At 36.9% G+C, this 115,492-nt stretch overlaps 1 protein-coding gene across 1 annotated transcript; it reads left to right on the top strand.

Annotated features, from left to right (window-relative positions):
* Positions 1–26,160: 26,160 nt before the first annotated feature.
* On the top strand, positions 26,161–103,854 carry LOC149796313 (uncharacterized). Its single transcript, XM_089960207.1, has 5 exons — positions 26,161–26,306; positions 54,220–54,355; positions 66,904–67,031; positions 68,745–68,856; positions 103,607–103,854. Exons 1-5 carry the CDS (start codon positions 26,289–26,291, stop codon positions 103,738–103,740), a joined length of 528 nt encoding a protein of 175 aa, XP_089816333.1. The 5' UTR covers positions 26,161–26,288; the 3' UTR covers positions 103,741–103,854.
* The last annotated feature ends 11,638 nt before the right edge of the window (positions 103,855–115,492 follow it).

Genomic DNA, 115,492 nt, shown 5'->3' on the forward strand with positions numbered 1-115,492 from the left:
GTAATAAATAATTGCACGTTGGGTTGTAAGAGTGTGCTTACTCCGATTTTCAATAGAAACGCCTTCACGGCCGCTTAAACGGCTGCATGATAATAAGCTTGCAGCATCACATGACAAATATATGTTTGTCTGCCATGTACGTGTGCAAAATATTATCTAGTTACTGCTTTGATGTATACAAATTCCCTGATTGGTGATTATCATAAAATACAGTAAGTACATAAAACCGATTAGACTGATAAACTGGTCACATGCGCTTTCTTGAACTACGCTTGCTTCAGCCGTCATACGAAAAGCGTAAGTGAAATTTTGAATGCAATCTTGTTTGTTACTGGTGCTAAGTTTGAGACAGAGAACAAGACACTACAGACGTTTCCGTTCAAGTGGGATGGCAACGGGTGCCTTCTTACAAAGTTTCACCAGTATGGCAGCAAGAAGTTTTCTCTATTCCTGTATTAAGATTAAGTTATTTCTATCTGGTACAACTGTTCCATGTTCAGACCTGGTTTGCATCTTTTGCAACATGAATACAACATTCACCTTGATAGATCCAGATAATGTTTTGTGTCTGCAGGCTTGATTTTCACAAGAACTGTTTCAGAATTTTCATTTTCCTCCGTCTGTGGCTCGACAAGCTTATCCATCAGTTAGTTGATCAACAATCTTAAATCTGCAGAGATCATGGCATCATGGGTTTATCAGTTTGTTAAACAGCCAGAAACGGTTGGACTTCTTAATTCGTCATGACAAAGAAATGTAACATGACTTTTGTCAGCTGATCGTGGATAGTATTCTTTAATTTAACGTAGGACTAAGATTTATCGATTGGTCATATCACCTGTTTGATGTTCCAGCCTTACAGTATTGCACAAAGTGCGGCAAAATTGAAATAGCTAACACATTTTGCATGCGCTACGTTCTCCAGCCACCGACTGATTAAACATTACAACTTTGGTAAAGTTTTTATCACTGCTAACATTTTGGGTTTTTGAAATAACAATTTAAGAACATTTTAATAAGAGTTATTATTCATATATTTTTATGTATAGTTAATCTGGATCGTTTGTTTATTAGTTTTGTTTCTATTATTTATTCATGACTTGATTTGGGAAACTATAATTGTATCTAGTTGCTGACCTTGTCCAAAATTAGTGACAATATTGTAAACAACGTTTATTTTTGGTATATAAATATGCTTTTACTACTTGATTTGCGTCGCGTGTCTTATGGAAACAAATGTGCCATTCCTTCTAGAACAATGAACATATGATCCTCATCCGGGGTTTTGTATTACATTTAAGTTTGCCATATAACTGATATTTGTTTCTTCTTCTACTGAAAGTCTGCAATTCGTGCTTTACGATCTAGAGAATCAATTGCATTGTTGTTGTATGTAGTTATTCATTTGGGTTGGAATTGTGTCTTCAAATTAGTCAAGTGATGTTTCTCTGGAAATACTGAGTGCTCATAAAAATATTATTCTTTGACAAAAACATTCACTGGGATTTATAGTAAATTTAAACCTGGAATTATAATACCGAGATTAAACAAAAGACTGTTGGTACAACACCACTAAATAGGCCACCACAGACACATCAGAACATTCAGCGTTGGATTGATTTGGATTTCCACCAAATCGTATTCAGAACTTTATTATTGGGACTTTTGTTTGTTATTCTATGATTAATCAGAGATTTAATTCACATTACGGTGGTGTTGATATTTTTTTCGCATTGTATTCAGTAAAATATATTAATTGTTGAATGTTACATTGATTGTAGCTTATCGCTCATTTATGCTAGTGCTTTTTAAAGGATGGACTCTAAACAATATACTATAGTCTATCGCTTTTAAACTACGAAATTCGTTTGTCATAATTAAGGATATAATAAACCACAACTTAATTTAATATAAAAGTTCCTTATTTTAAAAAAGTTAGATTTTTTTTCTCCTTAAAATTGTAAAGCTCACAGTAACTGTTCATATTATAATTTAATTAAAATAAATATTTTGCACAATTAATTTTTATCAGTGTATCAAACGTCAGAAGTAAAATAATTGCATGCAAAGTCTGAAGAAATGAAAGGAGAAATTAAATATATGATCGTGCCAAGAAAAAACGGAAACCTTGCACAGCTTGAGCATTTATAAAATATTCACTCATGGTCGTGGAAACTATAAAGTGCATGAATATAATGTAATGACAATGACACTGATACTATTTTTAATACTTAATTTTTATCGACTTTATTTTATGACTCTGGTACATATTAAACGAAGATTAATGATAATGTTTCAGTTATAAGGCATTGAAGTTATAAGTATTTATATTTGTTAAGGACTGGAAAACTGTGAGTAAATATCTATACCGATCTAGACATATGTAAGCCTTCTTATAGGTATATGTTCTTTGAGTGAAATATCTTTGAAAAGTTTTTGTAAAGTTTTCAGAGTGTACTGTTTGTTTACCTGCAAAACATGTTATAGTCCTATGTTACTAGTAATTCATATAAAATACGCACATGACAACGAAGAGAAGTATATATATATATATATATATATATATATATATATATATATATATATATATATATATATATATATATATATATATATATGCAGTCTTTGAATCACGATGTTGGCCATGTTGGATTGGATAGGATCTGACGTAAATAAAGAATCCACGGATTCTAAAAAGTTTATCTACGCCTTCAGGGTCTTCCAATGATTGCATAATCGAATATTAAAGACTCAGTAATATCCGGATATATATGTCGCGGAATTGTATAAATTGTTTTATTTATTAAATACATGTACTCGGGTTTCGTTTCTCGTGTACAACGATACCCGAGGTTGATTTATGTAAATTGCGTTGTATTTTGAAATAGTGAGTTCGGTTCATCCTATGCCGCACGTACGAAGAGCTTTCGATGGGAAGAACCGAATGCCTTCAGTGCACAGACGACATCCGTGTATAAATACCTCAACGTAGGTAAAACTCTATGCATTACGGATAGTCTTGTCAGTCAGCAGTCTACTATAAGGACTTGCATATCTCCAGCTGTAGAGAACCGCTCCGGTGGCCTAGTGGTTAGAGCGTCCGCCTCAGCTGCGCGAGGTCGTGGGTTCGATCCCCGGCCAATTCATACCAAAGACTTACAAAAATGGTACTAACAGCTGCCTCGTTTGGCGCTCAGCATTAAGAGGTTAGTAATAGGACTGGTCGGCCTGGTGTCAGGAGAATGTGACTGGGTGGGACATCATGCTACATGTCTGCGGAATGATGCCCCAGTGCTATACATCACTTTAAACTGCCACACTGAAGACATCGTAGCGATATGACTGAAAAATTGTTAAAGCTTCGTTAAAGATCCAAATCACACACACACACACACACACACACACACACAGCTGTAGAGGTATGTAAGTTTATTAATCTCTTGTGTATAATATATAACTATTGTACTACTACGTTTATTGTTGCATGTTTGCTATGTAGCTTTGGTTTACACAGTATAATGCACGTATTCCTATTCTTGTTTGCGACTCAGCAAGGGATTTATATTAGTAATATAAAGCTACATTTTTAAGAAATGTTTAGTATAGTAGGGTTCTCATCAGGCAAGGTTAGGTTTAGTTCTGAACCTGTTGTTGTGTAATTATTGTACCGGTAACGTAATCCGTATACCTTACCGTGTACAACGTCATTACGTTATTATGCCCGTGTCATGTAGAGTACACGGTATTGTATATATGTTCAGCTGTTTGGAGTGTTCGAAGTGTCCGGAGTGTGTAGAGCTGTGTAGAGCTGTTTGGAGTGTCCTGAGTATCTAGGGTGTCTAGAGTGTCTAGAGTGACCAAAGTGACCCGACCGTTCAAAGTTATCAGAGGTTTGGGGTCGACGTGGTGCAAGCTGTAAAGCCAACCACAGGAATTAACCGTAGCAGTCGTAAAGCTGAACTGTAGCAGCCGTGGAGCTGAAATAAAGTGTGCTCATGACGGAGTGTATCTCATTACATATAATTAATTAGCCGTTGGCTAATTTTGGGGTTCGTAAAACCTATTGCATCTTTCGGGACTGTAAAGATAAGTTGTATATCTGTCCATTTTTATCACCATAATTACACTACCTGAATGAAATCATTTTACTACATAAGTAAAATTCTACATTGTTTACGATCTGAGTAAACTATATCCATATTTTCATTGTGAAATCGTTGTGAACCATTCACCCCTTGTCTTTGTAGCTTGTAAAGTAATTTATTTGTATTTTTCATTATGAATTCTGTGCGTTCTTAATGTTAATTAAATCAAATATTTGAATTATATATACACGCACATATTCATAATTAATTGCTCGTTCAAATCATTCATTATTAAGCATTGTATTTATATTTTTTCGACATTCTTTAGTTTTAAAATTGTGAAAAGTATACAGGCAGTCCTTCAGGGGAAAAAAGAACCACCTATTTTATTCCCTGAGGCGTAAAACTGAATTAAATACGTGTATAGAAGGGTTTGTTGTCATATCTTTAGTTTCGCTCTCGAAAATGTGTGGAGATTTATTTGCTAAATGCCAAACCAATCTTATAGCATTATATGCATTAAATTTTCAGCTGAAATGAAAGGCGATGTGATTTGATGGGACATAGCCCGAAGAGAGATACACCCTCACAGGTGTTGATTCGCTTTCCTTGTAGTGGAAAATCTAGTACACTATCTCTGTCTTAGCTCATCTTTGCTTATCCCTGATATTTAGCTATCGCTGTTTAATCGAGCAGGTCGATATTGGATGACGTAACCAAGAGGCGTCAATTTTGGAATTGATACTAAATCAATACGTTGTTTAAGAAATGTCAACGTAAGGTTTTACAAATATTGAAAGTTTAGCAAAATGGTGCCCTATAGAAACAGAAATAAAATCATTTGGGGTGTTAATTATTAATGACAGTGTTAGTTGGGCTCCAGAAATAAAATCATTTTGGGTGTTAATTATTAATGACAGTGTTAGTTGGGCTCCAGAAATACACGTGATGAATATTATCATATCGCTTACAGGGTAGTGTCACAACATCACAAATAGGCCGCAGTTTACTTTCCTGCTCTACCTTGTCACACTTGTCTTGGAATGGAAAATTGCTATGAATGAACCGCGACTACTGATATTTCAAAATGTTTTCATTATTGTTCATTGTACCTGGTGAACAATAATGGCAGTATCTCTCAACCGCTAGGTCGTCCTTGAATAATGTATAAAAATCAGGAGGGAACTAATAATTTTTTTCAAAATAAATAAACAAACAAGAAAATAAACAACCAAATAAATAAATAAATATAAGCACACGTATACTACAGTTTATGAGAAGAGTATTGGAGATAATCTCTGATTGGTTTAAATAATAATAATAATAATAATAATATTATTATTATTATTATTATTATTATTATTATTATTATTATTATAAATAGCAATTACTACTCATATAGCATTGTTGATCAATATTGCCTTTAGAGATATGCAAGCTTCTGTAATTTCAATATTGATTGTTACAGTTACAGATTACATTGCGACAAGGGACAGAATACAATAATTTCGGAATATCTTTGACCCATTTTGATCTAAGTGTACGTGAGTAGTGAATAGGGGCGATAGAGAGACAAGGTGACTTATCATTAATAACCACCCTGGGGAGATATAGAGATAATAGAAATTTAACATGGGGAAAACTGGAATGGCCTTATAGAGACAAAGGGAATTTAACATGGTGGGATGGGCCTGTCTAGCGACAATGGGAATTTAGCATGGGGAATTTTAACATGGATGGGAATATAGAGGGACAATGGATTGGGTCTGTCTAGGGACAATGGAAATTGAACATGGGAGATGGAAAGAACACAGACAATAGACATTTTTTTAAAAAAGAAGACATTTAGGCATGAAAGTTAATTTTTTTTTCGAGATATAAGAGGGGCCCTGAAAAGGGCCTTTGAGTTTCTTCTTCTTCTTCTTCTTCCTCCATTTTTTTCCACCATCCCCTTATCTTTCCCAAAATTCCTTTCTTCTTCCTCTTTTCCTTTTCTGGTAACCAGTCAGGGTGAGCCATGGCTCTGAACTTGTTCTGGATTTTCATCCAGTTAAGGTTCAGCCTCTCTAGCTTTTCCTTTTTCTTTATATTTTCTTGTTCTTTCCTATCTTTTAACCATCTCTCCTTACTCTTCTTCACTTCCTCATCTAAGACACATCTCATCTGTTCATCCACTTTCTTCACTTTTTCACATCCCATTTTGACAAAGGACCACTCTGACCGTTGTTCTATCTCTTCCAAATAGTGTCTTACTTCTGTTACCTTGTCCATTGCCTCTTTTAGTGTCCCCACTCTGACATGGGGGGATTTATCAACCCTTTCAATCTCTTGACTTCTTCTTCTATTAGTCCCTCTATCATTTCCCTGGCTAATTTCACTGCGTTGACATAGGTAAGACTGATTTTTAACTTCCATTCTCTTTCAATTCTCTCAATAACATATTCCCCGTCCACCATCCAAAAGTAAATATTCCTTAAATCGTTAAACAATTTTGACACTTCCATCGCGTCTCCGCCGTTATTCCGTAGAATGGCGCGAACGACAAACGCTTTGAGTTCTTAGTATCTACTATTCACACAGTAATGACTTTACAAAAAAAACAAACCCAAAATATACTATCCACACACAGTAAGCAGCAAAAACATAACCCAAATCTACTATTCACACACGCCAGGCATCAAAATTAAACCCAAAATATACTATTCACACACGGTAAGCAGCAAAAACATAACCCAAATCTACTATTCACACACGCCAGGCATCAAAAATAAACCCAAAATATACTATCCACACACGGTAAGCAACAAAAACAAAAACAAAATCTACTATTCACACACGCAAAGCAGCGAAAAATCAAACCTATAATCTACTATCCACACATACGTACTAGATCGCTTACAATCACACACACACACACACACACACACACACACACATAAAAACACACAATCATACCAGGAAAGGAGTGAGTGTTTATATTCATACTACTTCACATTCACACATTGGCAAATTAAATAGTTTTTTCTTTTCTAGAGTTTTGGTTAGCCCTGAAAAGGGCTGTTTTTATGGAACTCCAGAGGTATCTGTTAGTGTTGACACCTTCCCGGCCTGGCACCACACACACATCTCCTACTCCAGTCTCCTTCCCAGTTAACTCTATCAGATGGGAGTGCAAAGGCTGGATGGTTAGCCTCAGCACCCCAATCTTTACTTTCTGGGATTTGAAACACTTGTTGTTCCCTATCTATTCCCCTGCGCTGCCAGACCCTAGGATGGCGTGGTTGCGGCTGTTGTGCTGGTACCTGTGGTTGCGGCTGTTGTACTGGTACCGGCGCTAGCTGTGCTTTCTGTTGTTGTACTGGTACCGGTGCTGCCTGTGGAGGTGCCAATGGTTTAACCTCACACACAGATCTCATCATAGGGTGAGGCAAGATTCTTCTCTTCTTTTTCTTCGCTTCTTTCCTCTTCCTTTCTTCCTCTTCCTCCTCTATCCTAGCTTGTTCTGCTATGGCCTCCATGGCCAGCTCGTCCAACAAGCGTCTGGCATATTCCAGATGCATCTGGAGTTCCATTACTTTTTGAAGTCTGGTGTTCATTCTGTAGTGTTGATCAATCAACAAGGGTAACCAGACTACCGAGCGGTTTTCAATTTATATGAAAAGCACGGACTTGAAGGATAACACCCCCTAAGACCCAAAACTTATATTACCTTGATCATAACCCAAAAACGCTCGGACCTAAAAGAAACACTCACTCACGTTTTTAATACCCATCACTATTTTACAAATATTTCATTAACCCCTTAAATAAAAATGCTTATATACTCACTTTCTAGCCAAGATAAAGAATTCATGTGCTTATAGACGTACTTCTATTTCTTTTTCTAACTTATTATAGGCAATGGAATGTTATTTCTTTTCTAGAGTATGGGGTAGCCCTGTAAAGGGCTTCTTTTTTGTGTGAATTTGAAGCTATGGCAATCTTTTAGGGTCTAAGATTGCGGTCTCCTCTGACGACAGGCTTTCTCACAGGATAAGGTCTGCTTCTTCAGAAAGAGAAGAAGAACTCTTTGGTGTCGACACGACCGTCGACAAAACCTCTGTCAGGTTCAGGTTGCAGCTGCTGCTGCTGCTGTTGTTTTTGCTGCTCTCTCTGTTCTCTCTGTTGTTTCTGAAGTCTGTACTTCTCTGTCCATTCTTCTTTCTCCCTGTTAATTTCTTCTCTGAAGAGCTCTTCTATCAGGTCTTCAGAGACTTTTAACATTCTAACATTCTCCATCTCTTCCGGCTTTGGTATCAGACTGTGTCTGACCCTATGCAAATTCACGTAGGCTTCGTTCAGTTTAGCTAATCTGGAGTACATCTTCGTACGAGGATGAGTCGACAATGGATGGTCAGACTGTAGACTGCCCCGTTTTTAAGGTCAAAGTGCGGACGTGAAGGAAAACATCCCTACACGGTTTTCGAGTCGGAACGTTCAAATAGTGTGATGTGAGGGATAGAGAGAAGTCAAAGAGCATGAATCATAATACCTCTAGCAAAACAAACGACAAAGGCATTTGTTTCTTCAAAACACAACATTTTTATTCAAATTCACTTAACACTAACAAATAACAATACAATTTTAACATTAACCATTCAATATAACATTAAACATTTTTTTTCAAATAACAAACATTTTTCTCTCAACTTACACTCTATTTTAAACAGGGCTGGCAACGTTGTGAATGAAATTGTGATTTCCACTATTGGAATTCATTGGGCTATTGATGGACACTACGTTTCCTAGCTTGAGACAAAAGATAAGCATAATGGTTACAAAACCAATGATCTACTTTCACATCGTTTCTAGAAGAAGAACGATGATCAAAATGAGTCAATAAATGTTCTAAAGAATAGCCTAGACTGCGATGATGCAGAAAATACACACAATATTGTCCACACACCAAGGAATATGTGCCTTGTAATTTCACATTATTGAATCGTGTAATCTGAGCATTTCTTCTCATAAAGTCAATGATATCGTCTTCCAAAGGGGGCAATCCATACGAATCAAAATATTCCACACATCCTTCATGAGGAAAGTAGAAGGCTACCCAGTGAGTTCCTGGGAGATGACTGTCGTCCGTGTTGATCACATAAGCTTGATGGTCTTGAGGTTTGCGATGAGGGAGTTCATCTTTAGCACATACGACAGGATTCCAAGAAGCAGTGTACGAACTGTGGTTCAAAAGATAATAAAATTCCAAGGTATCCATGTTTTGTGTGGGTTTTTATTTCCTTTTCTTGTTTTTTTTTTTCTTCACAGGTGATAATAAGTGATCAATTCGATCCTGATTTTCTCTTGGAAAATGTCTGTCAAGTAAAGGGGAACGAGCTCCGACTTCGGACCCTGATTCACGAGAGTTTCCATGCGACGGATCTGCAGAGGCGTTAATGGAGGTGAAGAATATTTACGCAAGCCTTTATACCACTGATCAAACACGAATTCTATCTCGATGAGACTCCAAGCTTTTTCCAGATACTCGTCCAATTTTTCTTCTTGACTCAACATCAGACATTTATCGTGTTGAATTTGACTGGGATGATCGTTTTGACATCCATAGCAATATTTTATCTCCCAGCACTGTAGCAAAACAGGAGACTAAATTGGCTTCTTGTTCTGGCCATCGGGACTTCATCATAATTTCGTCGTCTTTGTCTTGGGATTCTTCTTCCATGGTCTCCTCGCATGCCATGTCCAAAGTTTCTCCACTTTTTAAAGAGAGATAACAGTCTTCCCGTTGCTTCGTCCAGGGACAAGTACGATCTCTAATAATTCCTGTCACCAAACTTAGGCTCAAAGGGTCTTGCCATCGCGACTGACTTCGATTTTGGCTACCTTGTAATGTTGAAACTGGAAATGGTTTTCGTTGTGAAGTTCATTGAAGGCTGAATTCTTGACGATGCCAAGGATCAAACGTTTCGGTAATTGTCCTTGGAACAGATGATCTTCGATCATCGATCGTTGTCCGGCAGGAATAGTGAACGTTTTCACTTCCACTCTTCGTTTCGGATACTTGGCGGTCGATCTGCTTAAAGTGTGACTGTTGTCATTTCCCACTTTAGGTAACACTTCCACACGGCGCACGTAGAGCCTGCCTTCTTGGATGATGGTTTTGTATTCGTTAGCATGGGCCATCTAATGGAATGCGGCAGTGCTACGATTCAGTCTCAGGCGGATACCCACGCCGTTCAGCAAATACTTTTCTTGTAACCACATGTCCAAATACAAACGATCCAACAGTTCTAAACTACGTCCTTGCAGAATTTTCTTACGACGGTCATTAAACCCCACATTGTGAGGATCGTCATCTGCTGTCAGGGCTGTGTCGTTAAACGTGTTCTCACCCGCTGTGTCAGGTTTCCATACCATGCAAGCATTCAGATGAGTATTCTTGGCTTCTTTTCCGTACGTCAAGAGATTTTCAAAGTACGCTCAAAAAGGGTAAGTATCCATACTGCTGCTGACCAGCTTGTTATTCAAGTACAAGTCCCTTCGCTGAACAAGGAATGCATGAAATTGTTGACAGGAGCTATTCTAGCATCGGCTCCTGGATTAGTGTTGTCCTTTTTGATCAGTTTGACTTTCAAATACAGGTAACTACTATTCAGATCTATGTAATCTTCGGGCTGACCTTTGAAATCAAACTCGATGGGAGCTGAATCCGTCAAAGAGGAGACAGGATGAAATTCGACCCACTGGGATTCTTGCATGGTCATCATGATGGGTGGCATGGCAAACAGATCTAGTTCCGACTTGGAACAGGCACAAGACTCTCGGTGCATTATTTTTCTGTTTCTCAATACTTTAATAATCGAAAACGTCCTAGTCTAGAGCAGTTCTTCTTTTCTTCGTCTTTCTAGCTTTAGAAGTGTGAAGTCTTGTAAAAGGGTGTTGCTTTTTTTTCGTGTTCTTTTTCTACCTTGTCCTTGGGAAGTAGGAATGCCTGACTTGCTAGCGTTCAGGGCATTTATTGGTGTTTCTCGTCGACCCAAAATGTCTTTGCCTTTTTGCAGCAAGACATTTTTGCCAGCTCTCAAGAAAGCTTCTTTAAGGTTTTGTTTGTCGATGATGACATTTTGGAGAAATTCTTTACCTTGCATTAGTGCGGCATCTTTCAAGGCGTGCAATCTGCGTGTCACCATCCGTTTCAACACGGGAACCACCGAACGAAAGGCCGATTTTAACATATCTCTTAAACCATGTCCTCGCTGTCGAGCAACACCTCGGTACACTGGATACATGACTTACAACTCGTTAGAGAACCGTTTTCGAAAATGGAGTTTCACCGTGACTCTTCCTTTGGTGAATGGAATATTTTGTTCCAGATCTTCTTTTATAGCAATCTTGAGAGTGTCAACATAAGACTTATTGACAATCAGATAGTGAGGATGTACAAATTCGCTGTGAACGTGATAGTTGTTTCCACCTTCCTCGTCCGCGGCCGTGGCGGAATCCACTTTGAAAGGAATGACACGTAGTAACGGTACGGAGGTGTGTTACACCACGTTATACTCCACCACATCGGAGTACACAAAGATCAAATTTAGTCCTTGGTTCATATCTACTGGGAAACGAAATAAGTTGGTAAACGAATCGTTGTCGGAAATGACTGGTAATTCATTTTTCTTCATCATGGTCATCCTCATTTCCACGTCCCCACATAACATGTCAAACAATTCAGGACAAAATGAAATGGACATGATTTTACCCCAATCAAATTTCATCAGGAAGCGTCGAGATACTTTGTGGTACTCCAGGGTGACACTTTTTCTGACACTCTCCAGTGCTTTAAGAAACACGATATTAAACCTGGAGGCAATGGTGCTCACTAAATGTTGACAACTAAAATAATAGCCTGGGGGAATGATCAACTGGTAGGTCCACTTTGTTCATGATAGGTTTTATTGTCATATTTTAAATTATTCAAGTACTTTTGCATTTGCTCGTCATGAACTTCCACTGAAAAATAATTTTGTTGGGGAAGGACATTGAGGACTCGGGTCGGGTGAATGATTTCTACCAAAGCCACTTCCCAATGGGCTTCGTGATCTATTTGGATGGCCTGAGGTAATTTGACCGTGTAACAGCACAAAGTGTTGTTGGGAAACACCTCCATGGAACTGTCACTGAGTAAGGTTAAGTAAAATTGGTTAGTGTGACTCATAATTCCAGAGTTCTGTGGCTGTCCGAGGGGTTACTGGAAGTCAGAGAAGTGTCTCCGCCCAAAATGGGGATGTTGTTGTTGGAGTGGTGACTGGCACTGGTACTGGACACAAGGTTCCCGTTGTTACCATTCGAGGTGAATTTCAGGGAGGAATTGGGAAGAAGGTAACCGATGCAACTGCTCAATAAAATGGTCCACAATTTTTTGTCTCCTTCTTGCAAACTCTAGTTCTCAATGGCTGCACCGATGACACAATGCACCACATTTGACAGAAAAAGACGATTTCCGTTTTAGGCACACGTTCTCCACACCACACCCACAAGGTCGTGGTTTGAGAGTGTAAGGTTGTGTACTGGGCGAAGTGCCTCTCTTGCGACTAGTTTTCTGTGGACTTCTCTTTTTCGGAGGACTTCTCTGTTTCTTTTCCTTTGGGCTTTTCTTTTACCGGGGTGGTGACCGGAAAGAGGAGGGTCCCGCCACTGGAGAAGTTCTTGGAGACACGGGTCTCCTTAGGGACCTGGTCTTGACACCGTGGCTCTTTTTCTTCTTGAGTTTCGTTTGGCTTTTTTCTTGGGGAGAACTTTGGGAGCATTAGGATCCCATCTTAAGAGAGAGCGAATGATGACACCTCCTAGTTTACCGCTCCCTCCAGGTTTCAAAATGATTTGTTTTTTGGTTTGAGTGTCGATGCGGAGATCGGCCAGTTGGGTTAAAGCTACTTTGTTTCGATCAAAAAAGCGTTCGGCTTGATGAGGAATCTGAATGATGCCTTGCAGTAATTGACGTGCCGTCACAGTGAACCATCGTAAGACTTCTTTGAGACTGGCTTCTAAGACACGAACACGTCTTTGTGGATTTTGTTCGCGACTGATGCCATACAAGGCAGGAATCAATTTGACAGGAAGAAGCGACTGAAGGGACGTCATGTTCAAACTGTGCGACAGACGAAAAGTGTTTAAGGTTTTTATAGATTTTTGGGGGTTAAGTCGAGGACGGAGACGTGTACAGGACAGGCCCTCCGTCTTGACACCAGTGGCGAAACAACTGTGTACGAAATCGCAAATCATCGGGGATAGTGGGTTTCAAATGGACGAGTAAATAGGCGTGTGGAGTTTGAGTGGCATCGTCGTACGCCTTAGTGAGGTAAGGCGTTCCTAACTGTTTGGCTAAGACTTGCACTTGCGATTTATCTCGAGGGCTTTTAAACAAGACCACGTAATGAGCATTGAGACTGATGGTGCAATGGGCTTTACTTTGTTGAAACAAATTTTGAGTGATGTAAATGACACTGGCATTACGATGATACCCTTTGCGCGTGAACCACAGTTTAATTTCTTCTTCGTCTTCTAAGATGTCGTCGAAAATGACCAAATGGGTTTGACTGGGGTCAGACACGATTCCGTCGTTTTCGTTAGGAATGCCTTCCACAAACACGATGGAATCGCCTTGACTTTCTCGCAAGAGGCTGTACACCGATTGCTACTCTTTGTAACACCACACGATGCGTTGAGGTGGACGATCGATCAAATGATGTTTATGTTCGATCAAACGTTTGAGAAATTCGGTTTTGCCTGAACCGCTTGGTCCAGCAATGAGCATGTTAAAGGGATGGCGCAGATATAAAGCCTCCCAACTGGCACGATCTAAGTGCTCGTCGATGACTTTGACAGTGGAGGAAGAGGGAGCAGAGACAGCAGAGGTAGCCATAGTCAGGAATGTCACTTGTGACACGAAAACAGACAAGACAAGAGTTTTTTATACTTTTTTCAGGACACGTTTATTGATGTTTTAAAAATGAACACGAAAGACTAAAATACATAAAAGCCAAAGGCTTAAGTACAACGATAAAATGCACATGAAAACGATCAACGTGTAATAGAAACAAGTTTCTGTACAACATGTTTTGAGTAATGTTCTGAGAAGTTCACACAAGTGTCCTCCCGAAAGGGTTCTTCTTCTGGTACTGTCACTAACACAGGTTGAAAAGTGACTTTTTTCTTTGGACGTTGAAAGGAAGGATCACAACTCTCGAGCATACTGGACCACTTCTTGGTTCCAAGCCTCAAAACCCCATTTTTTCCAGGCACGTACATCTATCCACTGGGGTTGTAAATCACAAGCTACACTGAGATCGTCATACACGTCTTCGGTAGTTAAAGGTTGACGAATCTTTTTTCACGTAAAGGACGAGAAGTATCCAGATGAAAACGCAAGGCTTTGAGCAAAATGAGTCTTTCGTGAACATTTAAAGGCACCACTTTCGTGTTTAATTGGGTGGTAAGTACTGTTCGTAAAGAGTCCACAAAGAATCGGCTGGTAAACGAAAACCCAGAAAACAAGTCACAAAGACACACACCACTTGTCGACCCAAATTCAATGGATACAGTTGTCGTACTAAGTGTTGGTAATTTTCCACGGTTTGAATATGGTCATTGAGTTCCTTCCACGGAATCTGTTCAATCACTTGTGATAAAATCCTTGGCTTGGCAACCTGTTTTTAAACTCTCTTTTTTTCGGAATCAATAAATGTATTTTCTAGCCAGAGATCTTCTTTCTCCTGTAGGAAATTTAAATGCTCCAAACTGTAACCTACAGTTCAGAGTTCGTTCAAACGTTTCCACTTCCACTAAGCAGATTCCACGTAAACGATGTTAGAAATCCTTTAACTCTTCTTCCTCAATTGGTTGCACTAGGTGTATATCGAAGTAACCAAAATCATGAACATGTCGATCATTTGCGACCTGGAAGTATTGAACAAGGTCTGACCACTGGAACAATTTCTTACGAATCAGTTCTCTTATAGCATTCAGGTACCAGTGGTTCAAACATCGGTGACGTAAGGGATGCAATTGTTCTTTACGTTTCACTTGTATTTTGACCAGTTCTCGGTAAATGCGTTCTCTTAACTCCATAGGCAAATCACGAATGTTCTCTTGTAAAGTATCCATGAATAGGTCATACTTAAAAACTTTTTTTGTCGTAGACAATAAATGTACTGTCTGGTCAGAGATGGTTTTACTCCAGTAGCAAATCTAAATCGTTCAGTCACTAACTTGCACTTTACAGTTCGTTTAAAAGTTTCCTTTTCCACTAAGGTGACATTCTGTAAAAGATGTTGGTATTCCTTTAACTCTTCTTCCTCTGAAATTTGTTGCAGAAAGTCTACCTGGTAGCAAATAGAACCATCAGTAACAAAACAATCCTTTGAACGACGGGATAGTTGATGAAAATTTGTTCAATGAAACATTTTCAAATCAATCAGTCCTCTTATAACATTCAGGTACCAGTGGTTCAAACACCGGTGACGTAACGGATGCAATTGTTCTTTACGTTTCACTTGTATTTTGACCAGTTCTCGGTAAATGCTTTCTCTCAACTCCATAGGCAAACCACGAATGTTCTCTTGTAAAGTATCCATGAACAGGTCATACTAAAAAACTTCTTTTTTGTCGTAGACAATAAGTGTACTGCCTGGTCAGAGATGGTTTTACTCCAGTAGCAAATCTAAATCGTTCAGTCACTAACTTGCACATCACAATTCTTTCAGAAGTTTCCTCTTTCACTAAGTTGACATTCTGTAAAGGATGTTGGTAAGTCTTTAATTCTTCCTCTGGAATTCGATGCAGTACGTTTACAATGTAGTACATAGAATCATCAATACCAAACCAATCCTTTTTTAAACCAAGGGGTCGTTGATGAATGTCTGTCCAATGGAACACTTTCAACTGAATCAGTCCTTGTATTGTATTCAGGTACCAGTGGTTGAAAGACTGGTGACGTAACGGATGCAATTGTTCTTTACGTTTCACTTGTATTTTGACCAGTTCTCGGTAAATACGTTCTCTCCACTCCACAGGCAAACCACGAATGTTCTCTTGTAAAGCATCTATACAGGGAGTACTGATATTGTCCTGCTAAAGGTAAATAGTGACAACTGGGAGACAATCGACTATGTTCTAGGTAGGCCGAATCTTGTGGTTCCCAGTGGTGAAGTGACACACCGCAACTGAAGCACCTGACTTTATCCCCTTCGCCCAAGTAGAAATATCCGGCTCTAGCTAATTATTCGGGGGTTGGTCCTCCCAGATATTTAGGCCATTTTCCGTTGAACGATTGAAAACGATTTTCAAACTTGCAGTATTCAGACAAACGCACAGGGAACGAATATTCGTCTTTCACAGGTTCGTTTCGATGAGGGCAGGATGACATCGATAGGAATTTGCTCAGGGCTGGATGACATCCGTAGGATGGTAGACGTGATGGTTGACATCCACATTGACCATGAAACCCAGTAAAGTGTCCAAGAGGACGAGTAGCATTGCTTTCGCATCCGTCAGGTTTGACACGTACAGCATCACTTTCCATGATAGGGGTAGTGAGAACAAAGTTCCCATGATGCTTTACGGCATCGCTAAGGTCACAGCGTACAGCATCGCTCACATCGCAAGGCTCACAATCGCATTCCACTTCAGAGTCTCCAAACTTGAATTGTGCCTGTCTGAATTTGTTTTGTGTTTCTCTGAAAGTATTCATCTTGTTCGCTTGGTCTTGGTAGTCACAATGAACTATCGATCTTGGACATTGTCCCTTTTTATATACAGACCAATACCGACGTGTCCAAACGGCAATATGAAGTGATTGGGAAGTCGCACGCGCTTTTGGTACACAATTTGATAGACTTTTTCCAAGGGTCGACTGACGATTTGGTGAGTGGGTAAACGTACAATCTTGTTTGGTTGGTAGGTGGTCACTTTAAAGTTTCCATCTCCTACAGCTGCAAGGCTTCTTTCAATACGCCAAAGTTCACCACTCGACTAGTACAATAATTCAGAGTCAATTCTTTCACTTTGCACTCTGTGTGCACTTCTCCTTGCTTGTCCGGGTATTCGTAGCCGTAATTTTTAGGACCGCTACTCGCGAAACTTAACATTTTCTCGTCGGGGTGCTCGTCTCTCCAGGCACCTAAACGGTCTCCTTCGATGTCAGGGCGATGTTGACCCGGGCACTCGATGTAAATGCAACTGTCTGTGTCAAAATACAGGACGCGTTCTAAAGCTTCGTACAATTTTAAGCGAGCATGAGCTGTCACGTAAGTCGCAATGATGACATTTCGAAATTCGTCAGCTTGTACAAAGTCTAGATCTTCTTCGTAACTGACTAAGATCAAATCCTCACGAACGACGTCCACGTGTTTCATGAATTTGGGTTTGTCGTGAATCATCTGGAAGTAGCGGCAAGGTTCTGTGATCTATTCAGTCTTGGGTAAACACGGTCGTTGTGCCAATTTGCCCCACAAGCAATTTAACATCACTTTGGCAAGCGATCACCTGCCTTCGTTTCTCTCGATGTGGTCCAAAGTGATGCCTTCTTGTTCCTGGTATTTCTCTTTGAATATCTTTTGGTCTTCGGGACTGTGACACAAAGAAGGATAGCCGCTGACTCTTGTTTCAGTTTCAAAAAAGCATCCACGTAGTCTGCGAAAAATGCCTTTCTGAGTTGGGTTACCCTGGTGGTATTGTTGTGTCTTGGGAAAGTGGTAAATTTCGTATACTTCTAACAGTTGGTATCCCAAGTCCAGACCTTTTAACAATTCCACGCTGACCCACGTTCCCGTCAAGACGCATTCTTCCTGGGTGTGTTGGCAAGGCTGATCTTGGATGCACTTTTCGGCACAAGTACGGCACAAAGGAAACATCTGTTTGCCTTGGCAATGGTGAGGTAACACGGGATAGTACAAGTCCTTGGGAGGCAAAACTTTGCACTTGATTAAGCCTTTGTATTGTCGAATGTGGTCCAGGTCGATGTGTTCCGTCAACAATTGTGGGTGCCCTACAGAAAAGCGACAATATTTGCACACGTAGGGATACAGTGAGCACACGTCCAAGTATTTGATTTCTTCTCCTTTCTCTTCGTCGGCTTGGTACAGCAAACATGTGGCATTTGTCCTTCCACCGTACAAACTGTCCCTCGGGTTCAGCAACTTGTAACTTTCTACGATGCGTTTAAACTCGGGATCGGTTTTCAAACGGTGATCGTACTCGTGTTCCCACATTTCCACCACTTGGTATCCTTGCTGTTCTAACTTCAAGCGTCGCTGACACGTGGCTTGGTACACGTCTTCCATGGTTCGTTGTAAAAAATGATTTTTAGTACCACGGTCAGGGTAGCAGACGCGACATCCGTGAAATAAGCAACCGTTAAACTCGTACACGATCTTGGGGTTTTATAAGACCCAGCCATCCACCGAATACGTTCCAATGGTCTTTTCGTCCCCTCCGTTGCGGGATTGCTGAATCCATTTGTCTTCCTTGTCGCACAAGTAATGTAACCAGCGTAGGGCTTTGACCGAGTATTGACGTTTGACATATTGGTCGTTTGAGGACTGGTGACAGCCACGGTGTTTTCAGGCATGAATCGTTGCCGGTACACTAAGGAACACGCTTTGGCAATGGTGCAAGCTTCTTTCAAAGGATCGACCCCTCCGTGTTCCATGAACAGTTCTCGAAATTTTCCAAAGCAACGCCTTAAAATGTCCATGTCGGATCGACAATACTTTAACATTTCTTCCTGAAAGTCGAAAGGGTCCGACGCGTGAGTCTAGTACCAAGCGTAGAAAGCTTCTCGTTGTTCCGTACGCATGTTGTCTGGGTCGTAGTCGTCAGCCTCAGGCAAATGGGGTAGAACGGCATGTTGATTGGCTTCGGTATTGAAAAAGTGTGGAAAGTACCCTTTAGACATTTCTGTCATTGCGAACGTTTTAGGCATTCGACTCAAAGGCATGGCCAAGTAACTCATCGAATCTTTAAACTGTACTTGCCCCATTTGCATGAAAATGATTTTGGCTCCGTTCAAAGTGACTTTAGGACGCTCGGTGCCATGTTCCGTATAGTATCTGAGAAGAAACTGTCTATCGTATCCGGAGAAATTGTGAGCCATCAAAGTAGCATAACGATGGCAATCTGGGTAATGTTCGATGTCCTCTTGGCTCCATGTCTTGTCGATGGGATCTAAGACCCATCGGACGAAATCGGCTAGCGTGTTCGGTCCCCGAAAGATTTTTCCACGTCCTCTAGGAATCTTGTTGCAGTGAGGGCAATAACTGAAGATAGGTTATTGAATGCACTTCTCACACGCTCGATGAGCCACGCATAAATTAGGAATGTGAATGCCGGTCTCTTGCATGCATTCGAAATCAAATTGCCTTTCTTCTTCTTCTTGTGACCATCATCTTTCTCTTGTTGAGGTTGGTATTTTTGCGTGTAGCATTGGTGTTCCAAGTCCACGATGTGGTGACACATGTGACATTTTTTTTCTTTCCTCGACATACGTGTGCCTTGGCAGTATTGGTACATATGCCTTGTCCACACGTAGGGCACAATCTCAGGAGTTGACAAGCACATTTCTGCTGTGAACCGTGTGTCTTGAGATGTTGTTGGTATCAGGTAGGGCTGACAAACGTACGCTGACAAGCAGGGCAATGCACTCGTTCTTGTCCTTCGTCCAGACAGGGTTGAGACGAAAAAACATCCTGAGCATTTCGATCCACAATGTTTGTGTTGCTCTCGATTGTTATAGCCATAGTCACATTTCTCACAATAATAGCTGTATCCCAGGAATCCAGTGATGGTGGTAATGGTATCGAAATGTTCATCGTGATGATAGAGGTGAATGTATTTTCCGTCCTTAAAGTCTTGGCCTCGAAACAATAGAGGTCCGCGCACTTCATGAGGGTACACTTTCAAGGTGTAGCGTGGAGCTAGGACATCTTGCAATTTTTGCAATTCAGGAATGCCACAGGGTGTGTCTTTGGACAGGCCGGCTTGTTGTAACAGGAGTTCTGCTTCATTTCGTTGTTGGGCTCGGTTCGATTTTTTAATAGTTTTCCAGGCTCTTTTCCATTCTGCCGTGTCGTTCTTGTTGGCATAGGTTCGACCCACTACAATAGCCCTGGCTAAACACATCTGGTCTTGAGAATTCTTAATATGGACGAGGCATCACTTAATGCTGCGAAGACCGTTCACCAGTAACACCTTTTTGCGTTGTCCAGTCCCTTGAGGAGGAGAGACGTGGGTCATGAACAGTGTGGCTTTTCCATCGGTGATGTCAAACTGGTCAATGGATTGTTGCACGTGTTGAATCTTGTCCATGACTATGGAAGGGGTCAATTCTGCAGGGCTGCTAAACTCGATCCAAACAGGGGATTTCAAACCGTCGTGTTCTATGGAAAGTCTCAAGCGATCGTATTCTTTGGGTTGACATTGTCGCTTGAGTGTGGTGAGCAAAGAATGCCACATCTGGGTGATGAACCCTTCTGCTTTATCCAATGGTACGTCGGCCTTGAAATCTTTAAACTTCACCCTGTAAGTGTCAGCCGTGGTTCTAAATTTTCTAGAGGAGCGCTTTTCCGTCTCTAGAAAGTGATAGTACTTTTCAGGGTTGACTGGTGAACTTTGACTAGGTGCAGACTCTCTGGGTTTGGATTCTGGTTCACTCATGTCCTCTTCAAAATCACTGTCATGAATTTGTGCCAAGACTTCAGCAATGGTACGAGGCAATAGATCACGTTTCTTCTGCCTCTTACTTTCTTCTCCCTTCTTTACGAATGAATTGGATCGTTTCATTTTGACTGCAAATAGTCAAATGACTATGGGTTATTTTATATCCATGACAGACCAGCGTATATAAAGGGTGTGTGTCTTGTCCTTCCACTATTCATTTCACTCTCAAACTGAGCAGAACAATGGACGAGACTACACAGATCGAACTTTTCATCAGAACTTTGCAAGGGGTCATCAGAAAATTTTCTTCAGACAAGCCGACGGACTACTCACCCTCCTTTCCAGATAAAAGTCAAGATACTTGCTATATCTGTAAGAATAAAGGGCATTGGTCTTCAGAGTATCCACACCGTCAAAAAAAAAAAAAAAACGGGGTTAGAAGAGACAAAAGTCAAGATACCTGTTATCATTGTCAAGAAAAAGTACATTGGTCTCCAGATTGCCCTAAGAAACAACAGGAGCAAGAAAAAGAAGAGAGGAGTTATGGAGAGGAAGAAGAGGAAGAAAGCAGACAAGTGAAGAAACAGAAACAGGAGATAAAAAGAAGAAGGGAAGAAAGTGAGGATGAAGAGGAGGAAAAAGCTGTGACAGTTAAGACATTTTTTAAAAGAAAGAGAGAGTGAAGACAGACAAAGAAGAAGCCTATGAACTTTTTAAAGTGCTATGTGGTGTTGTGAATTGGATTGTAAAATTTCTACCAGAATAGACAGTCTATAAAAAGTAAGTGTCTCTTGGTTTTGATTTTTAGAATAAGAATCTACACTCACGCACTCAATCATTCACACGTACTATATGGGAAAAAAAGGGGCTTTTAAATTTTAATTGATGTTGGCAATTGAAATACTATCTCTTTTCGAGAGAAATGGGTGGCCCTGAAAAGGGTCTTTGGGTCTTGGTGGGTTTAAATTAACTGTATCTGCCTTAAGCCTTTGCCACGGCCAAGGACTACTTCTGGACTGCGTACTGTCAATGATGATGATTTGGTAGAAATAATTAAGGGTGGTATGGTAAGTGTTGTTACAGGGTTGGGTTGTTTAGCTCGGGAAGGTCTTTTTCTCTTCGGTCATAATAAAGAAGTCTGATACATTTGTTTCAGACTTCTCAACTCTGCTAAAATGTCTAACAGTACCGTAACGGTTTGACTTTCACCCTCTTGTCTCTTTGCTGCTTCTACATGTTGTTTCTTTCTTACCTCTTCTTCTTGCTGTTGTATGAGAAAAGCTTGTTCCGCTTCCTTTGCTGTTGTATAAATTTCTCCAATTCTTCTTTTTGTCTCTGTTTAAAATTCTCCACGTGTGGTAAAGAAGGAGAAGGTAACGAATGTACTGGTTCCGGAACAAATTCTTGCGAAAGAAAATCCACAAAATCCCAATTCACCTCTTCTGGAAGTAAGTCCGGGTTCACTTGCGTAGTCTACAAGGCCGGTGCACCCCAATTCATTGTCTTCTGAGTTTCCGTCATGTTTATGCTGTGTCGCATGGATTGACTGCGCACAAACGATAGTATCTCTATATAGGGAATGTGACGTCATGGACTACTCTCTTCCGATTGGACGAATGGTGACTGAATTTTGTAACGCGTGTTCGGATTGGTCAATGAACTCAATCCATTTCGATCCTCCCTTTCCCTATAAATAACTGCAGTTCAATTCATTCCTTCACCTGTTCTCGTCACCAAGATGTGGACCGACATGGAATCCTCTACTCTCGTCTCTTCAATGATGTTTAGAACGGACTTACCGATGTATGTCCGATCCTCGTGGACTATTGTCATGTGTGTGGAAAAGAAGAATCTACGTAGAAAGACAAGGTTGTTTAAAGAGGGTTTTGATTTACGGTCCAGAAGTGAGACAGAGTTTAAGGAAAAGAAGGAGACCTAAGCGGTGCCCTCTATGTTAACAGTATGGTACGTTAACATAAAACCAAAGGCCCTTTTCAGGGCCAGTCATATTCCTCGAAAAGAAATTAACTTTCATGCCTAAATTTCTTTTTCTGTTTTTAAATGTCTATTGTCTGTGTTCTATCCATCTTCCATGTTCAATTTCCATTGTCCCTAGACAGACCCAATCCATTTTCCCTCTAGAGTCCCATCCATGTTAAAATTCCCCATGTTAAATTCCCATTGTCGCTAGACATGCCCATCCCACCATGTTAAATTCCCCTTGTCTCTATACGGCCAGTCCAATTTTCCCCATGTTAAATTTCCATTGTCTCTATATCGCCCCAGGGTGGTTATTAATAATATGTCCCCTTGTCTCTCTATCGCCCCTATTCACTACTTACGTGTACCCTAAGTCCGTATAAAAAAGCATACCTGTTTGGTTACATTAACATGCCGCTACAATAATAACTTAGCGGGAAATACTGCTTGCTTCCTCCATTAAGTTTCAGCTGGCCAAGATGGTGTCAGTCACAAGCGTGGAACAGTTGCATTTGTCTTATACATCAATATAGCATATGTATTAACATTCATATTTTCGAGTCCATGCGAGTCTTACATAACATGGTTATAGGCGGGATTGAATTCATAGGATTTGTATCGATGGAATTTGGCAATAACTTTTGATTGCTACCATTATGCATATAAGATGGACATCGATGGAATTTTGCAATAACTTTTGATTGCTGCCATTATGCATATAAGATGGACATCGATGGAATTTGGCAATAACTTTTGATTGCTGCCATTATGCATATAAGATGGACATCGATGGAATTTGGCAATAACTTTTGATTGCTAGGCATTATGCACATACAATTGGTTTCAATCAGATGTCAAATTCCATTTACAAGATAAAGATGTGTAAGGAAGAGAATTCACAGTAGTACTAACCTATCACATATATCAACTATTATGTACAACATAAAGATGTGTAAGGGGGAGAATTTACCTTAAACAGACTCCTAAGCATAATTCTGATAGATGTGTAAGGGGGGGGGGAGTTGCCTTAAACAGACTCCTTGGCATAATTCTGACGCCGCCTGCAACGAAAATATTTGTAATTTCTTCCATTTCATACTAAACAATGAATTACACAAACTGGAGCTTACAGGCTTTGACTTGGGTTACTTACGTTCCTTTGTATGTACAAATTGATAAACTTACTATCTACCATTTTCACCTTGTCGGAAAGACGCCGATATTTCCAGGAGAGCAAATATCTGGAAAGAAAATTCAAAATTATTATTTCATATTTCGCTACAATAAAGATCGCGTTACATGCAGTTGCTATACAAATACATGTGCAATGTTTAGGAAAGAATTACTTGATTTAGCGATCGAACATACATGCATACATACATACATACATACATACATACATACATGCATGCATGCATACATACATACATACATACATACATACATACATACATATTAAAAGAAAGTTAATTGTAATTACATGTCTCTAAGCAAATGTTTGATAATATTACAATCTTTCTATGCATATATTTCATAGTGTTACCATCTTCATATGCATATATTTCATATTGTTACAATCTTTCTCTGCATATATTTCATATTGTTACCATCCTTCTATGCATATATTTTATATTGTTACCATCTCTCTAAGCATATTTGATACAGTAACAATCTTTTATGCGATTTTGATATTCATGCGAACACATATATAATGTTTTCAAAATTATTTCATTGGATGTCCTATATTATTGCAAAATACACTGTTTCATTTAGTAATCTAAAAAGAAGAATGCTTTACCAGACTTAATTATAAACCAGCTCTCATTGAAATAACTATGCAGACTGAATTATCAGCCAGTTTTCATTGAAATACCTTATTAAACCTAATTACATCAGGCATCTTTTATTGACAAGTTTTGAGACGTTGAAGTTCACTATAAAACTATCGGTACAACAACGACGAATGGCACCACATCATTTTAGAATTTCCAGAAGAAGACAGCATGACACTAGATGATAAATGCATGTCGTGTGCGAAATCAAAATTTGTTAGATAAGTTAAGTATTTGTTTTTAAAAAGTCCATACAGGATACCTCATTGTAAGACCATTATTGATTTTTATGCAGTATGCTATTTGTCATTTAATATGATCAAAAATTATGTTCGAACTTGTAGAATATCCCATTGCCGCTTATAGTATATGGAATTACGTCTCTCTCTCTCTCTCTCTCTCTCTCTAAATCATTCATATATAACATGTTCAACAATGTTCATGTTTAGCGATGTGTGTGAAAATGTATTCTCCTAAACTCCAAATTTGTAATATGTAAATATCAGTTTCCGAACATATTTGGAAGAAAAATCTATTGAAGCAGTGTATATATATCTGAAGGGAGACTTAAGACGTTGTCAAAAAACGTTCAGCAGATGTCCAGTTGATAAAGGATGGAACTTGTTCCTGATTTATGAGGGATTGATTGCAAAATGTTCAATTTCTTACAAAAACTTTGGTAAGGTACATTAAAATTGTATCGAGTAGTTTGTTTTCATCTGTGTTAGTGCATGTTTATTTTTATCTTTTGGTTGTTTGTTTTAAAACTGCATTAAATGTACAAATCGTTTCTATTAAACTAAATTCGATAATTGCTTTCCACCTTCTGGTACGAAATCAAAGAGCCATCCTAGAAGTCCCAGAATGACCAGAGATTACCGATAGTATCAGCGTGACCACAGATTACCTATAGTAGCAGAGTGACCACAGATTACCGATAGTATCAGAGTGACCACAGATTACCGATAGTATCAGAGTGACCACAGATTACCAACAGTATCAGAATGACCACAGATTACCAATAGTATCAGAGTGACCAAAGATTACCGATAGTAGCAAAGTGACCACAGATTACCCATAGTAGCTGAGTGACCAGAAATTACCGATAGTATCAGTGACAAGCGATTACCGATAGTATCAGAGTGACCAGAGATTACCGATAATAACTGAGTGACCAGAGATAGTATCAGAGTGACCAGAGATTACTAATAGCAGCAAAGTAATCACGAGGTTACCGATAGTAGCAGAGTGATTACGAGAGTACTGATAATAGCAGAGTATCACGACTTTGGTTGGCGCTCTACAGTTTGGTATTTTGCATGGAGTTAGATTTTTAAAGGAAAAGAGTTCTCCGGTTGTCCTCATTAGCTGAGATAAGTTAGTAGTGGAGTTCATAACTGTTACTGACTTTATGTACCTAAATGTTTATCAAACAGTGTAGCTGGCAGATGAATGCACATTTGTATAGATACCTTGTTTTATTTATGCAGTATAGATAATGTCATGCAAATAGTTAGGTCAAGTTACTCTATGTGCACAATATGCGATATGTTGTGCTGCACGTGTTGCATGAAATAGTGTTAGAACGTACAAAGAGCTGACTTGTACAACCAGGTATTCTTGCTGCTGAAATTCTAGAGGTGGGTGCAGTATAGACATTTTCCATTTTTTGAAACACATTGAGATGAACAACGAGCTAAGTGTGAGTATACTTTCACATTTATTGTATTTGTATCTTTTGTAATTTTAATAAATTGGCATTTCAAATTTGAAGTCCTTTATTACGATTGTTTTAGTGTTGAAGAGGTATCGTTACACATTGATTCACATATTAATTAAATTATTGTTACGAATAAGGGTAGATATCTTCATGAACAAGGAGTCGTTATAAACAAGGGGTCGTTATGAACGAGTTTGCACCTGGTGAAACTAAATAGTTTATTCCTAGACGGCTTGCTAGTTTGGTTATCCGGGTACGCGATGTCACTTGTGTAAAATCGGACAGTCTACCTGTTGTACTAGACCATGTTTAACTGGACAAGCAAATAATAGGTATCCTACAGTCTCATGTGGACGTGCATTTGATTCATTATGGATGCAGTTATCATGTGTGGATGAAGAAGTCTATCATGAGCATGCAGACGTATTATAGTCCTGAGTGGACATGTAACTGTTCCCTGTGTGAGTGCAGATATTTGACCTGGTGTTGGCTCGCATAATTGCGTCTTCGTGTGGACCAGCATTATGTGTGAGAACATACATCCGTCCTGCGTAGACAATTATATGACCCTCCGGTGTAGACATGTCATATTCCCAGTCCGTGTGGAGACTGGAATTTGAGCTAAGGATTCCTGACATGTTTCTGTATTACTTTAGCTTGAATTTGTTGGTAGATTGATGTCTTCGTTTATTGAATGACGAGGAATGGGAATTTGTATACGATTTGATATAGTTTTAATGACGTTTTTAATATAATGCATTTATGTGCAGTTGTGGCTTACTCGCCTCGTACACCGGTACACAGACATGCCTAATGTAAGCTGTAATTGTCACGTTGTGACACCGGCTATACTGGCCATTTGAACAAGACCTTTTATACATAATCAAAGAACTTTTAATTCTTTATTTTGGTCTATAATTGAAGGGTGAAATAAGGGTTTTATGGGATACGAATCGGCCTTCCTTCAGATGTGTATCAGAATAAAGACTAATAGCTCCGCTTGGTCATTTTTGCTTCATGGACTTCAGAGCTAACTTGTAAAAGAACAGCTGATACATTCTTTTACATTTTATATTCATTTGGTAATGCAGTCATTGTGCTTATAGCAGTTGGTATTGTGTAGTCTAGCAAAATTAGTTGCCTCTATTTACATAACTGCTAAAGATAGTTTTCTTTAAACTAACTCCGGCTGATTTGTGGAGCACATGGGAGCAGTCGTTTTGGATAGCTGTGTGCTTTGATATTTACAATTTCCACAAGTATCATAGCCAAACAAATTTCAGTTACAGTTCATGAAAGAACCCGGTATGCCAACATTTTCTACACTGTGCATATTGCAAATGTAAACGTCAACGCTGTCTCCTAAGTCCATGATAAATGTAAATCGCCCACCCCCCTAAAAATCACATATCTATATTTTCTTTGATTTAATTGTGACTGTATACCTGTAACATTTAAGGCGAAAGCATCAAGACAGTCTTTTTGAATAATTCTCACAGAACAGTATTCTCACAGAACACTATTAGTAGAGAACTCCCAGCCGCCCCTCCTCCCCATGCAAGCCTAGCCGCCGCTCCTCCCCCAATGATGAACAATGAGCCAATTAAAAAATGCACATTGCATTTTTTCAACATAGCAACCATTGTTATGCTGAAAGATGGGAACATGAAACGAACCAAAGTTATTCCTGAGGTGTCACTAATTTAGTTTGAACAGGGATGGAGCACACGAGTTTTATGGAGGTCAAACGTTAAAATGTGTGCTTATTTTTCTAACACAGATTATGGAAGAAAGCGAATTTGTCTTGACGTCATTTATTTCTTTAAGCCATTACAAATGTTCGAAAACAAACATTTTCACTATATATTTCTACACTTAATGCAACCATTTTGATTTTCTGTTGATTTCACTCCTGTGTTGTTAGACTTATAATTTGCCCATAATTAAGATCATTACATACATTACACTGCCTCAAGTCATAATGTGTAAGCAAAAGAAAAATACCCATAATTAAGATTATTACGTACATTACACTGCCTCAAGTCATAATGTGTAAGCAAAAGAAAAATACCCATAATTAAGACTACGTACATTGCACTGCCTCAAGGCATAATGTGTAAGCAAAGGAAAAATACCCATAATTAAGATCATTACATACATTACACTGCCTCAAGTCATAATGTGTAAGCAAAAGAAAAATACCCATAATTAAGATTATTACGTACATTACACTGTCTCAAGTCATAATGTGTAAGCAAAAGAAAAATACCCATAATTAAGATCATTACGTACATTACACTTCCTCAAGTCATAATTGGTAAGCAAAGGAAAAATACCCATGATTAAGATCATTACGCACGTTACTCTGCCTCAGGTCATAATGCGTAAGCAAATGAAAAATGCCCATAATTAAGATCATTACGTACATCAAGTCATAATGCGTAAGCAAATGAAAAATGCCCATAATTAAGATCATTACGTACATCAAGTCATAATGTGTAAGCAAAAGAAAAATACCCATAATTAAGATCATTACGTACATTACACTGCCTCAAGTCATAATGTGTAAGAAAAAGAAAAATAATCATAATTAGATTAATTTCATGCATAACATAATTGTTGATGTACCATTTTGCTGTAAACATCTTATATTAATAAAATAGTAAAAACAGTTGCACAAATTAAATTGTTTTAATGCGGCGCTCAAGTTTTATAATTTGAATAGCGTTAGATTTTTAAAACATTTCCACAAATATAATATCCAAAGACATTTCAGCTATAATACATGAAAGTAACATAGAGGAATGCCAACATTACCTAGATTGTTCATGTTGCAAATGTAAACAATTATAACTTAACACCTTTCAGTCTCTCAGAAGTTCATTATATATGTAGAGCGCCCCTGTCATGTATATTTATTTTGCTTTGTCAGTTGATTATATTTTATTTCATTACATGCAATAGATAAATGTTTTGGACTTTTAAGTTAAGTTCATTTTCTACCTGATCTGATCTATTTTTTAAATTCTGTAAACAATATATGGCTCATATTTTTTCCAAGTATGGATTAACTATTAGGATTATTATCTTGGTTTGAGTCAGGGACATTGTATTTACCTTGTTTTGTATTATTGTAGAAACAGACTTTCCAAGACTTTACCTTGAAAGCATATGGAACCTTCTAGAAAGAAATTTTCCATTAGGGTAATAGTTGTTTTGTTTTATTTTAAATTGCTAATTATGACCTAGGTTTTATTTATAAATAAATTTATTCACTGAAAAGATAAAATCACTTGAAATACAAAATGCTCATCTAACAAAAACATAGACACAGATTTAGAGTGAAATTTCAAATAAGGATTGTACAATTGTGATTCATCAAAAGACTAAGGGGCCCCGAGTGGCCGAGTGGTCTAAAGCGCTCTCCGTTACGGATCACTGCCATCTCACTTCTTTCTGCTTCGGTTCGAGTCGCGGGTTCGGGCTATGTTGGTATGTGAGAAAGCTTGCCAGTAGCTTCTCGTGGGTCGATGGTTCTTTCCCTGGTTTCCCGGGTTCTTCCTCCACCATTAATACTGGCCACCATGTATAGCCTATATTGTGCTGAAAAATGGCGTTAAACCCAACAACAACAACAACAACAACAAAAGATTGATGGTACATTACCACGACACGAGCCACCACAGGCATGTCAACAATTCTAGTGCTGGATTTATTTTAGAATACTACTAAAGTTTGTTTAGATCTTTCAATCTTTAAGACTTTTGTTCGAGATTCTATGATTATTCGGGATTTATTTCGCAGTACCAAAAATTATTTGAACAGTATTTTCTTTGTACTTTAGGGAAATAAATTATCTTGAATTTTACCAAAATTGTTGGTTCTCATTCTCCTATATTACTAATTTTAAGACATGGAGTCGTAATAGATCCCGTTGAAGACGAGTCGATGACTTGACTGACGATTGTTTCATTGCTGCTTTCTTTCAGTTTTCAATAAGTACATATATTGTCATCGACCAGTAATATTACCGTATTATAACTGTCATATGCAGTCGCCATATTGGAGACTGTTTGCGACGTCACAAGATTGACCTGTTCATTGGAACCTGGCATAGTTGCAAACTTAAATGTCCTCGTTCTCGACAATAATGCAATGTTAATTAAAAATCGATACTGTGTTATGTTATTGCAACCCATGGTCAAGGCTTGTCAGAAATATGAATCCATAAAAAGGTATAAAAGTAAACAAAAAATATTTGTTTTATAGTAAAACCGCGATGTATGTATTATTAAAAGTCGAACAATAATCTTTCAGATTTTCTATGTGGCAATTACCCGTAAAAGAACTGTCAACTGTATATGAATCAAATAGAAAATCGGCCATCCATTTTTGTAGCTTCGTTTTCGCCATTTCGTTTCATCGTGGTGCATTTTAAAATCGTTACTGGGAAGTGCCATCAATGCCTTTTTATTACATCATAGGTTTTCGGAAATAATGTGTCCTGTACAGAAATAACTACTTTGGCCATTCTAGTCGGGTTTGTGCAAGAGTTTAGTCAGCCCCTCACAATCCAAGCTCGCGAAACACAAAATCACCGCGACTAATGTGAAAAAGAGAACACCAATTAAAAACGTAAAGAGTTCAATGACAAAAAATCCATAGCAAATAATTTACAGAATGGCAGGATACTTTGCTTGTACAGTATCCTAAGTCTGCATAGTGATTGAAATCCTTGCTTGTACAGTATCCTAAGTTTGCATAGTGATTGAAATCCTTGCTTGTACAGTATCCTAAGTTGGCATAGTGATTGAAATCCTTGCTTGTACAGTATCCTAAGTTTGCATAGTGATTGAAATCCTTGCTTGTAGAGTATCCTAAGTTGGCATAGTGATTGAAATCACCGCTTGTACATTTTTCGTACTATGCATAATGACTGAAACCTTTACATGTACATTATTCTGAGATTCCATACTTACTGGAATACCTACGTGTACATTATTCTGAGTTTGCATACTGACTGGAATACCTACGGGTACATTTCAGAGTTTGCAGATTACATGAAGCCGTTGATAAAACATTCTGAATTTCCTGAGTGACTAGAATGTTTCCTGTTACATTATTCTGAGTTTGCAGAGGGTGTAGAACTCTTGCTTGTACATTTTACAGACTTTGTTTCTTGACTGGATCCCTTGTTTATACATTATCCAGAGTTGGCAGAGTCGCTGGAACCTTGCTTGTCCTTTCTTCTGAGTTTGCTGACTGACTGTAATCAGTGCTTTTACATTGTTCTGAGTTTGCAGAGTGGCGGGAACAATTTTTTGTACATTATTCAGACTGTGTCCTGACTGGAACCCACGTTTGTACATTATTTTAAGCTTTCAGCGGAGCTGGAAATCCTGTTCGTGCGGTAAAGAGTTTGCAGAGGGATTGTAATCCTAGATTTCACATTATTTTGAGTTTGCAGAGAGGCTGGAAGCCCTCATCGTATATTATTCTGATATTGCAGAGTGACTGTTATCTTTGCTTTTACATTATTTTAGTAGTTTGCATAGTGACTAGAATCCTCGCTTGTACATTATCTAGATACAGTATGCATATGGCTTCTGTAATCCAATAGAATACTCTAGCATTTTAGACTACATGCAAAGTATAGGAAAAACTAAGAGTCTAAACACGAGATCGCCTACTTAGGACTTTTTTTAAATATCCAGAGTTTTATTTAATTTCCGACATCTCTTGATTCAAAACTGTTCAGTTTTGTCATGAGGCCCTTGTATTAATCAGCTCGAGTAATTTGTTTTCGCCAAGTCCTTTTATAAATAAATGACCGTTTAATATCAGGCACACCTTGCTAATTAGTTTACATTTTCCCCGAATAAAACTATGATGCGTGCTTTTTATTTTTACGGTATGTGTCTGACTGTGCTTTCCAAGGCAGAACATCAGTGCAAGATAGCGCTGTGATGCCTCACACGTGACTATATCCCGACCGTGGATAATTTTGATCGTCCACTGAGAATTTAGTGTACATACACTGCCCTACTTCATTCATCAATTCATAATTTTTCACAATAATTAAGATAAACTTTATTTGCAACATATTTACGTACTTAAGGGAGAAGGAAGCTCTGTGTTTCGATTCGAAGAAAAGAAAAAACGTAAAATTTAATTAATTTTATTATTAGTTCTGTCGAGCTAACAAATTCTAGATCAAAGTCGTATCGAGGATTAATGGGTTTTTTTTTTCGTTTGTTCCGATTAATTTTATGATATGAGTGTACTTTGTTTTTACCTCTTCACCTTTCTGTATCATTGCGCAAGCAATTTGCAATACAAAATTCGGAGGCTGTGTATGAATATTACCATTGCCGCTTCACCGACTGCTCTTTGAAACCTAAGTGTTAAAGCGTTATTTAAACTGTATATGCTGAACTTTTTCCATCCATCTTAAGGTTAGGATAATGGTAATGTATGATTTGCTGTTTGAAATTTACATTTTCTACATAGACCCTCACTTCTCGATTATAAATGTGAGCAAAAATCCATCATATGCGTAAGCGTAAAATAGGAACATTCCACGATTGCTATCCTGTTTGCGTCACACGCTCGGCCGTGTCTTACGAAAAGCTCTGATCACCGGTTTAAATTTCCTCTATCGTAGGTGGATGTGTAGGAATCTAATAATGTGATATAGGAAGAATTGTAATCTCCCACACGTACACACAGACGATGCACATTAAATTTATATTCAATTCATGCTTCTAACAAGGAATCTACTGGGCCTTTGTATATAACAGGTTTTACATGCAATGATTTATGATATAGGATTAGTAGGAGGGGGTTTCTGTTCACAATTATTAATAGTATAGTTATATTACACAAATAGATACAATTTATCTCAATATATTTTAGTGGAAAATTACTTTCAATATAATTTAATGAAAAAATTACTTTTAATATAATTTAATGGAAGAAAAAGAAATTATTTGAATACAATTTAGAGAAAATTTCAATCTTAATACTTTGACTTAAAAGTTCTGTTCTAATATAACTATGCAATGTTGTGATTTTCAACCATTACATGTGAACATCATGGGAGGCTGGGACACCAGTCTCAGAAACTGGGGATGATGTTCTTTGGTAACATGTAACACCTCTGACGTGATACATAGAAACTGATTATATCTCTCAAGTAAAGGACGACGATGATGACAGGCTGTGATATCAAGATACTTTTAAAGTAGACAGGCTATCACAGTAGTCTCAGAAAAGCAGCAAGAAAACGGGAAATAATAATAATAATAATAATAATAATAACAACAATAATAACTATAACCTGAAGCTTTTTACAGTGTCACTCTCACAAACAAAGAATTAAAATCGTTTATGATTTTCATGGAAAAAGGACTGTATGTGTAGAAATATGCAATATAAATTATGAAAAATAATGCCTCTTAGAAGTTGCAGTTCAACACTAAAATCAATTATGGATATTTTATTAGTTTGTGAACCAATAATGTATTGTGTAATAGTCAATTTATTGTATAGTCTAACTATACTTATTTTGCATACCTTATCACACTACATTTTTTAAGATTCACATGCATGTAAACTTTTATATTTGGTTCAATAACTATTGAGTTCATAAATTTTGCTAACCTTAACTATTTTGTTATATTGATTTTATTTGAACAAAAGTAGAATGTGTGTTTTCTTTGTTTTCTCAGACATATATTTAGATTTTGTATTCAATATGCTAAAATATATTGCCTAATAAAGATCAAGATTTTGTATTTAAAAGAAATTCTAATAATTATTTAAGAGGGCATTATAAATATTCGCGGGTTTTAACAGCTTTTTGAACACGCCTTGAGGCAGCGACCCTTGCTTGTCTGGACGGCTTAAGAAAACGTTGATAACAGCTTAAACTATTACACAAATGGTGCTGGTTTAGTAAGGTAGTACACAATGGGGATTTGTGCTCATTTTATATTGCAATACGTAAATGAAGCTTGATTGCGTCGTGTTATGTAATGGACTGTAAAGCTAAAGATTTTCTTTGAGGAACAGAGGTTGCGTATTTTGTGTCATAACACTTATCGGTACAAATAATGTTAAGATTATGTACCTGTCTTGGGAAAATAATGATTGGATCTGACAGCTAGAATTTTGGTTGGTAAATATTTTAATAACACTGAAATATAATTGGCTCGTTTTATTTATTTACTCCTTTAAAAACTTATTTATTCCAGTCATTAGTTTCCTGATGCTAAATAAGAGGAAGACAATAACTGTTTGGCAACAGATTCTTTTAATATTTAGCTCAGTGGGTATTTTTTTCAATACAAGTACGAATTTGTTTAATTGTTTCATAATTTTCTGAAATTGTATTTTTGTTTAATTTAATTCAGATATTTCGGATGAGACTAGCATCTATAAGAAAGTTAAATTTAGACTAGTATATGTAAGAAAGTGACATCAAAATTGATATATGTAAGAACGTTATATTTAAATTGGTATATGAAAGAAAATTATATTTAGACTGGTACATGTAAAAAAAAATTACATTTAGACTGGTATCTGTATGAAATTTACATTTAGACTGGTATCTGTATGAAATTTACATTTAGACTGGTATCTGTAAAATAGTTACATTTAAACTGGTATCAATTAGAACGTTGGCTGCTCTTTCTCAGAGTAGTTCTATACTCGCAATTAGCTATAAACAAATTTAATTTGGCGTCATAACTAGAATCATCATTTTGTTGTTTAATGCTGACTGCTAACATTAAGAGTTCTTCACACATTTTTCTTTCTTTTCTCCTTGACACAATAAACACACCATCTATACATTAAAGGTCATTGATGCTATTTATGCCTAAGCAAAAAAGTGTAATTTCTACGATACAAATTAGTTTCTTAAATTGCTAAGGACGTATGCAATATAATATGTTGTATGCGCTTTGCGTCATTATCACAGTCCGGAGATTTGCAACAACAAAAAAGAACAGAATTTTTGTGCCTTCATTAATTGGCCCAGCTTAGCTAAGTGCTTTCATGCAACACGGAACTTGTACACGCATTCATTAAGATTGTTTGTAACACGATGGCACACACACACACTCATACATACATACATACATACATACATAACAACCAAGTTATCATAAAAAATTTATAACAAATCTGTAGATTTATTTTAATTCACTTCAGCACAAAGATGGCTACGTAATCCCAATCGTATCACGTGTTAGGCTCCAATTTAATCTCTTAAATTGAGAGGCAGATTGGAAAGATTATTTTACACCTTACAGACCAGGACTAGTCTATAGACATCCTTGGAATTACTACAGAAGACCTGTGTTATTAGTCGCTTATTGACTATTCATTCTAAAAAGCCGGTATTAAGTCAGTTATTAACTATTCATGCTAAACATGCAAGAATCATTTATGTTTGCTCAAATATTGAATACTTATATTTGTGTATCTAAGTATAGCAGCGCTTGTCACTGGCAGGTTTTGAAAATGTCTGTTACGAAATCCAGATTTCAAACTATTTAGAAGACATGTCAGTTGAAGGCTGTGAATGACAATTTTGATAAAAACTTTATTATTAGGATTAAATCAATTTTGGTTATAAGTTTTTCCACAAGCATATTCGAGTAACTTGAATATGAAGTGAATACCTTAAGGTGGAATATAATGACGATCCTTTCGAATGACATTATCCTAAGCAATTTTTAAGATTTCTTAATCATATTTTTGAAGACAAAATTACGTACATTTAGAAAAGGTCATCGATGTACATGTACCTTTAGGTAGAGATGACAATTTTATAGAAATTTGGTCTGTTTATATAATTCTGAGAAACACGTGACACGGCATACGAAAGATAGGAATATATCTCCTCAAAAATAGAGACCAGGTTTTGTTCGTTAGTTGTTCGAAAAAGTATTAAAAGAAAATTGCTTAATTATTTGCTATGACTACTTTCTCTGTTCTACATCTGATGCCTGGTTTATTCAGTGCTATTTTTATATCAGGGCCGCATTCAGTCGCTCAAAACTTAAATGCCGCTTTTACGCGAAGTTTCACTGTTTCTATGCGTTGTGTATTTGGATCCAATTTGAGGTTAGTTATTCCTGACTGGCTGTTGCTGTATTTTTTTTTTTACTCTGGACTAGAATAGATTTGTAATTAACCGTTACAACCAGTCAAACTTTAAGTCAGTCTATTCACTTCGAGACATACTAGAGCAGCATGAAAGGCGAACAGACCACTTGGTTGAAATATAATTTGCTTAAAACAAAACATCATACGAGAAAAATAAGGTGACAAACATCTTAGGGTTTATTCTTCGTATGTACTTTGTTTACATATATATGAGGTCGCGCCTTCCCTGCTGCTGTGAATTTATCCAAAAATTTTATCGAGACCTACACGATATCGTGTTCGAGGATCATGTAAATTTATTGTTATAAATCCATGCGGAGTAGCTTGCGCTCGTGAAAAAAAGTTTCTATCCATGTCACCGCCACAGAATATTTCGCAACGTATCCATTAAACACAAGTAAAATTCCTGATTACAGATGATATTTGTACATACATAGATCACGTGCCTACGGAGAAAATATCCTAGTTGGATTTAATTGTTTGTCTAGCATATACAACCAGAATTAACTGACGATGTTTCATAAACTCGATAACACGGACAAAAATTATAAATATCAAGAATAATTCGGATTTTTCAGCGGTTTATAATATTCGATGCTGAATGATGTGTGACTGGGGAAACGATATTAGTATAGTAATTATCATTTCCCCAGTGACAGTGGAATATTTGTCAATCTGACGAAGAAATATTTTTTTTTGCATCAAAAATTCCTCAACAGTTGGAAAGGTTTTATTCTTTCTAATACAGTATTCAACCAAACATCGATATCTTGATCCACCACAATCTGTACAGAGCTGATATTTTCATCTAACGCCCTTGTTACATACAACACATGGTTTCGGTTAATTTGATTTTGATTTCCTTGCTAATACCATGTGTGGTCCGCAGAACTCACCATAACTTTTTTACCACATTCTGAAGATAATCCTTGCAGAAGCCATTTGTAGATATTTGTAGCTAATGTCGGACTTGGCATTATATATATTCATTTATTTTTAAATATAATATCTTCTCGCACCGACACGGAATGATGGCGGAAGTATACATAAATTATAATATTATTATAGTAATTGTATACTTCCCCCATCAATCTCTGGAATATTTATTTTGTTTTTTCTGCATCTCAAGAAAGTCTTCTGCAGAGGGAGGTTTTTCTCGCTGTACAAAGTGTTTAGGATGTTATTTATGTAATAAAATAATAACGCTCTGTAATTCGATCCGCCACATCTTTTACAGATCTCAGAATTACCTCGTAAACCCCTCTTACATCCCAAACACGGTTTGGTCCAGTATATCCGCGTTTTATACACTGATTATGCTATCCGCAGTATTCACCACGACAGGATTTTCCGCAAAGCTAGATAGATCCCTCAGGATGCCATTTACAGTTGTTCATTATAATATTATTGATAAACTACAATTTAAATTAAATATATATTTATTCATATATCATGACTACAGAAAAAAATAACGACGCTAACACACATATAACTGATTATATTAATACAGACAAATTTTTACATAATTTTGTCCGTCTCGAAAACGATTCTGGATTTAATCCGGATTATCTATTCAAGTTCAACTTCGAAGAAGAACTACAAATCATCTCTGAGACTAATTATTCTCTCCTTAGGGATTTTTATTCAACATTCGATATATCATCGTTGGAAAAATCTGTTTCAACCAAGAAAGATGCAATACGAGCACTGCAGAGTAATTCGCATTATGATTATTACCTCGCAGGAATAATTATCCAGCATTTCGATAAATTTTATGTATTCGCATCTGATGATAATTTCGAAAGACCGCTGATAAATTTATCGGTAAATCATCGGTGAATGAGATCATACAGAAATTCATATTGAGATATCCGGTATTCGATATTGATTCATTTTACAAATATCAGATTGTTCGTGAGAATAAATTTGATACACAAGGTACTTATACATGTACCGATGAAAAAATTACTCATGATGAGATTATTGATTATTTTCCTCAACTATGTGACTGTGAGCGTGATCGAGTTTATTTATTCGAAACAAACTCTGGTTATCATATTCATGTTAAATCCACTCCTGTAACATTACAACAACAGATCGAATTAACAGAGAGGGCTAGCAAAGATAACTGAGGATGGCGTGTTGATACACAAGCAGGATTACACAGTTTAAATTTAACCAATACTAGATCATACAAACCCTGTATAAAGACGCGATGTTAAAGATTAATAAATCACGATCACGATCACGTTCAACCGCGTGATTTATTAGTTTGTCCAGTGAGTATTCAACAGCGCGAGATCGAATATAACATCGAAGATGAAAGTATTCCTGAAACACTTGATTTACCTGAAGATCTTGAACGAATTTCATCATTACTGACAGGACAATCAGATAATCTACTCGGTATTATATCATATACAAATAACTATTATAACGTCAGACGCAGACCCGGACATTGGTGCAATATTTGTCAACGATAACATGGTATTACTGCATCAGGACGTGTTATGGATAAATGTAACAATTGTATCGTTATGGTTAACGAATATAATTATGTCGTTATTTGTCCAAGTTCAATGGATGGTCCTCTCGTAGTAATTGCTCGAACTGAATCAATTGTAACTGAAACATCTGAAATGTCGAAAAAATCCTTACAAAATCCTGATTATGTTAAATATTTATCATTGCGTAAACAAACAAATCCTGGATTATTTATCTCGAAAACACCTAACTATAAATACACATCAAAACCAGTCCATGAATCCGGCTCTGGATGTAAAATAATCCACGATGATTACATAGATGGATCAGCATGTGGAACGGGAGAATCCATCTCAGCGTGGAAATCAATAAAACCACATCAATCAGTATGTTGTATTTCGTATCGAAAAACACTCACTGAGAAAATAAAATCAGATTATCATCTAGAATCTTATTCTGATATTACTGGAGAAATAATCTTCAAGCATGGTGATGCACGGCGAGTAATCGCGCAAGTAGAATCACTCCATAGGATCGTTGGAGCTCCTGATGTGTTAATTATCGATGAATGGCATGGAATTCGAAGACAAATATTCAAAAATATATTTTCGTACAACAAACATTGGAATAAACTTCAGGCATTAATAACCGCATCAACACGTGTTATCGTACTTGATGCAGATGCGAATGATGATTGGAAAATATTTAAGTTATTCAGACCAGATATGAAGTTTGTTCTTAAAGAATACAAACCCGATCATGATAAGAAATTTATCATTGAAAACTCGCACAAGGACAATCTAACACTGCTGCTAGATCGAATAAAATCTGAAAAAAAATAGTAATATTTAGTCATAAATCCAACACGGATTATTCTGTGGAGGGCCTTGCAAAGATTTTACAATCACGTGGATATCGTGTACGGTATTATCATGCTGATACCGATCCTGATCAGAAAAAGAAAGATTTCTCCGATATCAATCACGCGTTCGATAATATCGATGTTATCTTTAATCATACAGTTGAAGCAGGTATCAGCGTGACTGATGAACGATTAAAATCTATCTTTGTGTTTTCATATGAACTAGGATTAGTTGAAGAGACTAAACAAGCGCTGCATCGATTTAGATGCGTTAACGAGATATATTACTCGTTTGTATCAAAATCATATCGGGGGCCCCGAGTGGCCGAGTGGTCTAAAGCGCTGTCCGTCACTGATCACTGCCATCTCACCTCTGTCTGCGTGGGTTCGAGTCTATGGCTCGGCCAATGTGGATATGTGAGAAAGCTTGCCGGTAGCTTCTCGTAGGTCGGTGGTTCTTTCCGGGTTTTTCCAGGGTTCATCCTCCATCATTAATACTGGCCGCCATGTATAGCCTATCTTGTGCTGAAAAATGGCGTTAAACCCTATAACAACAAAAAATCAAAATCATATCGTGGAAATCTTCCTCTGACTGTTGTTGATCTGCGAAAACTAATAATCGATCGTGAACGACTTGTTGTTCATGAAATATCGCTCAATAGAGTTCCGAATACAGATGAACTATTAACACACTGTGGATTCGCTTTCATGAGCAATATTATCGAGGAGAATAATTCGAGGAAATATTTTACTGCTCGATTAACAACACTAATGAAAGATTCAGGGTATAAAATAGTTCAACAACCACCTGATGATTATAACACATGGTTATCGAATAAAAATATAAAAATATCCCGCGATAACAACGTTGATGATTTTCTTAAAACAAAAATCGGAGAGCGAATAAAATATGCTGAACTTGATGATATTGATAATACTGAAGATGAAATTACGTTCAACACGATCAAAAATATTGATCCAACCGATAATACCGCAACATCTGAGATATCACAAATACGATCCTGGTGAGAATCTACCTCCGTACATAGAAAAGAAAAAGTACTTAAATTACGTATTCCAGACTAATGTCGAGAAATTACCATCGGATGAGATTGAATCATTATACAAAAGATCTAAAAATTTAGTATTATCTCAACAGCTAATCGTTGATAAATTTAACAACGGCACTGCGATAAATAACAAGAAATTTCGATCCGATAAAATCAGTCCTCGCGAAAAGATTGATCTGATCAGGGATTTTTGAACGATGTTAAATCTACCTGATATTGTTAATGATGATCTTTATGTAATATCTGTCGAAGTATCACGAGAACATCTTAAAATGCGTATTGAGGTTATGCTACACGATCAAGATCAACTTGCCTAATATAATAATCTCATGAAGAACTGGTACAGTATATTTCCCGATACAAGGATTCAATCAAAAACATTAACGACAAGAAGTATTATAGAAAAAATAAAACGCATCTACAGGGAATTCGGTGCGACATTATCAAGTGGCGAAAAACATTCTGATCGAAATGATTTTATGTTAAATTATCCCACATGGGTTGAATCAGACTTCATTAACGACACAACGTGGAGAAGTTCATTTGTTGATTATTCCGAATGTGGAGGTGGTAAAGATATCCAGATAACTGATCGACATTCTGAAATATTAAAATTTCATATATGGAGCGTCAACAAATGGTTTAGGATCTTCGATGCGGAATAATAAAATGATGGGGGAAGTATACATAAATATTATATTATTATAGTAATTGTATACTTCCCCCATCAATAAAAATACATCGGTGGAACACTTATTTTGTCAATCTGACACTTGCCTCAACGATGTTGAATCTTACATAATCATATAATTGTAACTTTCCACATCGCTGAAGCAAAATTACTTTTTAAAATAGTTCAGCAGATTGATCGTTAAATATATCAACATCATCATTATGAAGGCCTCATTAATTATTTGTTCATATTTAGCTGTTGATATTTTTTCAACATTGGATCATCACGTAAATAAAATTTCACCCGTATTAATTTTCCTGGTTGTATTTTTAATCTCACCGAGGTATGAGATTGTATCAAGGATTTATCCGAGGTAATTTTGAGATATTCTATTCCCAGCATCTTTTCTTGTGTCACACATGGTTTTTAACTCAATATATCAATCCTGCGTTAAAATTCCTTGTTAAATTCTCTTATAATTGCAATCAACGAATACGCAGTTAGATCAGGTGAATCAGCACCGATAATAGGTATAATTTCACCATCACGAACTGTAAATGTCATTATTTTGTCAAGCGGAAGTAAATATCTGCGGTCATTATCGATGATCATCTTGTCGTGAAAATAACCCTCCGTTAGCAGATTCAGCGCGATCAAATCATTTTTCGTGCACATATATATTTATTATATCTATAATTAACACTTATTCTGACTTCTGTCAGTATGTGTATTTGTCTGAATAATTAGATCAATAAATATTATATATAATGACCGAATTGATAATGCGAGAACGTCCTGTAACAGGTTGTAAAATTTCCCACAAAAAGATCTTCGGTGATTTATTAGTATATATACACGTTGTTGATGTTTGTCATGTAGGTTTATCACAGAAACAGTCAGTGAGATATCCAACCCGTGACGAGATTGCACGACGTCGATTACAGGATATTTATCGACGAAGAACGAAGAAATGATTATCAATTATTGTCACGGATTAAATATTATAATTTGCGGTCATTGTGATGCTGTTCCTTATATTTTTTTAAATATCAAATTCGAATTGAATCATAGATGTAATTAATAATGATATGTATCAACGATCGTCTGAAATCTATGGTGAAATTCACAAATTACTTTGATATCATACGGAGATTTGATATATCTGTTGATGATATCTGTAGGGGTTATTTTGAATCATCTGGCTCAGTGTGGTTTATCATCAATGATAATGATTCTTGGTTATCCGCGGCACTTGAATACCCATCTGCGGAGACAATTAACGCGTCGTGTCATCTGAAACAATCTGAAATGATCACAGTCTGAAATTATTCACAATCACAATCTGAAATAATTATTTATTTGTACAAATTATTTATTTACACAAACAACAGTTTGTACAAATTTTTTACTTGCAGGATCATACTTACCTATCTTAAGTTGTTTTTCAGCATCATCGATTTCTTTTTTGAACTTCTCGATATTCCGCCGATCTTTCTTATCCCGTCTGTGTTGCTTTTCACCTTTTAATCGTTCGTATTCGTATTCTTTCATCTTGATATTGGATATTTTTTCACTGATTTCACGATCCTTCATATCCAAAATATGTGCTGGAGTATTTTTATTCAGTTCATTTATCCGCTCAGTTAAGTTCTTTATCCGCAGTAATAAATATTCTGTTGATTTATTTCCTTGTTCTGATTTTAGTTTTTCGTTCTCAGATCTTAATTCAGCGTTCTCAGATTTTAGTTTATTTATGATCAGTTCATATTTCGCTTTTTTATATTCGGATTTATGCAGCTGATCCTGAAATAATTTTAACTGTGATTTCAGCTTCACCGATTCTACATCAACCACAGGATCAGGTTCGATTGGATTCACTAAATACGGCTTGACTACATTTACTGGATTTGGTTTGACATTCTCAGTAATGAAATCGATCTTCTCATTATTATTATTATTATTATTATTATTATTATTATTATTTTCATGAGATTTGATCTTCTCATGGGATTTGATCTTCTCATCTTTCCATATTTCACATATCCGCGTATAACCGATCTTATATATGTCTGATACTATTTTCGCAGTTTTCTTACCACGGAGCGATTTAATTTCATTAATCTGTTTGGAGGTCAGAAATGTTGTTTTCGGCATTACTATAAAATTAATTATTTCTGGTGATTCTGTAAAAATAAATTATTTCAGTGAAAAAAATAATTATTTCACAAAATTGATTGATCTGCACGATCTTAAATACCAATTATCCTGTCAAAATCAACAGATTTGAATGATTTTACAATATTTCAGTAAAAAAATAAATTATTTTTACTGATTCTGTAAAAATAAATCATGTCAGTGAATAAATTATTTGTTGATTGATCTGCACGATCTTGACTATCAATTACCCTATCAGGAGAAACGAAATTGATTGATCTGCACGATCTTGACATCATAAAGTAAATTGAAAACATTCTAAGACATCACAAAGTAAATCGAAAAATTTCGAAGACATAATAAAGTGAATTGAAAACTTTCCAAGAGATAATAAAGTATATTGAAAACATTTTAAGATATCATAACATCACTGAACCTCTTCTGTCTCTGTTATGGCAGTTTTAAAAATAGAAAGTACGCATAAGTGTTGTTTCTAAAAACATCAACCCTTAAGACACCGTTTGTGTTATATCAGTTTCTTTGTATGATTATTACTCTCTTTTCAAAGAACGGACGATACAAAATGTATTGTGGATTGGAATGACGGAAGTAATAAACTTAATTTATATTAATAGATTAAAGTTTTCCTGCTTGCTTACTCAATTAATTCCCTCTGGAGTTTAATGACTCCTACGTATTAAAGCAATGGCTCACTCATAAAAAGTCCGAAGCTGAATAGTTTTCATGTTAGGTTATTGGCTGTGTTTTGTGCAGGAACATGATATGGTTTTCAAGGTCCTATCCCCTTTTATTTCAATGACTGACACCCACCCACTTTCAGCTATTAATGGCTACTGTATAACTCGTGTGACACACTTTGGAATACAAAAATATACCACCTAGTGATTCATCAACTATCTGGATATTGTGTTCAGACTATGTTAGCTTTCCTGAATTTAGTTCATAAAAAGATAGAAAAAAATACATGAGACAATATGATCCGTAGATCAAGTTAATACCTCTTTTATATGGTTTAAGGGCCAGAAGAAACCAAATGAAATAGAAGTCATATTCATCCCTTTCTAGCTTTACATTGTAGCGAATGAATTCATAAGTACACTTTCTCTCAAAAGTGTTATTATCTGGCGACATATGCTTGCTAGTGTGTGTGTGTGTCCATGTGTGTGTGCGTGTCCATAACGTATTAAAGCGATAATGAAATGAGCAACTATTATGCTGATAAATCCGATGGCAATTTTGATTACTTGTATAACCAACTTATTTATTGCAAAATCCGACGGCGATTTTGATTACTTGTATAACCAACTTTTATATTGCTTAATCCGAATGCTATTAATATTAGTATAACCATTTTTTGTAACTGCTTTTACAAAGTGCACCTCTCCTAATAGTTTTTACTTCTTAGAATTAAATCGAATTAGTGTAGATATTATATCGCTAACTGTATTTATTATATTTAGAGAACACTCGCACACACTAAACAACAACAAAAAAACAACAGAACAACAACAATCTAACATATGAGCAACACGATGATTGTTATTCTCTAATCTTACATGAAAGTTAATTTTATGGAACTAATCAGTCCAAGTTTATACATATTACATATAAAACTCATTACTGTATTTGAATATCTTATTTCCCTGAACTCGTTATTGTAAGCAATGTAATTAACATACATTAAGTATAACGCCATGGCTACGGTTGAATCCATAATTTTGATGTGTAGTTCCAATGTTCAAGATACAAAAGAAACAAAAAAACCTTTAGATCGTACTTTTCAAAAGAAAGGCGCGATATTTTTAAATACATAAACGACAAATACACACACACACACACACACACACACACAGACATATAAACAAACAATCAAGGATTTTACTTGTTCTTCACCAAGTGATGTCAAACTCTGGAACGATTCCGCTAGAAGTTTCCCCTAATTCCAAAGACTTCCATACAACTACTGTTGTTGACTGGAAAATCCAACTTGTCCATTCTATAAATAATTTGACTGTAATTAATAAAAGACCACAGATCTCAGAGCTTCCTAATTGTCTATCAACCGCATATCTGCAGGGTTTCTCTTCATTAACTTTCCGTAACGTACCGTCAGCGTTTCACGCCGTAAAACTATATTAGGGAAAAAAATTTACAATACCACTTTGGCCAGTTATAACATGGTTTTAAGCCACATTTTGCCTGTAACTTTAATCACATTTGCCACCATGACGACATAAACAGTACCTTCCTACGACGGAACAGTCCCTTCTCGCTTATTCCATTGTGTAATTTACCAGTCTCCAATTATAAATACTGCACCAGAAGTCGCACAAAGTACACCACTACATTTTAAAAGGGACTATAGAACGACAGGGACACTTATGCGGCTATGACCTGAATTCACCAAAAGTAAACTATGGTATCATGGAAACTCATTAACATTTCACTCCGTGACGTTTGCTCCTAGTAATTAGCTAATTATTTCGGGCTGATGAATATTTTCACAGGACCGAGGTCCCTTAATCAAAACATAATCAAAAAAATCTAAGAATTTATTAAAACTAAGCGCTATAGACAAATGTGCATACTCCAGATTTATTATACAATATACATCACTGCCGGGTTTTTCTGCGAATCTATGGTTTCCGTCACCAATATTGGCGCAAAAAGCATACCGAATTCAACTGATTGACCAAAATAAAATATTGCAATACTTGCGATATGAAAAGCGGCTGTTCTCACCAGAACATTGTTCAAAATAATTCTAATCTTGGACACACGGAAAACTACTACCCCTATTTGTTCATGGCTCGCGAGAAGTCGGACTGTTCTGCGCAAGACTTTTAAAAGCTGTAATATTGATGCATCGGGCTATGAAACTGAAACGCGTTTTAGGACATTTTGTGTCAGCATTTCAGCCGAGGAACTAGGTCAGGCTTATAGCTGGTTTTAGAACATTAAACGTAACAATGCCACTAAATGGCAAGAGGTATTACGCAAACTATACTGATAATGGAAAAAATAAAAGTTCAACATTTAAAAAATAAGCTATTATGTTGAAGAGAAACAACAACGAAAAGGATGTAATGTGTTCACAACGTCTCGTTTAAAATATGACTAAACAATCTAGTAACACACTATAAACACGAGAATATCTTAAAAACTCGTTTGAGCGGCAACTTGACAAGTTGGATATCGGATAAGTGGGTGTGCGATAACTTACTGCAAAATTAGAAATTTGGATTAAGAGGCAGTATTGTTTTACGTTAAACATTTCTATCTATAAAACAATGTATATATTTGTATGATTCTAAACGATAACTATTAAATAGATTTTTCTGGGTTACAAGTTCAAGAAGGGTCACGGAGAGGTTCTATATGTTTAAATTTAGAAATCATTTTCATTTGCATTATGAGTAGAAATGTGGGACGACCAAAAAAAGAAACGTGATCCAATGTTTACAGACATGACGTATCGTTGCGCAGAACTACCCAACATTCAGAATACGCTGACACGGTGTTCACAGTGGTAATAAAGGAATTAAACCTTTAAATGTATTGTTTCAACTAGGTTATTTCAACTTGTTTCGGATGCTGAAAAATATTTTTATTGACCTAGAAAATGGATTAGCCATAACGACATCTGTTATTTTATGTAACTTTACGTAAGCGCAAATTATATCCCGGATAATTCATTATAAAAATAGTAAATATAAACTATTAAGCAATTTTTGTGAATTAGTTAAAAGAAATGTCGGCTGCAAAAAATATTAGTTGTGCATGGCTGTATTTCTCTAGTCTTCGAGATTTAAACCGCATGGGTTTAATGTTCTAAGGCGGCGTATCCAGTAAGTTTCATTTTATTTCCTGGTTTCGGAATTACATTTGGGGTTGTGAGCAATTACAGTAAGTGTTATATCACTAAAAGTGTGGGCAGGGAATAAGTGTTCTTCGACCGGTCTTCCGCACAGCTTTTTGTCATCCAATTAGATATATGAAGGTTAATCCTTTTGTGTAGCTTTACATTCTCTGTATTACGTTTTGTTTAGACCATGTACGTTTTTAGTTTTTGTCTAGTCACGGTGCTGTCAGAGACCATAAATCCTCAAGGACATCTAGTTAGGGCGAAAATAACAACAATCACTAAGACCACCCTAGTCAAACTGGCCCTGTGGAGATAAAAGGTGCAAAACCTGTCAACATATGATAGGCCATTTCCAGCATCGTCAACAAGTTTTAATTCCTGTAGAAACGCCCATGAAAAGTTTTGCAAACACAAAGGTTTTCTGCTTTATTTGTTTGTCTTGCCCATTTGCCTTTGAAAAAGACCCATTGAGAGTCTAACGCGCTCAGTCTATTTAGATACTAATTTTGCACTGTCCATTGTCAGTTTATTGCATTTCTCTTAATCAATCCCAGACACACGTGATCCCTTGATTCTTCCAGTGCACTTAAAAGAACTGTTATTGGCCATATGATTTGTATAACCATTGGGGTCATTCTGTTATTTAATACGCTTTGGTTTTTGTCGTTTTCATTCAGTTTGAATCTTCTAGTTTAGTTAAAATGAACCAATTCTGCCGCTGAATGCCACTTTTGTTTACAAAGAAAGGCGTTATTGATTTTCAAGTTTTTCTTTGTTTCTGATATCAACGTTACCGTAATAATCCTTTTTGTGTATAGCATTTTATTTCTCTTTTCATCTCCATCCCAGCCCCCACCCCCACCCTCTACCCCCCCCCCCCGCCCTCCCTCTTAGCTCTTTAATATCTTGGCTTTCTGAAGAGAGTATTTACTTCCTGAGTACAAAATGTATGTCTTTGCGTCTGCTGTGATCTGTAACTATATAAAATTATATTCCTCATGACTCATTGATTATCCACTCATTGTCCTACTCATCCATACTAATAGCAGACGTAAGTTTACGTCATCATTGCTTACGTCATCATTGTTTCAACATTGTTGTAAATAAATATTTCCATGCAATTCCTCTATAAGAAGATCCTACATACATTCCACCAGAAATAGTTTCTACAGTATCCTCTACCGGAATTAAACGACTATTATATTATGTGTTGCATTTCTATCCTACCTTTCGTAATCGATCTTTTCTACCAAATAATTCCTCATTCCGTTCGCATTGTGTCACCCAAAATTCATGCCATTTCTGTTGGCAGTTTATAATGAAAAGATGGTGCTCTTGGTATTTCCTGTCCCGAGTACATGAAATAGACAACACTTGTATGCAGGACCGGGCCGATTTGGACTAATAGGACCCAGCGGCCATAAGGGCCGTGCGCGTTAGTAATATATATATATGAAGAAACTTTTCAGTTCAATATCATTTAAAACTTCTCTAATAGTGTATTTCAAACTGTCCTGCTCCCAGGGCATGACATACCAAAATGGTCAAAATCGGTCCCCTCGTTCCCTAAGACCGCTAATGCTTGTTTGCATTCTTCAATATTACTGGAAACAAAGGTTCTTCTAAATTTATATTCATGATATTTGATCTAACCACGAATGAATATTATATTACTGATAATAATTGATCTAATCACGAATGAATATTCTATCACTGATAATAATTGATCTAATCACGAATGAATATTCTATCACTGATAATAATTGATCTAATCACGAATGAATATTCTATCACTGATAATAATTGATCTAATCACGAATGAATATTCTATCACTGATAATAATTGATCTAATCACGAATGAATAGTCTATCACTGATAATAATTGATCTAATCACGAATGAATATTCTATCACTGATAATAATTGATCTAATCACGAATGAATATTCTATCACTGATAATAATTGATCTAATCACGAATGAATATTCTCTCACTGATAATAATTGATCTAATCACGAATGAATATTCTCTCACTGATAATAATTGATCTAATCACGAATGAATATTCTGTCACTGATAATAATTGATATAATCACGAATGAATATTCTGTCACTGATAATAATTGATCTAATCACGAATGAATATTCTATCACTGATAATAATTGATCTAATCACGAATGAATATTCTATTACCCATAATAATTGATCTAATCACGAATGAATATTCTATCACTCATAATAATTGATCTAATCACGAATGAATATTCTATTACCCATAATAATTGATCTAATCACGAATGAATATTCTATCACTCATAATAATTGATGTAATCACGAATGAATATTCTATCACTGATAATAATTGATCTAATCACGAATGAATATTCTATCACTGATAATAATTGATCTAATCACGAATGAATATTCTATCACTGATAATAATTGATCTAATCACGAATGAATATTCTATCACTGATAATAATTGATCTAATCACGAATGAATATTCTATCACTCATAATAATTGATCTAATCACGAATGAATATTATATCACTCATAATAATTGATCTAATCACGAATGAATATTCTATCACTCATAATAATTGATCTAATCACGAATGAATATTCTGTCACTGATAATAATTGATCTAATCACGAATGAATATTCTATCACTGATAATAATTGATCTAATCACGAATGAATATTCTCTCACTGATAATAATTGATCTAATCACGAATGAATATTCTATCACTGATAATAATTGATCTAATCACGAATGAATATTCTGTCACTGATAATAATTGATCTAATCACGAATGAATATTCTATCACTGATAATAATTGATCTAATCACGAATGAATATTCTATCACTGATAATAATTGATCTAATCACGAATGAATATTCTATCACTGATAATAATTGATCTAATCACGAATGAATATTCTATCACTGATAATAATTGATCTAATCACGAATGAATATTCTATCACTGATAATAATTGATCTAATCACGAATGAATATTTTATCACTGATAATAATTGATCTAATCACGAATGAATATTCTCTCACTGATAATAATTGATCTAATCACGAATGAATATTCTGTCACTGATAATAATTGATCTAATCACGAATGAATATTCTATCACTGATAATAATTGATCTAATCACGAATGAATATTCTATTACCCATAATAATTGATCTAATCACGAATGAATATTCTATCACTCATAATAATTGATCTAATCACGAATGAATATTCTATCACTGATAATAATTGATCTAATCACGAATGAATATTCTATCACTGATAATAATTGATCTAATCACGAATGAATATTCTATTACTGATAATAATTGATCTAATCACGAATGAATATTCTATCACTGATAATAATTGATCTAATCACGAATGAATATTCTATCACTGATAATAATTGATCTAATCACGAATGAATATTCTATGACTGATAATAATTGATCTAATCACGAATGAATATTCTATGACTGATAATAATTGATCTAATCACGAATGAATATTCTATCACTGATAATAATTGATCTAATCACGAATGAATATTCTATGACTGATAATAATTGATCTAATCACGAATGAATATTCTATCACTGATAATAATTGATCTAATCACGAATGAATATTCTATCACTGATAATAATTGATCTAATCACGAATGAATAGTCTATCACTGATAATAATTGATCTAATCAGGAATGAATATTCTATGACTGATAATAATTGATCTAATCACGAATGAATATTCTATGACTGATAATAATTGATCTAATCACGAATGAATATTCTATCACTGATAATAATTGATCTAATCACGAATGAATATTATATTACTGATAATAATTGATCTAATCACGAATGAATATTCTATCACTGATAATAATTGATCTAATCACGAATGAATATTCTATCACTGATAATAATTGATCTAATCAGGAATGAATATTCTATGACTGATAATAATTGATCTAATCACGAATGAATATTCTATGACTGATAATAATTGATCTAATCACGAATGAATATTTTATCACTGATAATAATTGATCTAATCACGAATGAATATTCTATCACTGATAATAATTGATCTAATCACGAATGAATATTCTATCACTGATAATAATTGATCTAATCACGAATGAATATTCTATCACTGATAATAATTGATCTAATCACGAATGAATATTCTATCACTGATAATAATTGATCTAATCACGAATGAATATTCTATGACTGATAATAATTGATCTAATCAGGAATGAATATTATATTACTGATAATAATTGATCTAATCACGAATGAATATTCTATCACTGATAATAATTGATCTAATCACGAATGAATATTCTATCACTGATAATAATTGATCTAATCAGGAATGAATATTCTATCACTCATAATAATTGATCTAATCACGAATGAATATTCTATCACTGATAATAATTGATCTAATCACGAATGAATATTATATTACTGATAATAATTGATCTAATCACGAATGAATATTTTATCACTGATAATAATTGATCTAATCACGAATGAATATTCTATGACTGATAATAATTGATCTAATCACGAATGAATATTCTATCACTGATAATAATTGATCTAATCACGAATGAATATTCTATGACTGATAATAATTGATCTAATCACGAATGAATATTCTATGACTGATAATAATTGATCTAATCATGAATTTGAAACTTAGCTCCTCAAGATTCCTCTATATGCGGCTTTAGTGGATGACGTTAAATAATTTGTTAAAAGCATTGACATAGATGATACACAATATCACGCATTTAACCCTTTTTTAGAAATTCTTAGAAAGCACCGTATTACTAAGATGTAAGGAAAGAACACAAATCTCTAAAAAGGTCGATTGTATAAGATTTCAGCACGTATATCAAAAGGATGCCTTAACTTCCTGATCTTACTGGTCTGTACAGTAGAAGGGAATAAATGGAAAACACGAGACGGCAATCGCTATGGAGATTTTGACAATGTTGTTACAACTTACTGTTGAATGAAGGCAAAACAAGAGAAAACGATTTTCCCAAAACCTACAAAGCGATGCCACGATAGACAAGAACGACGAAATAATCGATAATGATGAGTGGAGATTGTTTTCCGTGAAAAAAAGAGAGCTTAGAGTGGATACCTATTAAACATATTTGACTCCTCTTTTTGTTCCCAAATAATAGGATATATGAAATCAGACATTAAAAGTATGACAAACAGACAGACGTTATAAACACGCACACAAATCTTAGATATTATCGTTTTTTTAAATCGTTTACATAAGTTTCCATATCATCTATAAGCTGCATATATATACAGTCCTTTTGTTTCCATGGGTTATTCCATTCTTTACTTTCTCTTCGTTTACAAAATATTTGGGTTTTTTAAAATTGTTTTAAGATATGATTTTATACTCCACCAAACGTGTAAGGAAACCATTCATCTTCAATAACAAGGCACGAAATATTCAACTTTTTTCTCGTGTAAGGAAACCATTCATCTTCAATAACAAGGCACCAAATATTCAACTTTTTTCTCGTGATCTTGCGCATCTATCATATTTGAATGAATTTTTGTTTGTAAATTTACAATGGTAATGATAGCAGAGGCCAATATGTAGATGGCTAATGACTACCAGATCCTTAAAAACTGACATTCATGAGTATTCGTCAAGGGTACAACCTCGATTAAAGGTAGGCCAAAGTATTTCATTGTAGATGGGTGTACAATTCTCATTAGCCTAGAATGTGTGTCTGCATATCATGCATAATGAATGTCTTCGTACCACAAGACGAGTGTGTGTGTGCGTATCATAGGCTGTGTGTGCGTATCATAGGCTGTCTGTCTGTGTATCATAGGCTGTGTGTGTGCGTATCATAGGCTGTGTGTCTGTGCATCATAGAAAAGAATGTGTCTGCGTTATCATAGAATGTGTCTGAGTATCATATAAAGTGTCTATGATCGAACGTGTATCCACGTAGCTTAAAAATGTGCGTATCATACAAAATGTGGCTGCATATCATTGTTTGCGTAGCATAGACTGTGTGTATCTGTATCATATAAAATGTGGCTGCATATCATTGTTTGCGTAGCATAAACTGTGTGTGTGTGTATCATACAAAATGTGGCTGCCGATCATAGAGCGTGAGTCGGCCTATCATTAAATCTATTTTAGTGTATCATATAATTGTGTCCGTGCATCATCCAACACTTGACCAATTATCTGCAGACGAGACCTATTCTCTGCAAGCCGTGAATTTCTGTCATTATTTAAAGTTTTTATGTAATTTTATGCCAGAAATGAAAATTTCTTTGTCAAAATCAATCGAAAACGGTATTCTGACCCTAGGCACGTGATGAATCTTTGTGTAGAAATGGGTATATCTCAACGCTAATAGACTCTTAGTACCTACTCCCGTTACTTTGTGTAGAAATGGGTATATCTCAACGCTAATAGACTCTTAGTACCTACTACCGTTACTTTGCTGGAGTTTGAGTCTCACCATCCATATTACGATTTCTGTTTAAGGATTTTTGTATCATGGAGAGGCCCGTAATTATTCTGCAGTCTCTGCTTGTCCTGTTAGCGACCTTTCACGTTACCACTGGTTGTATTTGCAGCGAACTGAATCTACTCCCTCCTTTGTGTAATCCGTACTTAACAGGTAAGTAAAACGTTGCACTGTTAAACGTTTGCTACGTCGAAGTCAATACAACAAAAGAGGACAACACACTTGAATGACGATGATAATAGCAATTTCAATAAAGATGATAATAATGATAATGATGATGTTAAAGTTACTGCATCAACTAAAGTCATAACTATCTCCATTAATTGTTATATTTATACTTGTTAAATTGCGATAACTGTTTTCTTTAAAACACCCTAAATATAATACTTATCACAAAGACTAACTTATTTTGTAAAAGCCTTTATTCACAAAAGTGTCGTTCTTCACAAATGAACGAATGATCGTTTTAAATTCATTCTTCACAAATATACATACATTTTGAAACTTTTAAACAAACTTAATATTTGAAATAAAATATATAAACATCATAATGATCTCCCTCACCACTGGAGTAAATAATAACTTTCAAATTGGTGAGCATGCAGAAATGCCTCTTCGTGACGAGTATAATGCGATCTTTATACAAAGTCGTTTCAAGTGCTGTATGACCTTGTACATATATTTTGATTAATGTTGTATTGTCTGTGACAAAATCATTCCACTTATATAGTAATATTTAATGGCATAAATACATATTTAATAACATCAGTCGTGTTATAAAATATTTCTTTGTAATAATATGAAACGTGCAGAAGGTATCAACTAATGCTAGTTTCCATATTTCATGTTGATGCCATGTTATTTTTATGCAGTAGGAAGGAATACACATTTAACACAAATCCGTCCATATTAGACAGATGTCATTCGTGTATAAGACACTTATGTACGTGCGTACGGACTTAATATCAGGTCGAGAATCTAGTGCTTTTATTTAACTCGTGGTGGACATATGCTAATTAAATTTACAAGAAAAAATATGAAGTCAAACCCATAATAGAAACGTTGACGCTAAAAACTTACCTTGTGTTCTGCAAACTTTATTGTGCACAAAACTTGATTTTAAACTAAAAAATATCAGAGCATCTGTCAAAGACGTCGCTGAGCTAGGAAAGAAATTAAAATATCTAATTTTGGTTAAAACAAAACAATAACCGGGGATTTTTTATCCGATTTTTTATACGACTAAAAATATAAATCGAAAGGAGCTTCGATTGGAACTATTGACGATAATGCGCATGCGTGGAATATTGCAGTAACAATATTTCCACGAAATCGAATTGTTAAATTTTACCAAGGAGATATATTTTATTTTATTAAAGAAATTAGAACGATCCTGTATCAGTATGGCTGTTTCAAAGTTTAGATAACGGAAACTATGATCTGTTTGTACGGTGTAATGGATATATTTATCGTACAGAATCTCTCCATCAAGAAATGAAATATCTTGCGTTGCAATATACCCACGACGATAGTGAGCAATTACTGAGTAATTGTTTTAGTGTTCCCTCAGTTGCTGCGCATTTCGCAATTGAGACAAAGTCGTGAAAACCAACACGATTGGATTTTCTTGAAGAAATACAACGATTTTTTTTCCAATACGAGCACGGTGGTTTATGGAATACAATATACAATTAGAAGGATGTTATTACGGTTGATATCGTGGCATGTTATCCGATACGTTTTCTAGATATTTTGAGTGATTTGGACATCCAAAACACGAGACGATCAGATTATGGATAAATGGACCATTACCGGGTTTTGACTTGACTGGATTAGTTTGGATTGAGTCGTTTAAGTTTGCTGAAAATCTTCATCCGATTTGTTATGTCTGGTTTGGGAAACATTTTCCCGAGAAAATGAGGGCACTAATAGTATTGTTACGATTTATGCTTCATGTAAAAAATACTATTATTGTTACGATTTATGCTTCATGTAAAAAATACTATTATTGTTAACAGTAAGTGAAGCGACTATATCGTATCGTTCGCAGAAATAAAGTTTGGTTACCACAACAAAATAAATATTCTGCTGATGAAAATCTTGATTTAACGGATTTTAAGAATAAAATAGTAAAATATCTTGGCAGAAAAATGATCGGTGAATTCACCCAAAGGGGGCCATATGATCAGAAACGACATTGCACAGAATTATAGATGATGCTGAACTCGATTTTGTAATTGCTGATACAACGAATAGAAATACGTTTATAAGTCGAAATAATGCTAATTCTTCAGACGGTACTAAATTAGATACAAATGTCAGTTATATTGATGGTGAGTCGCCGCAGTTTACTCATTTAAGATCTTCAATAATCGCTTATGTATCGATAAATATATGATCAATGATAAATAGAGTTTGAGTTTGCTGTCAGAGTCGCCACGGATTCATTTTATAGCAATAAAAAAAAACAGGATTGCTAGTACAACTATATATCGGCACGTAGGCATTAATGATGTGAATGGAGAATAAAACAAAAAAAGATACTAAATTATTCGGAATTCGTTGACGTAGACATTAAGGATATTTATTACAAAAAAGAAATATCAAAATCGTCATCAGCACCATCTGTATATGATCCTATAACTACACATGGAACAATTAATCTTAATGGACCTGGAGACTCTGGTCAAACAACTCGTTTAGTTAAATTATTCTTGAACATTTGTTCAAAAATAGTTGCATAACACCTAAACACAGACTAGCAAGAGAAATGAGAGAAAGAAATATTAAATCATGCACTTATCATACATTCTTTCGATGGAAGGGAGATAAATGGACTCCTGAATGAATGGGAGAGTATTAAATTCCAAGAATTATTGTTTGGGATGAAATATGCACCGTTTCATTAGAAACATTAAAAATATTTTTTGTTTTGTTGTTGACACAAAATACTGCTGTAATAATGTGGTGATCATTGTTACCTGTTGGATTGTCTTATGATATTGTCCTCCCACATAATACTGTTGGATTGTCTTATGATATTGTCCTCCCACATAATACTGTTGGATTGTCTTATGATATTGTCCTCCCACATAATACTGTTGGATTGTCTTATGATATTGTCCTCCCACATAATACTGTTGGATTGTCTTATGATATTGTCCTCCCACATAATACTGTTCGCCTTGTTTATGATATGTATCTAAATCTGTCACATACGTTTCCTACTACTATACTTATTGTCTATGAATATGCATATTAATGTGATATGCAACGGGGAGACTAAATCCAAGATTGAAAATCTCCACATTTCTGGATGTATTCTGCTTGGATTCCATGTTTCTGCACAAAACTCAAGAATTCAGGACTCGCTGTACTAATTCAGATCCCACTTTAAACCTGTGCAAACAGCATGATAATAAAATTCAATAACTTCAAATTTTGAGTGTTCATGACCAAATTTGTATCAGTATAGACACATATATGACGACATCTTTTGATAAAAGAAAACCATAACAGCTGCACCATTTTCTGGACCTACACAAATTTGAAACGTGTGTTTGCAATACTGCACCAAAGAGTCAGTTGCTGATTTCAGTAAATAGTCTTCCAAGCACAGGTCTGTAAAGGGACGGAAAATATGTTAATAAAACAATGTCCCTCACCTTTTTCAGTTACAAGTAGGACAATCTCTCAAAAGAGTCTTTGTACTAAAATCTTACTTTGATTATCAACCAATCAGCATACATGCCAACCCCTGGCGAGGAAACAAAAGTGTAATCCAAGTTGACAAAAAGTTATCTGAGCGGAAAAAGAGTAATCCACATATAACATGATAAACATTCAATGAGCATATTACAAAATTATTGTATTATCCATCTGGTCTTTTAACATCAATAACTGCTTCTTTTAACACCAATAACTGCTTCACGTTTTCGTATATAACACTTTGAGCTTTAAAAATCAACAGACTCTCATATTGCATTTCAAAACACTTTGTACCAGCTGGGACTATGTATTTTTTGCAAACCAGCAGAGCAGTAAGTGCTTGGTTACATAGCTTGGATATGAAATAAGTTTTCATAACCTGACAAAGAAGAGAAAACTGATATCTTAGTTATTGCGTCTTTTAGCTGGGAAATAAGATGAAACAATCAACTCTTGTCTGCATGAAGTATATTGTCAGGTAGAGTGCAAACTTGATACTTTAATAGTTCTGAGTCAAGTTATCTCCCCTGCAAGGATGCTGCCATGATTTTAGGATTTACTCTTTAAATTTTGTGTGTGTGTTATCTCCAGTGAGATATTGGTGGCGGGAGGAATAGTCATTGTTACATATCTCCCCAACACTTAAATATATGTCACTCTTTCTTACTGTTCCACTCTGTTAAGACTCTAGTGAAATCAAAATACTCAGAGATGTCATCTCTAGTTGCATAACAATTATCACTGTGATATCATTGGGCATAGTCACATGGTTGTGGTGGGGTCTTGCTTGGGATGGAAGAATGACAATAGGCTTACTCCATATTTGACAGCAAATTGCGATGTTGTCAAAAGAATTAAATTTTGTCTAACAATGCAGTTGGACTCGGATTATATACTTGATTCATAGTCAATGAACAGGTTCTAAAATTGACGTGCTAATTTTGGAGTCCTGTTCCTCCATCAGTTCAAGATTTTAAAATACCAAAGGTGAAATTAGTACAGTTTCATCCTAAATTACTATCATGGCTACTTCAGATGTTATTTAATGTGAGACTTTAATGCCAGAATTCATAGCTTCAGTGATATTTGCGTTAAAAAATGAATTTCTTCTCAAACTACAAAATTTGGTCCAGATTACATTGTTTTTTAATGGTACTGTGATAATTCTTGATGTGTAAAAATTGCACAAGAACCTAACAACATCAGATCAGAAAATTAATACCACTGGGAAAATACTGATAGGAATATGCCGAAATAATGATATTGTTATTTAAATGCAATATGTGGTGGCAATACGAGTGCTGGTTCTTTGTCAACTACATCTTGTTCAACTGTCAACACTGTAATATGGCAATAATTTATGCACACATGATGATGACCCACCTTTTACTTTAGTCGCATGCTAATTGATAGTTTTAGATTTGATTTTTAAAACAAAACTAAGCCCATTTTACCTTTTGACAATAAAATATGTTTACAAATATTTAGATTGCAAGATAATAGAAATTACAATTTTAATAAAGGTACTGGTACAAGTAAAACTAAAGAAGATGGTACAAATGAATGATGATGCACACATTAGTAGTGTAGTAAAGAAGCCATATATCGGAATGACACCGAGTATTTTGTCATCAATGTCATCATTAGTTAATGACACTGCTTCAAAATGTTGTGTACTAGATAATAGTAACCCAGTTTGAAATACTAATATAAAATGATGGCTTAGTTAATGACACTGCTTCAAAATGTTGTGTACTAGATAACAGTAACCCAGTTTGTAATACTAATATAAAATGATGGCTTAGAACTAAGCGCCAAAAGACCTGCAGAAAATATCACCATGATCAAAATATAGATGGGACGAAATGAACACAAAAAAGGACATTTTTTCTGTCTTCTTTTGAGTTTACACAGATCAATACTTCTCTTATGTTTAATGTCATTTAATTTTTGCACATAGAGAGCATGTATTTCATTTGATTATACATCTGCATGATATTAAAGTTTTTGTCTCGTTATTCTTTTGTTGCCATAGTGATCCTGACAACTAGAGATCTACACACACGTAATTATGTTGTATGGGGATTCTCCGATGTTCCCCTATGATCATTAATATCTTAATTGTTTCTGAATTTAATATGATCCTCCTCCTGTGTATGAATATTATTCTGTGCTGAGAACTCCTTTCCTTGTCTGCTGTCTGAAATGTATAATTATGCATAACTAGCTTGAACAAGTTACTGTTCTTTATGGTTATGCAATTTTCAACATCTCATAGGTATGACCCCATGAGTATTCTCTCATGGATATCTCTGTTCCAGAAAAGGTTTTCCAAAGGTCTCGCAAGAATTTAAAACTAGGAGTCCAGGATTCACATTTTGGTAAAAATAGGAGTCCCACCAGCAAACGTTGCAGTCCCCTTCCAGAAAATATGTACATTATAAGAACGATTGGTTCCCTTTGAGTTTAATTTCTACGTTCTTTATAACATTGACATAGCTTTCGTTTGTCCATCAGAGTGAGTCTTAAATTTGTCAATCCAAGGAAGGTCTTATTCAAAGCACTAAGCTAGGCATCACCCACTTCCTTACACTTGGCTACTGTTATCCACACTATCAGTCCTAGCAACATTAGCCCTCTCCTGAATCTTGTTACAATCGTCTTCAGTTTGCCGTTGAACCCCAAATAACTAATTCAAGTCTAAGTCTCAACATGTCAATATTCCGGGGTCACGTACACTGCTTATTCCGCTACACTCGGAACTGAATATGAAGTTGTTTATTTTATGTACTGTTATAAATGAACATATGTACATATCTGGGTCTTTCTGTTCAAACACTGTAAATATCAGTAGATTTTCCCACCCAGCTGCCAGTCAAACTCTAATAATGGTGACATGTACATGGGAGGGGGCTATCAGTCACTAAATTATGTCATTGCAAATATTAGCACAGCTAATTGATCAGCACATTTTCCCACTAAGCAGGTGGCTGAAGCAGGACTGGCAAGTCTTTGAATTTTTCCTCCCATCTATTACATGCGTAAGGAGGACTCTCGCCTAAGTGATTTCCGGCATCCCCAAATAAAAAATTGACATCCAAATACGCGTGATTAAGCATTTAAGAGACCTCTGAGTTTACACTAACATGAACTCTGCAAAAGATTCACTTCCTTGAATCAGTGTTTTGTTGCCTTTTATTCCAGATTTTTTCTCTTCCATAATGCTGTATTAGGGTTTTAAATCCAACATTCCCATAGTTGTTCAGACATGGGTATCTTGAATAAATATAACCGACATATTGTCCATCCAACACGTACATCTGACTCGTGCCCAGCATCAGTTTTGGGCTCAAGATCACACACTGTTATTTCCAGTGACATTTTCCCAATGTCCAACAGACCGATATACATGAAATTCATTGTCATAATAGCTATCACCAGCCAGTATTTGCCGACTAAAAACGTCGTCTGAAGACAAACCCTGTTGTGATTCATCCATCTTCCACAATGAAAATAAGTTTAAAACTACCATACAATGCTTGTTCATTGCCAATAAACCAACCAAATTTAGTTTAACAGCCATTCATGTCGAACCGAAGTATCCAGCTATCTCGATGTCGCATCAAGCGCTGCGAAACCGCTACTAGCAGCGCGAATTACTTTGCGAAATGCAGTTTTAAAGTTAAAAATTTATTAAAAATTGCATACTGCGCAAAGTACTTGTTTTATATCAGCGACGTTGATGTAATTTGCCGAACGAGTATCACTGCCTCAAAAGTACGCGAGCTGGTACAAATTACGTGCACTCACGTGTACTGGCATCATTTTCTGACCCAATGTTTTATTCAGGTTAGACCATTAAGAGGGGGTAGATGAGATTTTAAATATATAATGGGGGGGGGGGGGTGTTGTTGCTGCTGCTGGCAACTCCACCAGCGATTTCTCATTTTGTTAACACAACCCACAACAGAAGTGATTTACCTTACCATCCTTCCACTGTCAGAATAAAATAGTTTGAAACACAACCTCCTACAGAAGTTGTTTGTTTTGAAGTGCCGTCCCCGGGTGGATATGTTTCACTGGAACAGCCCTTAGCTACTTCTCCCTACTAGTTTAAGATTGTACGTCTTTTATCTGTTAAACGATTTCCACGTATCGCGTTTGTAAAATGTTCCGTTACTCGTTCGGCTAAACAATTTATTTTTCTGTGAAAATTTCATCCGTTTTAGGTTGTTAACGCTGGGTTTATTTATCGGATAAATTACATAAATAACCGCGGTTACAGGATACGCTTTTTCATAATGTGATTTGTTGTTGTTGTTGTTGTTGTTGCTGTTCTATGGTTTAACGCCATTTTTCAGCACAAGATAAGCTATACATGGCGGTCAGAATAACTGGTGGAGGAAGAACCCTGAAAAACCCAGGGAAGAACCACCGACCACGAGAAGCTACTGGCAGGCTTTTCCACCTACCCATGTGGTTTGTCAATACAAGTCAACATTACTTGTTTGTGATTTTTACTTAATACGGCAAAGTTTTCATTATGAAGGACGGGGTCACTTTTTTCACTGATAACCCAAGTATCATCTACTTCCTTAAAAAATTACTCTGAAAACATCTTTGCTTATCGAGATAATTGTTATCGACACCATCGGTGTTGCGTATGATTTTAGACGTTGACCACACGTGAGATCCACCAACTTTACTAAATTCTTTCTTGGCGCCGTGAATAGTATAAATCAAAGTTTTCTTTGTCGGATCAACCAGAGCTCGCATCGGTAAGTCTGGTGACATTATGTCAACATAAATTGTATCTTTAGAAGACTTAATTTTAATCGAGGATAGTATCTCGTCCATGTCATAATTAAAACAAATATATATATATAATAAATGCAAATGGCTTTTGATAGGCCCGGCAACTCCTTATGAAAATGCTTGTGTAAACGAATTTTGCGAATATCCTTTACAAAGTGTACGAAGAGAGAGGTTAGGACCTAAACCGTGTTTGAAATGTGGTGCTGGGGTTAGGGGAAACACGCAGTTGCCTGTGATATGTGGTGTTAAAAAATACAGAAAGCTCACAAGATATTGTTATAAAAATATAACACTGATGACAAGGTCACCAGAAATTAAGATTATCTAGTAAGATTTTCAAATACTTACTTAGACAAATAATCGTTTAAACAAATAATATTATATAAAATTGGAACAAAAAGAATTTGAGAATTCCTATCATTAAGAAATATGAAACATCCCTTGATGGTGTAAGCAAAAACCGTCGACTAAAAACACCAGTCGGTGCTCTTATTAATACTGGTTATCTCAAATGTTATGCTAGGGGAATAAACATTATTTGAGTCATAGGTCTGTCAACGAATGTTTCCGGGGGTACTCGAGGACGGTCTTGTGATGAATCATATTACTAACAGAAACTCGATGACTCTTTAGAGAATATGCGAGCCATTCCACAAAGCCAGAACAGCAGATTTGGTGGTACTGGTATGCATACAACAATTGCAAAAAGGGCGAGTAAATCCGTAAATACAGAGACAGGTGAAGAAGTAATATTTTAATCAATGAACACAGCTGGAAAATAATTTGACATCTGCTTCCCTTCGGTTCAGGGCGTTGCAAATAATGTTACTAGATCTGCTTTCTCTAAGATAACTTTTCATTATTGTTGTGTTTGTGCTATATTACAAAATTGTATTATATCGTCTTGGTTGCAAATTGTGATAAAAAACAACACAAACGCCGAGAAGTCTGTGCAGTTAGTTTGGCATTTGATTTATGCTTCTTCAGGCACGAAATGTTTTAAAAGAAACGGATGATGACATGTAAAATCGGTATACCATATAGCCAGGCCAAAAGATGCTGACGCATTATTTCAGATGATTGTCAATTATAAAATTCGTTGAATAAATTACAAACATATTTCCAAAATATAAATTATCATACACATATAATTGATTCTGCGCTGAACAAAGCCCGTAATCTTTCTCAACATGAGGCTTTAAACACATCAGAATGTAAAATAGAGATATAATTCCTTTCACAATACAATATAACCCTTCATTACCTAATATAGTTCGTATAATTAATAAATATTATAGTCTCCTAAACTTATCCAATAAAACCATCGCAACATCACTTTACAAAATTAAACAAATTCTCGCTTATAGAAGACCCAAGAATTTGCAAGATTTTTTAATTAGAACTAAACAGGAAATAAAAGACACTTTTCGTCAACTAAATGTAACAGATACCGGTGCTCTGAGTGCAAAAATAAGAGAAAGTACTTCTTTCAATAGTGCTAATACAAAAGAGGTATTTTCTCTACGTGATAACACTAACTGCATATCAACTGATGTGATTTATTTAATAACCTGTACAAAAAATGTAGCATGCAATATGTTGGACAAACACTTCAACAAGTTTCTAAGAGAATGCATAATCATCGCTTTCATAAAAAAAATTATAGACATCCTCAGCTTTCCTCTAATAATTCAACACACTTTAACACCAATAATAACTCTCTATTCGATTTTTCTGTCATGCCAATCGATACTGTGCATGGTGACATGGTGGCATGAATAGACTCAAAAGAAACTTTTTGGATTCATAAATTAGATACTTTGTATCCTAATGGACTTAATGCCAATGCACTATATAAAATTGTATAATCTAAATTGACATATTGTATATCCTTGATAACAATATAATTATATGTATGACTGTTTGTCTCTATTTTATTTTATTATTATAATATAAATCAATTACGAAAATATTAATGATATTATTTCTGCAATTAATTTTTTTTTTGAAGACAGCATCCAACTTGAACTTGATCCAAAAAAATTTGTTGTTGTAAGTTTGAATTCTGAAAAACATAAATTTGAAGATAGATATATAAAGCTGATATATAAAGCTAATCCAGGCTATCGTTAGCATTAGTGGAAAATATAGAAGTTAAATAATTCGTATCTTACTCAAGCGTGACTGAGAACATTAGATCGGAATTAGCTCACGAATACGAACCGAACAAAATTAACATACCGGCAATATCATCAACAGCACCAATATCTTTATTCCTAATATTATCAATAGCTTTCACTCGTAATTGTTTTGCAATCGGTATTGCTTTCGGGTCTATTCTCTTAAATAAACCTTGAACAACATCTCCTTAAATCGCATTGTACTTTGGCAATCGTGAGCTTACTACCCTAACTATTACAGACCCACGTTGATCATTGAGTTTAATCATTTTAAAATTGCATGCTAATTGTTTTCAGCCGCTGTGATAATCATCTGCAATTTTATTAATGAGAGAATGATAAATGTTACGATCCATAAAACCACCTGTAAACAATCTTCGGCATATATTAGATATCCCATTAAACATTTCTGGATAATAAAAAAGTTCCGCGCGTTTTCCTCCGATCAGAATTTCTAGTCGATCAACATCGGCGAGAACACTGTCAGGACAAGTTCTTAATCCACTTCCGGTTTTTGGCGGTTGTCCAATCAGTGATAAATACAAAGCTTCATCTGTTTGTTGTAGTTGTTGTTCTCTTTCTATTACACGACTACGAAATTATCGCTGAAACATTTCATTACTTGTCGCTTCAGGATCAAATCTGATTAAAGAGGTACTTTTAATCCAGTCATCTTTTGTCAAAAATCTATATTTAGGTTTTAAATATTTATTTCTTTCATCATATTTTATTGCAATGTCTACTATTCTAAGATATCCGGCAGCCATGAGAGTGTATAAATCTTCAGTTGTAAATTTATTTTTAAGATCAGCTTCAATTTCAACAATAGAAGGTTGAGGACTTTGGGAGTCAGGTTTATTAGTTCGTAGTTTTTGTTTTCTTTGTTTTTGTAGTAATTGTTATATTTGATTTTGTCGTTGTTATTGTTGTCATAGTTCTATTTGTTGTTGTCGTTGTTGTCGCTGTAATTGTTGAGGAATGTTCTGAATTTATTATTGTTTAAACGCAATAGGGTCATCTGTTTGTTGTAAATATTCATCAAATCTATCACCTCGTGCTTGATTTTTGTCTTGATGTACACGAAACACCCATTTACGCCATTGTTAAAAAATACACCTTTAACATATTTAAGTCTTAAATATCTTCCTCGTTCTGCCTAACCGTCTACAGCAATTTTATATATTTCTTTACTTTTACCTTATATTTTGAATACCCTCTGGAGTAAATTTATTAATTATTCCAACTTTATCTTTTTTGTTCTTGGTTTTGGTTCTTCGCCAACAGAACCTTCAAGTATTTCTGGTTGATCTGGTTGAGCGACAGCTATAGCTGGAAGATCATTAAAAATCGTGTTTGTTTGTTGAGTTTTTTTTGCTATCTTTGCAGTTTGCTCAGCAATATGTGTTAATGCCGGAAGAAACTTTTCAGTAGCTTCTGCAACTTTTTCAGTAACCGTTGTAACAGGTTTAAAAAATCGTTCTTTATCAATCCACAGATTCATCTTGTGCTTCTTATTGTCCCTGCTGTTTTTGTTTGAGAGCATCACGAACAGGAAGATATCTTCTAATTGCTTCTAATCTTTCTCGAGCTAATCTACTAGTGTAAGATTCCATTGATATAATAATGATTTAATTAATTATACATTTATAGCAGTAGAGGACATGCGACCTCAATGAAACATCCTGCGGGGAAACGAACGCACATACAAATTTAGAAAAACACGAGCGACAAAAAAAAAAGGAACCCAAAAAATAACCCAATTAGAAACATTCTCGGTAAGTTAGAGGCTTCAGTTTGGCGTAATTAACCTTTTAATTTCTTCGATGAGGTTATATTTTTTCAAAAATGATGTTTCAGCAAAAGGTCTGTTCACCTCCTCTGCTGCTGAGTTGGAAAGAAGAAAGATAATAATTTTCGGTCACATTGACGTAAGCTGATACAGTGGATCCTAATAATACAATTGGCTTCACGTATCTTTCATTTCTTTCTACACTACAGTGGTTCGTGCGAAAGCACTCGATGCGAAACTTGCAACCGGGAATTCTATCCTTAGTTATGTAGATGAATCTGCAAAGGAGCAACTTGCCGGTACAATATATCAAATGCAACTTCAAAATACGATTAAGGTGAGTGAAGAAGTGCTAACATTTTGACAGATAATACAAACGACACATACATAAATTTACCTTACATAGGATACAAACAGAATAATGCCGCACAACGGAGACACACAGATATAACCCGGTTAAACGGAATTACACGGGTATAATACCGTACAAAGGATATATGCATGACTAATACGAACAACGAAGATACGCAGATATAATAGATTACAAAGGATACATACAATTATAATAACTTGTAAAGGATAGAAACAGATATAATACCATACAAATGATTATATAAACACCTTACCAAGGATATATGCAGATATAAAAACTTACAAAGAACAGATACAGATCTAATTCCTTACAAAGGACATAGATACGGATATAATTTCTTACAAAGAACATATACAGATATAATTTCTTACAAAGAACATATACATATATAACACCTTGCAAAGGACATATAAAGATAGTATATGTTACACAGGACAGATGCAGATATATATATATATATATATATATATATATATATATATATATATATATATATATATATATAAAGACATTACAAAGGACAGGTACATATAAAATACCTTACCAAGGATATGTTCAGATATAATAATTTACCAAGGACAGACAGATATAATACCTTACAAAGGAACGATATAGAGATAATACCTTACAAAGGACAATTACATATAAAAGACCTTACAACGGACAGGTACAGATATAATACCTTACAAAGGACATATACATACATAATACCTTACATAGGACAGATACGTATATAATATCTTACAAAGGACATAAACAGATATAATACCTTACAAAGGATAGATACAGATATAATACGTTACAAAGGATAGATACAGATATAATACCTTACATAGGACAGATACATATATAATACCTTACAAAGGATAGATACAGATATAATACCTTACATAGGACAGATACATATATAATACCTTACAATGGATAGATACAGATATAATACCTTACAAGTGACCGATACAGATATAATACCTTACAAAGGATAGATACAGATATAATACCTTACAAGTGACCGATACAGATATAATACCTTACAAGTGACCGATACAGATATAATACCTTACAAGTGACCGATACAGATATAATACCTTACAAGTGACCGATACAGATATAATACCTTACAAGTGACCGATACAGATATAATACCTTACAAGTGACCGATATAATACGTTTCAAATGATATTCACATATGCAATAGACTAAAAAGGATACATATAGATATAAATTGTATATATATGTATAATACTTGCACAATATATTTTCATGAACTTTATCAGCCCTTACAAAATCACTACGTGCATAGAAAATATGTTCTAGGGTTTTACCCAGAATGCTTGTTCTCTTTTGTGATGAAATAAGGACAATATGGCGCTTTTAAACATGATCAGATGCAAATATTCATTGTGTAGGTGGAGCCACTTGTTTAAGATATTTACAAAAATATCGCAGTCATTGCTGCATAATTTGTTACTACATAACGAAATATGTCATGACTTAATTTGATTCATTTACTACTTTGGCTCTTCATAAACGCTAATAGTATTATTAGAATGTTTTATTTCAGTTCCTGGATCATTTATGTTATAGTCAGAGGTGATTATAAGATAAAATACTTTAACTTAGAGGAGTCGAATCGTTTTATTGGCTGACCATAATCTATTACGTCATCTTTTGTAGACTGGGCCAAAGGAAATGGAAACGAGCAATTCCATTTTTGAAATTTTATCTACAAGGGAAGGACCGCTGTGCGGCTTCAAGTTCGTACTTGGTGCCGACTATCTCCTTGTCGGTATGTATGTATGTGTGTGTGTGTATGTGTGTACATTGTTTGTATACTATCGCCATACACTAAGTAGTTTCGCAAAATAAAACAAATGATAATTTAAATGGAAGTTTTAGAATTCTGAAATAAATAAAAAATACTCATAAAAGTACTATCATGGGTCTAGAAGAATGGAGTGTTCGATCGAATTCTAGTTTTGAATGTGCTGACGTTCCAAATGTCTTGGGTGAACTGACAATCAGTTGTCTTTTTGTAGTACGATGATGTAGTCCAGAATGTCCTTAAATGAATTCATAATAATACCGAAATTTTGATTTAGTCTATAATGTTCAGCGAACACTTTGAAATGTTGATGAAAACAAATTAAAATCCTCTCAAATTATATCTGAACACAACTTGCGACGATTCTAGAAACTGAACTTATATTATACATGAATACTAGTTTATCTACTTATCTGTATATAGACTGTACCTTGACTTATGACACAACAAATGCCATGATAATTACCAACAAATTCGTAAACAAGGTAATGGTTTATTTAAATTGGAGCAACCAACCTGACAAACATCAGGTAGACCATTTTGTTTTTTGATAACCGAAAAACCAATGTCCTGAACTCAAATCCACGTACACACGTTGTTCACTAATGTTTATTATCTTTAAGTATAATATATTCTCTAGGATAACTGTTAGCTACTTAATGTTGTTTACAGATGACACTTAAAATCTACAATCGTGGACAAATGTTACATAGACACAAATAACACATTCCCTCGTAGAGATAAAAAAAAAAAGATTTATATACTAAAGCTTTCTTTTACGTCAAATTAATTATATAGGAAAGTTTCTTATATATGATACAAAAAATATAATATATGAAGTAAACCGATGTTGTACTGCTTTACACAAGATCGTACATCTTCAGTCAGGTTATTTTGCCCTTAATATGTCTAATATCATGTTGTACTGCTATACACAAGATCGTACATTTTCAGTCAGGTTATTTAGCCCTTAATATGTCTAATATCATGTAGTACTGCTATACACATGATCGTACATCTTCAGTCAGGTTATTTTGCCCTTAATATGCCTAATATCATGTTGTACTGCTATACACATGATCATACATCTTCAGTCAGGTTATTTTGCCCTTAATATGCCTAATATCGTGCTGTACTGCTATACACATGATTGTACATCTTCAGTCAGGTTATTTTGCCCTTAATATGCCTAATATCGTGCTGTACTGCTATACACATGATCGTACATCTTCAGTCAGGATATTTTGCCCTTAATATGCCTAATATCGTGCTGTACTGCTATACACATGATCGTACATCTTCAGTCAGGTTATTTTGCCCTTAATATGCCTAATATCGTGCTGTACTGCTATACACATGATCGTACATCTTCAGTCAGGTTATTTTGCCCTTAATATGCCTAATATCGTGTTGTACTGCTATACACATGATCGTACATCTTCAGTCAGGTTTTTTTGCCCTTAATATGCCTAATATCGTGCTGTACTGCTATACACATGATTGTACATCTTCAGTCAGGTTATTTTGCCCTTAATATGCCTAATATCATGTCGTGGTCCTTCCTGCACCATCTAAGTGTAACTCAACAATCTTCGATGTTTGTTTGTCTTTTCGATAATGAAAGAAATGGGTTGTGATCACTGAATACAATGATCAGAGAAGGTGGTGAATTAAAATACGCTTCTAAGTGTCAGTTTCAAAGTCAAACATACCTTCTGGATTTTGGAATAATTTCTCTAGTGCTTGTGTAATTATGTTAGAAAAATAGCACACTGGATGGTTCGCTCCATTTATGTGTTCATAAATCAGTACATCACTTGCACCAACAAACATTTTAATTAATTGAAATATGGAGCCCAAAGAACTGTCGGACCTTCAAGTTTTCAATTGAACCAAACAGTGTCCTGACATTTATTAGACAAAGGAAGCTTGGATTTCTTATTCAACTAATTGGTCACTGGCTTAACGGATATGTAAAAAACAGAGTAAATATTTCAATAATATCCAGCCATTCTCAACAATGGCATTAGTTCCTTTTTATTAAATAGGCAATGGGAATTCAGAGACACATCCATGTCATTAAAGAGTCAAAAGTTATAAGGAACTTAGTATTTTTTTTAATTAAATCACAAATAGTCCTAACTGTCGTATCACAAGTATAAATGTATAAAGTGATAAAAATGAATTCCATCAAAGATTGTATAATTGTTCCAATCGTCTTAGATGAGCTGTTTTAACAACAGTCAACAGTCTTGATGTAACAATGTGATATTGTAGTAAATTTAGAGTATGTGCACTCGGTTATAGCGCACCGTTTTAAGCAATTCTTAGATTTGTGTGATTATTTGTTTGATTATTGGAATTCGGCGCCATGGAAATATTCCTGGCCCGAACTAATGAGCTAATTAATAGGAGAAAAAGACACGGAGTGAAGTGTTGGTGTGTTTCCATGATGTCCTGGTTCACTAGTAGTGAATTCCGACCAAAACCGAATGAATGTCCCTGTCGTAAAATAGTCCATATTAAAATCTAGTGGTATACATTGGTAGCGTGACTGCAAGGACAGTACTTACGGTATTAAACCGGTAAATTACACAAGGGCATAAATAAAAAGGGACTTGGCAGACACCGTTTATGTCGCCATGTGGGCGAATATGGTGCAGTGATATCGGCGAAATGTGCCTGGAAAGCATACATTGACTGGCCTAAGGTGGCGGAGTTAAAATATTTCCCATTGTTAGGGTGTACTCATATATGTTCTAAAGCGTGAACGGTTGGTGGTACGGAAACATACTGAAGCCAAAACACGCAGATGTACGGTTGATAGATAGCTGGCAGTTTGGTTTATCTGTGGTCTTGCATTAATTAGAGGAAAATTTAGGTATAGAATGGACACGTCGGGCTTTCTAATTTACAACTGAGATTGTATGGAAGTCTTTGGAAAGTCGGGGTAAACTTATGACTTCTAGCGAGAATCGCGCCAGGGTTTGACAACCGCTCGGTCAAGTAAATACCCGTGTGCGTGTAACAATATAATACATAATGTTCTTGAATAAAGTCACAATAATCACAAAACGTTTATAAATAACAATCAGCACTTTTTAATTCCGATGAATAATGTTTAAATGAATGATTCTTATCAAAATTAAATCTGAACATTACGAACATTGATTTTAGAAAGTGAACTTAAAGTAGGAAGGAATAATTGTTTACTTGGTTCTTACTTATAACGCTCCATTAAGGTCATGTCTGTTTATTTAAAATGTAGGAAACAACCTGACATAAAATCAGGGAAACGATGTTTTGTTTTTTTAAAGGAAGAAACCAATATCCTGAACTGAAATCCATGTAAAGATGGTTGCTAATGATCATTATCAAGAATAAATCATGCGCATGCGTGTGCATGTACTGTTGCAGGACGTTTTCCAATGTAATTTTATCTTATGGATATCTCAATAAATTAAACCGCTTTTAAATATTAATCTTCATTGGGACAATAAAAACTCCTTAGCTTTTCATAATTATGACATTTGACTTGATCAACGAGTCTTTTTTTAATTTAAGAGCTTTTCCTCTACGGTACGACTTGGTGTCTCTGAATGATCCCATTAATGTTCGACAAAAGACTGTCTTTATAAAAGCATATTTGTTTGCTATTTTGTTTTTAATTAAAGATTCCACTTTTTTTTCGTAATATCTCTTAATGCATAATTGTTCCTCAGATTTAGCAATATTCCTGAAATCATACGTCTGCAGATATGTTAGCAGATATGTAGTGTATTTTCTAGATCTGCAACAAGTAACTCACCTTCAATTTTCTTTAATTGTACTTAGTAGACGTTTTTGTTTTGAAATATTTCTTTTCAAAATACTTGTATCTGGATAGGAATAATACCTACAAACGCCAAGATTACCAGCTTATTACCCTCCACCAAGTTCCATTTTTCAAACCTCTCTCGATCACACATAACCATGCATTTTTCTGAAATCCCCATACCTCCGCTGTCAATGTGAAGATAAACGTCCGAGAGGAGAGAAGTCTAATTGATCACGTTTTTTTTCAAACTTGAAGCGCTTAGTGATTACTAGGCTATGTTGACAAATTCGAGTCATGAAAAATCACTAAAGGTGATTCTTAATACTCATCCAAACAAAACACATAAATATCAAAACAGTAAATATCCAAGATTGAGATCAAAGTCTTTAAAACTAAAAGTAACGAAATATTGAGAAGCTGTACTGAATTGGTTGTGCCCTGAAGAAGCACAGAAGTAACTTACTGATTCAACGATTCAATTACTTATATGGGGCCCCCAAGGGGCCGAGTGGTCAAAAGTGCTCTCCGTTACGGATCACTGCCATCTAACCTCTGTCTGCATGAGTTCGAGTCTCGGATTCGGCTAATGTGGGTATGTGAGAAAGCTTCTCGTGGGTCGGTGGTTCTTTCCGGGCATTTCCAGGGTTCTTCCTCCATCATTAATACTGGCCGCCACGTATAGCCTATCGTGTGCTAAAAAATGGCGTTCAACCCTACAACAACAACAACAACACTTATTTAATTAAATTGAAATAAATACAATGCAGTAAACCATCAGTATAATTATATTGATAAATATTGTACGGATATTTAGAGAAAGATTAAATCCTATTATCCTATACTAAATTTTCATGCCTACTATCTTAGGTTGAAATGTCATGCCTAATAACTTAGTTTGAATTGTTATGCTTACTATATTATGTTAAATTTTCATCCCTACTATCCTAGGTTAAATTTTTATGTCTACTATCTTAGTTTATAAATTTTCATGTCTGCTATCTTAGTTTAATTTTTCATGCCTGCTATCTTAGGTTGAATTTTCATGCCTACTATCTTAGGTTGAATTTTCATGCCTACTATCTTAGGTTGAATTGTAATGCCTACTATCCTAGGTTTAATTTTCATGCGTACTATCTTAGGTTTAATTTTCATGTCTGCTATCCTAGGCTGAATTTTCATGCCTACTATCTTAGGTTTAATTGTAATGCCTACTATCCTAGGTTTAATTTTCATGCGTACTATCTTAGGTTTAATTTTCATGCCTACTATCCTGGATTTAATTTTCATGCGTGCTATCTTAGGTTTAATTGTCATGCCTACTATCTTAAGGTTGAATTGTTATGCTTACTATCTTAGGTTGAATTTTCATGCCTGCTATCTTAGGTTGAATTTACATACCTACTATCTTAGGTTGAATTTACATACCTGCTATTTTAGGTTGAATTTTCATACATACTATCTTAGGTTGAATTTTCATAACTGCTATCTTAGGTTGAATTTTCATACCTACTATCTTAAATTGAAATTTCATGCCTATTATCTTAGGTTGAATTTTCATGTCTACTATCTTAGGTTGAATTTTCATGCCTACTATCTTAGGATCGGATTTTCATGTCTGCTATCTTAGGTTGAATTTTCATGCCTGCTATCTTAGGTTGAATTTTTATGCCTGCTATCTTAGGTTGAATTTTCATGTCTGCTATCTTAGGTTGAATTTACATACCTACTATCTTAGATTGAATTTTCATGTCTGCTATCTTACGTTGAATTTTTATGCCTGCTATCTTAGATTGAATTTTCATGTCTGCTATCTTAGATTGAATTTTCATGCCTGCTATCTTAGATTGAATTTTCATGTGTGTTGTCTTAGGTTGAATTTTCATGCCTGCTATCTTAGGTTGAATTTTCATGCCTGCTATCTTAGGTTGAATTTTCATGCCTGCTATCTTAGGTTGAATTTTCATGCCTGCTATCTTAGATTGAATTTTCATGCCTGCTATCTTAGGTTGAATTTTCATGCCTGCTATCTTAGATTGAATTTACATACCTGCTATCTTAGATTGAATTTTCATGTCTGCTATCTCAGGTTGAATTTTCATGCCTGCTATCTTAGATTGAATTTTCATGCCTGCTATCTTAGGTTGAATTTTCATGTCTGCTATCTTAGGTTGAATTTTCATGTCTGCTATCTTAGGTTGAATTTACATACCTACTATCTTAGATTGAATTTTCATGTCTGCTATCTTAGGTTGAATTTTCATGCCTGCTATCTTAGGTTGAATTTTTATGCCTGCTATCTTAGATTGAATTTTCATGTCTGCTATCTTAGGTTGAATTTTCATGCCTGCTATCTTAGGTTGAATTTTCATGTCTGCTATCTTAGGTTGAATTTTCACGTCTACTATCTTAGGTTGAATTGTTATGCTTACTATCTTAGGTTGAATTTTTATGCCTGCTATCTTAGGTTGAATTTACATACCTACTATCTTAGGTTGAATTTACATACCTGCTATTTTAGGGTGAATTTTCATACCTACTATCTTAAATTGAATTTTCATGCCTATTATCTTAGGTTGAATTTTCATGTCTACTATCTTAGGTTGAATTTTCATGCCTGCTATCTTAGGTTGAATTTTTATGCCTGCTATCTTATGTTGAATTTTCATGTCTACTATCTTAGGTTGAATTTACATACCTACTATCTTAGATTGAATTTTCATGTCTGCTATCTTAGGTTGAATTTTTATGCCTGCTATCTTAGATTGAATTTTCATGTCTGCTATCTTAGATTGAATTTTCATGCCTGCTATCTTAGATTGAATTTTCATGTCTGTTATCTTAGGTTGAATTTTCATGCCTGCTATCTTAGGTTGAATTTTCATGCCTGCTATCTTAGGTTGAATTTTCATGCCTGCTATCTTAGATTGAATTTTCATGCCTGCTATCTTAGGATGAATTTACATACCTACTATCTTAGATTGAATTTTCATGTCTGCTATCTTACGTTGAATTTTTATGCCTGCTATCTTAGATTGAATTTTCATGTCTGCTATCTTAGATTGAATTTTCATGCCTGCTATCTTAGATTGAATTTTCATGTCTGTTGTCTTAGGTTGAATTTTCATGCCTGCTATCTTAGGTTGAATTTTCATGCCTGCTATCTTAGGTTGAATTTTCATGCCTGCTATCTTAGGTTGAATTTACATACCTACTATCTTAGATTGAATTTTCATGTCTGCTATCTTAGGTTGAATTTTCATGTCTACTATCTTAGGTTGAATTTTCATACCTACTATCTTAAATTGAAATTTCATGCCTATTATCTTAGGTTGAATTTTCATGTCTACTATCTTAGGTTGAATTTTCATGCCTACTATCTTAGGATCGGATTTTCATGTCTGCTATCTTAGGTTGAATTTTCATGCCTGCTATCTTAGGTTGAATTTTTATGCCTGCTATCTTAGGTTGAATTTTCATGTCTGCTATCTTAGGTTGAATTTACATACCTACTATCTTAGATTGAATTTTCATGTCTGCTATCTTAGGTTGAATTTTTATGCCTGCTATCTTAGATTGAATTTTCATGTCTGCTATCTTAGATTGAATTTTCATGCCTGCTATCTTAGATTGAATTTTCATGTCTGTTGTCTTAGGTTGAATTTTCATGCCTGCTATCTTAGGTTGAATTTTCATGCCTGCTATCTTAGGTTGAATTTTCATGCCTGCTATCTTAGGTTGAATTTACATACCTACTATCTTAGATTGAATTTTCATGTCTGCTATCTTACGTTGAATTTTTATGCCTGCTATCTTAGATTGAATTTTCATGTCTGCTATCTTAGATTGAATTTTCATGCCTGCTATCTTAGATTGAATTTTCATGTCTGTTGTCTTAGGTTGAATTTTCATGCCTGCTATCTTAGGTTGAATTTTCATGCCTGCTATCTTAGGTTGAATTTTCATGCCTGCTATCTTAGGTTGAATTTACATACCTACTATCTTAGATTGAATTTTCATGTCTGCTATCTTAGGTTGAATTTTCATGTCTACTATCTTAGGTTGAATTTTCATACCTACTATCTTAAATTGAAATTTCATGCCTATTATCTTAGGTTGAATTTTCATGTCTACTATCTTAGGTTGAATTTTCATGCCTACTATCTTAGGATCGGATTTTCATGTCTGCTATCTTAGGTTGAATTTTCATGCCTGCTATCTTAGGTTGAATTTTTATGCCTGCTATCTTAGGTTGAATTTTCATGTCTGCTATCTTAGGTTGAATTTACATACCTACTATCTTAGATTGAATTTTCATGTCTGCTATCTTAGGTTGAATTTTTATGCCTGCTATCTTAGATTGAATTTTCATGTCTGCTATCTTAGATTGAATTTTCATGCCTGCTATCTTAGATTGAATTTTCATGTCTGTTGTCTTAGGTTGAATTTTCATGCCTGCTATCTTAGGTTGAATTTTCATGCCTGCTATCTTAGGTTGAATTTTCATGCCTGCTATCTTAGGTTGAATTTACATACCTACTATCTTAGATTGAATTTTCATGTCTGCTATCTTAGGTTGAATTTTCATGCCTGCTATCTTAGATTGAATTTTCATGCCTGCTATCTTAGATTGAATTTTCATGTCTGCTATCTTAGGTTGAATTTACATACCTACTATCTTAGATTGAATTTTCATGTCTGCTATCTCAGGTTGAATTTTCATGCCTGCTATCTTAGATTGAATTTTCATGCCTGCTATCTTAGGTTGAATTTTCATGTCTGCTATCTTAGGTTGAATTTTCATGTCTGCTATCTTAGGTTGAATTTACATACCTACTATCTTAGATTGAATTTTCATGTCTGCTATCTTAGGTTGAATTTTCATGCCTGCTATCTTAGGTTGAATTTTTATGCCTGCTATCTTAGATTGAATTTTCATGTCTGCTATCTTAGGTTGAATTTTCATGCCTGCTATCTTAGGTTGAATTTTCATGTCTGCTATCTTAGGTTGAATTTTCACGTCTACTATCTTAGGTTGAATTGTTATGCTTACTATCTTAGGTTGAATTTTTATGCCTGCTATCTTAGGTTGAATTTACATACCTACTATCTTAGGTTGAATTTACATACCTGCTATTTTAGGTTGAATTTTCATACCTACTATCTTAAATTGAATTTTCATGCCTATTATCTTAGGTTGAATTTTCATGTCTACTATCTTAGGTTGAATTTTCATGCCTGCTATCTTAGGTTGAATTTTTATGCCTGCTATCTTAGGTTGAATTTTCATGTCTACTATCTTAGGTTGAATTTACATACCTACTATCTTAGATTGAATTTTCATGTCTGCTATCTTAGGTTGAATTTTTATGCCTGCTATCTTAGATTGAATTTTCATGTCTGCTATCTTAGATTGAATTTTCATGCCTGCTATCTTAGATTGAATTTTCATGTCTGTTATCTTAGGTTGAATTTTCATGCCTGCTATCTTAGGTTGAATTTTCATGCCTGCTATCTTAGGTTGAATTTTCATGCCTGCTATCTTAGATTGAATTTTCATGCCTGCTATCTTAGGTTGAATTTACATACCTACTATCTTAGATTGAATTTTCATGTCTGCTATCTTAGGTTGAATTTTTATGCCTGCTATCTTAGATTGAATTTTCATGTCTGCTATCTTAGATTGAATTTTCATGCCTGCTATCTTAGATTGAATTTTCATGTCTGTTGTCTTAGGTTGAATTTTCATGCCTGCTATCTTAGGTTGAATTTTCATGCCTGCTATCTTAGGTTGAATTTTCATGCCTGCTATCTTAGGTTGAATTTACATACCTACTATCTTAGATTGAATTTTCATGTCTGCTATCTTAGGTTGAATTTTCATGCCTGCTATCTTAGATTGAATTTTCATGCCTGCTATCTTAGATTGAATTTTCATGTCTGCTATCTTAGGTTGAATTTACATACCTACTATCTTAGATTGAATTTTCATGTCTGCTATCTTAGGTTGAATTTTCATGCCTGCTATCTTAGGTTGAATTTACATACCTACTATCTTAGATTGAATTTTCATGTCTGCTATCTTATGTTGAATTTTCATGCCTGCTATCTTAGGTTGAATTTTTATGCCTGCTATCTTAGGTTGAATTTTCATGTCTGCTATCTTAGGTTGAATTTTCATGCCTGCTATCTTAGGTTGAATTTTCATGTCTGCTATCTTAGGTTGAATTTTCACGTCTACTATCTTAGGTTGAATTGTTATGCTTACTATCTTAGGTTGAATTTTTATGCCTGCTATCTTAGGTTGAATTTACATACCTACTATCTTAGGTTGAATTTACATACCTGCTATTTTAGGTTGAATTTTCATACCTACTATCTTAAATTGAATTTTCATGCCTATTATCTTAGGTTGAATTTTCATGTCTACTATCTTAGGTTGAATTTTCATGCCTACTATCTTAGGATCGGATTTTCATGTCTGCTATCTTAGATTGAATTTTCATGCCTGCTATCTTAGGTTGAATTTTTATGCCTGCTATCTTAGGTTGAATTTTCATGTCTGCTATCTTAGGTTGAATTTACATACCTACTATCTTAGATTGAATTTTCATGTCTGCTATCTTAGGTTGAATTTTTATGCCTGCTATCTTTGATTGAATTTTCATGCCTGCTATCTTAGATTGAATTTTCATGTCTGTTATCTTAGGTTGAATTTTCATGCCTGCTATCTTAGGTTGAATTTTCATGTCTGCTATCTTAGGTTGAATTTTCATGCCTGCTATCTTAGGTTGAATTTTCATGCCTGCTCTCTTAGATTGAATTTTCATGCCTGCTATCTTAGGTTGAATTTACATACCTACTATCTTAGATTGAATTTTCATGTCTGCTATCTTAGGTTGAATTTTTATGCCTGCTATCTTAGATTGAATTTTCATGTCTGCTATCTTAGATTGAATTTTCATGCCTGCTATCTTAGATTGAATTTTCATGTCTGTTGTCTTAGGTTGAATTTTCATGCCTGCTATCTTAGGTTGAATTTTCATGCCTGCTATCTTAGGTTGAATTTTCATGCCTGCTATCTTAGGTTGAATTTACATGCCTACTATCTTAGATTGAATTTTCATGTCTGCTATCTTAGGTTGAATTTTCATGCCTGCTATCTTAGATTGAATTTTCATGCCTGCTATCTTAGATTGAATTTTCATGTCTGCTATCTTAGGTTGAATTTTCATGTCTGCTATCTTAGGTTGAATTTTCATGCCTGCTATCTTAGGTTGAAATTTCATGCCTGCTATCTTAGGTTGAATTTACATACCTACTATCTTAGATTGAATTTTCACGTCTACTATCTTAGGTTGAATTGTTATGCTTACTATCTTAGGTTGAATTTTTATGCCTGCTATCTTAGGTTGAATTTTCATGCCTACTATCTAAGGATCGGATTTTCATGCCTGCTATCCTAGGTTGCTTTTTCATGCCTGCTATCTTAGGTTGAATTTTCATACCAAATATCCTAGGTTGAAATGCCTACTATCTTAGGTTGAATTGTCATGCCTGCTTCCTTAGGTTGCATTTTCATGCCTGCTATATTAGGTTGAATTTTCATGCCAAATATCCTAGGTTGAAATGCTTACTATCTTAGGTTGAATTTTCATGCCTACTATACTAAGTTGAATTTTCGTACCAAATACCTTAGGCTGAATATTCGTTCTTACTATTTTAGGTTGAATTTTCATGCCTAATATCGTAGGTGGAATTTTCATGCCTGCTATCTTAATTTGAATTTTCGTGCCCCCGCCTATGTTACAAATATTACTTATTCTGTAATTCATTTCTCTAAAATTCGAAGCCAACCAATAGCAATAGTCTTAGCTAAAAAAAAACAACACCGTGAATAACATTAATAAACAAGAATAAAAATTATCAAACACTGCAACTTAGTCATTATATGCAGTTAAATTTAGTGCTCCAAATGATTTAGCGATAGCATGGGAATTTAAAGTGATAAACGGTTTCTACACTTAATACAGAAACTTCCTACACATTCAAATTTGGCAATAGCGATTGAGTTAACAAATAGATAGCTCACTGTTATATTAATAACTCACTGTTATATTAATGTTTGGCAAAGGCAAAATAACTGGGCGGAAAAGATGGCTTAATCAAAATATATGGGCGGTGTGGGTCGCAAAATCAATATAACTGGGAGGTTTGGTTGCCAAAGGCAATATAACTGGGCAGTATGGGTGGCAAAAGCAATACAACTGCGCGGTATGGGCGGCAAAATCGATATAACAGTGTTGTGTGGATGGTACAGTCAATATCACTAGGCGGTATGGATAGCGAAATCAATATCACCGGCCGTCTTGGAAGGCAAAATCAAAATAACTGGGCGGAATAGATCGCAAAATCAAAATAACTGGCCGTTATGGATGGCAAAATCAGCATAACTTGGCGGCATGAATGGCAAAAGCAATATCACATGGGCGGTATGGATGGCAGAATCAAGTTGTAGAATATCATATTCTCATTTAACGTTCCATAGTATTTTAATCCAATAAATCGATTTAAATCAATTTTATATCATGCATAGTAAATGTCATAGCTCTAATCATTACTGGAGTTATATCCATTGCACAAATAAAGTTTTGGTTGATAATCGACTAGGCAACATACTATTTGCACGAGGACGTTTAACAGCCAACACAGCTAATGATGATAGTGCTCACATAAAAAACATTATAATTACAGAACAAATGAATATTGGAGATAAATATCGTTATAATTATAAAACAAATTAATATTGGAAATAAATATCGTTATAATTACAGAACAAATGAATATTTGAGATAAATATCGTTATAATTACAGAACAAATTAATATTGGAGATAAATATCGTTATAATTACAGTACAAATGAATATTGGAGATAAATATCGTTATAATTGCAGAACAAATGAATATTGGAGATAAATATCGTTATAATTACAGAACAAATGAATATTGGAGATAAATATCGTTATAAGTACAAAACAAATTAATATTGGAGATAAATATCGTTATAATTACAGAACAAATGAATATTGGAGATAAATATCGTTATAATTACAGAACAAATGAATATTGGAGATAAATACCTGCATAAGACGTCTTTCTTTTCAGGTGATACAAATTAGGCTTACTGTGCTCTTTCTACAAGATAGATAATGAACAGCAGACTAATGATTATCCAGAATCCAGACTAAATCGAACTGTATGGTCTTATTGTATACGTATTGTTAGGTACAGTATAGAACGCATATTACAAAGTATATATCTACTGTACAAAAATGTAACAAGTTGAAATTAAAATTAATTTCCCGTCAACATGGATACGTCTCTGACGCAAACATGACAATATGAGTAGTGAAGGGGGGCACTTTACGTACAATGGGAATTAGCATTACAGACCCCCCCCCCCCCCCCGGGTTAGATTACGTACAATGGAAATTTAACATGGCGAAAAATCGTGGGTCAGATTACGTACAAGGGGAATTAACATGGCGATAAATCGTGGGTCACTCTACGTACAAGGGGAATTTAACATGGGGAATAGAGTTTGGGCTTGTTTAGGGACAAGGGGAATGGAACATGGGATTTTTTTTCTTTTTTTTAAAAAAAAAAATTTTTTAAAAAAGGGGTAGGCAATTCAAAGACTATCTCTTTTCGAGAAATATGGCTGGCCCTGAAAAGGGCCTTTGGGTTTTCTTCTTCTTCTAATTTCTTCTTTTTCTCCACCAAGTTCTTATTTTATCTCCTACACTCTTCTTCCCTTTCTTTTTTTTTTTCTCCTCCTCTTCTTTCTTCTTCTCTTCCTCCTCTTCTTTCTTCCTCTTTTCATTTTCTTCTTCTTTTTCAATTTTTTCGTTCCATTTGCTTATTCTTATTCTTTCTTCTTCATCCTCCTTCTCCTCCTTTATCTCTTTCATAACGCAACTAATCTTGTCCTTTGCTTTTCTTAAGTTATTAATTTCCATCTTTACACGATGGGGACTATAGGAATAATGGTCTTCAACCAGTCTTATTAGCATCTGTTCCATTATTCCTAAGTTGTCTAAAACGTCTTGCAAGGTTTGTATTTTGTCCATTTGGTTTGACGCCATCTTCTTTTTATTCTTTGCAGAATGGTTTGAACGACGAACACTGTGGGTTCTTATAGTGAAAGCGCGTACGTGAAGGAAAACACCCCCCTAAAAAACATAAAATGGATCTTACCTAGATCATGACCCAACAACGCGCGGACGTGAAGGAAAACATCCCCCTACTTTCTCATTTCATATAATATAACCCTAACTATACTCTCTACATACACTAAGAATCAATAAATAAACCCTTAATCTACTATTCACACAAACTTACTTCAGCATTTACAAACACAAACACACTAACACACACACTTCCACTATGAATAAAGAGTTAGTGTTTATATTCACACTACCCTACCTACACAAATTGGCAAATGGATAGTTATTTCTTTTCTAGAGTATTGGGTAGCCCTTAAAAGGGCTGTTTTTTTTTTTAATTCCAGATGCACCTATCTAATGGTTGCACCTTCCAGGCCTGGCGCCGCACACGCATCTTTGACTCCAGTCTCTTTTTACTTTTTGTCTTGAGAGTGCAGAGGCGGGATGATTCGCTTCAGCACCCCAATCCTCTGTCTCGGGAATATTGTAAGACATCCTCTCTTCTATTTTCTTTTCCTCTTCTTCCCTCTCTCTTCTCTCCTCCTCTTCCTTCTTTATTCTTGCTTCTTCTACGATAGCCTCCGCTGATAGTTCGTTTACTATGCGCCTGGCATATTCCAGGTGCATCTGGAGTTCTAACAGTTTCACTATTCTGCTATTCATTCTTGTGTTGATCAATCAACAAGGGTAGCTAGACTGCCCAGCGAGTTTCAATTTATAGTGAAAGCGCGGACGTGATGGAAAACATCCCCCTAAAAAACATAAAAATGGATCTTACCTAGATCATGACCAAAAAACAACAACAACGCGCGGACCTAAAAGAAACACTCACTCACTTTTTTATGCTACCCATCACTGTTTTAAATTTTTTTATAAATCACTTCAATAGACTATCCACATACGCAAAGCAATCCAATCTAACCCCAAATATACACCTCAAACACCCAAAAAAAACCCCATCATATTAATCTACTATCCACACCAACGTACTTGAGCACTTACAAACACACAAACACATACACTCTCACTATCAATAAAGAGTTAGTGTTTATTTTCACACTACTCTACCTACACACATTGGCAAATGGATCGTTATTTCTTTTCTAGAGTATTGGGTAGCCCTGAAAAGGGCTGTTTTTTGTTTTGCTATGGCATTCTTTTTTTTAGTTTCTAAGAATGCGATGTCCTCTGAGGATAGACTTTCTGGCGATAGGTCTGCTTCTTCGGAAAGAGAAGAAGAACTCTTTGGTGTCGATACGGCAATCGACAAAGCCTCTGTCAGCATCAGGTTGTTGCTGCTGTTGTTGCTGCTGTTGTTGCTGTTGCTGCTGTCTCTGAAGTCTGTACTTCTCTGTCCATTCTTCTTTTTCCCTGTTCATTTCTTCTCTGAAGAGCTCTTCTATCAGGTCTTCAGTGATTTTTAACATTCTCACATTCTCTATTTCTTCTGGCTTCGGTATCAGACTGTGTCTGACCCTATGCAAATTCACGTAGGCTTCGTTGAGCTTAGCTAGTTTGGAGCACATCTTCTTAGGAGGATGAGTCGACAATGGATGGTTAGACTGGAAACAACCCCCGGTTCTTAAAGTCAAAGCGCGGACGTGAAGGAAAACATCCCCACACGGTTTTTGAGTCGCAACGTTCAGTGAGTGTCATGAGAGGGATAGTAAGAAATGAAAGAGCATCAATCCAATATTCTTATAGCTAAACAAACCACAAAGGCATTTTTTTTCAAAACACAACATTTTTTATTCAAAAATCACTTAACACTAAACAACAACATTTCTAACATTTTTTAACAATAATCCAACACTATAACATCAAACATTTTTTTTTTCAAATCACAAACATTTTTTAAAAATAATCCAACACTATAACATCAAACAATTTTTTTTCAAATCACAAACATTTTTTTCTCAATAGACAATCTACTTTAAACAAGGCTGACAACGTTGTGAATGAAATTGTGATTTCCACTGTTGGAAATCATTAGGCCATTAATGGACACTACGTTTCCTAGCTTGAGACAAAAGATAAGCATAATGGTCACAAAACCATCGATCTACTTTCACATCATTTCTAGCAGAAGAACGAGGATCGAAATGAGTCACTAAATGTTCTAAGGAATAGCCCAGGCTGCGATGATGCAGAAAATACACACAGTACTGTCCACACACCAAGGAATCTGTGCCTTGTAATTTCACATTATTGAATCGGGTGGTTTGAGCATTTCTTCTCATAAAGTCAATGATATCGTCTTCCAAAGGGGGCAATCCGTACGAATCGAAATATTCCACACATCCTTCTTGAGGAAAGTAGACGGCTACCCAGTGGGTTCCTGGGAGATGACTGTCGTCCGTGTTGATCACGTAAGCTTGATGGTCTTTAGGTTTGCGATGAGGGAGTTCATCTTTAGCACAGACGACAGGATTCCAAGAAGCCGTATACGAACTGTGGTTCAAAAGGTAATAAAGTTCCCAGGTATCCATTGTTTTGTGTTTTCTTCTTCACAGGTAATAATAAGTCGTCAATTCGATCCTGACTTTTTGCTTGAAAATGTCTGACGAATAAACGGTTATTCGTTCTGTTTCCTCACTCTGATTCAGGAGAGCTTCGATACGATGGATCTCTTGAGTGGTTAATGGTGGACAAGAATGTTCACGCAAGTCTTTATACCACTGGTGCAACACGTCTTTGTTCGAGATGAGACTCCAAGCTTCGTCCAGATACTCGTCCAATTTTTCTTCTTGACTTAACATCAGGCATTTATCGTGTTGAATTTGACTGGGATGATCGTTTTGACATCCATAGCAATTTTTCTTGATCAATTCCGTCATTTTATCGACCAAGTGTTTGGCAAAACAGGAGACTAAATGGGCTTCTTGTTCTGGCCATCTCGACTTCATCATGATCACTTCTTCTTTTTCCACAGTCTCCTCACATTTCATGTCCAAAGTTTCTCCACTAGGTAAAGAGGGATAACAGTCTTCCATGACTTCTAGTAATCTAGAATAACTTCTCTCAAACTGTTGATTTCTATGGTATTATCGAATTCTGCATACAGGATGACGTTCACTGTGTTCCCTGCATCCAGTGGACTCGCAAACTGAATTTCCACACGAATCTGGCCGGATTTTATAGGGTGGAAATGTCCCTCGTCGCTGCCTTGGTCTGGAGTGAAATCGAAAGCCCACAAAGCGTAGCCTCCTGCATAATCGTCGTACGAAATACCGTGACTGGTGTTGGTTCCTAACTGTCCGGTGGCTTCGTACAGGGACAAGTACGATCTCAAATAATTTTTCTCGACACTAAAGTTAGGCTCAAAAGGTCGGGTACACAAGGTCTTGCCGTCGCGACTGACTTCAATCTTGGACACATTGTAATGATGAAAGTTGAAAGGATTTTCGTGGTAGGCTCCGTTGAAGGCTGAATTCTTGACGATACCAACAATCAAACGCTTGGGTAACTGTCCTTGGAACAGATGATCTTCGATCATGGATCGCTGTCCAGCAGGAATGGTGAAGGTTTTCACTTCCACGCGTCGGATCGGATACTTGGCGGTCGTTCTGCTCAATGTCTGACTGATGTCGTTACCTACTTTAGGTAACACTTCTACGCGACGCACGTAGAGTCTGGCTTCTTCGATTTTGGTTTTGAAAGGGGAATTTTCTGCAGCCATCAAATGGAAAGCGGTACTGCTGCGATTCAGTCTCAAGCGGATATCCACCCCGTTCAGCAAATACTTTTCTTGTAACCACATGTCCAAATGCAAGCGATCCATCAGTTCTAAACTACGACTTCCAGCAATTTTCTTTCGTCGTTCTACAAATCCCGTTGTATTTTGAGCATCCCCAGCAACTGTAATGCTGTTGAACCTAGTCGCTTGGTCAGGTTTCCATACCACGCAAGCATCCAGATGAGTGTTCTTGGCTTCTTTCCCGTACGTCAAGAGATTTTCCAGGTAGGCTCGATAAGGGTAAGTATCCATGCTGCTGCTGACCAGTTTTTTATTCAAGTACAAGTCCACTTCAGTAAACAAGGAATGCATGAAATTATTGACGGGAGCTACTACATCATCATCGGCTAGGTTATCGTTGGGTGGTTCGAACACTTTCACTTTTAAGTATAGGTAACTGCTATTCAGATCGATGTAATCTTCTGGCTGTCCTTTGATTTCAAACTCGATGGGAGCGGAATCGGTCAGTGAGGAGACGGGATGAAATTCCACCCACTGGGATTCTTGCATCGTCATCATGGTGGGGGGCGTGGCAAACATATCCAGTTCCGTCTTGGAACAAGCACAGGACTCTCGGTGCATCATTTTTTTGTCTCTTTCTCAATAATCGAAAACGTCTAAGTCTCGAACGGTTCTTCTTTTCTTGGCCTTTCTAGCTTGAAGTCTGGTGAAAGGGTGCTTTCTTCGTCGTCTCTTTCTGCCTTGTCCTTGCTGAATGCCTGACTCGGTAGCGTGCAGGGCATTTATAGGTGTGTCTCGTCGGCCCAAAAGGTCTTTGCCCGTTTACAGCAAGACATTTTTGCCTGCCCTCATGAAGGCTTCTTTAGGGTTTTGTTTGTCGATGATGACATTTTGGAGAAATTCTTTGCCTTGCGTCAGTGCCGCATCTTTCAAGGCGTGCAATCCGCGTGTCACCATCGGTTTCAATAACGGAGCCACCGAACGAAAGGCCGATTTTAACATGTCTCCTAAACCGTGTCCTCGCTGTCGAGCAACCCCTCGGTTCACTGGATACATGACTTACTTACGAGTCGTGAGAGAACCGTTTTCGAAAATGGAGTTTCACCGTGACTTTTCCTTTGGTGAATGGAATATTTTGTCCCAGATTTCCTTTTATAGCAATGTTGACCGTGTCCAAATACGACTTGCTGACAGGCAAATAGTGAGGATGGACAAATTCGCGATGGATGTGGTAAGTGTTTCCACCTTCCTCGTCAGTGACCGTGGCAGAATTTACTTTGAAAGGAATGACACGTAGTAACGGTACGGAGGTGTGTCCCACCACGTTGTACTCCACCACATCGGAGTACACGAAGATCAAATTCAGTCCTTGGTTCAGTTCTACCGGGTAACGAAAATACCTTGCAAAATGCCCGTCGTTGTCAATCTCTGCCATTTTAATCTTTTTGGTCTGCTTATCCGTGACCATTTTGAGGTCTCCACCCAAAATGTCATACAATTCAGGGCAAAATTTAATACGTATACTTCTTTCCTCACTTTCAAATTTGATGAGTAGACGGTGAGACAGTTTGTGGTATTCGATGGTGACACGTTTTTTTTGTCCGGTCAGAACTTTGTCAAAGGTTGCATAGAATTTGTCAGCGATGGCTTCCACCAGATGTTGACCACTAAAATAATGGCCTGGGTTAATTTTAAAGTGATAAACGAAAAGAGGAGGAGGAGGAGGAGAAGAAGAGTCACTGCTGCGGGGTAATAGCTCCTTTGCAGAATGTGAGTTATGTTGAGGACTGCCCGTCATCTTTTGCTGCAGTGCTGGGTCCAAAATTTCGACGTCAAAAGTGTTTTGACCTTCAATGATGTTTTGGATTTGTGTTGGGTGAATCATTTCTACCAAAGCCACTTCCCAATGGGCTTCGTGATATAAGGGGATGGCCTGAGGTAATTTGGCCGTGTAACAGCACAACGTGTTGTGGGGAAACACCTCCATGGAACTGTCACTGGGTAAAGTTAAGTAAAATTGGTTTTGGTGACTCATAATTCCAGAGTTCTGTGGCTATCCGAGGGGTTAGTGGACGTCAGAGGCGTGTCTCCGCCCAAAATGGGGTTCTGATTGTGGTTGGAGTGGTGACTGGCACTGGCACTGGACACAAGGTTCCCGTGGTTCCCGTTCGAGGTGAATTTCAGGGAGGGATTAGGAAGCAGGTAACCGATGCAACTGCTCAATAAAATGGTCCACAATTTTTGTCTCCTTGTTGCAAACTCAAATTGACGATGGCTGCCCCGATAACACAATACACCACGAAGATTTGGCAGAAAAAGACGATTTGCATTTTAGGCACACGTTCTCCACACCACACCCACAAGGGTTGTTTTTGTAAATCTTGCACAGAAGAACTAGGGGAAGAAGGAGTGGTCGACGTAGCTGCGTCTGTTGTGTGAAAGGGCATGATGGTCACTTCTTTTTATAGTCGATGACTTGTGAAGCGTCGATCCAAGAATCGAAACTGGGTGGATATCCTTTCCAACGTACTTTGACTTCTTTGACACGCCGTTTGCCCACTTTACGGGTTCTGCGTTCGAGAATGCTTTCGATGTCGTACACGTCGTCTTCTTTTTTGGTGACACGTTGTAACTCGGGCAAATAAAACGTTCCTTTGAGTACTTCTCCGTTCATGTCTTCCAATTTATAGACGGCAGGATGACGGCCATGCACTCGTCCAGTGACGCGAAATAATTCGGTCGTCCAGTTAGGTAAGTAACCTTTGTCGAAAGTGCATTTGGTTTTGCCAATGCGCACCCAATCTCCTATGGTCAACTCTCCACTTTTCTTGGGGACAGCCCTCGTCGGGGACGTACCAAACAGGCGCTCAAACACCAACACTTCGTTCTCAGGAGTCACGTCTTGCGGGGCACGTCCGATGCTTCGATGGTAAGATTGGTTGTACGCTTGCACCAGGTGCGGTAAGATGTCGATGTACTTCAGAGTGTGGTGATGCGTAAAATATTTCCACATGCGTTCTTTCAAAGTGCGTTGAAAACGTTCCACGATGCTGGCTTTGGTTTCGGGATTCTCGGTGGTAAAAAAATGAATGTCACGTTTCTTTAATTCTTTTTGGAAAGCTTGGTTCAGAAATTCGGTGCCTTTGTCCGTTTGCCATCGAAGAGGGTGACGACCGCTTTGTTTCAACACCCGTTGCAGGGCTCACACTAACTCGCTGCTCGATTTGGAAGTCAAGGGCATGACCCAGGCAAATTTGGAAAAGACGTCGATGACACAAAACAAATATTTGTAGCCACGATTATAGCTGGCCAAATGAGAGACATCGGCTAAATCGGCTTGCCATTGATGATCGATGCCTTCCACTCGGGTGCGACTTCTGGCAAACTTGCGTCGAATGGGTTTGTGTAAAGTGTAGGTAGCTTCTTCTTGTAACCATCGTTGCACTTGAGGTAAACGGAGACTTTTCAGTCGCGTTTTGGCAGCACGATACAATTTTTGAACTCCTGCGTAACCTGCAGGATGGGAGGGATCGTAGTAAATGCTGGCTAAGACTTTTTCCATTTTTTGTGTTGATTGGTGTGTTAATAAGGCACCCACTCTTGGAAGAGGCTACTCTTTTTCTCTTGGGGTATTTTCTTGGATTGCAAGGCTTTGCGTGTGCGACCGGCAATAGGTGTCGAAGAGGAGGAGGATGTCTGAGCGGGGGATATCGGTTCTTGTTTCACTTCTGTCTTCACTTCTGTCTTCACTATCTTTTTCTCTTGTGAGGAAGAAGGGGTGGCCATCATCTTTTTAATCCATCCAATTCTGGAGGTAGGTGGTGTTGTTAACTTGCGTACTTTTTCTGGTGGAGTTTGAAACCCTTCCTCTTCTTCTCTTTTTTCTGTCTTGGTCACGGGTACTGGTGGTACTGGTACTGGTACTGGTGATGGTGCTGGACTTTTCATCAAGGTCTTAAAATCTTTCAGAGTGGGTAAAGCTGTTTCGTCTAAAGCTTTCTGGTGAAAGAGTTGCAGTCTTTGCAAGAGTTGACCGTACTTTTGCGATTTTTCTGTTTCGGACAAATCTTGGCGATCCATCAAGGATTGCAATTCGTGTTGTAACTGGGACATCTCGCTCAAATTGGGATTGGGAGGTAAATGCGGGGTGCGTTGTTCTTGCCACCGATGGTATTCCATCCATCGTTTGTAAGGCACTAAAGCTAGTTTTCGTCCTTCCATGGGGTTGTCAGGGGTCGATTCTGAGATCTTGGGACTTCCGAGGGCCTTTTTATCTTGCTCCCACCAGTCCTCCCAACATGGTTCCCAAGACTCCTTTCAGTATGGGGCCTAACAAGAGAGGTAAAATACCTCCACGTTGCACTAACATCTTCTTTTTTTGACGAATGGGAATTTTCTTTTGAACCATTTTCCGAAGAACGTGACGATGTTTGCCTAAGCATTGTTTCTGGTGTTTGGACAAAGGGATCGTGCCTTTCAAAACGTTCAAACAACATTCGCACACGGTATCGATGACCTCTTTGGAGGCCGTTTGAATGAGTTTTTTTCGTAGGGGTGGAGAAGCTTTGGACAGGACAGATAACAGGTCCCCATGTTTGGCTAAACGTGGTGGCAGTCCTTTCCTTTTCTTTCCTTGGGGTTTTCTGGAGGGTGACATCTTTGAGTCTTTAGGAGCACCTAAAAACACTGATACCCTACTCGGTCACAGGCCTTTTTTATACTGGAACGCGTCGCCACTGATTGTCTTTACGTCGTATCAGTTTGAGGACAGGCATGACACGTGGTGCAGGGGTACGCAACGGACTAAATCGAGCCAGTTCTTGCTTGGACAAATCCAGTAAACTTTGTAACATGCCCGATCTTTCATGGACTTTGATTTTGGGAGAAGGTACTTTGTGAGCAGCAGCCACTGCCGCTAAATTGGAAGGTCCTGCCACTGGGGAAGTTCTTTTGGGGGTCATCAACGGAGAAGTTCTTGGTGTGATCAACGTCTCCAAGTACTCTTCAGTTCCTGGTGACATTAACGGAGAAGTGGATAAACGTGAGGCTGCCGGAGACGCAGTCACCGCTGTGGCAGGTCGTGGTTTGCGAGTGTAAGGTTGCGTCCTGGCCGAAGTGCCTCTCTTGCGACTAGTTTTCTTCTGTGGACTTTTCTTTTTCTGGGGACTTTTTCTCTGTTTCTTTTTCTGGGGGCTTCTTTTCTTTTTCCGGGGTGGTGTCTGGTAAGAGGAGGGTCCTGCCACTGGAGAAGTTATTCTTCTTGGGGACCTGGTTTTTTTCTTTTTCTTCTTGGGGCTTCGTTGGACTTTTGTCTTGGGGATAACTTTGGGGGCATTAGGATCCCATCTTAAGAGTGAACGAATGATGACCCCTCCTAGAATACCGCTCCCTCCAGGTTTCAAAATGATTTGTTTTTTGGTTTGAGTGTCGATGCGGGCATCGGCCAGTTGGACCAAAGCGACTTTGTTTCGATCGAAAAAGCGTTGGGTTTGATGAGGAATCTGAATGATTCCTTGGAGTAATTGACGTGCTGTCACCGTGAACCATCGTAAGACTTCTTTGAGACTAGCTTCTAAGACACGAGCTCGTGTTTGTGGATCTTTTTCTCGACTGATGCCATACAAGGCACGAATCAATTTGACGGGAAGATGCGACTGAAGGGACGTCATGTTCACACTGTGTGAGACAGACGAAAAAGGGTCTGAGGTTTTTATAGATTTTTTTATGGGGAGTGAAATGAAGTCGAGGACGGAGACGTGTACAGGACAGGCCCTCCGTCTTGGCACCAGTGGTGAAACAAGTGGGTACGAAATCGCAAATCCTCGGGAGTCGTAGGTTTCAAATCGACGAGTAAATAGGCGTGTGGAGTTTGAGTGGCATCGTCGTACGCCTGAGTCAGCCAAGGCGTTCCTAACTGTTTGGCTAAGACTTGCACTTGCGATTTATCTCGAGGGCTTTTAAACAAGACCACGTAATGCGCATTGAGACTGATGGTGCGATGGGCTTTACTTTGTTGAAACAAATTTTGGGTGATGTAAACGACACTGGCATTACGGTGATGCCCTTTGCGCGTGAACCACAATTTAATTTCTTCTTCGTCTTCTCCTAACATGTCGTCGAAAATGACCAAATGGGTTTGACGGGAGTCAGAGACGATGCCGTCGTCTTCTTTAGGAATGCCTTCCACAAACACGATGGAATCGCCTTGACTTTCTCGCAAGAGGCTGTACGCCGATTGCCACTCTTTGTAACACCACACGATCCGTTGAGGGGGCCGATCGATCAAATGATGTTTATGTTCGATCAAACGTTTGACGAATTCGGTTTTGCCAGAACCGCTAGGTCCAGCAATGAGCATGTTAAAGGGATGGCGAAGATACAAAGCCTCCCAACTGGCACGATCTAAGTGTTCGTCGATGACTTTGACAGTAGAGGAAGAGGGAGCAGAGACAGTAGAGGTAGCCATGGTGTCAGAAATGTCACTTGTGACACGAAAACAAACAAGACAAGAGTTTATATACTTTTTCAGAACACGTTTATTGAATGTTTTTTTATCAAACATGAATACGAAAGGCAAAAACACATAAAAGCCAAAGGCTTAAGTACAAGGATAAAAGGCACAATAACGATGAACGTGGAATAAACACAAGTGAATGTACAACATGTTTTGGGTAATGTTCTAACCAGTTCTATAGTAGGGGGTAAGGTCACACAAGTGTCCTCCCGAAAGGGTCTTTCAGGTCTGTCCACGACAGTCCTGTCCTGGGTGACGGGTTCTTCTGGCACCGTCACTAACACGGGTTGAAAAGTAACTTTTTTCCTTGAACAACTCTCGTGCATACTGGGCCACTTCTTGGGTCCAAGCCTCAAAACCCCATTCTTTCCAGGCACGGACATCTGTCCAATGGGGATGTAAGTCACAAGCTACACACACATCGTCATACACGTCTTGGGTCGCTAAAAGTTGACGAATCTTTTTTTCCTGTTGAGGTCGAGAAGTATCCAGATGAAAACGCAAGGCTTTGAGCAAAACGAGTTTTTCGTGACCATTTAAGGCCATTGAGGTGGTAAGTACTGATCGTAAAGAGTCCACAAAGAATCGGCTGGTAAACGAAATCCCAGAAAACAAGTCACTAAGACACACACCACTTGTCGTCCCAAATTGAATGGATACAGTTCTTGTAATAATTGATGGTAATGATCCACGGTTTGAATATGGTCATTGAGTTCCTTCCACGGAATCTGTTGGATGACATACGACATAAGTCGTGGCATAGCAGCCTGTTTTAATAGTCTCTTTGTTTCGAAAAGAATACACGTACTTTTTAGCCAGTGATGTTCGTTTTCCAGTTGGGAATGTAAATCTTGCATACTGTAACCGAAACTTCAGAGTTCGATTAGAAGTTTCCTCTTCCGCTAAGTAGATTCCACGGAAAATATGTTGGTAATCCTTTACTTCGTCTTCCTCAATGGGTTGCTCTAGGTGAATCTCGAAGTAACCAAAATGATCAACACGTGAATCATCGGGGGCCTGGAAGTATTGAACAAGGTCTGACCACTGAAACAATTTCTGACGAATCAGTTCTCTTATACCATTCAGTTACCAGTGGTTAAAGATCTGGTGACGTAACGGATGCAGTTGTTCTTTACGTTTCACTTGTATTTTCGCCAGCTCTCGGTAAATGCGTTCTCTCAACTCCACAGGCAAAGCACGAATGTTCTCTAGCAAAGTATCCATGAATAGGTCATACTAAATCCTCTTTGGTCTGACACAAGAAATGTACTCTTTGCACAAACATGGTTTCACTTCAGTGTCGAATTTAAATCGTTGAGTCACTAATTTGCACATTACAATTCGTTCAGAAGTTTCCTCTTTCACCAAGTTGACATTGTGTTCAAGATGTTGGTAATTCGTTAACTCTTCCTCTGGAATTCGATGCAGTACGTTTACAACGATGTAGGTAGAATCGTCCATACCAAACCAATCCTTTTTAAAACTAGACGATCGTTCATCAATGTCTGTCCGATGAAACACTTTCAATTGAATCAATCCTTGTATAGCCTTCAGGTACCAGTGGTTCAAACACCGGTGACGTAAGGGATGCAATTGTTCTTTACCTTTCACTTGTATTTTGACCAGCTCTCGATAAATGCGTTCTCTCAACTCCACAGGCAAAGCACAAATGTTCTCTTGTAAAGTATCCATGAACAGATTATTATGGTAAGAAGTTACTTCAATGTCTCGGTCCCACTAAGGGTAAGTAATGACAATTCGGTGACCATCGAGCATGTTCTACGTAGGCCGAATCTTGCGGTTCCCAGTGGTGAAGTGACACACCGCAACTGAAGCACTTGACTTTATCTCCTTCGCCCAAGTAGAAAAATCCGGCTCTGGCTAATTCTTCGGGGGTCGGTCCTCCCAGATACTTTGGCCATTTTCCTTTGAACGATTGAAGACGATTTTCAAAGTCGCAGTATTCCGACAAACGCACAGGAAACGAATATTCGTCTTTCACAGGTTCGTTTCGATGAGGGTTGAGTGACATGGGTAGGAGTTTGCTCAGGGCTGGATGACATCCGTAGGGGGGTAGACGTGAAGGTGAACATTCCCCTTTAAAACGAAACCCAGTAAAATGTCCAAGAGGACGAACAGCATCGCTTTCGCATCCCACAGGTTTGACACGCACAGCATCACTTTCCATGATAGGGGTAGGGGCACTAAAGTTCCCATGATGCTTTACGGCATCGCTCAGGTCACAAGGTACAGCATCGTATCCATCGCAAGGCTCACAGTCGCACTCGTCTGCAAACTCCGTTACGCAATTACAATGGTAACCACATGGACAATCGCAGTTTCCTTCCGGACATTTTCCGTCGCAATGTCTGGGTCTTATCCATCCAATATTAGTCACACTAGAGGAAGATACAACTTTTTTACAATCCCCAAACTGGAACGATGTCTCTTTCAAAGTATTCATCTTGTTCGCTCGGTCTTGGTAGTCACAATGAACTATCGATCTTGCCTAGGGTTCCTTTTTTATATACAGACCAATACCGACGTGACCGTCCGGTAAGGTGAAATGATTGGGAAGTCTCACTCGCTTCTGGTATACAATTTGATAGATTTTTTCCAAGGGTCGACTGACGATGTGGTGAGTGGGTAAACGTACAATCTTGTTCGGTTGGTGAGTGGTCACTTTAAAGTTTCCATGCTCTCCCGATTGCAAGGCTTCTTTCAATACCCCAAAGTTGACCACTCGACTGGTACGATAATTCAGAGTCAGTCCTTTCACTTTGCACGTCGTGTGCACTTCTCCTTGTTTGTCCCGGTATTCGTAGCCGTAATTTTTGGGACCGCCACTGACGAAACTTAGAATCTTGTCGTCGAGATGCTCGTCTGTCCAGGCTCCTAAACGGTCTCCTTCGATGTTAGGGTGATGTTGAATCGGGTGATGGATGTAAATGCAACTGTCCGTGTCAAAGTACAGGACGCGTTCCCCTAACAGTTCTAAAGCTTCGTACAATTTTAAGCGAGCATGGGCTGTCACGTAAGCCGCAATGATGACATTTCCAAAAGGGTCGTCTTGTACAAAGTCCAGATCTTCTTCGTAATTGACCAAGATCAAATCCTCACGAACGACGTCCACGTGTTTCATGTATTTGGTTTTGTCGTGAATCATCTGGAAGTAGCGGGAAGGTTCTGTCAAATATTCCGTCTTGGGTAAACACGGGCGTTGTGCCATTTTACCCCACAAGCAATTTAACATCACTTTGGCAAACGACCGCCTGCCTTCGTTTTTCTCGATGTGGTCTAAAGTGATGCCTTCTTGTTCGTAGTATTTCTCTTTGAATTGTATTTGGTCTTCGGGAGTGTGACACCAGGAAGGATAGCCGCTGGCTTCTTGCTTCAGTTTCAAAAAGGCATCCACGTAGTCGGCGAAAATGCCTTTCTGACTGGGATCACCCTTGCGGTACTGTTGTGTCTTGGGAAAGTGGCTAATTTCGTACACTTCTAACAGTTGGTATCCCATGTCCAAAGCTTTGAACAATTCTACGCTGACCCAGGTTCCCGTCAAGGCCCGTTCTTCCTGGCTGTGCTGACAAGGTTGGTCTTGGTTGCACGTTTCGGCACAAGTACGGCACAAGGGAAACATCAGTTTGCCTTGACAATGGTGAGGTAAGACGGGATGGTATAGGTTCGTGGGAGGCAAAACTTTACACTTGATCAAGCCTTCGTATTGTCGAATGTTTTTCAGGTCGATGTGTTCCGTTAACAATTGTGGGTGCCCTTCGGGAAAGCGACAATATTTGCACACATAGGGATACAGCGAACACACGTCCAAGTATTTGATTTCTTCTCCTTTCTCTTCGTCGGCTTGGTACAGCAAACAGGTGGCATTGGTCCTTCCTCCGTACAAACTATCCCTCGGGTTCAGCGGGTCCATGAACTGGTAACTTTCCACGAGGCGTTTAAACTCGGGATCGGTTTTCATACGGTGATCGTACTCGTGTTCCCACATTTCCACCACTTGATATCCTTGCTGTTCCAACTTTAGGCGTCGCTGACAAGTGTCCTGGTACAAGTCTTCCATGGTTCGTTGCAAAAACTGATTTTTAATGCCACGGTCAGGGTAACAGACGGGACATCCGTGAAATAAGCAACCGTTAAACTCGTACACGATCTTGGGGTTTTCTAAGTCCCAGCCATCGACCGAATACGTTCCGATGGTCTTTTCGCCCCCTCCGTTGCGGGCATGCTGAATCCACTTGTCTTCCTTGTCGCACAAGTAATGTAACCAACGTAGGGCTTTGACCGAGTATTCACGTTTGACAAAGTGGGTCGTTTGAGGACTGATGACAGCCACGGTGTTTTCAGGCATGAATCGTTGTCGATACACTAGGGAACACGCTTTGGCAATGGTGCAAGCTTCTTTCAAAGGATCGACCCCTCCGTGTTCCATGAACAGTTCTCGAAATTTTCCACAGCAACGCCGTAAAATGTCCACGTCGGAACGACAATACTTTAGCATTTCTTCCTGAAAGTCGAAAGGGTCCGAGGCGTGAATCTGGTACCAAGCGTAGAAAGCTTCTCGTTGTTCGGTACGCATGTTCTCGGGGTCGTAATAGTGAGCCTCAGGCAAATGGGGTAGAACGGCATGTTGATTGGCTTCCGTATTGAAAAAGTGTGGAAAGTACCCTTTAGCCGTTTCTGTCATTCCAAACGTTTTAGGCATTCGACTCAAAGGCATGGCCAAGTAACTCATCGAATCTTTAAACTGTACTTGTCCCACTTGCATGAAAATGATTTTGGCTCCGTTCAAAGTCACTTTAGGACGTTCGGTGCCTTGTTCCGTATAGTATCTGAGAAGAAACTGTCCATCGTATCCGGAGAAATTGTGAGCCATCACTGTGGCATGACGATGACAATCTCCGTAAAGTTCGATGTCCTCTTGGCTCCACGTCTTGTCGATGGGGTCTAAGACCCATTGGGCAAAATCGGCTAACGTGTTTGGTCCCCGAAAGATTTTTTCACGCCCTCCAGGAATCTTGCTGCAGTGAGGGCAATGACTGAAGATAGGTTCTTGAATGCACTTCTCGCACGCTCGATGAGCCACGCAGAAATTAGGAATGTGAATACCGGTCTCTTGCATGCATTCGAAATCGAAAAAGATGAAATTGCCTTTCTTCTTGTGACTGTCCTCTTTCTCTGGTGGGGGTTGGTATTTTTGCACGTAACATTGGTGTTCCAAGTCCACGATGTGGTGACAAATGTGACATTTTTTCTTTCCTGAACATACGTGTGCCTTGGTATTATTGGTACGCATGACTTGTCCACACGTAGGGCACAATCTCAGGAGTTGACAAGCGCATTTCTTCTGTGAACCTTGCGTTTTCAGATGTTGTTGGTAACAAGTAGGGCTAACAAACGTGCGCAGACAAGTCGAACAAGGCACTGGTTCTTCGCTCAGACAGGGTAAAGAGGCCAAACATCCTGAGCATTTCAATCCACAATGCTTGTGTTGCTCTCGATTATTATAACCAGGGTCACATTTCTCACAGTAATAACTGTATCCCAGGAATCCGGTGATACTGGTAATCGTATCGAAATGGTCATCGTGATAATAAACATGAATGTATTTTCCGTCCTTAAAGTCTTGGCCTCGAAACAACAGAGGTCCGCGCATTTCTTGAGGGTGCACTTTTAAGGTGTAGCGTGGAGCTAGGGCATCTTGCAATTTTTGCATCTCAGGAATGCCACAGGGTGTGTCTTTGGACAGGCCAGCTTGTTGCAACAGGAGTTCTGCTTCGTTTCGTTGTTTGGCTCGATGGGAACGTTGAATAGTGTTCCAGGTTCTTTTCCATTCTACCGTGTCGTTCTTGTCGGCATAGGTTCGTCCCACCACGATGGCACGGGCTAAACACATCTGGTCATGAGAGTTGTTAATTCGGACGAGACTCTTTTTGGTGTTGCGAAGGTCGTCCACCAATAACATCTTTTTGCGTCCAGTTCCTTGAGGAGGAGAGACGTGGGTCATGTCCAATGTGGCTTTTCCATCGGTGATGTCAAACTGGTCATTAGATTGTTGCACGTGTTGAATCTTGTCCATGACTTTGGAAGCGGTCAATTCTGCAGGGGTGCTAAACTCGATCCAAACAGGGGATTTCAAACCGTCGTGTTGTATGGAAAGTCTCAAGCGATCGTCTTCTTTGGGTTGACATTGCTGCTTGAGTGCAGTGAGCAAAGAATCCCACACCTCAGTGATGAACACTTCTGCTTTCTCTAACGGCACTTCAGCCTTGAAATCTTTAAACTTCACTGTGTATTTGTAAGCCGTGGTTCTAAATTTTCTAGAGGAGCGCTTTTCCGTCTCTCGAATGGAATAGTACTTTTCAGGGTTGACTAAGGGTGGTGAACTTGGTTTAGAGGGTTCTGATTCTGGTTCACTCATGTCCTCTTCAAAATCACTGGCATGAATTTGTGCCAAGATTTCAGCCCTGGTACGAGGCGATAGATCACGTTTCTGCCTCTTACTTTCTTCTTCTTTCTTCTCGAATGAATTAGATCGTTTCATCTTGAAAGCAAAAAGTCAAATGACTCAAGTTCAAACACCATGAGCTACTTTATAGTCATAGCAGACCAGCGTATATAAAAGGGTGTGTGTCTTGTCCTTTCACTATTCATTTCACTCTCAAGCCGAGCACAACGATGGAAGAGACTAACCAGATGGAACGTTTCGTCAGAGCTTTGCGAGGGGTCATTAGAAAATTCTCTTCAGACCAGCCTACGGACTACTCTCCTTCCTTTAGAGATAAAAGTCAAGATACTTGCTATATCTGTCAGAAGAAAGGGCATTGGTCTTCAGAGTGTCCAGACCGTCAAAAAAGAACAAAAACAGGGGCTAAAAAAGACAAAAGTCAAGATACCTGTTATTATTGTAAAGAAAAAGGACATTGGTCTCCAGATTGCCCAAAAAAGAAACAAGAGGAGTCAGAAGAAAAGAGGGATTCTTCAGAAGAAGAGAGGGATTCTTCAGAGGAAGAGAGGGATTCTTATGAGGAAGAAAGAAGACAGGTGAAGAAAAAGAAACAGGAGAAAAAAAGAAGGGAAGAAAGCGAGGAGGAGGAAGAAGAGGAAAAGAGTGTGACGGTGAAAAAATTCAAAAAACAGAGAGACTAAACAAGGAGACAGAAGAAGTGAATGAACTTTTAATTAAAGTGTTGTGTTGTGAATTGTGAATTGGATTGTAAAAAAATGGAGAAAAGAATAAATTAATGATATAAGGTAAGTGTCTTTGAGTTTTGATTTCAAAATAAGAAGCTACACTCACGCACTCATACACAGACACGTACTATAAGGGTAAAATGGGTGGGTTATTTTTTTTTTTTAATTATTTTTTTTGGAGTTATTGGCAAATTGAAATTGTATTTCTTTTCGAGAAATGTGGGTGGCCCTGAAAAGGGCCTTTTTTCTTTATGGTGTAGGGGTGAGTTTAAGCAATCAACTTTAACTGCCTTAAGCCTTTGCCACGGCCAAGGCCTACTTCTGGACTACGTAATGTTGATGATGATTGAGTTGAAATCACTAAGGGTGGTACGGTAGGCTTAGTCACAGGGTTGACGTGTTTAGCTCGGGAAGGTCGTATTCTCTTCGGTCGTGATAAAGAAGTCTGATACATTTGTTTCAGACTTCTTATCTCCGCTAAAATGTCCAACAGTACCGTGACCGTTTGATTTTCACCCTCTTGTTTCTTTGCTGCTACTTCTTCTTGCTGTTGTTGCTGTTGTTTTTTTCTTACCTCTTCTTCTTGCTGTTGCTGTAGGAGAAAAGCTTGTTCCGCTTCCTTTTGTCGTTGTATAAATTTCTCCAATTCTTCTTTCTGTCTCTGTCTAAAATTCTCCACTTGCGGTAATGAAGAAGGTAACGCAGGTTCCGGAACAAATTCTTGCGAAGAGAGAAAATCCACAAAATCCCAATTCACCTCTTCTGAAAGTAAGTCCGGGTTCCCTTGGGCAGTCTCCCCTGCTGGTGCACCCCAATGGATCGTTTTCTGAGTTTCCGTCATGTTGAATCACTGTCGCATAGATTGACTGCACACAAGCGCTAGCAAATGTATATTGACTACATAACGTCACAGACTGCTCTCTTCGGATTGGATGCGGCTGGCTGAATTTTGTAACGCGTGTTCGGATTGGTGAATGAACTCAATCCGTTTCAATCCTACCTCTGCCTATAAATAAGCGCCGTTCACTGCATTGATTCACCTGTTTCTCGGAGCCTCAAGATGTGGACCGACGTTCAATCTTCAACCCTTGTGTCAACAATGATGTTCAGGACGGACATGCTCATGTATGTCCGGTCCAAGTGGACTGTTGTTGATAGGACAGATACAAGTCTATGGATGAGGAGAGTTTATATAGAAAGACAAGGATGTCTCAAGAGGGTACTTGTGTATGGACCGGCAGTTAGAAGGAGTTTAAGAAGAAGAAGAAGACGTGACAGATGCCATCTATGTTAATATTAATATTAACATAAACCCAAAGGCCCTTTTCAGGGCCAGCCATATTTCTCGAAAAGAGATAGTCTTTGAATTGCCTACCCCTTTTTTAAAATTTTTTTTTTTTAAAAAAAAGAAAAAAAATCCCATGTTCCATTCCCCTTGTCCCTAAACAAGCCCAAACTCTATTCCCCATGTTAAATTCCCCTTGTACGTAGAGTGACCCACGATTTATCGCCATGTTAATTCCCCTTGTACGTAATCTGACCCACGATTTTTCGCCATGTTAAATTTCCATTGTACGTAATCTAACCCAGGGGGGATCTGTAATGCTAATTCCCATTGTACGTAAAGTGCCCCCCTTCACTACTAATATGATTTCAAGGATATTTTAAGTTTCCAAAGTTAGACGAAAACTGTGCATTTGATGGTGATGGAATGAATTACTATCAGATGATACATTCAGGAAAATAGGAATCACAGTAGGTTATAATAGCAATCTGCGAAAATCATTTACAATATATATATATATATATATATATATATATATATATATATATGGGACATATATATGGGGTAAGGAATAGTTAATACTGACGTCGTAAGGATTTTAATACCAGCATCTGATAATAAGTTTAAAATAGACAAAAAATAAAGAATTTAACATTAGCAATAGTTATGAAGATAAATGCGTACCATTTATCCTACATAAATCATACAGTGAAAACATCAGATCAAAAGGTACTACATGATCCAGACTACACTGAATTATGTGAATGACAAGAAAATATATGGAGACATGTACACGATATTATGAGAAAAGGAAACAAATACGTTTCCAGTAAGGACACTTTATGAAGGACACTGACGATCAGTGACCAACATATAACCATCGTATGAAAGCAAAACAAAAGAAAATTATATAGATATAAATTGATTTTAACGTCTATAGATACACTTTCTAAACGTCCAACAGTTGTGAAATAATAAATGACAAATGAAATACAAAAAATTTCAAACAATTATTTAAAATATATAACCAGATAAATTAAACATTTTATGTGGGACGATTTATCTTAGAGAACGCTCGAAATATGTTCTTAACATGAATGATATTGAACGTTATTCTTCGTCTTTAGAGAGGAAAACATCAGTTTTAGAGAAAATTGAAAGACACTAAATACCTGGATATGGAAATCAATTCTAAAAGCCACTAAAATATAGACTGATGACTCACATGATGGATTAATGGACATATTTATATTTCATCTTTAGATATGGCCATACTTGACAATATCCAAGAGCGGCAATATTTGACACGATAACAGTGGCAATACTAAACACGATAACAGTGGCAATAATAGACACTATAAAATAGTAACAATACTTGACACTATAAAATAGTGGCAATACTAGACACTATAAAATGTGGCAATACTTGACACTATAAAAGAGTCGCAATACATGACACTATACGATAAACATCTGTAAATTAGTGTTCGAAGACCTGACCGTATAAGTTCGGGGTTTCCGATTATGACAAAATCCATAAGAACAGTTTATGAGGATGAGACATCTCTTCACGATAGGGAGGAAGGTACTTAAGGATTAAAAATTTAAGGTCTAAAAGTGATAATGGTACAAAGTAATTTTCACTGAAGTTGAAATGATTTCATGCTTCTTTAACAAATAGGGAACATGAGACAATATATATTTTAGAAGAAAATATAAAATACGTAAAAGTTGAAACTATTGAATAAAAACATTCTGAAAAAGACCTGACATACATTTAAAATTCAGCTTTAAGAAAAAATGTTTGTGCAGCTCGAGGCCTGACTTTCACAAGGTCACAATTCCAATCTCACTATAGCATATATTTTTACCTATTTAACGGATGTTATAACCAGACGATTAAGTAATGGAATAATTCATTACAGCAAACCATTTTTTTCAAGGGTATGTATATCTTTTATTCCATTAGGAGAGGTAAACCGCTTGGGTGAATTTATGACCGATCTTTGTTCGTTAGCCCGTTGGGAAGATTTGTCAGAAGCTCAGTTGAATCTTCTGGAAGGGAATGGAACTGCTGCTAACTGCGATGCAAATAGTCCATGACCTGATTTCAGTCACGTGTTCAAGGCTACGATGAGGATGTGTTTGCATCCTATTTCACTGAGTGTATCTTAAATCATGTATCAATGAAAAATTAAATAGAATGAACGAATGAAACATGGCTTGCTTCATTTTATTCCCCTGTTCACTTTATATATATATATATATATATATATATATATATATATGAATCGACATCACATTCCGTCAGCAAACGCCGATTCCTCAATCAAAATGAGTCGGTAAACTCCAATCATTTAGTCAAACTGTGTCAATAAACACCGATCAGTCAATAAAACCGCATCATTTAACATACTGACTAATTTAGTTTCGGGTGCTGACTGGGTTATCACTCTGGTGAAACATCAGTAATGATAACAATGCACCATTAAAATTTCCATCAGCATATCGATCTAAGAAGACATTTTATCAGGTACATTCCCTAATCGTATCATATTTTTAAAAAATTTGCTCTACTCCAGCAGATCAGATCCTGCATAACCCAAAAGGGTTCCTCTTGTCGGCCACTGTTACTTTTTTCGACCATACCATCTGACTATACCTCCCCGTTTGATTGTACCCCTTACCTATTTCAATTATGGAATGTTTTATGGCATAAAAACGTGCACAGAACTTAGTCAATTCATTCATTGATTTATAATGTCTAACCTGAATGTGACCAGAGTGGCCCAAACAATGGCATTCTCTGCGCCTTTCATGTTTAACGGACGTTCTGTACCAACACGGCACGTGTTGCGTACACTATGGGCAAATTGATATCCTCAGATACCATTGTGACATAGTAACTGCCGGATAATTGCGTAAATTACCATAATGTTGAGAGTTTAGAATTGTATCATTTGCATATAAATGCATACAAATTACACCGCTTGTTAAATCCACGTGAAATGAAAATTTGTAATTGTCATTCTCTTCCTTTGCTTTATTCGACTTTGTAAATATCAGAAGCAGACCACATTGTATTTTCATTCTATATACATACATGTGCAGAAGTGCATACACACCTTTTATGAAACTAGACTTGTCCTGGACCTGGAAATGTCTTGTAAACAGTTCTTCTTTTATACCGAAATTTCATTTTGAAATGAATCGCGCTGACAATAGTAGTGTTAGGGTCCCACTCGGGTTGAAATTATTATTTAATAAATAAACCGTCTAATTTATGTGCATCTTTTATCTCATTCGTGCTTTTTGTCTTTTAAATTGGTGGTGGCGGTGGGTTACAAGCAAAAAGGGAAATAATAGTAAAACTATTGAAACTGTTTCTTGATGACAACACAACATCCATATTTTTGCAATATTTATATGGACTAAGCAGCTAAAGTTCGTGATTACAGCATTTGGACATACCAAACATAATAAACTCTTTACTTAAGAAGCAGAAATGGGTCGACCTTGAGGGGATTCAGAGGGCTGTCCAAACTGAATTTCAATCTTATAATCAAGCACACACACGCGTAAGTGAATCCCGAGCGATATAAAACGTGGACCCCTATTGCGATTCCGGAAGGGGGCCCAGACACGTGCACCTGGGTTAAGTTTTACAAGTTTACAATTACAGCTTCAATGCTGCTTCGTCTTTCTTCAGTGCATCGCAGGCGACCCCACTTATAAGAACTTCTGTTACACCGAGAGTATGTCAGTCGCGTTCTGTAATCGAACGGAAGTCTGTTTCCACAGGTCGATCGAAAGATTGTCCGTACGCCGCTCTAAACACTCACTAGTCTGTGTTAATAAGATAGTTAAAGTAATTTACAGGAATTATACTAGCAGATCTGTTTACATAGTGTATCAGTTGTTGTTGTGGGGTTTAACGCCATTTTATAGCACACGATAGGCTATGCATGGCGGCCAGTATTAATGGTGGAGGAAGAACCCGGGAAGAACCACCGACCCAGGAGAAGCTACTGGCAGGCTTTCTCACATACCCACACTGGCCGAATCCTAGACTCGAACCCACGCAGACAGGGGTGAGATGGCAGTGATCCGTAACGTAGATCGCTTTAGACCAATCGGCCACTCGCCCCCCCCCCCCCCGCCCCCATAGTGTATCCGTAAATTCGCTTGCGAACAAACATAAATAATTTAATAACTCTGTCCTCTGCCGCTAGTGTATATATGCCCTCTAAATCTCAATCACATTCATATTGTACACATGTGGCATTATATATAGTCAGGTCTATACTGTGTTCTATGCAAGACGGTCATGCATACAACTGGGTTATGCGCACCCACGTTGAAAAATAAGGGGCGGTGCTCACATGCAAGTGTGTGAGGTGGGGTATAAAAATATAAGTTTGTGAGCAGCAATGAGAGCCTTGTTGGTGACTCAGTCGCTGACGGTGATATTATTGCGATACTCGGGAAATTAACTGTAATTCCATGGGCTAAGTACACACGGGAAAACATTTTCCTGGATGTAATTAGTGTGGTCGTGGTACCTGACTTGATATTAGACATGACGACAAAAATCAACCCAAACCAGGTGAATTTCCGGTATATGCGATTGATCAAGAGTGTCATACTCATGATGTCTCGCATATCAACAAATATACGCAACAAAGACATATAAGAGATGTCAAGTTGATTCACAGACTGATGTCCATAAAGAATAAAAACACGAGAATCACTCGATGATATGACCCGCAATGAGTGTTAAACTAGCCGTTGATGCGGGGCAATTAATTGTCCGATAACTGTATAATAGGAGTCGATTTATTATAGTCCAAGAGGATATTGGAGAGGCACAGCAGCGATTAGCAAACTCACCGATGCAGCAAGTGTTAAACCTGCAACTGACGCAGATTGATTGTCACGAAAGGCAAGATGCCAAATTTGCCCACCATGCCCCAAAACGATTTAGCATGGGGAGATTGATGTTAGTTTTTCCAACGAAGTTCATCAGGCCGATATCTTGTTTTTACCACATGACATCATTGGCACGTCACACAACCGGCGCACATACAAATACACACTGACTGTCGTCGACGTTGCAAGTAGATTCAAAAATGCAGAACCGCTATCGACTAAAACAACAGTTGAAGTCGCCTTCGCGTTTGCACGATTTATTCACGTGGTGGACTGAGATGTCCACGGTTGATAGAGGTTGATCCTGGCAAATGATTTATCGGTGCAGTAATGACGCTGATGCAACAACATAACGTTAAAAACGTGGAAAAACCGCTTTACATCGTGATCAGGCCACCATTGAACGATTTAATCAAACACTTGCTGAGCGCTTTTTTGGACATCAATACGCGCAGAAAGTAGGACAGATCTCACGAGGAAAGACAGATCTAGAGAATGAATTACGAGACTACCTCACGTGATAACCGCGTTAAACAACGATGTCACTCGTCAAATTAACATGAAACCCATCGAGTCATTTGCAAATGGTACATATATTTGATTTAATTTATACCTGACTTAATTTGTGTTTGATTGATTTGATTGTATGTGGGTTTTGGAATCTTTTTATTTTCTTTACATGTCAATGTAATGTACTTTTGTTTACAGGGAATTTGATATTTACCAGAAAATTATGTTTGACCTGAAGTTTCTTAGATACCTAATAATAGAAAGACTTGTTTCTATTTTTGACTTAGTTCCTGACCTTGATTGAGGGTCAAGTAAACTCGTTTTCTAGGAGTAAACTGATTGGTTCTCATCAAGGACATACAGGAGCTATGTTAATTTTACATTTAAACATGATCACGTCATCCTCTATTTCGCAATTAGGCATTCCGAAAGTGCGAAATACTTAGTATTAATAGCGACGTTCAGAGAGAGATCGATCTCAGAGTCTGAGCTTTTAAACACTTATGTCAAGTTGTTTTCTTCTGTCGTGACCAGCATTGAAGTTTAGAGTTTTTGAGTTATTTGTTTAAGTTTCTTTAGATTATTTGGACTCTAAAATATTATTTCGTTTCTCTGGAAATATTATTGTTTTCATACAGAATTCTTGAACAAGGACTTTTCTTGAAAATTAAATTTGGATTTCCAAGACCGAAGGAGAAAGTATTGTGTTTGTTCAAGGAACTGTAGACGTCAACACAGTACAGGCTACATCATACGTAATCGCCTTCCATCTTGGATTCTTCATCGGGACAAGAACTTGGTATCATTAGAACATTTTAGTATTACGACTTCAAAAATTGTATTCGTGGATTATTATTGGATTTGATTCTGGAAACCGTAAGTTCTCATTTTTTGCATTATTACAGTATTTTTCCATGGAAATTATTTTTTGTTATATATTTTAAAGCTTGTTGTTTTCACTCTTTCTTGTCTACTATTTATTCGAGCCTAAACACGTAACACAAAAATCACATACCACGAAGAAAATCACCAAGAAATCATTTACCACAACCAGTGTTCGGCAGTAGCAGTCATGTATTTATATGAACCCGGTGAACTTAAAGGTGGTGCAAAAAGATCAATAGATCCAGTCTGGAGTGTAACCTCACATACAATTTTCAACGTGATAAGAGCTACTGGCCATCCTGCAATGTACCGACTAGACTGAACAGCTACTGAACGTGGATTTGTCCGTGACAAATTAACAGGCAATTCCTGAAAACACGCAGTTACCACCGGGTTGGACGCTAGCGTCCCTACGTCTGCTACATTCAAGACATGTAAGAACGACATTCTCGCTCGTGTGGTCAAGACTCTGTCCACGGTAAACTGTCGTACGGCATTAGGAAACTATTGCCACAACATTATTATGTTACAGCAGACGTAGTGATTTTTTTGTCGTTGTTTCAGCGTCATTATAAATTCGACATCAAGATCATATTGGCGCTTTTTTTTTCTTCCTTTCTCTTCTCGCGCATAGCCAGCTAATTGTTTCTTCACCACATTCATTGCTGTATAGTTGATGCAACTGGTGTTGTTGGAAACTCCGTAGTTATCACATATCATAAAGTCCAGTACGATGGGTTTAGTGAAAGCACTTGCTGTATAGTCTCGACCGGATCTTCGACAATATCATTAATAACCAGCTTGTATTGTGTGTCCATGCCAGAAATGTTAAGGTGCATATTTTATCGATGGGTATCTACAGGGCGTCAACATAGTGGAACTGGTAGATATGGAAATTTTTCTTTGTGGAACTCAAATAATTTTCGTGAATCACGGAGGTTGTTTCGTGGTACAACTATCAAATCATTAGCTCGCCATGAGTTCCAGAAATCGGACATTGGTGTCTCTGGTATTACACCATGCGTTATCTGACATTGAATCTTTTCCGGCTGCACTCTGATTAGCGATTTCAATTCTCTTAATAATTCATGAAGCCATCAGTGGTCATACAATATTTCTTCGTAGTGACTAACGTATTCTTTAGCCAGTCATGTCGTAATTCTCATGTAAACGAAGGAGGTTATCCTTGATCGAGACACATGATTGTCACGAAATTGTGTATGATTTATATCAATATGTATATGTGATCAAAAATGTACTCGGGTTTCGTTGCCGCGTACAGCGTCACCCGAGGGTGGTTTATTTTTTTCGGCTGTAGTTATTTCGAAGTAATAACAGAATTGTTTCATATATTAGATATTTTAGAAGTTTTATTCTAAATTCTACAGATAGTCAGTACCTAGGTTATACAACTCCATGATATTAGAAATACTATAGTCTGGTTCGAGTTAGATATTTATTGTAACTGGACAGACAATTTGAATTTAATTATACGCTGTATGCATTAAACGATTAGTGTAATGGGTAACGAATTCATGTGCGCGCATATGCAACATATATAAATGCAGAAGTACTTAACCGTGTCTTATGAACTACACGGTTTAGATATAATTTTAGCTGCCTTATATATGGTTTGGTGATGTGGAGTCACAGAACTCTAGTGTGGTTTTTTGTGACGTGTACGCTGTGTTTGGTGACGTTGGTTCGGAAGAGTGTACTGGTGTTCTCGATGCGAGGGAACCAGGCTTCGCGACCATCGGGTCTGTGTTGAATGTGAGAGCTCTCGAGGGATCCTTCAACAGACTGAGAGGGGCGGACCATGCGTAGGCGCTTCTTTGACCATTGACTTGAGCGAGTGGAACCGGAGATACATCTTGGACGTCAAATGGGCGCCACGATAGTTATATATATAATTACGTGTTCCATGTCATTGTTATTTCCACTATTGCTATCTGAGCAAAATTACATGCATTCCCATTTCAATATCGTTATATAAGCGATAGATTCATAATTTCATGCATTCCCATTTCAATATCTTTATCTGAGCGATAGATTCATAAATTCATACATATCCCTATATCCCTTGGTGTTTAATAAGACCTTGTTTATATTGGGGTGTAGATCATATACTTTTATTTTTTGATCGGTGATAGGACGCAATTCACGTTTGTTTAAAATTCCATTCGTTAAGTTCATATTTGAGTTTTCTCGTTGAGTTACTTGTTGTTGATAGTTCCATTTTTGGAACTTTATAATTTACTTATCTTTTTGTTTATAATGGTGTCAAATTTGTTAATGTTTAGTTTGCGTTTATAAATAAACATCTTATTAACGCAGTTGCTTTGGGTGTCTTCACTAATCCAGTCCCAACCCGACATTATCTTATGACAATGATAATTGAAGTGTTTTTCGTCGACAACCAGTCGAGAAACATTTTAAACGTATATTTTGAGACCGTGCATATTTCTTCCAAAATGATGATTTTAGGGAAATATTTTTCACACATTCGCTCGCATCACCACGCCATAGAAAATAACTGTTATACGTGCATGACTTAACTCCTGTTTCAACACTCTAGCAAGACGGTAAGTTGGTGTCAACACAATTGTGTCTGAAACATTTCTGAACAAATTTATCACACGTGTTGTTTTACCAGAAACACCCTGATCATTGAGATAGACCGTGCTATGTCTTGTGATTGAATCATTCACTGACGGAGACGATGATGGTTCTGATGATGTATCGTTTCGGTTATAGACCACAGAAGGATTAACATCAGCCGATTCAGAATAATTACGTATGTGCTCGAGAATTATTCTCCAATTAGCATTGTCGCCTACAAATGATTTCACAAGATCCATTTTCTATTGATTCACATAAAATCAAACTGTGGCGACTCTAACAGCATCCGCTGAAAACCGGTTAATCATTGATAACTGGTTTATTGCTACGAATAGGCCAGCATCAAAGACCTCAAGTTAGTGAACTTCGACGAATCACCATCGTAGTACCTGAACATAGTGCCAACATTTTTTCCATCATGCGTGCTTGCACATTGCCACGGCATCAATAACTCGGCGTTTTATCTTCAATTGCGAAACCAAGTTCTATTCTGTCTATAACTAACCTTGTGCAGTGGCGTTTATTATCAGATGATATAGAGAATTTGAACTTACCGATATGTCTTTCCAAATATTTTTATTATCTTGAGGAAGTCAAACTGTTATCCGCCGAGCTGTTCGAAATTATTGCAGAAGTTAGTCACCCATGTGTCGTAATAGCCCTACTGGACCCCAGCAACGGTGATTTTTTTTGCACAACAGTCTTTAAAATTTATTTTTGTGTCTGGCGTATTAAAATGACGATCAAATCAGGGAGGTACAACCGAATGAATACTAGCTGAAAACTTGAATGATTCAATCCCGACAAATCCGGTAAGATCGTAGTCGAGAGGTAGTGGTCCATTTAATTGCCGTTCTGATCATTTCATGTGTTTTGATGACCAAATGGTTCAAAATACAAATTGCAATCGTCGCGTCCGAGAAAACTATCCGGATACAATTCTAGATGGTCAATTGCGATCATATCGGAGAAATTCTATTGTGTTTTTCAGAGACTGCAAATTTCCAAACTCGACAAAAAATCGTGATATTTCGTCAAACATTTATTTTGTAGTTGGACGCCATGAATCTTTTTGTTGTGCTGTATGAGCTACAAGAGACTTCATAGTAAAGCAGTTACTGAATAATTCATCACTGTCATCGTCATATTTTACCGCATTATATTGTATTGCACGTTAGAGAGATTCTTTCCGATAAAGTAGCCCAGACGGTAGCACAAACTGATCAAATGTTAATTCAGCTCTAGAAGATGTATCTGTGTTATCACCGTGAAACAGACAGGTACAGGGTCACGTGCACTAATATTATAAATCTTCTCACAATTATCACCATCATAAAATCTAGTTGTTCTTTCTCGTGGAAACTTTGTTACTGACTCAGTCCAGGCATATGAATTAAGGATCTACGCTATTGGGGTGAATTTACTACGATATTTTCCTTAATGATACAAAATCTCTTTGGTTATTTTTTTACAACGATCGGACATTTTAGTCTCCGCTCCAACACAGAAACATAATTTATTTTAGCTCCGTCGACTTGTGAGATTTCACATTGTGTTATTTTTTTCAGTCTCGATTCCACGTCGCGCGTTTATAACATGTTCTCTGATGTGCTAAGCCACAAAAGTTAACGTGCCCGTGCCCGGTCTCATTGAGGAAAGAGCATTAATATCAGGGTCGTTTAAACGGTATAGTGCATAAACCACTGTTGACACTGGATAGGCGTTATTATAGCATGTTTGTCTTTTCCGGTAAATGTGCCTGATTTAGATTTTTTTGTCCACACTGATGACATTGCTATGTCGTCCTAATTCTTTAATAGGGCCGAGTTTAGCACGAATAATCCAAGTTTGGCATCTTGGCTAACGTGTTTGAAAATACATTTTATTATAAATATGTACTTGCTCTCATCTACAAGAGTATTATTTTTGTCGTGCATGGTAGAATCAACGAAAATACCATAACCGTCTATCCTAAATGTTGAAAAAAAACACGAGACACACCTTCTTGCGCAAACTCATTTGTGACCATTTTGATAAATTCGTGTAACTGTAACTCAAATGGTGTACGTTTATTGTCACCTGGTAATCTGTTGAAATCAAATATGCTGGTGTGTTGCTGTTCAATCTCGGCTTACATCACAATTTCCCTCGCGGTTAACAATGATATTATCTGTTTCGTAATTGTTTTCGTACAATTTTCGACCTTGGGAAAGGTGGTGTTATACCAGTTAGTTTAAAATACTGTTCTCTCAGCTGCTTTTCAGCAGTATAATTATTCATTGCTGTAGTATACGATATACTTTGTTTAACATAATATGACATTCCTTTAATTAGAAATAATTAAAAATAAGAATGTATTATAATTATGACAAAGGCAAAAAAATACTTGTAGGTAGCTGAAGATCGGATCAGTAACTCCTTGTGGATTATTGTATAGTTATTGTAGTGTTCGTATGATAAATATCAGACTTGGCAGAGCCGGCACCAAAACCGTGTCTAATATGTGGATCGGGGTGAAAGAAGAACTGAAATAGTGTCGCTTGTGTTGGACGAAAATGTCGTGTGTTGAATAGATACTTTGAAATAATGAACGCCGGTGATATGTTAAAATAAAGGATATAGAGAGAGGTATATTAGAACTAATAATGTTGTATTAGAGAAAGTATGATAATGCAATGGCGAACGTTGAGAAAGAGATTGGTGAATTTGCTGAACATCTGCTGTACGATAATTTTGAAGCCAACAAAGGTCGTTTAATCTGGAACCGTCATCGCAATAAAACTGCCCGGCATTGTAAATAATATAAGGTACTTCATTATAGGTATCATAATTCCAAACAGTAAGAAAGAAAAAATAATATTACTCACATATATTTGTTTATGAGTGATTCAATGGGGCTATTGGTGATTGTCTTTGTTATCGATCACATCAATTCAAACAGAACAGAAAACAACCGTGAAAACATACAAGCTATGCCACAGAGAAAAAAATAATACGTGGAAAAACGGGAAAACACAAAAACACCGAGGCCGGTTAAATCAATTAATCTTGGTACAGGAGAAATAAAGGAGTTTTATCAGTGTCTGCTGCTGGAAAATATGTTGACATTCATGTAGATCAGAGGTGGGCAAACTTTCCAGTGTAAGTGCCGCATACACAAATGTACACCTTGTCGCGGGCCCATAGTTGATTAAGTAAAATAATTAATATTTGAAATAGCAAAAACAAAAGGTTTTTCTAATTAACATCCAATTAATTTTCAGTTAATGTTATTAATATTTGATAACTTAAACTTAAACTTCAATAGAAGCACATTTATTTGATAAACAGAGTAACATAAACAGAATCCGTGCGAATGATGACTTGTTCCTAGGCCGCATGAAAACCCTTGGCGGGCCGCATGAAAGCCACTGGCGGGCCGCATGCGGCCCGTGGGCCGTAGTTTGTCCACCCCTGATGTAGATTCTGTACAAAAAGTCGTAGATGGTGTAATTAATTCTGCTATCAATGTCTGCTGCTGGAAAATATGTTGACATTCATGTAGATTCTGTACAAAAGGTCGTAACTGTGTAACTAATTCAGATATCAATGTCTGCTGCTGGAAAATATGTTGACGTTCATGTGGATTCTGTACAAAAAGTCGTAACTGGTGTAATTAATTCTGCTATCAATGTCTGCTGCTGGAAAATATGTTGACGTTCATGTGGAATCTGTACAAAAGGTCGTAACTGTGTAACTAATTCAGATATCAATGTCTGCTGCTGGAAAATATGTTGACGTTCATGTGGATTCTGTACAAAAAGTCGTAACTGGTGTAATTAATTCTGCTATCAATGTCTGCTGCTGGAAAATATGTTGACGTTCATGTGGATTCTGTACAAAATGTCGTAACAGGTGTAACTAATTCTGCTATCAATGTCTGCTGCTGGAAAATATGTGGACGTTCATGTGGATTCTGTACAAAATGTCGTAACAGGTGTAACTAATTCTGCTATCAATGTCTGCGGCTGGAAAATATGTGGACGTTCATGTGGATTTTGCACAAAAAGTCGTAACTGGTGTAACTAATTCTGCTTTCAATGTCTGCTGCTGGAAATTATGTTGACATTCATGTGGATTCTGTACAAAAAGACGTAACTGTGTAACTAATTCAGATATCAATGTCTGCTGCTGGAAAACATGTTGACGTTCATGTGGATTCTGTACAAAAAGTAGTAAATGGTGCAACTAATTCAACTATCAATGTCTGCTGCTGGAAAACATGTTGACATTCATGTAAATTCTGTACGAAAAGTCGTTAACTAATTCATCTATTCGACGAGACTTAACCAGAAAATAATACGTATTCATACTCATCCGTAAACATCTTTTCATAGATGCATATGTTTGACATTTCGATTTTTTAAAAAAATCTTTTTAGTAGTTAGTTTTTAGGGCCAAATAACAACATTGAGACCTTAATGGGTTGGAGAGGGGTAGTGCGGTCGTTGCCACTTTTTGGGGCTATGCTTAATATATTGTTGTGCGAAGCAAAAATGTGAAGTTAAATAAATGTACAAGATTCTTTATTTGACAAGCTTAACCAGCGGCCAATAACAATATACATCAACCCAAGCGCTTAAAGTCTTAATGTATCATGATAAATTAAGAGCAGACATAATCCCAGGGATAAGTGCGCTAAGTATTTTATTTTATAAAAATATTCCCTCCCTTAACTTTCATAACTACAGTGGTTATATCTCGTCTTGACGCAATGAATAATTCGCAGATCTTGTTGTTGTTGTCATGTTATTAGTGCATTTTACTTTAACATATTTAGCGGACCCTAGCACATGGTAGAAGTTTAACGAAGAAAAACGTTGACGATCATGCCTTTTCCACCTACATTTGCATTTAGTGCATTCATTTT

Source organism: Sinohyriopsis cumingii, chromosome 6, assembly GCF_028554795.1.
Source record: "Sinohyriopsis cumingii isolate HCF-2022 chromosome 6, ASM2855479v2, whole genome shotgun sequence".
Lineage (NCBI taxonomy): Eukaryota > Metazoa > Mollusca > Bivalvia > Unionida > Unionidae > Sinohyriopsis > Sinohyriopsis cumingii.

Excerpts from the sequence above, each read along its gene's own strand:
- LOC149796313 (XM_089960207.1), top strand. Across the intron at positions 54,356-66,903 it reads GTGTAATCCGTACTTAACAG|TGGTTCGTGCGAAAGCACTC; the intron begins GTAAGTAAAACG and ends TCTACACTACAG. Across the intron at positions 68,857-103,606 it reads TGCCGACTATCTCCTTGTCG|GAGAGGTAAACCGCTTGGGT; the intron begins GTATGTATGTAT and ends TTATTCCATTAG.